The 144,179-nt window shown below is 40.0% G+C and overlaps 10 protein-coding genes and 1 long non-coding RNA gene across 12 annotated transcripts; 10 read left to right on the top strand and 1 right to left on the bottom strand.

Moving 5' to 3' along the window:
• Positions 1-33,097: 33,097 nt before the first annotated feature.
• On the top strand, positions 33,098-36,183 carry hoxc13a (homeobox C13a; the record flags this gene model as incomplete). Its single annotated transcript, XM_080860509.1, has 2 exons — positions 33,098-33,761; positions 35,924-36,183. The coding sequence occupies 2 exons, from the start codon at positions 33,098-33,100 to the stop codon at positions 36,181-36,183; spliced, it is 924 nt and encodes a 307-aa protein (XP_080716635.1).
• A 9,775-nt stretch (positions 36,184-45,958) lies between these two features.
• hoxc12a (homeobox C12a) lies at positions 45,959-49,393 on the top strand (the record flags this gene model as incomplete). The annotated part of the gene is given in 3 exon segments (XM_080831838.1): positions 45,959-45,984; positions 45,986-46,587; positions 47,445-49,393. Coding segments are annotated over 3 exon segments (867 nt in total). The 3' UTR covers positions 47,684-49,393.
• An 8,524-nt stretch (positions 49,394-57,917) lies between these two features.
• On the top strand, positions 57,918-61,092 carry hoxc11a (homeobox C11a; the record flags this gene model as incomplete). Its single annotated transcript, XM_080831817.1, is given in 3 exon segments — positions 57,918-58,020; positions 58,023-58,736; positions 60,030-61,092. Coding segments are annotated over 3 exon segments (1,050 nt in total). The 3' UTR covers positions 60,263-61,092.
• Positions 61,093-64,689: 3,597 nt separating this feature from the next.
• Positions 64,690-66,849, bottom strand: LOC308383237. Its single transcript, XR_013969074.1, has 3 exons — positions 66,665-66,849; positions 66,369-66,414; positions 64,690-65,131 (listed from the first exon to the last, which is right to left on the bottom strand). It is a non-coding gene; the product is annotated as an uncharacterized lncRNA (long non-coding RNA).
• A 281-nt stretch (positions 66,850-67,130) lies between these two features.
• hoxc10a (homeobox C10a) lies at positions 67,131-70,779 on the top strand. The gene is made up of 2 exons (XM_080832693.1): positions 67,131-67,954; positions 69,777-70,779. The coding sequence occupies exons 1-2, from the start codon at positions 67,216-67,218 to the stop codon at positions 70,049-70,051; spliced, it is 1,014 nt and encodes a 337-aa protein (XP_080688819.1). The 5' UTR covers positions 67,131-67,215; the 3' UTR covers positions 70,052-70,779.
• Positions 70,780-77,567: 6,788 nt separating this feature from the next.
• hoxc9a (homeobox C9a) lies at positions 77,568-80,852 on the top strand. Its single transcript, XM_080860802.1, has 2 exons — positions 77,568-78,752; positions 79,681-80,852. Exons 1-2 carry the CDS (start codon positions 78,185-78,187, stop codon positions 79,941-79,943), a joined length of 831 nt encoding a protein of 276 aa, XP_080716928.1. The 5' UTR covers positions 77,568-78,184; the 3' UTR covers positions 79,944-80,852.
• Positions 80,853-83,910: 3,058 nt separating this feature from the next.
• On the top strand, positions 83,911-87,467 carry hoxc8a (homeobox C8a). The gene is made up of 2 exons (XM_080860660.1): positions 83,911-84,545; positions 85,972-87,467. Exons 1-2 carry the CDS (start codon positions 84,104-84,106, stop codon positions 86,289-86,291), a joined length of 762 nt encoding a protein of 253 aa, XP_080716786.1. The 5' UTR covers positions 83,911-84,103; the 3' UTR covers positions 86,292-87,467.
• Positions 87,468-92,378: 4,911 nt separating this feature from the next.
• On the top strand, positions 92,379-135,235 carry hoxc3a (homeobox C3a). Of its 2 annotated transcripts, none has more exons than XM_080833030.1 (5): positions 92,379-93,176; positions 111,338-111,385; positions 130,627-130,765; positions 130,990-131,323; positions 133,520-135,235. In XM_080833030.1, the coding sequence occupies exons 4-5, from the start codon at positions 131,266-131,268 to the stop codon at positions 134,200-134,202; spliced, it is 741 nt and encodes a 246-aa protein (XP_080689156.1). In that variant the 5' UTR covers positions 92,379-93,176; positions 111,338-111,385; positions 130,627-130,765; positions 130,990-131,265; the 3' UTR covers positions 134,203-135,235. The 2 variants fall into 2 exon arrangements, with proteins under 2 accessions (XP_080689156.1, XP_080689155.1); XM_080833029.1 differs by having other exon boundaries at positions 111,333-111,385.
• Positions 98,903-100,114, top strand: hoxc6a (homeobox C6a; the record flags this gene model as incomplete). The annotated part of the gene is made up of 2 exons (XM_080858206.1): positions 98,903-99,299; positions 99,810-100,114. The coding sequence occupies 2 exons, from the start codon at positions 98,903-98,905 to the stop codon at positions 100,112-100,114; spliced, it is 702 nt and encodes a 233-aa protein (XP_080714332.1).
• Positions 102,121-104,092, top strand: hoxc5a (homeobox C5a; the record flags this gene model as incomplete). The annotated part of the gene is made up of 2 exons (XM_080833591.1): positions 102,121-102,607; positions 103,605-104,092. The coding sequence occupies 2 exons, from the start codon at positions 102,121-102,123 to the stop codon at positions 103,817-103,819; spliced, it is 702 nt and encodes a 233-aa protein (XP_080689717.1). The 3' UTR covers positions 103,820-104,092.
• Positions 115,051-118,157, top strand: hoxc4a (homeobox C4a). Its single transcript, XM_080833031.1, has 2 exons — positions 115,051-116,522; positions 117,026-118,157. The coding sequence occupies exons 1-2, from the start codon at positions 116,090-116,092 to the stop codon at positions 117,397-117,399; spliced, it is 807 nt and encodes a 268-aa protein (XP_080689157.1). The 5' UTR covers positions 115,051-116,089; the 3' UTR covers positions 117,400-118,157.
• Positions 135,236-144,179: the final 8,944 nt, after the last annotated feature.

The following is a 144,179-nucleotide window of genomic DNA, read 5'->3' as shown; positions in this document are numbered from 1 at the left end:
GGAACATAAGGAAGATTTCAAAAACTTGTAAGGGCGTAATAACTAGTTTGTGAAGACCCAGAGAAACACAAATATCTGACGAGGCAAAAATCCTTTACGATTTTGGAATAATATGAGTTTAGAAAACTCAAAAATTATGTAAATGATAACAAAATAAATCAGTTTAGCCGGTGTATAATTTTTCAGTTAAGTTTACTTAAAAAAAATATATATGTACTCAAATTTTCTTATGTAATCGGTTACATCAAAAGTTTTGAGTTCTCTGAACTTGTTCAGGTTTACAGTGAACATCTGGTAACTTTGGGAAGGCGGTCGACCAATGACAGTTCTCTCTACAGTAAGAGCTTGCGCAAGAAGTTGGAACGTAAGGGAGATACCCTTTCAAAAACTTGTAAGGGCGTAATAACTAGTTTGTGAAAGACCCAGAGAAGCACAAATATCCAATCAAAGCTTCATGGAAGAGAGCCACTGTTGAAAAAATGCTCCACTTTGGTCTCATCAAACCACAGAACCTTCTTCCACTTGACCATGGAGACTCCCGCATGCCTTTTGGCGAACTGTAGTCGATCCTTTTTTTCAACAGTGGCTCTCTTCCATAAAGCTTTGATTGGTGAAGAACCAAGGCAACAGTGGTGGTATGCAGAGTTTATCCAATCTCAACTGCTGAAGCTTGAAACTTCTTCAGAGTAGTCATAGGTCTATTGGTGGCCTCTCTTACTAGTGTCCTTCTTACACGGTCCCTCAGTTTGTGAGGACGGCCTGATCTAGGCAGATTTACACATGTGCCACAATCCATCCATTTCTTGATGATGGATTTGACAGAATTCCAGGGGATGTTTAGTGCCTTGGACATTTTTTTGTATCCTTCCCCTGACTTATACTTTTCAACAACCTTTTCTCTGAGTTGCTTAGAGTGATCTAGGGTCTTAATGGTTTAACAATAGCCAGTAATACTGATAACTGAATTCTGACCAGTGAATGGACCTTCCAGACACAGGTGTCGTTATACTACAATCACTTGAGACACATTCACTGCACACTGATCCCCATTTCACAAATTGTGAGACTTCTAGCACCAATTGGCTGGACCACTGTTGAATTAGGTCAGTCTATATAAAGGGAGTGATAAAGGGGGTGAATACTTATGCAATCACTTATTTTCATTACATATTTTAATTTAATTTACATAACTATGTAGAAATATGTTTTCACTTTGAAGTTAAAGAGGGCTTTTTTGTGAATTGTTTTGTCCAAAAAGCCAACTTATATTGACTATGACTGATTTATAAAAGCAATAAAAGGGTAAAACATCCAAGGGGGTGAATACTTATGCAAGGCACTGTAACAAGCTGGCTAACGTTAGCTTTCACCCTATAGACTAGGCTTAAAGCATTCAATTTAACCAATAAGATTAGCTTGCTAAACCTTTATATATTTTACCTGAGGGGGCACCACAATCCTTCATGTTATTATTTTAGTCAAATGTATAGTGTATAGCCTATATTCGTTTAATGGTAGCAATCTGAAAAGTAGATAGGTATAAGAAATCTCAGTATATCCTGTGTGAGAACAGAGATTCATGGTAAAGCAGCCGCTGTGACCACCAAAACTCCCAAGTGGTAATCTATCAAGGTGACACAGGAGAGGTCCCCACCCTGGTATTGCTCAAACACCTTGGGCCAGGAAGCAAACAGAGGACCCGTCCACACAGAACCTGGATTGCCTGAATTTTGGAAAGAAATGTTGTCGGATCTGCCTTCCGTCCAAACGAACCCGGCGGATTAGGTCCCTGAATCCGCAACCTTTTGAATCCCGTCTCCAGAGTGGAAAGATTCCAACCCGCTAGCGGATCCGTGTTCATGTGGACGCCTGATCCGCACAGTTTCTAAACCGATGACGTAATTGCTTCACGTGAACGCCCCGCCCCACAACCTCTCAGCCTGAACCCTTATTAACCCTGTTGCGTCACTTTATAACAGCAACAACATAAACTAAATCGATGTTGTTAAGAAGCTGGTTAGAAAAGGGATGACATCTTTCCATGCTACATGACGTCTTTACAGCGGATCCAACCACTCCGCTCCAGCGTTTCCGTGTGGACGAAGATTTTTCTTGACACTGCTCCGTGTGGACGCGATTAAAAAAGTAACACATTGAAATATTTTCCCGGATTCAGGCAATCCAGGTTCCGTATGGAAGTGGACTGAGGTGTGAGTGACTGCAAACAATTATAGTATGGGAATGGGGGTAGTTTATTGAGAACCATAACAGGTAACAGGTCAGAATAAAACTGTTTATCATGTAGAACAAAATACTGCCAGACCTGTTTGTATTAGAAGCCTAGCTCATTTACAGTAAGAGCCTAGGATGTGTCTTAAACAGTATACATGGCTAGAGTTCAGATCTGCACCACTGAATCCAGAGTATGTTCCCCATGCTTTGTTACTGCATTGCAAGATTGATTGCTGCATCAACCACAAGAGAAACATAATTTATTCCCACATAGCCTAGTAGATATTGTTATCCATTTACATTTATTTAGCATATTTAGGATATTTAGTGCACTTGGGGTCCTACCCAGAGTGTGTGCCCTGCATCGCCATCCTCTCTCTATGTAGCCTAGCACAGTCATGTGCAACATCAAAAGCAAAAGATGCACTACGGAAGTGTCCACTAAGTCCTGAACACTAACAGGAGTAATACCATACAGTAGATCATATACAATATGACACACCTAACAGTTTTAAAGTCGATTTATAACCAAGATTTACTACAAAATGGTTAATTTCAACATCCCTATGTGGTACTGTAGGCAAAAGAAAGGGAGGTGAATTCAATTCAAGTTGTTGCAGGGAGCTAATGAAGGGTGATCAGCCGAAGACCAGACGTCCAACTGCTTTCTGGATCGTCTTCAATGGTTTCATCACACAAGCAGGCAGGCAAGCAGGCAGGCAGGCAGGCAGGCTCACTGGAAGCACATTGTAGTAGTCTAGTTTAGAGATGACCAGGACTTGCACAAAGAGTTGTATTGCATATTGGTAATATCTTTTTTAATATTATAGAGAGCAATGCGACACAACCTCTACAGAGAAGCTAAGCATATCTTCAATTAGTGCGGTCACATGATGGCAGTACCCCTATTTCGGCCAAACCCCGACTTCTCTCTCCATGGGGGGTTAACTGCGTTATCTCACGGTACATGGCAGGGACAAATCCAGATCTTGGCCGCGCCAGTTCAAATCAAATGTGGAATGTTTACAAGCGGGCATCTGCTGCTAGTTGTAATCTAGTTTTGAGAGTTACATGCACGCGTTGTCCGATTTCCAGCGTAATCCGATCACTTATCTGGGGGTGTACATCGGATTTCAGTCCACACAGGAAATCTAGATTTGGGGAGTTACATGAATTGGATCTTCGATTGAAACCGGACTACACTCGGAAACTGGACACATGTGTCCGCACATCTGGCACCTGTCTGTTGGGGTCAGTGATGCAAGTTGGATGCTAGTATTATGATGGCTAGCCGGCTTTACTGGGAATACTAAGAGATCAGTCTCTGGTACAGAGCTTAAGGTGACGATCCTTCATCCAAACTGAGATGTCATTAGATGGGTTTCCATTAACCTGCTTAACGCGCAGTTTGAAATTGCAAACTAAAAATATTACACTTAAAACACTAATCTCAAATATTGAAAAAAAGGCTATACGCTTGTATGATGTGGTTTTTCAGACAAAGCGATATTTCACAAAACTTTTAAGGGACACTGACGACTGAATGGCACTACACATTGCAAACCATGGCAATGCTGATGAGAATTCTTACAGTTTATTCAACATAAACACAGTTTTGGATCCACAGGGCCTTCAATGCAGATAATGACCCAGAAATTCCTGAAACATGGCTGCTGCCAAGTACAAAGGGGTTTGCCTTTCTGTAAGCGTAAATCACAACTGCTAAAGAGGCGCCTATGGTTCAAAGGTCATTTTCAGTTTCAGAGCCTTACTGAAATAAAAGGAGATTAATTCAGAGCATAGAAGTCTTTTGCGGAAGAAGGTACAGAGAATGAGAATGTTGAAACAATGGAATGTTTAGGAGAGAAGAATGTTGTATATATCTATGGCTACAACAATGGAGAAGAACATTCTGAATCTGAAAACCCATGGGATAAACAGGACAACAGTGTTCTTTCCCTTTAGTGTGTTATTTAAGCAATAAGCCCCAAGAGGCTTTGGTTTGCGCTGATTTTAGAACAGGTAAGGGGAGTTGTTAGGCACAACACGAAGGGGAGGGGTATCCTGATTTTGACGCTTCAGTGTCCCAGATGATGTTGCACCACATGTGTATGAAATACACTATATGAATAAAATTGCCTTGCCTTGCCTTGCCATTCGCTGCGCAGTAATCTGGAATGTTATCATAGAATGTTATGAGGACAACTTGTAAGGTTATGCTGGATTTTACAACGGCTTTTAGCCAATCACAATCAAGGATTTGAACAATCAGTTTTAGAAATAGCTTTTTGTGCATGTAAACAGACAAAGCCCAAAGTCCACACCAGAGGGAGTCACTCTCTCCCACAGAAACAACTATTCTCAACTGCATGACATGTCTATTTGAATTCCAGCTCTCTTACTTTGTGACAAGATGATGCAATCCTAAACCTACCCATCCCCACCAGACTGTCATGCATTAATTCTACCCCGGTCATGATGCATCCTCTGCGCTAGCCTATTTGCCTACGATGTAAATAATCAGGACCATCAATATAGTTTTCATGGTATTGCTCCACTTATCCTTGTAATGATAACCTTACGAGCACACAAGATGCTCTACAATACTTGAATGCTCTCTCCCCATCTTATCCACTTTGAAATTGTGTGTATCATGTTTATACCATCTTATGTTCTCATATTTCCCACATGTATGCTAGCATGCTTATCCAGATATGTGTATGAATTTCAGTTTCAGTTTCAGTTTGTTTATTTGATGAAGTGGGACAGTGTACATTAATAAACATTAAAATGTAAATGCACCCAACTATTGGCAGTCTCCCTGCCAGAGTGAAAATGGCTAAACAACTTAAAAAAGGCATTAACATATACATCAAACATAACATTGACAAAAAATAGAAAAATAAAATAAAATAAAATAAAATAAAATAAAATAAAATAAAATAAAATAAAATAAAATAAAATAAAATAAAACATATAAGTTCTACTGCTAACTCACTAATGATCACATTTTTGGTTATTTATTAACCATCTTTTAAGATTTATTTTAAAGCTGTTGAATTAGGTTGATTCTCTAATGTTCTGTGGGAGATGGTTCCATTCCTGGGCTGACCTAACTAAGAAAACCGACTGTCCAAATACACTTATTTTTACAGGAATATCACCGTCTTCTCTTGCTGCCCCTCGAGTAGCACTGGTTGCTGCTGTTCTAAACTTGACTAGGCTGCAGTAAGAGTAGTGGAGTTTGCGGTAGACCAGCAATTCACCTGCCATGTTGCCTCCTCCCTTCCCTTCTGCCCCCCCCCCCCCCCCCCCCTTCTATCTCTTCCTCTCTACCCATCCAGGCAGATGCAAAGCGTGAGTTGAAAGCATAAGCAAGTTTAGTGGGTTTGAAATTTAACTACACACCACTAAAAGGGTAAATGATTGACAGGTCATGCACCATCATAAGGTGGCGAGCTAGCCTTAAGAATGGACCTGGACACAGAGGTCTCAGGTGTAAAGGCAAGTCACACCCTCATACACTGCACACGGGCGAAATGATAACAGTAAAGCACGCTAACATTTGGCACACAGGGGGGCAGAATGACCTTATTACAGAACGATGACAGCACAGAATGAAACAAGCACCATTCAAGCAAAGCATTGTATAGCAAACTATCTACAGTCTCACCAGCACAGAAGCGCTGCAACACCCTTGCACACTGCAATAATAATGATGACAATATTGCCATATTATTTAGAAGTAGTCTAGTATGGACGTCATGAGACCAATTAAAAAGCATTACCATGAGTCTCCCTGTGGCTGGCTGCCATAGAATGATTATGACAGCAAACAACAGCAAATTCCTTCAATTTACCAAATGGAATTCAATATTCAACAGTATGCTTCCTCCTTGCCATATTATGCTGCAATATTTTTTCTACCTTCTACCGGTTTTTACACACATGCACAACATTCAAGCACTGATACAGTATGGCAGACTGGCATGGGTGTGTACACAGGCACACGACAGAGGGCAAGGGTAGACAAGAAACCAACACTAGGCCACATATCATAAACACACTGACTCATCGCTAACAGAAAATACATGCTAGCACATTAACTAAGGAGGAAAACCACAAGACATTCGAAATTAGAACACAAAGCTTTGAATTAAACAATAAATAATTCACTCTTGCATTTACACTGTATTTGGACACACACATGGTGGAGGACTCATGAAATTCACACGGCTGCGTGCAGTCTGCAGGCTGCTTCTCGTGAGCTCATTGGCCTGCCGGCCGACCGGGAAATCTCCCGGTCGTCCCGATGGCCACTCCGCCCCTGACAGCTACCCTCCTGCACTTGGTCAACTGCTGTACTGCTGTCTAATACCGTGCCGGCAGTTGGACAGGATTGCCAACTGCATGGCCAGAGTGTGGCTCAATTGTTCAACCAGTCTGTCACTCTGTGGATGAAATCGCGTAGTCCAAGTCTTTATAATGCCCAGCCTCTGACAGACTGCACCAAACACAGCAGCTTTGAAGTTCCAACCCTGGTCGTTATGGAGTTTCTCAAGCGCAGTGCAATGGCAGAAAATCAGTGGTGGTGGCGGTCTGGTCCGGAATCCTGTTGGCCCCTTCTTGGCTGTGCAGGCGTCACCCTTGTGGATGTTCAACTCTTGCCACTGAACGCCAATTTGGTTGGACATCAAATTTAAAGCCGGAGAGCACTTCCCTCTCTGTCTTTCATTGTTTAATGTATAAATAATAAATAATTATATATCGTTCTTTAATGTATAAAAGATAAATATTATGCAATTTTGAACAGCAATGTAGCTTTACATCGCTATCAGCACACACTTCGGCTAAGAGCAAGACCAGTAACTTTTATGTCGGCACCACATTTTTAAAAGGGAGGCTATCAAGAAAACGAGTGCCTATTACATTTTAGAATCCACCAGCCAAAGAAGTAATTTCCATTACTACAGCAGCCTGTTCTGGATGGCGAAGCCAGGCCACTGTGAGTGGAGAGCCTTCGTCTCTGTGTTCAAGGCTGAGGGGTTTGCCCAAGGTGGCCACTGGCCTGAGCCTGACCATACCCATGTCTGGGCCTGGGTGAGGACAGGATCTTATGCCTGGGTGTCTTGTGTGATCAGTGCACAGCAGGAACAGTCTCCAATAGAGTTTGAAAATGGCGGATGCCCAAGACCACCGCCAGCAGCTCTCAGGGCGGCTGAGCGAATGGATAAAGTACACGGCCGTTTGCTCACCCTGCTCCCCCTACTGCGAGAGCACCACCCTGAGTCCAGTGTCATTGGCATCGGCGTCGAGGATGAATGGCAGCTGGGGTTCAGGGAATACCGGCGGTAAGTTCTCTGTAAGTTCAGCTATTTCTAAAAAGGGGACGTAATCTATCGTAAACAGTGGCCAAAACCTTTTCTGGGTTCAATATAAAATGATGTTAAATGCTAACCACTTCAAACAGGGTATAGGTTCACTTAATTGGTTAAATTCTGTTTGCCCAAACCACGTTTTACTTTTACTTTACTTTTTTCTACAATCAGCTTGCCTTGTAGCATAATTTCTTCGATAATAATCATGTTTAGTTGTAGGCTATAACTTGCAGCATATGTTATGCAATAAATGTGATTTTAAAACGATTTAAAGCTAGCAACAGCAGCTTCACTTGTCTTTGCTTTTCCATGCGGAAGCGGATGAACTCTCAAAGTGTCATATAGACGCAAATCTTTTTGAAAATGCAAAGGAAAAGACATTGTTTTCAAAACATCCCATTGTCGTGTGGATGACATCTGAGGCTTTCTGGCGGCCCTGAAGAGCCCTGGGCCCTGGGTTATTGCTTGATGCTGTCTGAGGACCTCAGAATGCCAGGGGCCCCTGAAATTCGATTACTTTCTAAGGCCCCAGAGATGGGCCTGAGGCTTTCCCAGACAAGGCCTGGGTGTTGCTTTGTGGCCTTTAAATGCCATGTTGTGGTCTGAGGCTTTCTGAGAACCTCAGAATGCCATGGGACCTTAAGGCAGTCTTAGGCTTTCTGAGGCCCTGGCCAGGTGGGGACTGAGGCTTTCTTAGGTATAAATAATGGGACATCGACAGAGCATGGGCTTACTCTCATATCAATGTTGATAGGGAAATATGAAACTTTGACTTTATTCAAGTATGAATGTAATAATCAAGTGCCTTGCATTAATAATTACCGTGTATGAATCATGTGCTTATGTAAGCAGGAATATGGCTTTTCTGTGTTTCTCTGTGTGTGTAACTGACGCCACTTAGTCTGCATATGTATAAGAGCATGTCTGGACCAGAAGTGATAAGAAGGGTCGAACTGCGCTTCTTTCGATCTTGTAAAACCGACATCCTTGCATGACAGAAAGCATAGTAAGATGACCTCAGACGTCACAAACCCACCACGTGATTATCCCTGCTGACAAACAGTTTTCTGCAGTCTGGGAGTGAGCCCGGGCTCCCTCTCTCTCTGAGAGAGGGCCTGTGCCTCTCTCTGACCTGCCAGGACGTGGATGAGCCCGACAGGCTTGTTGTTGATGTTAAATACATTAACTTATATGCAACTCCAGAGTCCTGAGGTAACTTGAGTGAATTTTCACCTAACAAATGAAATGTTAGCGATGAGGGGGAACAAGTCTCACCAACCTTAGTTACTCAAATAAAACACAAATCAGCATGGATATCTCTAGTTGTCTCTGCACAGCCAGGTTGCCTCTGGCTGGCTATCCCACAGAACTCAGAAGCTGCCTACTCAAATAAACAAAGAACACACAAAACAAAACCAAAATCAGTGTAGATATAAAAATCTGTGTGGATATCTCTAAATCTGGCTTTTAGCTAGGGTAATGAAGTTACAGTACAAATATCTCATACACTCTGGTCAAAAAAATATAGTTGGGGCTATACTAAAAAAAAAGAAACACTTACATCAGTGAACCATCATTTTAGCCACACGTCTTGGATCAGCCACCAGCTACAGTTAACTTATACAAATTATAAGCTTAATGTCCTGGTTAACCACTTAAAGGCATTAAAACAATATTATTATGACCGCCGCGCGAGAGGTGTAGTTGGAATTTATTTTATTTATTTGTATTTATTATTTTTTTTTTTTCTGTTTGCCGATTTTCTGTCAGCGATTCCCGGGACACTGAAACACCGAGGTGCACGATATTTGGTGGGAATGTAGCCCCACTAGATGAGCGTGGAACCATTGAGTTTTTATCCGTTGCACCCCCGTCGGACTGGACCCGTTTTAGAGAGGGTGGGGCGATTCAGTTTTCTGTGAATAAGTCGTAAACCATAGGGCTTAGGAGGACCACATTTTTTTTCTATGTTGGTCTTAAGAGTCACGTCAACCATTCCACTACCACTTATTTCATGTATAGCGCCACCTATTTACAAATGAAAAAGCAAAAATGGAGTGTTGTTAAACATTTTAATTGTAAGTTGACAAGGTCAGAACTGCACGAAATCGGAGGTGTGGGATCATTATGACACCTTCTGACTGCACGTTAAGTTTGGTGGAATTCCGTTCAAGGCGGGCATGCAATAAATTGATTTATATGATTATACACCAACTGGCCTGTAGGTGGCGCGACACAGTTTTCTTCGAATATCCCGAAAACCGTAGGGCCTTGGAGGGCCAAATTGTTCTTGTATGTTTGTGTCACGGGGCCATGTCAACCCATACCATAACCAGTCATTACATGTATAGCGCCACCTAGATAAAAATTAAAAAGCAAAAATGAGGTGTTTTAATCGAATATATGCCAAAGTGCTCGGAAAATTACCAAATTTGCCAGGGACATCAAGCATGTAACCGTCCATCTTCGGTAGAGTTTTTGTCCATGGATGAAGCAAAATGGCTCTGTAGCGCCCCCTAGAACATTGCAAAAAACCCTGCGCATTGGGGTTATTTTGGCGTAGCTTGACGGAATTCGGTACACGTCTTCATCATGCTTGGACGCTTCTACCTGTAGAGAGTGTGGTCTACGTGTGTGCTCAGGTTGTAGGTCGTCTGCCAATAATAATAATAGCAATAATAACAATAATAATAGTAATAAAAAATATAGATTTCATCTGTGTGTGTGCAGGTTGCAAGTTGCAGGCAGTGTATGTTGCACTGTGAAAGAGTGCTATAACAGATCTCGGGTGTGACATGCAGCTGTTCCTCACTCACCAGAACTAAAATAAAAAATAAATAAACGACCGACTGATATCTCCATAAGTACACTACCAAACTAAATAACAAATGCCTGTCTTGATCTACCTGTAGAGAGTGTGGTCTGCGTGTGTGCTCAGGTTGTAGGCTGTCTACTCTCTCCCCCATGATGTAGATTGCAGGCAGTGTGTGTTGCACTGTGAAGGAGTGCTATAACAGATCCCGGGTGTGGCATGCAGCTGTCCTGATCTACCTGTAGAGAGTGTGGTCTGTGTATAGGTCGTCTGTGTCTGTGCTTTCTTTTCCAGGTTGTTGGTTGCAAACATTGCAATGATAATGTAAATGCATGTATCCCCACAGAGTAGTGTGCATAGGGTAAGTACAACATGTCTCTATCGTAAAGGAGCATGTAGGGTAAGTATAGCATGTCATATCAATATTGTGATGCATGATGTTACTTGTTTTCTCTCCTGTTGCCCTGCATGATCTATGTACGTATGTCCCTGTGTTTGTCTTTGTCACAGATTTGTTTGTTGTGGAAGCGTGTTTGTTTTTTTGTTTTTTTTCATTAACCTTGTCCTTGTCTTGTCTCACTAACACCCCACTCATAACCTGTACCTTGACGTGGTGAGCGGGCTTTCAACTAAACAGGTTTGAATTATGTTAGTCAGCCGGTTTTAAAAACAAATGTATGCTTTGCAGTTTGCTTTGTACATTTCCGCAGCTCTACAGAATCTAACAGATCATTGAATTTTGACTGACATCAGCATAAAGACATTCCAACCGAAGACTGGCACCTATCTTCCTTACACCTTTCCCAAACTACCTTCCAATACCTATATAATATTCACTCAGCTTCTATCCAAGAGCCATCATAGCACTTAACAATACACAAAACTAACCTGTATTTGTTTCTTTGGTGTGTAATATGTCTTGTGTTTTTTTTTTCAAACTTGTTTTACTTAAGCTGAGTATTCATAGTGTAAATTTGTATAGTTATATTGCATACATTTGTATTGTTTTTTATTTTTCAATAGCACTGAAGTCTGAGAGCTGCCACCTCAATTTAAATATACTCTATTCTATTCAATGATGATACTGATCTTACTTCTATTTAAAACTAAACTATCCCTTCCTTTTCTGCATGCAGATTTTTTAAATCAACCCATGGTGAGGAAGAGTGCAGTGGAGCAAGGGATCCTCAGCATACAGAGACCCTCCACCTGAAGACCTATCTTCCTGCGATCACCTGACACTTCATGTCTCACATTGAAATAAAAGATCCTGTACACTGCCATGTTTATGTGCATTTAAAAAATATATATATGTAAGCCAAACGATGAAAATGACCTTAGTTGTCTAGAATGTTTGTACAGTACCGTAAAACAGAGAGTTTTATTATTAAAGACAATGAATTTAAATAAGATGATATTGGAGAAAGTATTGATGGCATACCTGCTGTAAATATCAACGTGTTTTGACATTCTGAGGTAATAGTTGGCCAGGCGTTACATTCACTCACGTAAAAACACGTTAGTAACATTTTCTTAAACTACCAACCGATGTATTAAGTGAGCTATTAACTACCCCTACCGCTGAATTCAAAATCAGGTTTGGTTAAAGGTAAGTCTAAATGTTACATTTGTATTTCGACGGATGATTAGTTTAGATCTTTGTGTTGTTGATTACAAGAAAAAAAACGAGTGTTTCGTGTCGGGAATGAATCACGACTTAAGAGCTTGATCACGTAGCTATTAGCATGCTAAGTGGCTACTGTACGATAGTGGTAATTAATTGTTTGCGGGGTCCTACTGGCAAAATAATCGGACAGCAAAGACGATTCTGACCAATGAAGTAGCGGAATGTAAATGCTCCGTTGACAAATGAGCACTCGATACGTCAACACGCGTCAGGCTCTATGACGCAGCCTAGCAGATACCATAGCCAAGCTGAGAATATCCCCACAACATCAAGCCTGTAACCATCCATCTTCGGTAGAGTTTTTGTCCATGGATGGAGCAAAATGGCTCTGTAGCGCCCCCTAGAACATTGCAAAAAACCCTGCGCATTGGGGTTATTTTGGCATAGCTTGACGGAATTCGGTAAACGTCTTCATCATGCTTGGACGCACCAAAAAGTCTCTCTGCGCCATGGTGGCACGTCCACAGGAAGTCGACCATTTTGAGTGGAAGATGCGTTTTGACGGCGTTTGCACACCTCGCATCTGATCGAACTCCTCTGACAGCTTTAATGGTAACGCCTTGAAATGCGTTTTGACGGCGTTTGCACACCTCGCATCTGATCGAACTCCTCTGACAGCTTTAATGGTAACGCCTTGAAATGTCGTCCGGCTACTCTTCAGCCATGGGCGACTAAAAGTTATATTGGATTTTCTCATTAGTCGGAAGGTGTGGGCGTGGCAGACCCTCAAACTTTGCCAACTTGTTAGTGCTTGCCACAAAACACAAAGTCTCTTATAACTCAATCGCATATATGTCAAAGTGCTCGAAAAATTACCAAATTTGCCAGGGACATCAAGCCTGTTACCGTCCATCTTCGGTAGAGTTTTTGTCCATGGATGGAGCAAAATGGCTCTGTAGCGCCCCATAGAACATTGCAAAAAACCCTGTGCGTTGGGGTTATTTTGGCGTAGCTTGACGGAATTCGGTACACGTCTTCATCATGCTTGGACGCACCAAAAAGTCTCCGACGCCATGGTGGCAGGTCCACAGGAAGTCGGCCATTTTGAGTGGAAGATGCGTTTTGACGGCGTTTGCACACCTCGCATCTGATCGAACTCCTCTGACAGCTTTAATGGTAACGCCTTGAAATGTCGTCCGGCTACTCTTCAGCCATGGGCGACTAAAAGTTATCTTGGATTTTCTCATTAGTCGGAAGGTGTGGGCGTGGCAGACCCTCAAACTTTGCCAACTTGTTAGTGCTTGCCACAAAACACAAAGTCTCTTATAACTTAATCGCTTATATGTCAAAGTGCTCGAAAAATTACCAAATTTGCCAGGGACATCAAGCCTGTAACCGTCCATCTTCGGTAGAGTTTTTGTCCATGGATGGAGCAAAATGGCTCTGTAGCGCCCCATAGAACATTGCAAAAAACCCTGTGCGTTGGGGTTATTTTGGCGTAGCTTGACGGAATTCGGTACACGTCTTCATCATGCTTGGACGCACCAAAAAGTCTCCGACGCCATGGTGGCAGGTCCACAGGAAGTCGGCCATTTTGAGTGGAAGATGCGTTTTGACGGCGTTTGCACACCTCGCATCTGATCGAACTCCTCTGACAGCTTTAATGGTAACGCCTTGAAATGTCGTCCGGCTACTCTTCAGCCATGGGCGACTAAAAGTTATCTTGGATTTTCTCATTAGTCGGAAGGTGTGGGCGTGGCAGACCCTCAAACTTTGCCAACTTGTTAGTGCTTGCCACAAAACACAAAGTTTCTTATAACTTAATCGCTTATATGTCAAAGTGCTCGAAAAATTACCAAATTTGCCAGGGACATCAAGCCTGTAACCGTCCATCTTCGGTAGAGTTTTTGTTTTCGGTAAACGTCTTCATCATACTTGGACGCACCAAAAAGTCTCTCGGCGCCATGGTGGCACGTCCACAGGAAGTCGACCATTTTGAGTGGAAGATGCGTTTTGACGGTGTTTGCACACCTCGCATCTGATCGAACTCCTCTGACAGCTTTAATGGTAACGCCTTGAAATGTCGTCCGGCTACTCTTCAGCCATGGGCGACTAAAAGTTATATTGGATTTTCTCATTAGTCGGAAGGTGTGGGCGTGGCAGACCCTCAAACTTTGCCAACTTGTTAGTGCTTGCCACAAAACACAAAGTCTCTTATAACTCTTGCGAACATTGTTTGATCCAGAGAAAATGTCTTAGGGTGGACGCTGGCCCGAACCCACACCTCTTTATGTGACCTGTTTTAACAAACTACATTGCAAAAGAAAAATATACCAAAACAATCCACAAAAAAGTAGTACATAAAACATTACATTACCAAATCATCAAAATCTATCACAAATAATTCCTTTAATACATAAAAATGAAACACAAACCAATGTACACACACAAAACACATAAAAACACACAAACACACTGACAACCATGACTCATTCTGTGTTAAAACCTACTGAACAGTTCGGCAGTCATATTTTGTAACGCTATGCGTTACGTCTAGTTACATTAATGTTACACACTTATAAAGTATATTTGAGAAGAATAATTGGATTTTGTTTGGACCATGAAACTCTTCTCATTTCATTTCTCCAGCTCAAACTCTCGAGCCGGTGCCGTGATGTCATACTGTGCGCACTTTTCTTTAAAGGGCCTTACCTATTATCGTCAGGGCCGGGCTTGGGAAACAAACCCTGGCCGCTGGTTCTCTGGTCCAGAGAGAAGCTGACTGAGCTAATGAAGGAAGTAGGACCCAAGTGCGAGATGCTTGCAGGAATTGTTGACTTTTTAATCACTTCTCAATAACAGGGAAAATCACAAAACACAAAAAGTACTAATCCAAACCCTCAGAAGACAAGTCAAAAACAGAGAAGTTGATTCTAACAAGACTAGGAAAAACAAGAGCTTTACAAAGACTTTGACTAAGACTATAGAACTGGGACTAGCAAACTTGAGACTTGAGAGCCAAGAGAGACTAGAGGCAAGAAACATGAAAGCTAGAAACCAGGGTACTGTTCGGCGACGCTCGCTAAGCGGTTTAGCGAGCTAAATTCCAGGCTAAAAAAAAAAAGACCACACCGCTTTAGCGAGTTCCGCGTACCAACTTCTGCTCAATAACCATGGTAATTAATCGCTTAGCACTAACCTGCTCCAGGGCAGGCTAAGCAAAGTTTAGCTGGCTAAACTTGCCACACCCACGCCAAAAGGAGGGATCCCATTGACAAGGAGTCATATTAATAGTTTGATTAGCGTATAAGAGTTCTTTACGATCGCCAAGAAGTTAACTTAAAAGACCTTCTCGAGTCATTTATTGAAAACACCACCGTCGAACATTGAATGTCTTCACTTTTTGTAATGTCGGCGATGCGGAGAACAAAGATATTGGCTAAAGTTGTTTTACCTACTTTAACTTACATCATTGCAAACGTTTAGTTTTGCAAACGTGTCTAATTTTTGTGCAGTAGTGAATGGTGGCTGGTGGATGTGGATGGTAAGGTGGATGCATGATAAGAAGAGAGAAATAAACACTATTTATTTGCATTGCTTCAATTTATTGAATTTCTTATTAATATATTCACATTTAGTCATTTAGCAGACGGCTTTATTCAAAGCAATTTACAAGGAGATGTAAAACCACAATTATTACGGAGGCGAAGGGGGTTGAACCAGCGACTTCTTGCATGCAATCCATGAGCACTAACCGCTACACCAAAGTCACATATTCCACATTGGAAAAAATATCACGGATTAGTCAGCCTATACACAGTTTCTTATATTGGTGTCACTGCCGCGGCAGTGTTGAATTTTGACATGATTATGGTCTTGAATTCTTCATAACGCGTTCATGGTCATATCCTGCCTTAGCGGAGACAAAAATGATTCTTTTTCTTTGAGTTTAGACTATTAAAAATCATGGTTTTGGTGATCGACCTTTCATGCCTTTTGAAGCAGGAAGTGCACACACGATTTAGCTGACGAGATAACTTAACTAGACAATTTTTTATTTTAGCGCACGTCGCCAGACCGGCTTGGCCTGTTCTCATTTAGCGAGCTAGTTAATCTCCAGTCGCGAGCTAAATTAATTATTTTAGCTTCAGTTGTACGCCGAACAGGGCCCAGTACTGACCAGAACACAAACAAGTAAGTAACCGAAAGGAACACAAAAACAACCAGGTATAAATACAACACTTAATTGGTCAGGTGACCAATTAACTAACAAACAGACAGGTGGAAACAATGAAAGGAAAACAGACAAAGGAAGTCAACAAAAGCACATGTACAAGCATAACAAACACAGGAAGCACATGTTCAAACATAACCACACCACAAGCCTCTTTTATTGGCGGCCTCTAGAGGCCCGGAGGTCCCAACTTGTGACAATTATCCTCACAGACTGTATGTCATTTAACTCAACACATCGCTCATCACCTGGCTACATGCTCAAGAAGTGGTTTTCACTGTGAGTGGGAATGGGGTTTTTCTCTGTGTACGGGGAGGAGGTGAAGGTGTAGAATTTTTGCTTGAAATGCCCATCCCTATTTCATACAACTTATATATGGCTAGTAATACTCACAGCACAACTATGGCATGATGCAACGTTCAATTAAACGTGGTTAATACACTGGTTTGTTTTGTAGAATTGTATAGACTACTGTAATGTGGTTTATATATGGTGCATTTTATACTCAGGAAAATATGGGGAATAGATTGTAATTTCTCAATCAGCTCACCAATAAAATCCTGAGGAACAGTAGGTAAACCTGGCTAGCCAGTTGGGCTAGCTATAATTGACAACCCATTAATCTGCAAGGACAAAAACACAGTTATCATACCTACTTCAGTCAACATAAAATTTTTGTTATGTGTTTCACAGTGTTGCTGCACTAAAGCCTTATTACAGTTTCTGGATATGTCATTGTAGTCTCCTGTACCAAGTCATAGATTTCAAGGGTGTATAGGCATAGTTTCGTGCCTAGCGTTGCATGCACAGACTGCACATGACCAGCAGCAAGTGCATGCATTTATGGGAGGGTCATTGGAAAAGTTGGAGTTTTATACCAAACAAGAATGGGAGCATTCAGAGAATGCAAACCTCCGCCTTGTGACCTTGACCTTTGACCTTGACATCTGAAAATCGAATCAATTATTGCCATTATATTACCCAATCTCCCCACAAAGTTTGATGGAAATCGGTCCATGCGTTTCTGCGTAATCCTGCTGACAAACAGACAAACAAACATACAGGGGCGAAAACATAACCTCCTTGGCGGAGGTAATTATAGGAGGAGATGTACAAGCAGTGACTAATTACGCATTCCTTTATTGTGAGGGATTGTGAGATTTATTCGCCTTTGCAAAGCAGGTGTTATCCAGATTGCATATTTAATGTTAGTGTTTATGGGGAAAACATCCAGAAACAATGAAAGCAGCATTTTGAGCACCAGCTTTAACGTGGTGTTCATATTGGAACTAGGGTTCCATCAACTACTCCCATCTCTTGAGGATTATGAGGAAACACAGTTGAAGCATAAGCTGTGCTGGCATACTTTATGAACAGCTATGTTCCACACGGTCTATAATATCAGGTAGGGACGAGTAAGATGGCAGATATGTTACTGTCGGATGAGGTAAGTATAAATAATAATGGTCTGTAATATCAGGTAGGGACTAGTAAGATGGCAGATTTCTCACTGCCGCTTGAGGAAGGTCTAAATAGTAACAACAACCCTGCTGGTATTCAGGTGAAGAGACAATATACCCTCTCCCTGTTTCGTGCTGAAATGTATAATCTAATTAATATCCTACACATTGCACTGCAATAGAATAAAAAGTAAATTACTATATACCTTACTTTTGTTGCACAACCCTAAACTCCATGTAACTACAATGTTCAGCATGTGATGACCCCCATTTTAATAATCATTGCCAATGTGGGACAAATTGAATGTCCTACAAGTAAATATTATTCAACACAATATGGGCTATGGAGTGAGAGTAATGTTATTTGTATTCATATTTTATATCTGTAATTCCGTCAATCGGGACATTTGTCAATGATCTATGGCATTAAACAAGTTGTTGTCCTTTTGTAACACCTACAGGAACATGAATTAGGTTGAGTTTAGTTTGGACTTGGTGTTCTGTAAAACTGGCTCAACAGGAAATAAAAAGTCAAGAAAACATGCACCCGTCCAAACAGCCACCCCTGCAAGCGATTTGTCCTCCCCTGCCTTGCTAAGAGAGGTGACCAAGAACCCGATGGTCACTCTGACTGAGCTCTGGAGATCCTGTGTGGAGATGGGAGAAGAATCCGAAGGACAACCATCACTGCCATGAAGCCCAGACCGGTTGAGTGTTACAGAGTGTCCTGAAATAACCATCTCCTCTGTGAAATACACAGTGTCACTGGGCGACTGGTAAGAGTTGAGGGAAAGCTGAACGGAGCAAAGTAAAGAGACAACGCAGTAGTGGCTTAGGGACAACTCTGTGTATGTCCTTGAGTGAAAAAGAATGTCAACAATTTGAGCAAAAGGCTGCAACATAACAAAATGTGAAAAAGGTGAAGGGGTCTGAAACCTTTTTCAATGCACTGCCTGTTTGAGATGTCCACTCACATATTACATAGAAAAACCTATTAAGTTCACCATGTAAGGAATCAGACGTTAAAAGCGTGGGCAGATTTCGGACACTACATTCCAAAACAATCCATTTTGATAGCTTAGCAACATAATAATGCTAACATGGCAATGGAACTGCTTATTTTTGGTAAAAACAAATAATAAAATGCTGTTAACTGGCCACCAATGTGATATTTAGCTAAAATGCAGGGGCAGATTGCAGCCGGACTTAAGCAGGCACCACACCAGCAACTTTCAATGCCTGATTGTGTATTCCATCTCACTTCTGGCCACACAGTGAGACTTATTGCAGGTTGTGACCCCCACTAGGTACCTGCTGTCTCTTAGGAGTCTCCGTTTACCCCAGGTTGCTGTTGCATCATGATTAATGGAGGAGTTGGCCAAAAGTAATCAGTAGCAGGTGCTACCAGACCATGTCACCACAATCTCAGGCCCTGGTGGTCACAAACCACTTGGCAGTTTATGGTAAGGCAAGGTAAATGTGGCCATTTTAATGTGGTGATAGTATTGGATAACCAGGGTCCCATCAACTATGGCAGTCACTTGGTGAATGCTGTACCTGTGTAAAAAAAAACAATTTCACTCTTTACCAACGATTAAACAATTTCAGAATTTCGAATGTTCATGAATCATTCATGAATCATCTGTTTAAAAGTTAGACTTGTGAAAAGACCAGTCCTGCTCACTGATCTTCACTGTCAATGTATTGAAAATCCTGAAAAATGATTTGGATTGTGCATTCACAATTCACATGGCTACTAGTGCGTGTGTGTGTGTGTGTGTGTGTGTGTGTGTGTGTGTGTGTGTGTGTGTGTGTCTTTGTGTGTGTCTTTGTGTGTGATAGAAAAAGGAAGGCCAAAAGAAATTGACGGTGGAGCATCATAATTGCAATGAGCAAGGCCAAACTGTCACAAAAGTTTGTTGTTTGTTGTTAGGAACCCTCAACTGTAAATGCAATGATGGACCAACAGTGCTTTTGAGAACTTCCTTTTTTTCAAGCTGCAGTGTACATAATACATAATCATACATGCTTAAACCCTGGAAGACATTAAATTGAATCAACTGGACTCTCATTATTGGTGGAAATGGCTTGACCTGTGTGTGTTTTGTGAGACTGTAAATCAAATGCCATCTACAAGTCGTATACATTTCCCTCATGCATTTAATATCTTACTCATGCAAATAATTTCACAACTTCACAACCTGTTCATTTTTCAATTAAATACATAATTAATTAAGGATTCAAAGCATCGAGATGCTGTATTTTTACCCCAGCCAGCTTTGTTTCGAATAACGTGTGTTAAACTATCCATAAAATCCTACGCAGGATGAAAAGTTTCAGAATGTGGGTTTTCATCGCCCTATAACCTATTTGAATATGTTCATAAAAGAGCTACAATTTCAGATTACATTTGGTTTGTATTTACTTCGTTTTATGGAAACACTGATGGAGCAAAACAACTTTTATCCAACCAAGAATGGGCTTTTAAAACACACCAATTAAAACAATAAAAATGCACCGGACCCTAGGCACACATATACTAGTTAAAATGTTTACTTGGAATTCGGGTGTTATGGCTTCATGTAACGGCTGCTTCGCCCCACCACTGCTGCTTTCCGGTGCAGTGAAAAGATGAGTTCATTCTACCGTGGAGTTATAGAAACTAATTTCGGTTCTCGTTAGTCTTGGATATTTCTGAGGAAAATTAGAGAAGATAAGTGGCTCAATGAAATTGCTATTCCTCAAAATTCCGATGTAGCCTGATATTAATCACAAGAGGTTGTCTTCTCTATTACTACACTAAAAAGTTAACGTATTTATAACTTTTTGCCACAAACATAGAGACACACATCTTACATTGGCTAGAAGATAGATGCATTATCCTTCTATGCTTATATTAAACTAAAAAAAACATGCGCAAAATATCAGTAATTTATTTGTTATCTTATTCACTAATTAAATCAGATAGGTCGCTCATTTTGTGGAGGACGGGGCATTCAATAACGGTTATGTTATGGCAATATTGTTCAAAACCAACAGACAATGAAATAAGTGTATAGTAATTTGCTGTAACAGGTGCGTTAGAAACCGTTTTGGCATTCTTACTCATTGCCATAACTCCAATCTTCCATTTTGTGGTATTTCCCTTAAAATCGTAATTAATCTTACTTTGAGCCTCCGCCTATTGTATTATGTTCTATAAGTTCCATTTGGATACACTTGGCTTATATGAAAAGTGACTTTTTTTCAATGAAGTGTAAGCGTTTTTCGGGCAAATTCGCATGAACCAATTTGCGTCAAAAGAAGAACATCCTGAAACTGCATTTGCATAACACCGTCAACTACCATTGCGTATGCAGGTGCAACATTGTTCTCTTCCTGATGTATATTTTACGTGTCTATTTCCTAGAGACGCTGAGCATTAAAACAAAAACGGACAAAACATTTAAAAATAGAATTCGGTAGTTGCATTCAGTAGCCTTAACAAGTCGAATTTGGACAAGCGACAACACTTGGTTTCTCAGTTCTCATTGGCCAGACAACATGACCATGCAAATATACTCGTAAACAGACTTATTCTTCCCCCTCTTTCATTCATACACACACACACATATATGCAAATACACGTAGATAAATGTAGCCAAGCACAACTTACAGTTGTTTTTTGGATCAAGAGGGAAATGGGACGAATCTGTTGAGCTTCTGATTTGAATTTTGGATGGTGTGGTGTGTAGGTATGAATACAGAAGTTAAAATTGCTCTTCGTTACGTTCAAATACTTCAATGTACAAGTGTTTTAGGAACCTGTTGACTGACGTTTCAGTTGAAATATATTGTATAGCCAAGAGTGTAAACTCTAATCCGTCTATTAACCGAGTATTTAAGGGGTTTGCATACTGTGATCCATAATGACCAGTTGTCTGAATAGATGTTTGTATTGAACTTTGGCTAGACGTTGTGGTGTATTAGATTAGGCTACAATTGATCGTCAAATGTTTATTATATATTGACAGTATCTTACAATCGCAAATCAGCATATTTTAACATTTTATGGCGAATAGCGTTCGTCTTTTGACCAGGTAGATGGTCATGGCTTTAAGTTGTTAAGGGAAAAAATATTCATTGGTTTGAATGTACATTCAGTGGTAATGATTTAAAAAAACTTTTAGATTGTAAAAATTAGAACATTTTATTGTATTGTCAAGGAGAGGGCATCCTCTCATGGATGTATCACTGCCTATAGCTCGTAGACATTGAACTTGAACTTGCATCATGTCTGGTCATCAAGACCCAAACTACTTTACATTTTACCAATTTGATAGGAACTACGTATTAACTTGTGTATTTTGAGCAGCGATTGATGGTATGCCTCTCGTGTAAGGTTAATTGTGCATCTGTATGGGGCTGCTGTTTGACTCTTGCGCACCATTGCTATTGGTGTTTTTTTTCCCGATTGGTTGACCGGCTCTTATCTACCAGCGTGGCTAACAAATGGATTTGAAAAGTGCTGGGGACATAGATGGGACTTTACATAGGCCATACCTGTCAATGGACTTTTGCGTTCTGCCTCTGCTATTACAATGGGCGTAGCCCAAATACTAATGCAAAAAAACCTGATTGTGAGAACATTTGATTTAGCGTTAAAACTAAAATGTTAAAATATAGGCCTACTAAAAACAAGTCGGGTGCATCTCTGTCAATTAGTGGCCAGCGGGTCCCTAACTCTGCAGTGAACAATAACTAATTCCCAAAAAATATAAGTCATGCTAGTGTCAGTTCAGTTGATTTAGGCGTAATTATTAGCACGCCCACCTCCGGTGTACGACGGTGCGTGTTCGACTCCAGTGCGGAACTTATACTTACAATAATGTTATTGTACATATTAGGCTATTCATTATAAAATCGCATAGCGAATAACGCATTACGCCTATACATACTTGCCAAGTTTATATCCATGGATGACCGCCAAACATTAAGTCCTGACCTGCACACTTTACAGTGGAGTGTCTAATTTCACTATGTGATTAGCCACAGACTTCTATGCACCAATACAATAATGCAACTGGTGCATATTTCAGCAAACATGTTACTAGCCCTGCTGTGCTTCGCCAGGGACCAACAAAACACCGCAAAGATTAATTATAAGAAACCATTTTACCTCTAGTCCACTGAAAGCCATCCTTCATTACATACATTTTACTGTAGACTAGACACTATGAATTAGTACATAGCTAGTTAATGAGTAGCCTGGGCAGAGTTGCTGCTGCTACACAAAATCCGATTTAAAACATTTCAATTAAACCCGAAACAAAACTGCGATGGTAGCAATACTAAGAAACGCAGTTAGCACAATTTAAAAATGCAGGACATCTATAGAACAGCAATGCATTGCAGTCGTAGGCTTCACCGACTGGTTGTCATCAAAGGATAAGCTACATACACGTGCATCAAAATGTTCACGTATAAACTGGTGATTAAGCACTTTGAGGGGATATTTAATGTAATTAGATTTTCAGTTGTCAAAATAGTTTGGGCCGAAATTGCTTATCTCAAAAAGTGCTATGAGCATGATGATGAGCAAAAAGCTGTAGCCTAGTCTTTATCCTTAATATTAAACAGCGTGATCGAGGCCTTGCTTAGCAAGTTCAAGTCTTATCCTGAAACTAGTTTTTCCGAGTCTCATTGGTCTTATCCCTAAACAAAACACATGTATTGGCAATTATTTATGTTACTTCTTCTCAAGTGGCGTTGTTGCCGGTAGATCTGATATAGTTTTATGTTATAGAAAGAATAAATTCAACTCCGACGGCTTCCCGTTTGATTGTGCTATTAAGAAAAAGACATCAGAAGATCGTATAGGTATAGGAAGATAGGTTGGCCAAATGTAGGATACTCGCTATGAGGCTGTTATTGATGTGAGAATTATACCTGAACTGTCTGTTTATTCAGCGTGTTTGAAGCAGTGATAACACTGGTAGAATTATGGGCTGCTACCTGAGAGTCTGAAGTCAGTTTCATAGAGGCCGACCTTGACCTTGACCAGGCATCCTTTTGAGGCGGAAGCCAAATCGAGGGGAAGGAATGTGAAAGCATTGGTACAAAAAGTAGACCACTACTGATTTCTCAGTATATGTACATTTTGCAATAAATAGGCTATACATTTAGGTGATAGGCTTTGAATTCCAAGAATAAATCATCATGTTTGGCCAAACGCATTGACAGAAAGAGAACAGCCTGTAATCAAATGTTTGGCATATGAAAGGGGTTTTAGAATTACTTATTGAATTTGATTGAGATGACACATCTCAGGTATTTTTGCCAACTCAAATCTCGGTTTGACATCACAACACCCTTTGCTTAACTATATTATAAGCCCACTAAAGCACTGTGCAGAATCATATTATATTGTAATAATATATGGACTCTTTCTCCACCTCAGACTTTAGTGGAAGAACATTGAAGAATGGGGTAAGAGTCTTGTTTTCCTACGCCTCCAACAATCTATAACTGAGCAGTACACTTTATGTGTCGGCACCTGCAGGGCGCTATAGTCACAGAGAATGAGCAACAATGCGACTCGCAACACGTGGGAATAAGTTATAACTTTTGATCAATCGAGAGGTGGAGTAGGCCTCAAATGTCAAATAAACAGGTAGAAGTCTCTGATGTGTTGCCGGTCGAGTTCATGTAATGTTTTACACAACTTCCTCTGAAATATAGGGTGTCGGTTACTAAATGTTTTTGCGCATACATTTAGGTCTTCGCTGAAGTGAAGCTTTGAGAAAGAATGGAAGAACGACGTGCGTAATGGTGAGGAGGTCCTCGCCAAGTCAGTGCACGTCTACGGAGTTCGTAACCTGTCTGATTATGCCACGCTGTCATGAAGGACTCATCTGTTAATAGAGGTGCTTGGCATGTTTGCCGTTGTGAACGTATCTACTAACAGAGGATACAATGCCATTGTCTGGATTACACTCGTACACTCCATGGATTGCTTTCCGTGAACAAAAGTTTTTGCTAAGCCTTGGAGTTAAATAATAACAACATCGATCTTTGGATTGTTCCAGGGTGATACTGATAATTGCGGTACTGAAGTTTGCTTTGCGTTTGAAACAAAAAGCTAAATCGTTAATGTATTAGCTATTAGTTGTTGAGAGCAAGAACCCCGACAGAAACTGACTGATGATTGTTATAGGCAAGCAAGAAACCTTGAAAGAAAGAAAGATTTCCTTATTAACATTTCGTTTCAGAGTTACTTAATATTTAAGTTTACGTAATACATTAAATTATATGCAAACTAAACATCAGTTTCTGTTTATTATTCTAATAGATAGTATTCTTCATTCTTATTCATCTTTATATAATTGTGATGCAGTGCCAGTACCAGTAGAAGTGGCAAAACAATGACGATAGCAATGTAAAAATATGTTTACATCTAAGTAAAGGGTGCAGAGAATGTAAATTCAAGGCCGTCTTTTCTGGACAGTTCCTTCAGGATTTTGGAAGGGTTAGTTGTGATTGTTGCAGCCAAAAGTGGTTGCATTTGCTGCGGGATTTTTTCAATTTCCTGCGGGAATCCCTACAAATGTGATCCCACCAGGATCTTGCTTGAGTGTGTGTGATTGTTGCGGGCAAAACTATGCTCACCGAATTCAACCGTGAATAAAAAAAAATAGTGATTATACATAATGCAGAACTGCAATGACCTTGCAATTTCTTTAGCAAATATTGCGGTAATAAGAGAAAATTGTAGTCCACAATTGACGTTGTGGGAAATCCTTGAATTTGAATGAATCATATGAAAACTTAAGACCGCAAAACCCTGGAGGGACTGTGAGATGCAGAAATCTGATTGTAACCTTGAAGTGTTTGGATATATATCAATGTGAATGGAACTCCCTCTCTCTCACACACACACAGAGAGAGAGAGAGAGAGAGAGAGAGAGAGAGAGAGAGAGAGAGAGAGAGAGAGAATAATGTTTTTTTTTTAAGTGCTACTTTCACAAAACACTTGTTCAAGAGTGGAACGATTCAAACAGGACCGCTGTTGGATTACTAATCCTGCGTTTGTTGGGACGTTGTTGTCATTTTTAGAATGCTTAATATCCCGTTTGGGTGTAGGCTACATATGACCTTAACCTAAATGACCAGTACCGATGTGAATGGTCAGTGAACGATTATGATTGTAGTGTGAGTCACTGCAACAGTGGTGACTGAAGTGAATAGGTTTAAGCAGAAGTGGGCCTTTTACGCATACAGTATACATGTGATGGTTCTGAAATCTATGCGATACTCATTCCAAGAAATAAACACAAAAACGGACTCAAAGTCAGCTTGTCTCAGCCTTCATGAGTTTGGTGTACAATCATGTTGTGAGAAATCTTTTGCCAACATAATTCATATTTCCAGGAATCATATGACCTGGCACAATTCGAAAGTTTTTGGCTCAAAAATCTCTTTACAGTGCAAAACAACATATTAAATACTATGTAGTTGGTCAGTACGACTATAATTCTACCTTAATACTAGGACAAACGGTGTTCCTTTCAACATTTTCTACGTCTAGGACACTCAACCGAAAGTCTTACTCTAATTTTCATTTAATACATTCAGAACTCTAAGGTGGATGTTACAGTGTTGATAGTGATATTGGTTGAGATAAATGGCTAAAGCTGAATAAGTGAATTAAATAATACTTGGATACCACACAAGAAACAAAAAGGAAGCAAAGAAACGTTGCCAGTCAATATCAGTACTTTGCTCATTAGCATGTCTGGACAGAGAGTGGTCTCCTCTTTTAACTTGAACTTGGACTTCCGACTAGAGGCGTCTGGAAGTGGGGGAGAGATTTTTGTCTGGTTTTAAACGTCTCCGCAAAAGGACACACATGTGGTGCTTGTTACGCGGGCCGTAGACAGAAGTGCAATTGAATTTCAGTACCAAAGCTGAAAATACCTTCCATCGAGTGATGCTTTGCATTTCGAAATCATATATATACAGGACAAAAACTCTATCGTTCTCTAAGATATACTCTTGAAGACTGTTTGTAACTGCTTCGGCGACTATATGTTTTATTTTTACTATAGCCTTTCTATTCTTCATGTGGTTAGGCATACGTTTGACAAGAGAGCACATCCTTGTGCATATCACACAGTATTGTGTTAATTACGCTTATGGGGATTGCACATTTTCTGATGTGAAGATGAGTCGTCATCATAATATTTACTCTTAAACCCTGTTACTCTAACACTGTGGGTACCTTAACGTGGCTTCATTCTTTCCGTAACATAATTTGAAGGCGTTAAGTTTGTGGAAAATATGCTCACCAAACACAATTAATTCATGCAGCTACTTGCACGTGTCATATTGACTTTCAATACAACAGCAGGATGTTGACGCACGCGTGAAATGTTGACATTACCCTCTCAGGAGTATGATGCCACAACTAGTAATTTTGTAATACAGGTTGAGAAATAGGGTCGGGCTTGGTTGCAGTGCCAATTAATCAACATACAGTTGACCCCTCCCTCTATCCTCCCCTCCCCCATGCATGGCTTGTGCGTGCTGAGACATAGGTGTGCCCGTCCTCTGGCGAATCGAATGTTTTGCTCAGCCCTGACCGCATAGAATAGTGTCGCAGCAGACTTTGAACATGCTTATACTTTGATACAAGAAACCGGGCGTCTTATTAAAAGACTGCTAATGGTGGCAACGGCACAGTATGCGGTTTTAACTATTTAAACGCCCTCAGAGTTTCACCAAAACAGTTTAAGTTGTTGGACCCTGATTTAAAGATTAGGCCTAAATATTATGAGAATTAACCTACCAGACAGAACGTGAAATATCTCCATGCTTCGACCAGCTTGCCTATATCCGTGAGAACAAAATGCAAGTTGAGCAGAAACAAGGAGATGAGATATTCTGTAGTCCATATGTATCTGTCCCAATCTGACTGTCCATCTGTGCATCTATGCAATTCTGATCACTTAAAAGCCACGTAGAAACGTCGGTCTTCCCTGCAGCTAACACTTCTGTCTCGCGGAAGTTAATTTATCCGTGAGCTATGAAGAACGTTTTTTTTACGAATAGCCTACATAAAAAAGTGTCTGACATCCTCTCTGAAAATATAGCTCCGCTATCAAATCCCAGTGAGACTAACATCCGATCTAACACGTGTAGCCTGTGTATTTATATGTAAGAACGATTGCAAATTAAATATGGCTCTCTTCAAATTGGCTAACCTGTGATTTCACCTATTCAAGATCAGGTAAATTCTTTCATGATCTAGAAATATGTTTGCATTCGCCGTCAAATAGAACCACAAACCAAAACAAAAAAAATAGGTCTACCCAAACTGTTGAAGACTTGAGAAGTTAGATTTGTTTTCACATTGTCGAACAAGACGCATGGCTTTCGATATAGGCAACAAATGATCAGCACTTTCTGCTGGTTGTGTCGGTCTCTGTGCTACTAATGGTTTTTGCGGGCCTAAAACTGAATTCATTGTTTTCTATTTAAAGCCTTAAACAGACAAAATGTATGACCCCCACTCCATCACACCGGATGCACAGCACTCCAGAGGACTTACTCCAGCACCCCACGGTTGGGACAGGTCAGTTAATGTTTGTTGATGCCATTTTGGTCATAGATTACAGCGGTAGAGTGGTCTGTTGCTCACTGAGCAAAGAATCGGCATCAATTATATGGTTATGGGTGGTTGAAACGAGAGCGATAGTCTACTTCTTGTTATTGTTCTTTGCACACATAATATTGTGATCACGTCTGTGAATTATGTATTGGTTATTTTGTTATGTAACAGTATAAATGAACATGTTGACAGGAATGAACAATAAACTTGTAACCACAGTGAACTAAGTGAATACTTTAGGCTAGCTCAAATTACTGCTGTAGTGGTTTATAAGAATTACAAACGGTTGAGTGATCACAAAATGGTAACGGCTCCTCCGATGCAGATTATTTGGGTTTTGGGTTGGTCTGTGCATCTTCTGTTCAATTCCATAAGCAAAAATATTCATCAAACTCGGCTGTTTAATTCTTGTTTGGTGTCCCTTTCAACCTGCATGGCAAGGATAATAATATGACATTCTAAGCATGTTGTAGCCTACCAAATGGCATAGATACAAATGTCTGTTGGTAGTTACACTTGAATTTTGCACAATACTTGCAACTTGTCACATCCTACCGATGTAGGCATGTTTGAGCAGTTGAACTGAATTGCCTTTTTTTTCTAAATATTACTTTTCCCAGTAGCCTAATTTAATCCTAAAGGGCACTGTATAGTCAACTATCACAATAGTAGCTTTTCTTAAAATTCGATTGTTATTGCAGTAAAAGCAACTAATCAAAATTAACACTCAATCTGTTTCTGAAATAAAATGTTTTGTCATGAAGTGACTGAGACAAATTTTGAAAATGTTCCTGCAATATTTCTTACTCGGGTAAATAAAGAAGGCCTACTGCTAGCGTGGGTAATTCTGCAAGTGAGCATGCTATTAGTCATCACATTGCCTACCTCTTCCGAACAAGCAGGCTCCAAGAAACCATTCGTATTTTCAAGCCATCTCTTTGTGAAATAGGAAACACAGAGCAAACTTTTCAAAATATACTTGGACCAATGTTTCAGAGAAATATGGTCCACATTTTAACTAGCCGATGTTTAATCCTCAACCAAGGTGAATTATAATTAAGCCTGGCATCAAATATTGCTCCATTTCGACAAATACTACTCTATGTAGCACAAATTAGTTGATTATCGCCGTGTTAGGACGTTTCCAGAAATAGGTCATGGCATGGGTGTGTATGGATCACTAAAGCGAGTAAGATAGTAGCCGATAGGCTCTTGAATGACAGGAGGCTATTCTAGGCTAAAGCCTAACCAAAACCTCAGCACAGTTTAGGCTAGTACTCACCTCACCAGAACCTGGTGTTTAAAGCAAACAGGAAGGTGTAAAGTAAGCCGAACGTGAGCAGTAAGTACACGTATGTACAATGCGTAAATAAACGCGGTGATCGAACAGACTGTTGCAATAATTTTGTATACCCTCTATGACTGATTTGCGTACCATTACAATTTCCCTTAGAGTGAGTTAGCTTCCCTCCCTTACAGTCTTCTTACTGCAACACAGAATTTAAGTCCATGTTTGTGAGTTTTTGGGGTGTGCTAGAATGCAAGTACATAAAGACCACCACTAGCATTTAAATAAGCAAGTCTTATTCACATGATATGATTTCTTAGAATGGTATCGAATTCGTTGGCTAGCAGAACCTCATCTCTGCGCATGATACAAAACGGATAGGATGTTCTATGTTGTTAGTGTTGAGCGGTTTAGATTAAACGGCCTTCACTGCTGGCTATAGTTACTCTCAAAGGGTCATCCCAAAGGAGGATGGAACGTCCCAACACCCGATTTTGCCGCGTAAACAACACACATGTGGTACTTAAGGGTATAGTTTAAGTTTTCGTTTTACTTAATCTAACAACGAGTAGCATACCTCATAATCAGTTGCCTAAGAAATAAATAGAATATTTTTGATGAGAGGGTGGGTAGATTTATCACAAGAGAATTACAGCTGTAGCCTACTATCCATATTTTTCTTTCTCCTCAGATAGACCGCTTTATGTCCGTTTTCGTTTTTACAAAGTGAATTTGAACCACTGGTTTGTTGTTTGCCGCCACTTTTCCGTTGTTCCTTTCTAGTCCATGTCTTCTGGCCTTTCATTTATGTAGTTGCATTCAGGCGAGTGTGAAGTTCATTCTTGTCTGTCTAGACTGTGATTACGACCCTGTTTGGCTGCGTATTTTACCTTGACCTTGGACTTCCGTGCAGCTGCTATTTGTAAGAGACGTCCATATTTGTCACCATTGCGTCAACCAAGCAGTATTTGTCTCTACGACTAGTTACAATGCTTCAGATCTTTCATGAAACAGAGGGGTTTCAACTGCAAAAAGACAAATAGAGATTGTAGCCTACTTTCTGCAGCCACGGAAATAGACATATTTACTTTTGTCACGAGGTTGTAAACATACATTTACTGTTCAAGCACTTTAAACTAAACATTACGTAAATAAACCCAATATTATTGATGTTATATGAATTAATTAATTCATCTACTATTGTATATATCTCCACATTTGTTGATTCAAACCATGTCCGAGCGGCAGCCAGGAGGTTGTTGACTAATTACTAATGTTGACTTTGGTTTTAACAGGAGACAAACTATAGATCTGCATTAATTCATATATAATTCAACAAGGTTACCACGACAGTTTTTGCTCAAAGCGAATACAATTCAGGATATTAAGGGCCCCATGCAACAAAAACTGTCTGCTAAACGAATACAATGTAAGCATATCAACTCTCAAACATTTTCAAATTTTAAACAAATCTGATTAAACACACTCAAGATTCATTATATCGGCGAGGACAGAAGCTGGGGCTATGTGAAGATCCAATTCAGTAGTCCCGGTTTACATATGACGACTCCTTTTAGTTTATCCACATATGCTTATATTATAATGTTAATATAACTACATAGGCAATTTCTATATTTCACCCATCATTCCACGCATGTTAATGTTTTTAAACCTTTAATACTGGAGATTTATTTTGCTAGGCACGTGCACAGATAGACCCCAGGTGGTGCTCAAACACCTGCCCTTATACCCTCTGACATGAAAGATTTTTTTCTATATATGATTTTATATAAAAAAAAAATTAAACTATTATCAATTGGCTCATGGTAGCGACTTTTGAATTAAAAGCGTGCTTTAAGTGCTCGACAACTGCATTTGAGTTGTAATTCTGCTGGACCGCTTCAGCCCATTCTACTTCCCTTGCCACAGTAACCGCAGTTAACGCACGCAAATCAAGCGCCCTGCGGAGCAACATCCACGTCTCCATGATTTGCCTTTTTGGTGACAGCCAGGTAACAACACTGTGCCCTAAGCATCCTCATTGTTTGTTACTGTAGTGAAATCAAACCACAATTAAAACATTTCGATGGAGCCTGCAATGGGCCACGTAGATTCATCTAGACAATAGCTGAGAAGTCCACCATTAAGCTTAACAACAAACAAGCTAGTCTGGCGAAAAATAACCTCATCAATTAAAAACAGTGGACTCTGATAGTTCCTTTGTGAGGCAACTCATAAACTTATACAATTACAGATGGATTACATAGTTAATAGACTATGCAATTATATTTGGATATCAGAAACGTTAGCCTGTCTGTCACACCTTTCTTGTGATGCACTGATAGAGTTGTAGCCATGGGCTGATGACATGTCAAGAAAATGTGCGGTTTGATCCACACTTACATTGATAGGCTATGGGTTATTATTGAAACCGTGTTAGTCTGTAGCTCATAGTCCTACTGTCAACATTAACACACAAAAAAATGAATGATGTGCTGCAAAAAAAACTTTAGTGTTTTTAAAATAACTGTTATAACTGTGCCCTTTTTTCTTAAGCACCTGCGAACTGCCCTGTATTTTTTCTTCAAAATGTCCAGTTATGTTGCATTGTGTTTCCATGACATGGGCTATTTTTTTCTGTTATAACAGCATGTCAGAGTAAAACATCTGTGAAACTAAATTAATATCTAGCTTAGGCATAATGTTATCAGGCACAATCATGAACACAGTAACGATCAACATATAGCCTGTTTTCAATTAGGTGAATATATCTGGAACAAATAGCTCCCATATTCATGGAGCACAGCGATGTTAAGAATGGCCTATATTCGATCATTAATTACTGAGGAAATAATGTATTTGAAATTCTTATGCAAGTCAAGACTTCCTCACAGCAGGCCTACGAACATTAAATTACAGAAGATTTCATTCCCCATTCCCTTCAAAGTCAAAATTGTCCCGCATTCACAAAAGTAATTACCACACAGAAATAAATGTGGCTGATTGTAACTGTATGTGGGCAATGTTCAGTAAAAACATATAGGATGCACTGAAACATTTACTTTAGGATATAGATCTAATTGGTCAAACGATATGGTCTACGGAAATTGTTTTGTTTTCCCTCATATATGGTGTCTTCTCCTTTAAGAACATTTGTTTTTGGTGAATTCAGCCAATAGCCGTTCTTTGTAGCTAAGGGAAGGCTGCCGTGAAACGTGAGCCAGTGACTCTTTTAAAAGGATTATCCTACCCACCTATAGTCCCGATCTCTTTGGGCTCGTTAGCATATCACGTGCTTGCTTCTTAATGAACTGAACGCACAGGTCCTGCGCGCGCATGCGCCTGCGTAAAATGTAGTTGGAAATGAGGTATCCGTCTTGGAGTAGTCGACTTTTTAAAAGCATCGGCAGTCCGTGATATGACGACTTCACTGGTCCTGCATCCACGCTGGGCAGACACCTTGATGTACGTTTATGAAAAAAGCCCGAATGAAAACAATCAGAATAAAAACCAAACCATGGAGGGACTAAGCGGGAACTGTCCTTCAACTCACTGCAGGGACCTCATCTCACACCCTGCGCTGGGACGGCATTCTGGTACCATAGCGACTCACCAGGGATCCGTTTACTCGGATATATCTTCCCCTGATAGCGGCCGACAGTGCCCCGGTCCACAGACTTCATCTAACGCCTCCCTGGGCTACAGCTACCCTTTTGGAAACCCTTACTACGGTTGCAGGTTATCTCATTCGCACAATGTGAATTTACAGCAGAAGCCTTGCTCTTATCATCCAGCAGAAAAGTATGTCGAGCCCAACTCTGCGTTGCCCTCGGAAGAGCTCTCAAGCAGGGCAAAAGAGTTTGCTTTCTATCCTAGCTTCGCCAGTTCCTACCAAGCTGTACCGGGATACCTAGACGTGTCAGTGGTCCCCAGTATTAGCACACACCCAGAGCCACGGCATGACGCATTGATTCCCGTGGAAGGTTATCAGCACTGGGCGCTATCAAATGGCTGGGACGGTCAGGTATATTGTTCTAAGGAACAAACACAATCCACCCATCTTTGGAAGTCTCCTTTTCCAGGTATGACAATTTTATCTTGATTTATCATTTTGTTGCGTGGATATCTTCCATTTTCAGAGGGATTTTCAGCACCATCATAATATATTTCTACGCTGCCTATGGATTGGAATGGGTCACCAGTTACTAAGGATTCATTATAGGCTATAGAAAGATACAATATCCTTATATGCAATTTAGTGTTCTTCTTGTCAATCACGCATGTACACGCATGTCCACGCCCGCAACCAAAATTGCGATTAAAACATCCCATCCACTCTGTCTTATAGGTTATAGAAAGCTACACTATCCTTTTATGCAATTCAGTGTTCCTCTTGTCAATCACGCATGTACACGCAGGCCCACGCCCGCAACCAACATTGCGGTTAAAAAATGTCTCTGACTTATCACTCTGACTTATAGGCTACTGTGACTGAACGGGGTGTTTTTCCCCGAGTAAGCTAAGGAAATTGAATGTCGAAGCATCACAGACACAGGTGTTTAGCCTTAGCCTAATATTGTACACATTAGTCACGTGGAGTCCCTCCACGTAAAACATTTCTGTTAGTATATAAAGCTGGAAATATAAGAGGTGTTTTGGTGTTTCTTATTTTATAAACCCTGTCATACCAAATGTCAAGAAAATGTGCAGTACAAACCATGCAGTCACGGTGATTGGTGTGGGACACGACAACATACCTTTGCTCCTCCTGTATGATACAATTGTAGGAACTATTTGTGCCGAGGCAATAAATCTGTGAATCTTTGTCAGGAAAGAGTAGGTGATCTGCACGTGTTATAAGAGCTGTGCAGATGCCAGTATCCATTATTCAGTCAACATCTGACGTGCACCTGCGCATTTTGCATTCGTCCTTGTAGATCTTACTAGGCCTACAGCACATGAAACCACTAGTTTACAAAAATCAGTATATGACCGTGTGGAACAGCCACATATGATTACTGAATAACTATACTGAAAGTATCACGATAAGCCTCCCTTCCTCTTTGTATCTCCCCCCCCCCCCTCTCTCTCTCTCTCTCACACACACACACACACACACACACACACACACACACACACACACACACACACACACACACACACACACACGCCCGCGAGAGAAAGAGCGAGACATTTCATCAAAGTTATACTAATCCAAAGGATGTCCAACCTCATTTAGGTCTCTTACGTCTCCATTAAAAAGTGACCCACCACCTTAACAATTTCAATAATGGGTTGCTTTAATGGGGATTTGGGATTATGCAGAATGCTTTTGTCAACACTCAGTGGTCTGAGTACTAGATTTCTTCACGTTTGCTCTAGGGTGTGAAGTTTCCCGTTGAAATGGTCCACGGTCAAATACAAAACATTTTCAGCCATGCAAAGTAGCGTATGTGCTTTTACTCCCACGTATTTGAGCGCTGAGGTGCAATAATGATCATACATATATTGACAGGAATGTTATTTACACAATTATATCTTTGCTTGCCAATTCAGAAACTTGCAAGCAATACCAAGCATAATAAAACAATATTCACATCTAAGTGGCTAAATCACAAATGAAAATGAGGCTGTTGTATTTTCCACTCAAGTTCACAGTGCCTAAATAGAAATGTTGCATTCTGACCGAAAGATATGCTTAAACAGCTTGGGTACATTCATGACCATCATATGTGCAAATGCTGCCGTTACCTGCGAGTGTGTTAGTCCTATTCCTCGGACTCATGTTAATTCACATTAGGTGTAAAGTTGAATGAATGACTGGCCCCTTTTATTTTTGGATATCTGCACGAACTTTAATAAAACTGAATAAACTAAATCGAGCGTGTCCAGTGTCCAACAGAGGATAATTCATTCGTGAAGCTTCTGGCCTATCAACTATATATGTGACACTTTGATTTTGTCCTTCGAAAACGTGGAAAAGACTGCCGCAATATCATATTTTCAATTGCCATGTTTATTTTGAGATGAGAGCTACCCTTTATAAATAGCCTATCATACGCTGTATCAAACATCGTATATGCACGTCATGACTAGTGCAGTGATATAAACAATTAAAAAGCACGTGCATTGCAGTGACTATGGAGGAAGGTGCTCATATCAGTTTTGGAAAACCCTAAAATATTTGCAAATGTTGGCGCATTTTCAGCACCTGTGTGTTACATCCTCTTCATTTCTCCTTCAGATGTTGTCCCTTTGCAGCCCGAGGTCAGCGGTTATCGTCGTGGCCGCAAGAAGCGCGTCCCCTACACCAAGCTACAGCTTAAGGAACTGGAAAAAGAATACGGAGCCAGCAAATTCATCACCAAAGACAAGAGGCGACGTATCTCCGCCGGAACTAACCTCTCTGAGCGCCAGGTTACCATCTGGTTCCAGAACCGCCGGGTGAAGGAGAAGAAATTCGTCTGTAAATCCAAAACAAATAATCACATGCACACCACCTGATGAATGGCCCCATCACTTTTTCAGCATCAGCTGATAGCCCGTTCGTTTTTTGAAAAGTCTGACATGTACCTCCTTTCTTCTAATCATGTATGAAGAACACTTGAGACAATTTCCACTTACCCAGCCTTTCATGAATACTTTATTTAATTTCAAATCAGTGCACACCACATTCTTCATAAGTGTGGCCTAAACTGTGAAAATAATTGTCATGTCAACTTTTATATGAATGTACATATATAAATATATACTATTTAAGTGGTGTCATTTTCTCAAAGACATTTGAATCGTGTGTTTTCATGTGAACATGATACTTCATGTGATGACACTCCACAGATAGCCTATAGGCCTATATATTCTCGCGTGCGCACACCCAGAACACAGCAAAATTAATAAATAAAATAACGAATGAAAAGGAAAAATAAAAATCACAACTGGAGACGAAAGGAAGTAGTTATGGACTGATTGCATTTGCTTGCACCCCTATGGGAAACAGAACTTGAAAAACCCCGTATGGGACTTTAAAAATTAAAATGTAAAATGTAACAATATTGCGATCCATACCTACAATACGAACACTTGCTTAAGAAGGACTGCATGCAATTCAGTTTTTCAGTGCATACGAAATATTTCCACCTAGAAGTTTTTTTCATGCCTACGGTACAAGCAAGGCTGCTATTGTTGACATGTACAGTGCAATGCCTCTATAATTTAATCCATAGTGTCTCGTATGTAAGGTCTGTATGTGTCAAAATCGTTTTTGTGTGCCCCTACAAGTGAAGGGTGTGTGTCTGCCATGCAACTGGAAGGATTGTAAAGGAAAGTATTACATAATAATGCACAATCTTTTTCTCGAATATATATATAGAGTAATGCATTGGTTGTGTTGGATTTGTTCACATGACTTGTAAGCAGTGTATTCTACCTGTCGTGCAGTATGTGAACTGTAAGCCAATTGTGGTGTTTGGTCGTTAACGTGCTGAATAGAAACATGTTTGTTAAATAAATAATGAATTCAAACATAATTTCTCCATTGCGCTCAGTCAGATAATTCATTTAGGCTGTGCTTTTGATCGACGCCTGTTGCGTAAATTGCACCAATAGCCTACCTGTGTGTGCAAGTGAAGACTATCATGTCGTGTATAGTTTACCAGTTAAAATATTCAGTCTCTCTATCAGCATACGTAATACGTTAATATTTGTATTGAATTGGTGTTATTGTTGACTTTAGTTGTTTCAAATACAAATTAAAGGAAATACGAATTGCATAATATTTACAGGAAAAGCTAAACAAAATTGGCCTACGTTTAGGCTGAACTTTGAACAGGTAATGCGCCTCGAAGTGCTATGGTATGACGTAGTTAATGTTTAGTTTAAGGCAGAACTTCAATCCAGCCTGAAATTGACTGTCTGCTTTCCAACACTTGAGAAAGCGGACTTTGAAAAGTGTCTTCTACTATGAGTGCTTCCCCTCAAAAGCTTAATTCTTATAATTTCAGTGTGTAACGATTACTACATTTTACGTAAAACAGGTTTACATATCTACATTATTGCCTTTGTATCTCGAATGTAACTTAACCGCCTAATTTTGTTTGTTTGTATAGTGGTAACTATGAGGAGTAACAGTCTTTTGAAGATTTTCAGATAATTTGTGATAGAATGGGTGGCTGGTTGTTACTGGGTCTGCTTTCAACTATTCTGAACATGGTTTACATTGGTTTACATTACATTACACGTTAAATAGTTATGCCATGATAGGGCTGAAGACAACTCAGTGTTTCTCGATGCTGAAACTTGCAGTATCAGGGTTTGACTGTATTATTAATTCATTTGAGGTTATTGAACTAGCAGTTCTGTCACTTGCATGTTACGTGTAATTACTATGATGTTTCTGGTGGTTGTGTGATTCTTGAGATCAGGAGAGTAAGCATTAGTGCTTTAATCAGTTATTACGAACCCTGTTCCAAATCTCTTTTTTCCTTAGTCTGACCATTGGGCCTACGTTTACCACGCTATACGAATTCATGAATAAATTGATAAGCAAGACAAGACATGGATCTAACGTTACACATTACCCCGGAGTTAATTGAAAAGCGGTGTGAGTTAGGCTTTGCCCCTGTTGCCATTTGGGTTGCTAATTAGGCCTTTTACCAGCAAATACGATTTTAAACGCCACAATTTTGAACAACCTTAGCTATAAGCTTGGATGTTCCATAGCCTACATTTTTCGTTATTTTCAATACAGTCCAGTCTTTGAAATATCAACGTTTAGCCGGAGAGTTTGAATGAGCATTCAAGTGAATGTAAGCGAATCCCATGTTACACCTGAGAAAAAGTTTTTGTGGAGTCTGTCCATGTGTTGTGCCCCATATAGTCGGTAAGCTATATAATATCGTTCTAGTTGTATGTATTATCAAAGCAAATATATTGGCATACGTCGGGATGCTTCAGTCATGAATTTTTAGGCTGAACTTTGAACAGGTAATGCGCCTCGAAGTGCTATGGTATGACGTAGTTAATGTTTAGTTTAAGGCAGAACTTCAATCCAGCCTGAAATTGACTGTCTGCTTTCCAACACTTGAGAAAGCGGATTTTGAAAAGTGTCTTCTACTATGAGTGCTTCCCCTCAAAAGCTTGATTCTTATAATGTCAGTGCGTATAACGATTAATACATTTTACGTAAAACAGGTTTACATATCTACATTATTGCCATTGTATCTCGAATGTAACTTTACCGCCTAATTTTGTTTTGTTTGTATAGTGGTAACTATGAGGAGTAACAGTCTTTTGAAGATTTTCAGATAATTTGAGATAGAATGGGTGGCTGGTTGTTACTGGGTCTGCTTTCAACTTTTCTGAACATGGTTTACATTGGTTTACATTACATTACATGTTAAATAGTTATGCCATGAAGTAGGGCTGAAGACAACTCAGTGTTTCTCGATGCTGAAACTTGCAGTATCAGGGTTTGACTGTATTATTAATTAATTTGAGGTTATTGAACTAGCAGTTCTGTCACTTGCATGTTACGTGTATTTAGCCTATGATGTTTCTGGTGGTTGTGTGATTCTTGAGCTCAGGAGTATAAGCATTAGTGCTTTAATCAGTTATTACGAACACTGTTACAAATCTCTTTTTTCCTTAGTCTGACCATTGGGCCTACGTTTACCACGCTATACGAATCCATGAATAAATTGATAAGCAAGACAAGACATGGATCTAACGTTACACATTACCCCGGAGTTAATTGAAAAGCGGTGTGAGTTAGGCTTTGACTGTTGCCATTTGGGTTGCTAATTAGGCCTTTAACCAGCAAATACGATTTTAAACGCCACAATTTTGAACAACCTTAGCTATAAGCTTGGATGTTCCATAGCCTACATTTTTCGTTATTTTCAATCCAGTCCAGTCTTTGAAATATCAACGTTTAGCCGGAGAGTTTGAGTGAGCATCCAAGTGAATGTAAGCGAATCCCATGTTACACCTGAGAAAAAGTTTTTGTGGAGTCTGTCCACGTGTTGTGCCCCATATAGTCGGTAAGCTATATAATATCGTTCTAGTTGTATATGTATTATCAAAGCAAATATATTGGCATACGTCGGGATGCTTCAGTCATGAATTTTACCCAAATACAATAAAATGCCAAAATCACATTCTTCGTTTTGTGTAAAAGTTACCACTAGTCGAAATGCAGTTACCATTTGATGATGTTAGTGCCATTCATGTTATTTGTAGTTTGTGATGCTGCAACAAAAAAAAAGGAAATACATAAACAGATAGACATTATGACACTCCAACAAGCGGGTGCGGACACACACACACACACGCGCGCGCGCGCGCACACACACACACACACACACACACACACACACACACCATTTATGCTGTAAAGCAAAAACTAAATAGGCCTACAGAAGTTATCCAGGTGGGCTAGTTTTTAAGGAGAAGGAAACTTGAATATATTGCATGTTTAAGACTTGTGGCGACATAGGCCACCAAAGTGTTGTAGCTGCGCTGCCTATTCACGTTAGAAGTTGGTACATTGAGGAATTGTAACATTAAAAAAAGGAAGTCTTCAATTTCGGATGCTGATAGCCTTCTGAAGTCTTTTGACGTCATGTGAGCTTTACCCTTGACCGTGACTATGCAGTCACTTTGACCTTGACTCAACGGAAGCTTGTGAATAATAAACAGTGGGCCGGGCATTGGAGCCCATGGTTTGTTTGGAGGCAAACAAGGTGTTATTCTCCCTGTCTAGACGACTCGACGTAATGACGTGCCATAAATATTTAAACCCTGAAACTGCGCCGATGTCCCGTGACCTTAACTTCCTTGACCAGTTTTGACCAAGACCATCGTAAACATTTGCTGGGATCTTCTCTAGTTTTATTCTTAAGAGTAGTTTCACAACCCGCTATGCTACAGGTTCGCTACCACCGTATAATTCTTTGACTACCAATGGTTTTATACCTCCAACATGAGGTGTGCGTTGTACTGACCACAAAGACAGGTAGAGAGTTTACGTCTTTCGACAGCAGACACCGTCAACTTGTGGTGTGACGCTGGAATGAGTGGATAGGTGATGTGAAATCCGCACATCTTAACAAGTCTTCTTCATGGTCACGTTCAAAGGTATGGCAACTTTTTGCTTAAGGATTAACAGATGATAATAAGGAGGTTCTATTGCACATTGGTTGAAATTGTTTCAGATTTTAGATTTTCTTTCTTTTTTGCATTTTGCTCAGTTCTAGGTTGTGGATAGACAGCAAATACGTAGGCTGACGCTATTCTTGCTGATCAAGGCCTAGGTATTGTGTATGTGTAGATAAAATATGTGGATATCATCACGGATATGGAAAACGCAGACAAATATATATTTTAGCTTTACTTTTGCAGGCCTATACGAAATCAGCAGAACATTTATTAGCCACATCTTAGTCACTGATGGCGAAGATTTACGAATACATTTTGTTTAATTTTGTTCCGATTTGCTGTTATGCGATTTTAGATGATGAGAGTTCAAGATATCCCAACTCTGACCTAGACTTTAACATTGAAATTGATATCACGGCTTTCTCGAAAATATCTTTGAAATCACGGCTGTCAGAAAAATATTTTTACTGATTATCAAATTGCTGATTATCTTGTCTTTGGTAGTTTCAAATCGCACAATTTAAAAATTTCAATAGGCATATATATATTTTTTTACCTAACCTTGCCTACAAAACATTAACAATTTTTGGGGGAAACAAGAAGGCTAAGGTAATATTATCTATAACACTCACACACACATCACACACACACACACACACACACACACACACACACACACACACACACACACAGACACGCATATAATTATATATATATAAACATATATATGTTCATAAACATGTCTTGTAGTAGGTGCCGAAGGAGTGGCTCAACTCTCAAGGTTGTTTGATAAGAAAGCAAATAGTATAGTGAACAAACATTTGGATCTTTTGACTGATTAATAAACACATTGCTGATTATCTTGCCTTCAGTTTATTTAATATCTCAGCTTTTAAATAATATATATTTTTTGTTGAATATACAAGAGAACCTAAAATTATCTTTTTTTCTCTCAATAACCTCGTTTACCAAAGGTTGACATTTTTTTGTAAATGCGAAGGCCAACGTAATGAATGTATAGCATAGTCTTAGCTCTCGAGTTTTTTAATAGGAAAGCAAATAGTAGAGTGAACATTTAGTTCCCTAATTCAAGACAAACTCACTATCAGGAAATCTCATCGGCTTTATGTAAATTAAATAATCTACTGTCCCTTTTTTCCTAAATTGTCGAATTAAATTTGGTGCGATGGTTTACTCACTTCACCTGTTTCCCTATTGCTAGCTGATCTGTTATTAGGTGATAGATGTCTATACAAAGAAAACATATGTGTGACACAACCTCTGAAAATATGTTTTAAAACCAGAAGCTTCCACCTAGGCTTCCACTGGCCAGCATGTCCTTAGCAAGGGGGCTGATAACCTCTGCTGGTAGCATGGTGAAAATATCAGGAAGTGAAACTCCCAACGTCCATACACTATACAGGGGCCGTCTCGCGAGGGCAGGCGTGCAGGGAATCTATTTTTTTCTCCGTCTTTTCTGCTGTGATATTAACAATGCGTTAGTTATAACATTATGAAAGAAATTGATGTAAGATCACGTAATTTAATGTAGTAGGCTACCAGTGATATTTTAGTTTTATTCAACACATATTTCATTTATGTATATGATACATGTATTTGCATTTGTTATATTTACAATATATTTATATATATATCTGCAAATAATAACACAGTAGGCTTATATAGTTATTTACGCCTTAATATTCCTTGTCGGATCAGAGGTAATACTGTCTCAAATCATTCTGAAAAAGAGAGGCTCTGCTGGAAGGTGGATTATGAATAGACGGACAGAGATACCCGCAAATTGCTTGATAATGGCCAGCGACGTAACGACCAGGTACACAGTTGTAACATGGGGACAGTTGTAACTTGCCTAATTTCTCATCTCGTGTCCAACTTAATGCGATGTTATTCACAGACAACATGTGTGGTGATCGTCTCAATCTCTGTCAAAATGTTCTGACAGATGGCGGTTTGTTGGGCAAACATGGAACTTGTAAATTTGTAAATTTGTTTTGTGGAAGATTTCCAATGCGCAATTGGTGTGTTTTAACAGGAACACTAGTAACAGGTGGTTGTGATCAATGATTCCCCAACTAGATGCTAGTAGTAACTGCAAGTAGTAACTGCATACAACGTGTTATATTCCAATAATCTTTTCAAATAGCAGGAGAGGTCGACTGGGGACAATTGCAACTCATATAACAATCGGTTTCAACCAACAATCTTAGCTATCAAGTGAAATAGGCTTGTTACTTTTGCGTAAATGTGATGCCCATTGTAGGCCTAAGCGACTTTAGACTGGTATTTTGAAAACAAACGCTGTTATGAAAACACTACAAAACGACCCTTATCCACCACTATTTTGTTTTGAATGGTGCATGACTGTTAATTTGACTTTAGCCCTTCTTGTGCTCGGCAACTGTTACAACTGTCCTCGCGCGTTACAACTGTCGCCAAGGCACGAACTGCATTTAGATGAAAATGAGATAAGAAAGTCACACGTCCTGAAGTTAATATAGAGATTTAATATTCAGGACACAAAAAGTACAAAAAAGTACTGTACCTGGTCTCCACAAATTGAATGAAAACATTTGCACTGCATTTAAACAGCGTGCAATGATAGTCTTGATAGTCTCGAAAGACATTGGTCTTTTGCTAAAGTAAAATAAAAAACAGTGGGGTCTCACGTTCATATTAATTTCAGAATTAGAAATGGTTTGCTCAAAATTATCGGAACTTCCCATTCATTTAATATATTCTTTCTAACGCAAGGTCAGTGTTCCATTTTTGAGTTGCATTTCAAAATTCGTATCAGTGATTAAAGGAATGAGCACCCAAATCCAAGGTTTTGAGTCGCGTTTATCGACGTTGTGCATTTTCGTGCCACCTCGGCAAGAGAAAGACAGTGAAAGGCTGTGACAAAGCCAAGACAGTAAATAACCCTTTTATGCGCTATTGCCCTACCCCGATTGGGCGAGGGCTTCTAGGGTAGCCACCTCAAAAATGAGCAGACAGTGCACTCGACACTGACCTTGAACTGAAAACTATTTTTTAGCTCCATACTAAAAGAAAATCAAGGGATCAAACGGTTTGAAATTGGGTGAAACTATAATATTGCTGAGGTAGTGAAGTTATGAGAATATAAGAGAATAGATTAAGGTTGTGTTTTTAATGTTTGGTAGATGATATCAGGTTGTTGGGGATGCCGTGGAGCGAAGAGGGACGGGGCTATTTCAATGCTGTCTATCCTATAACTTCCAACTTTGGTCAAATCCAGCCATTGAATTCTGATTTGCACAATGCCTGGTTTAAAAAAAATATATTTAAATGTGTACGCCACGTGTCTAAAGCCTGAGCCTTGATAAGTTAGCCGCATACTTTTAACACTCCATCATATCTAACATCAGAGGTTGTTAACTTATTCCGGCATGTCCACAAGGAGAGCCTCTCATCTCATAACTTGTATCTTGGAATGATCGACAGTCAACTAATAGCAGATAGGACTTTTTAAATAAATTGCAGTAGACCACTCGGCCGTGTTTTTCACCATTGTATGATACCACAAGGCCTGTATGCAAGCCATAGACGATAAAATATGCATTTCTACAGATTACATTAGAAGATCTCAGCGAACGACATGTGCAAAGAAGCAGTAGTCTTTCCCGGTCCTCCAGCCAAATGATTGCGTCGTGCGCGCAATATCACAGAATGCCGTATGATTTGATCTCTGTTGCATGAGTGTCAATACAGTAGCCTATATAACATATTCCATGAAATAAAAAACATAAGCAGTTTTCGGTTGGGGTTTCACCAAAACGTTAAGCTTAATTCAATAACTTTTCGTTTGTTTATTGAGGCCTATATTAAAGTAAGGTAATTTATGTTTCAGGGAGATGAACTACGTGTTCAGTGTTAGACCATACATGAAATAAAGTAAGTCTTTATGTAAAGAAAGTGGATTAGGATTCAGTTTAAGGGAACAGACATAAAACAAGAGACAGGGAAACTTGATCATGGTAAATACCAAGGGTTTAAAAGGAGTGAAATACATAACGTGAGAGCATTCACTATGCAGGGAAACAGCGACTTGGCGTTTTTTGAAACCCATACCAAGTATTTTATGAAATTTCAAGTATAGCTAAATGGTGCATCAGATTTTTTTAACACTATATCTTTGACGGTCTTTTAAAAATGTGATTTTTTTTTACCACCATCACCGGCATAATAACACCCCCTTTGCCACAGCGTCGTTATCGCAATAGACAATCTCTTTTTGGAAGAGTGGTAATGGACGTCCACAGCTAGTGACAATTCCCACTTTCATTTTTATAAATAATATTATCTTCAAATAATCTTCATAGTTGTAATCACATCGCTTCACCCTGACTCGTGGAGTGCTTGGACCGACTAAATCATTTAACGGGCCTCCCCTAGCTTGTAAAGTTCATATAAAAGAATTGTGAGATGTACAACAATCTTACCAGAGTTTGGCTGCCAGTGTTTATAGGTGCTATCTGTTTAAATTGTTCAGGTGTGAGAGAATAGCTGAAATATAGGCAAAGCTCTTAAAGTAACCTTATAGAATAGCATCTTATTTTACAGAGCCAATGTTTCCAACCTACTGACCCCGTTACTGTAAATATGAGTGCAGTGCAGCAATGAGCATCAGTCCCTGCCTAAAACAAGCCTGTAAAGAGGGGGCATCACAACTTTATATGACACTGAATTCAATCGTAATTTGTTTGAAAACAAGATGTCATGTGTACTCTCCCATTCAAAGAAAATAAATATTCATAAGAGAAAGTATTTTAAAACGTTTTTGCCAGCTAGTAAAGGTACCAAACGAGGCATGGGACACCCTTATGTTTTAAGAGATTCTGTAATATAAAAAGAGGGAAAGCTTGGCACCTGCATGCTTTGAGAAAAGAAAAACAAGATTTTACATTTCTAATAAGATATTTTATAGTATTTTTAAAAAGCGCGTAAAATCGTAATACAGAAGTTGATGTTTTGTTTTGTCAGAAATGGACCAAGTGGGTGGTACCTTCTGTGGTGAGGGTTAGTGAAGACACGTGACCATAGAATGACCAATCAGGTGCACCTCCAGGTTCAACTATGTTAAATGTCAGATTGCAATAAACTAGAAGCTGTTGGTCGGGCCCGCGGAAATGGGCGAGCATAATCTCCTTAATCCCGGGTTTGTGGGACCTTTGGTAAACATCCACACTGGAGATACATTTTACTTTCCTAATTTTAGAGCCTCTGGAGGACAACTGGCGGGGCTACCATCTCTCTCGTACCAAAGAAGGGACAATGTTTGCTCCTTGCCGTGGAACCCTTCGGAGCCGTGCAATGGATATCCTCAATCCTACTTCAACAGCCCTGTCTCCATTAACCCTTCCTTTAACCGTTCGTGTGAAATAATCCGACCCGAGGAAGGCAAGTGTTATTATAGCAACAGCAATGCAAACAGAGAGAGCTGCTCTGATGGCAACAGTCTTAAACGGGAGGAGAGAGCAAGAGACAATTCTATAGCGTCTGATCATGGGCTGCACAATGGGATGACCAACGGGGGTACCTATTCAAAGTATGATTATGGGACTGAGCAGATCAGTCAGGATCCGCCGTCTTGTCAATCTATGGAGTCCGATTCCAGCTCGTCGCTGCTCAACGAGGGAGGCAAGACCTCCACCAGCGACCCCCAGACCATGGTATCGCCGGGAAATCACACAAACATTGCCTCTGGCGGAGGTGGGTGCCACATAATCGGTCAGGCTGGAGTAGCAGCCTCTTTACCTTGATATGTTGTGCTAATTAGCATAATTCTCAATTTAAAAAACTTGAACTTGACCAAGAGACTGTTTGCGTATTAGTTGTCACAGGAGTCATGGGTCCAGTATTTGCCTGCAGGGGGCTTGCGTGATGGTCCAACACCGCTAGGGGTTGCCCTAAAAATGCTACAGATTTCCCAGGCTTAGCGCTCAGTCATTTATACAACCAGTAAACACTACACCATAAAACACGACGGCTCTGATGGCAGTGCTTTAGTGTGGACACGTCTAACCTTAAACTACTCACTATTGCGATAATGCTGTTTTTCTGTTTCATTGGGTTTACTTTTACATTACGCACATAATTTAGCATTGTTATTCAAAGAGAGCTCTCCTGTGACTGACTGCATCCAAAAGAGAGGCTTTTGTTTTAATGACTCGTAAAAGGAATTAATATATGCTGTTGTGCACTAAGAAGTCATTTTAATATGCCTAAGTGGCAAATAGCCTAAGTAGGGGTATTTGCAAGTAAGTCATTATCGCGTTAATGTTGCTTTAACTACAATAGTAAAACTTCAGTGACACAGACTACTGTAAATTGGTCTCTTCCTTCAAACTAGGAAATTGTTTTATGTAAACCTGGTGTTTTTGTAAGATGTCATTGGTATTCATGTGCATGTGAATGGTTGCTTGAAATTCTGATATCGCATGACACGTTAACCTGAATGGCGACTGGAAAGGGTTGTGCTCATAGCTGTGCTGGCCTTTGAGGCAATTATGGGTTTTGTGTTCATAACTGACCGACATTCTGCTATGCCATCCCTCCCCTCTATCCAGGTGCCCCATGGTACCCGATGCATACTCGCACCCGCAAGAAAAGAAAACCATACTCCAAGCTACAGCTGGCAGAACTGGAGGGCGAGTTCATGCTCAATGAGTTCATAACCAGGCAGCGACGGAGAGAGCTGTCCGACCGGCTTAATCTCAGCGACCAACAGGTTAAAATCTGGTTCCAGAATAGGAGAATGAAGAAGAAAAGACTCATGATGCGGGAACAGGCTATGTCTTTCTTTTAGAGGAATTACATGAAGTAGTATTCCCACATAATTCTGCAGTAGCCCCATTCCCTTGATAAGGTGTACTGCTGCAGCTGGTTTTCGCAAGAAAATGCACATTTGCTTCCCACAGTCAACGATCAGTAAGTGTAAATACCAGATATCATATAGCAAGAAATGCAGACAACGAGCAGGGTTAAACAAGTGAGAGTGATAACCCAATTGACAGTGTGGTGTATGTGTATTTAAGTGGTGTCAGTATTTAGTGTTTGGCTGTTGAAGAGGAGGACATTTTCCAGTGTATTTCTGGGCATATGACTAAGCCACGGTTGCATCTATAAGATTAAGTTACGTTGAGAATATAAGTGTAATACAGAAGCATTGCTTTAAAGTATTAATATAACGACTGGTAATAGCTATATGAGATGATAACTATTTATAATTGGGAGGCTTCTTGAATTGTCATCAGAAATACCATTTAGTGTTTAGGCCACTTCATGCCTCTAAGCAAATTCAACTATTTAAGATGTCAGGGGAAGTGTAACAGGGGAAATTAAGGTAATATGAAAATTAGAGAGAACACACCAGCTGAAGGGTTCCAGACCAACGCATCTCTACTGCAGTGCCTCATTCGCCTTCATGCTCTCATCTGCGCCGAACTTTTCACTTATTCTAAGCATGTGCTAGTTTTGAGAAGGATCAAGCCCAACAGTTCAGTAGCATATCCCCAGTGACAGAACCAAACCTATCTAAATTCGTATCTCTCTTTTTGTAGTTTCCACCACGTGTGCCGGCACGTTCACTGTCACGGACACAAAGTCGGTCCAAAGTTGCATATCTGGGAAAGCTAAACTCAGTGCCCATTTTCACACCAGCATTTTATGGACAGACACATCAATTATTTATTACAATTGCCCGACAAATATTTTTGTTCTGTTTCATGACATTCTTTCTTCCACATGACTTGTGAGTGCTGATGATCAAGGGCGATGCAGTAATGGATAATGCAGTGTGTACCCGACTCTCTGCTGGTATTCCAAAGGCCCCGTTGATATGGGGCTTTGGTAATTGACAGTAGTCGAACTTGAAATCCCAACAACTCTCCTGTGCCTTTGCAGGCGCAAAGCGTAGGCCTACGTCATTACTGCACGTTTTCCTCCTTTATGGTTGAAGCCTGGAATCACATAAGGCAACCCGCAATGTAAAAAGCGTTTTAACAAAGCGTTTTAACATTATTCATGATATTTAATTTTAAATGAAAAACGTACAAATAATTGTACAACAGTTCCGTACTTTCCTGCCAAAAGGGGGAGCTAATTGTTATATATAAATGTATTATACCATTAAGAAAGAACTTCCGGCGAAAGATATGTTGTGCATGCTCAGTATGAACTAGCATAGATGAGTTTAATAAATAGGCTATTGTCTCCCTTTTTGAGAACTCTGGACTGGAGTTTTTTGAAGACACTTTACCTCACTTGGTGTTTCGATTTTATCATGTAAAGTGCAAGGAAAACGAGTTGGAAGTCTACAGTTGAATAGTCACATAATATTTATTATTTGTATTATTGGTATATATAGTCTCATTGTAATGGGTTGATGCTGCTTTCTGTTTCCATTCTTTCGCTCGTGAATGGCATGTCTCGAAAGTTCAGTATAGAACCTTCTCTTCGTGTATGTGTTTGGGTAAAGTGTGATTCTCATACTGCTCATACAGACTGTGTTCTTACTCAGAATAACTTGGACGTGTTTGTTATATCGTACATTCACTTGGGCCTATTTGTTTATCTCCCCTTTGTGTGTTGCATCAGTATTGCATTCCAATCTATCTCCTTGTCTTGTATAAAATGTCAAGAGTACACGAATGTATCCCTGTGTATTGTTTATTAAAAGTAAAGTCTATGAACATACTATCTAGTGGTTTGTGGTGATTAACATGGAAGGCTTTACCTAACCTACCATCTTGAAACGCGCAATGTCTACGAGTCTTATGGACTATATAATAATATAATTGGGAATTGACTATTTTATTCGTTTCCCCTACCTGAAACTCGTGTATTTTTGATTGTTTAAGTTTCTTAAAGCTCGATAATACATATGGGACGATATTTGTTAAAATGATGTTGACCTCCGAATCACAGCCGTGGGCGATATCCTTTCCCAACTCCATTCTAACTCGTGTCATATTGTTTAATTGGTGAATTTTCTTTGCGAAGACATTTAGTTACACGTCTGTATAATTTAACGTTCACAGTTGTTGCACTGGACAGTATTGCTTTGTACATTATAAATGATACATAGCCTTGTGTTTTCAGTGAAACAGTGAATATATACGATTTTCCATTCGTAGTTGTTCAGAATCAGGTTTTAGATTCATGTAATTTACATCGCATTTCCAAATGCGCACGGTTCGCCAATTTGAGAGAAATCTATAGTTTTGTTGTCCTACGACAAATACCAATAGGACCTGTAAGCCCCTCTGCCATATTTAATGCAAAATGTATTTGCAGATATGCAGACATGGATATTCCTTTACAGAACGGGCAGAAAAGCCCGAATAAAAATATGCTTACCGGCGTCAGTAGGGATTGATTCAACTGGAAAAAATATATTATTAGGTGCCTGTGGATTGCTAGGCGTATGAGGTATAAGCTTATATTCTGACCTGAACAATGTAAAATGGCCTAAATTGATGTTTTGGGGAAATGTTAGTTCAGTGAAAAAAATTAACCTATGTTGAGTGTCACTAGTCTTGCCCTAGACTTTCCGAATGAAAGTGTTCCAGCAAATATTAAAACGTCCTTTAGACGCTCTGGCGTTCAACAGTGCGGTTTCCGACCCTAAATATCTTTGACATGACTTTGTTTTAAGTTGGTTCATACGAAGTCTCCAGAATATTCTACCCCTTTTCACTGAATATATACATTTTGATCTTTAAGTTATTAAGCATTTCGAATACATAGTCTAAGATCGACACAGGTATGGCAATCCCTTTGAAAGCACTGCATCGCTTTTGACTTTGAGACTAGCCACGTCTGTTTATGGTGTCTTGCGCAGAGCAGAGGTCATTGAGCTACACCATGGCCTTCACACAGAACTTGTGTGTCATGTGGTCTAACAGGCCCCACACCACCCCTTGGTTACTGATTTGGTCAAAGAAGTTTAACAAAGAAGGAAAGAACGTGTTTGCTCATGCTCAGTCAAAAAGTTGCATATGAAAACGTAATCTTTACGCGCATTTCTGAAGCGCACGACAGTATGAGTTCGCTTCTGTTTGTAATTCTGGGCGAGTTACTTTTCGGCGGTTTTCAAAAAAGAAAATGCGCCAGCGTCTGAGACAATGTTAATATTAGAATATACAAGCCTATTGTAGCCTATACACTGTAATAAATTAAAACATGAGACAAGTCTCGGAGAAACACTTAATTGCACTCCTTGAGCTAAAAATGAATGGGTAAAGTCTGTCAGGAAAAAATCGTGTGTGTTTAAAGTCACCTCTTTAATACTTAAATTAAACATCTTCTCATACCATGTCTGTTTATTAGCTGAGGTAAATCCATTGGTAGTACATATCCACACAAATAGGAAGCAATAGAGACACCAGAAGCATCAGCAATGTCAAACAGAAATATCTTTACGCATTGGAGAGCAAAGTAAATAAAGGGTTCTGTGCTGCTTCAGGTACTGAAAGAGTGAGACAATTTTTACTGGACACTATTTAAGGTAAAATTATAGTTAATGAAAATACTCATGGTATTGTTTTGGATCAAGCAACTATGGTGTTTGACTACAATCCGAATGGTGGCATTCGTCAATTGAAGGAACTGTGGATAGCTCATCGCGGCTTTTCATAAAAATATGCACATGGCCTGCGTGTACTGTTGATCTGAAAATGCAATGACAATAGCCCCTGTGTGAATAGTGTACTGAACTGAACTCATGAATTCACTTATTGGCTAAGAGCATTTGTGTGTGTGTGTGTGTGTGTGTGTGTGTGTGTGTGTGTGTGTGTGTGTGTGTGTGTGTGTGTGTGTGTGTGTGTGTGTGTGTCTGTGTGTGTGTGTGTGTGTGTGTGTGTGTCTGTGTGTGTGTGTGTCTGTGTGTGTTATTGTTGGCGGGGGTTGATGCCGTGAAAATAGAAGGTTATATGTAAAAGTATGAACAACAAAATGAAAAACATGAACAACTGCTGAAATGTAAGGGTTTAAATAGCAGTCTAAAGATGTTACCAGTGCTTCCTTACAACACTTGGCCCCACCCAGTGCCCAGAGCTCTGTCTGTGTAGGCGGGAACAGCATACAAATTGAAGGTCAAGTTAGTGTGCACCTTATATGGATTCCCAGCGTCCTGTGCGCAAATGTGAACATAAGGTAAACTTTAGGCATGCAAGAAAAATAGGAAAACAAAGCATCTCGACAACATCTCGAAAAGGCTGAAGTATTTCATTAAATTTAACAGATACGTAATTCATCAGACTGGTATGTCAGTGCTCTTTGATGTGATCATTAAAATAAGCAAAGTTTATATTCCACGCAGTATTCAGTTGATGGAGCGCATACGAGTTTCTGGACATATTGAACCCATCTATCCACAGCCCTGTTCAACGACATAATTAAGTTGAAGTTAGCGCAAAATGTCGACTGTTTATTTATTTATTTGATATATTTGGCGTTCATTTGAGTGGAGCCAAGAATGAAGTCACATTTAGGTTATGCACGAACCCACGCAGGTCTTCTAAGAGCAGCGGAAATCTTCCTGGGAAGTTTTGTTAACTTTCGTTTTTTAGCAAGCAGCTGTCAATTGAATCTCACACCTTTAAAAACAAAATGAAGATTAAACGAAAGATTGAAATTAATTTAAAAATGTTTCCAATATGGGTGCTTTAACCCATACAATTACATTCATTCCATACCCATCGTGTATTTTGGTAGGTATGCTGTTATGCTATAGACTATCGAGACGAATTATTTTGTCACTCAACAAGGTGTGGCGCAGTGTTTGCGCGCAAGAGCCATGCAGGCCTTGTTGAAACAAACTGATATACTGCGTATTTCTGTCGAATGAAAGGCCGACCCCAAGTACTGCTCTGTTTCACATGTGGATAGTCTACATCCACGCTCTAAGCATCTGATTTTTCCATGCAATGAGCGGACAGTGAATGGATAGACACTTGAAAACCACATAGCTCCTTAGGGGTAGGAGCTCTCCTCTGCTAGGAACACAAATATTATCGAAAGCAGCAAGAGAAACGAAGATTGTACAGGAGAGACACTGTACTGGTTCAGTTGGCCGTATCTCCCCTTGATAAATTTAGCTTGACAGCCACGAAAAAAAAAAAAATCACTGTGTATTTCTCCATGTGAATGTCGTATTCTGAAGTATAATAAAGGCCAAAGGCTGCATCAGATACTGAACTTCAGTGCTGAGAAAGTGGGTGCTTACGGCGATTTAAACAGCTCCCAAGTTGTCCATGACGATATCGAGGCAATTGTACCCCAATATATGAAGGCACTGTGGATGATTGTTTCATTTTTGAGGGGAGCTTATAGAAATATAGCCTACTGTTTATTTGGTTATAGAAAGTGAAAAATAATATCAAGGATAGCCTAATGTAAAAACCACCAAATGTGTGCACTTTCATTTTTTTAAACATTCACTTGTCATATTCATTCGTGATTTTTACAGTCTTCTCAATCTGAAGCATTTAACAGCCAACGCATATATAGCCTCTTTAGACGGCTAAGATTATTCTAAATAAACGACCAACGAGCGTTCGTCTTTTATGTAATGGTCTGACCATCAGTTTTCTACAATGTAAAGTCACACCGTGTTTCTTCTGAGACTATACTCCAATTATTATGTATAGATACATAACATTAGTGACACTATAGGGACTGCAACAATTAACAACATATTATTGTGCACTCGCATTTCTTTATAAGATTGTTTTCAACTGATGGTCAGTGTAAAATATTTGCCGATATATTCGACAAACAGAAATTAAGAGGAACTAAATGGAATTAGGAAAACCAAAAGAGTTGTACAGTGTTTATTTTGGATAAAATCGATGTTATGCATACAACTTTACAGCTAGAAAGGCCAAAAAGAATTGAATAGGCTACTTTTGAGCAAGCATTCTAGAGAATGGGGCCCACATAGGCCGAAAAACAGCCGAATAGACGATGTTATGTTAAAATCACAACTTGTAGTTTTTCCCTCGACATTTACACCACAATCATGTTGATTAGAATTAGACAGTGATTGGTTAGCCACTCATTGAGTTCCATGCGCTAATTATTTACATCATGATAATGTAGAATAACTAACATATTATGATAAAATAGTTAATTGACCAATCGGAGCGCCAGAAAACTAGAAAGACCAAGCGACCAAGCGTAGGAGTACCAGTGGTGGTTGCGGTGCACCATAGTAATGTCTTTATGTGCGTCCTGGACACTTGTATTAGTCTCCATCCACGTGCATTTCTTATTTTCCAAAAGCATTCTTCATGGCAAGAAACTCAACAGTAAGTGCATATGGGGTTGCCAGTGCTTCTATTTCCTCTTGGCAGCTATATGGACAAGTGCTTAACGATTCCTTGTGACCATCCTTTTAAAACTGAATAATGTCCTTGATCAGAATGTATTGTGACTAGATAATGTGCACATGAGACTTGTGTAGCCCCACAAAATTAATGGGATTTCATATGGTGCCGGTCCCCTTGCCAACACTCCACGGATAGGTGCACTCTCTGAGACCTCAGTAAAAACTAGGGCCATTTTTGTTGTTCCTCGAGACTGTTCACAGCTCATACAAGCGAGTTTAACAGCCCTACTTACATCCAATTAAATTTATCTAGGCCATGAGGGGACAGTAATGTTATTACGCACGCTCCCCATATTTAGCCGTGGTTTCTGACCGATTTGAAACGGGACGCCACTAAATAGATCGACAGTGGCGCATGGTTTTACTTCTTCTGGATAAGTTTTGGAAAGGATTGTAAGATTCCCGTACAATTACGAAAGCGGCATGTTCATCTCGGGATTGTCAACGTTTTACAGATAGCTTGTGTGCATGACCTATCAAAAAGAACGCCAATCGATTGGTCACCATGAGGTCTGATCGAGCGACCTTTTACTTGACGCGTTTACTTCGCGTATTGAAAGGCGGTGGTATTAAAGCAAACTGTATTCTTCTAAACAACAGTGAACAACAGATTTAAGGTTGTAATTATGGACCTAGGCTGCAATACATTGCTTAGATTCCGCAGACAGTGTCGTAAAGGTCCTTCTCCCCCAACAGTAGTGCTTGTAAGCAGAGAATGGCAAATATTTACAACACCTCTTCCTTCTGTGGCTCTCAGGACTCCAAAAACCTCAGTGATTTTTGGCCCTATCATGTTTGGAGCCCCTAAATTTAGCTCCTCACAGTACAAAATACTCGAAGTAACCAAATTATGTTCGTAATGCATTAGATCAGCCGTTTGCAAGAGAAATCGCTAATTTAGAGAAAAGACGCGCCACGGTTCAGCCTCAGGGTCCTACTGCGAGTAGATCGCTGTCACTTTGACATTAACCCCTTCCCAAAATGTACAAAACCCTGTTAGAAAATAAGCCATTAGGGGTTGCATGGAGTCTGTATTCCATTTCTGCTCTTTCCATGGTCCGATGAGCAACAGTCTATTTGAAGCAACAGTCTACCTTTGTACATTTATTTATTCAAAGGTAATCAAAGAGAAAATGCAAAACTGTATTTAAATCAGAAGAAATACCTACACTTACTGAGAATTTTTAAGAAAATACAGATGAAAGAAAGTGTCAGTTCAATTTCTCTGACTGTTGTCTTTCATGGATATCACCAAAATCATTTAATGTCATGTTACATTTCGGTTTATCGTGCTACCAGTAGAAATACATACTGTAAGAACTTCATATGCGCAAATAGACACAAATAAACGAGTCGATATCCACATACCTTAGCACTTGTGCTAGGGTAGTCCACGTTCAGGATTGCAAATGCGAGTAGCCTGGGCATTTGCTTAATATCCTGTTATTTATTTGCGTATTAATGAACATGGAGTTTACAGATTGTTCAATTTATACCTATCATTTCTCAATGAAATATACAATTTGCTTAGTGTGTTTCTGTTTTTGTCATTGTATACGTGTATATGTATCTCTATTCTCTATGTAACTCTATCTTTATTTCTGTCCATATCGAGTCTATTTGCAGGTGTGCTTATTTCTTTATTGAATTACTTTTCTCTCAGTTCCCTCTCTTTTTTGTCTTTGTTGTTTGTACAACAAAGGGTTTAGTTTTTCTCCGGCCATTCGCGCTTTTATGGTGGACGCAGGGAGGATTTTAGTGGTCAAATTCAAGTGCTGTGTCTGGACAGCTGTCTGTTTTCTTTGTACTTGGTTGTAGGCATTTTGCACGTCGACCTTTTATCTAAAAAGAGCTCTAAACAAAGTAATGTCATTGCCACAAACCCCCTTTAAAACACAGAAGTCTAGTCAATAATTTCAACCTGACAGTTGAGTTGAAATCATACAGGTTTTTCTGCTGTAGCCTTAATCCGTGCGCATGCTCACAAAAAAAACTTCACAAACACTCCAAGAAATACATCGACAAACCCGTGTTTTCTGATAACTAAATCCAATTCGTACAAGATAAGAAAATGGTGGCTTGATTTGTTGATTCGCCCTCACACATTCCCTAATGACAGAACCACATTACATATAACCAGTTTCATTAGAAATGGCTGGTATTAGTTGGGGCTTTTTAAATATTAGTTGAAAATGTGCCACAATAACAGACCAATATAGTGGAATTAAAGATGTCGAAACATTATAGTATGCCTAAAGCGTAGCCTAATATCGTGCAAGTGTCCATTCCACGGCCTGTATCGGACAGAGTAAGCGTGGAAGGTGTGCTCATTTAAAAAAAAATAATGCCATAATCACAGTCAGACAAAAGAGCATTTTGTTTTCAAAGCGTGCTTCTATCAACGGGCAGTGGCAAGTTTCAGTGCAGTTATTCTCCGGTTAGAATTGCGAGCCTATCAGTTAAAGGCCAGTGTGAATATGAGGAAAAGATTATCTATATGGCCCATGATATTCCATATGCAATATCCGTTCAGACTTTGAGCTTTAAAAGAGCCTTAAACTGCTGTTTTGTAACAACAAAGATAACAAGCGAAAGGAATGAAGACATTCTTGATTACAAAATAAGGCACAAGTCAATCATGTCGCGCGATAACTTTATTTTGAGAATCTGTTTCAGCAATTTGTATAAAACAGAGGTTAAACTCAGGGGGAAAGTTAAAAACAAAAGTTTTGAGGCAAAACGAGGATTTTATGAGGATGATAGTGGTCAAATTCAAGTTCTACATCTCCCTGTGCTTTTTCTAGGCCCTACTAATCTCTGTGAAAGATACACAGGAGTCATGTAAAAAGTTATGTCAACAGTACGTCAACAGTACTATGACACCCCTTAGCATAGCAAAATCACTTCCTTTATAATAATACATTTACCACCAACTATTTCATTGCTCATCCAGTCAATCTGTGGAACTTCCTATAATGCTTTAGGCCAATATTGTAGGCCCTTACCCATTGTGGCGTAATTGGTGCAACTTGTGAATATATACATGTATTTATCTGTGTAAGCTTCTTCAGTATCATTCACTTTGTCTCAACTTGATCAATATGGGGTGGAGCTCTATTTTTGACAGTTGTCCAAGTGCAATCCTTTAAAAACGTTACATAAATGTAGTATTTTTTTTTTTACTGTAGCCTTAAAGGAACTTTCTTGACATTAACCTCAAAAAACTCTGATCTACATGTCACTACTCCAAGGATACGTCAGCTATTTCAAGTCCATTGCCATAGTATAGGGAATAGGAAATAGCAGTAGCTACTGTGTTTCCTGCATTAATGTCAATAACATCACCATATTCCTGTTTAAATCTCCAACTCTTCTAACACGCATTATACTATTGCTTCGTCTTTTCACAGGAGTGAAAATAAAAAGTCTTACCTGTTAATTCATATAATCACTGCAACTTAGCCTACACACACTAACACATTCCTGTACTTAAAAACAGCTTCCCCATAAAAAGGATTGAAACAACAATTCGAAATCTGTTACTCATTTTCGTAGTGCTCCCGCAGTGTTTTGAAAATTAATCGTTTGAACCTCCTAGATCTTACCTAAGAGAACCACTCCTACGCATCCAAGTGTTCCAAATTGATATATGACAATATCTACTTTCGATCACGTGTCTCGGGGCGACTTAGACGGATTGCGCGTCATCTCGCCTTCCCAAATTTTCTCCTTCTGCAGCTCGAATCCAAAACATCTATCTATAGTACCGAGTACGAGGGAAAGATGTTTAACTCGGTGAATCTGGGCAACTTCTGCTCCCAGACGCGCAAAGACCGGACATCCGACTTTGGGGACAGAACGGGCTGCGCCTCCAACATCTACCTCCCAAGCTGCACATACTATGTCCCCGAATTTTCTGCCGTCTCTTCGTTCCTTCCACAGGCCCCTTCGCGGCAAATCACCTACCCTTATTCCACGAATCTGTCTCAAGTACAACCGGTACGTGAGGTTTCTTATGGTCTGGACCCTTCCAGCAAATGGCACCACAGAAGCAACTATGCATCGTGCTATTCAGGAGAGGATTTGGTGCACAGAGACTGTCTTCCGTCATCCACCATGACAGAAATGCTCATGAAAAACGAGAGTGTGTATAGCCACCACCAACACCACCCTAACGCCAACCACCCTGCCTCCGGGTTCTACTCTGGAGTGGGGAAAAACAGCGTTCTTCCGCAAGGCTTTGACCGTTTTTTCGAGACGGCATATAGTGGAGCGGACAATCAGTCTGACAGTTGTTTACAAAAGGCTGAACCGAGTAAACTGGACTCGGCGCCCCAGCAGCCCAGCGCTGTTTCAGGTTCACATGAGCAGAAAAAGGACCCTAACGATGGAGAGGAACATACAAATTCGAGCTCATGTACCTCTTCAGCTACTAAGGACGGCAACGCCAGCAAGAACAGCCACTCGAGTAGGTACCGAAGCTGTAAATGGGAAAAGGTTAAGGGACTAGCCCGGTGTTTTGTCGGTCAGATTTTATGTGAAGTTTTATAAGCATTCAAAGGATTTTATTATAACCTACAAAGCTCTTTCTTCCAATGAGAAGAATTTTTACGATGGGAAAGCACTTTGAAAAAAGGGGATGTTATGCACAGACGCTGCTATCCTAGAGTCTGTGAAATTTTAAGAGCGCGCTATTGTGACAAATGCTAACTTTGATCATGAACTTGCATTGGGCGTTTTAAGGGATTTTCTCGTTGGGCTGTCATGAGTAAAAACCAATTGGGCAGAACAGTGCTTTTGGCGTCCTGTGAATGTTCTTTTAGCAGCTTGCATGTAAACTAGCAAATTCCTTATAGTCAAAAGACTTGCGATGTCTGTGAGGTGCCGTGCTATAGCTAGCAAAAAAACCTATATAGCCTCCCGAATAGCCTATACACCTCTCAGTGTTGCACTGAATCCTATACTACGTTAGAGCCCCTGGTTTCTATCTGTGAACTGGTTCCCTATCCAAAGACATAGCCGCCAATTAAGCCGAGGCATTTCCACGTAGAGGCTAATGTTTATGCTGTTCTTGCGTCTAAAATCAACACGAGATGTTGCAAGTAATGACTATTCTTTGTGTTCAGTCAGTCAGAGTTTTAACCATTCACATGAGTAGCCTATGCATCTGCTAAATTGCAACCAAAATATTCTAGAATGTAGCCGATGTAAAAGGTTTAGGTTTGGTAAGAATGCAAAAAAAAAAGATATCCAAGGTCCATATGGAGAAGATCTTCTGAAAATATTTTTGAATGAATGTAGGCTACTGATTCTCTAACTCCTTTACATTTCCATTTTCAATTTCCACTGGTTTAGTCACATCAAATTTTAAAGGTGACGATTGATCGATCTGACACAAACTGGAGTTGACTGAAGCCATTCAAAATCAGTTTAGTAATGGAATTGTTAGCCTGCATACCTGCATTAGACCACTACACTTTTAGAATTGTTATCATTGCCTGTAATCACTGCATATTACCATTCATACTCTTAGCCATTCAGACATCTTTGCCTTCTTCCAACAATGATTTTTAGCTTTTCGTCAGCAGACACCTGGGTGTAGTCCAACAAGGTATTGGTATTAGAAAAGTAGATGGACGGCAATGTTATGAGTGCAAACTTCACGTATTCTGAAATGTGTTATTTGTGCTGGTCTAGTATTTGTCTTGATGTGTATGAAGACTAAATATGTTAATTTACATCCTTGTTCCTTTGTTTCAAGGTACCCCACGCACAAGGAAGAAAAGATGCCCATACTCAAAGTTTCAAATACGAGAACTGGAGCGAGAGTTTTTCTTTAACGTTTATATCAACAAGGAGAAACGGCTTCAGCTATCCAGGATGTTAAATCTCACAGATAGACAAGTCAAAATCTGGTTCCAGAATCGGAGAATGAAAGAAAAGAAACTAAGCAGAGATCGTTTGCAGTACTTCTCTGGAAATCCCTTGTTATAAAAGAACATTTCGCTGTTTGTCAATGTTCGTTACATGTATTGTTACTGAGGGACATGATTAGGCCTTTTCACATCATGAACAGCCCGAGAATCAGTTTAAGTCACCATTTACAATGGTGTTGTTCGTAGCAACAGCAATCGAGTGCATTTATTTGTCAGTAGCAAAACAGAATAGTTGTTCGTGATTGCATTGTAGGTGCATTTTAAATGATTTGCCGTTTGCTGTAAAATAGAACTTTATGTTTCGTTATTGTCTAGCCTACTCATGTGTAAATCCCCACTCCTCTAAAATCTTTGTTTTATTGTGCATTACACACATAATATGTTAGATATCTATATGCTACGAAACTGTCTTTAAGGTTGTAGAATATTGGACAACCGTTAATTTTTATTTGTACGTGGTCATTGTATATATGTAACATAATCGCAGATACTCGATTCGGATTTCGGACTTGAATCTTTCCACAAAAATGCAAATTTTTTACATTTTAGCCATCGAGAACTGTGACATGTACAATCTGTAATAATGTTTTCTTTGTACAGAGACTATGCAAAGTACATTCGTGACTGTAAATATAAATTTATTTCGAATTTCCTTTTTCTTTCTCGCTGCTGCTATTTTCTTTATATTGCCGAGGCAAACACAAGAGCTTTAAATTTCGTTTCTAAATTATTTGCTTTGAGCTTGATGTTTTCTTGTTATGCGGTCCGAGAGAAAGATTACATTAGGCTTGTGTACTATATCTGTCAGAAATATTGAGGAATAAACCGAAATATTGTAATGTATGGTGAGGTTTTTTTTTTACCCCATGCTGAATAGGTGCATGTGTAACACGCACACACACACGCACACACACACATACACACACACACACACACACACACACACACACACACACACACACACACACAGACGGGCCTCATGGAAGTGTTTTAAATCAATGCTCAAAATAACATTAAAATCACTTGTAGTTTTTCATGGTTTATTCTTTGTATTCGTGCTGTAGCCTATGGAAAATACATGATTGTGCTCATGAAGCTTTGAGGAGGGAGGCGGGAAACTGAAGGCTTGTTCATATCAGAAATAATGTGAGCTTGCGTAAGCTCGATGGTGGGTAGGCCTTGCACCTTTTGAAGGCCTGCACACAGAGAGATGAGACACAGGGCGACGACATTGAAATTGCAGTCAAAAATCACGGCGGGGGAAAGACAGAGGGAAATGACAACGTCCTTTAGTGCTCACTAAATGGAATCGCCACTCTTGCAGTCTAGACACCGCCATAAAGGCAGAGGCACTAAATGGCTATTTTTTTCCCTTAATTGCACCGTCTGTTCGAAGGGAATGGCGTTGACTTCCGCAGTAAATAGCAAACAAGTAAGACTGGCTGTTCGGGGAGAAGCAAAACGTTTAAAAATCCTTCTAAACACAAAATAAGTGAGATTCCCTGGTTCTCTCTCCACTATGCCCCTGGAACCGTACACTTACATGCAAGCTTCATTTGAATTATGTCCAGTTTAATGATTTTACTTTGTGACGTCGGTCAGCTATATTTGATGTGGATACCGTGTGTGTACATGTGTGAACCTCGCGGGCGCGCATGTGTGTACTTGTGTTTGCTAGCCTGTCTGCTCCGACACTGAAGTGCAAGTGTGTGTTTGTGTCTGTAGGTGTACACATTTTTACGCCTGCAATATGCCCATGAGTAATTATGCCACAGCCCCCAGAGCTTTAGTGTGCATTCACCCAGGCATGTGTGTATGCTATAGGGTTTGCACGTGTGTGAGTTCCACACGTGTGTATTAAGTTAAAAAATATAATTAAAAAAAGTTGTCTTTGAACTTCAATAATGTCAAGGCCTTCACCTTTAACCCATTGCAATAAAGTGGAATGAATGAGCCCCCTTTGCCAGGAAATGTGTGGAGGAGGACAAAACTGAAAAAGGAATGTGTAGAGAGAACCAACTTTGACCCTTACAATTAAGCTACAGCAGGTAACTCTGCCAGCTTATGCGGGCCCAGTAAATACGCTTTATTGTCCTTGTAAAATGTAATATTTTCACGCATGAGCAGTTTTAGGTTCACATTTAGGTTCAACGCTTTGGGTGTTTCTTCAAAGTTCGTACATTCAGATTTTGGTGAAATTAAGCTGGCCTGTGTGTGTGTGTTTGTTTGTGTTTGTGTTTGTGTGTGTGTGTGCGTGTGTGTGTGTGTGTGTGCGCGCGCGTGTGTGTGTGTGTGTGTGTGTGTGTGTGTGTGTGTGTGTGTGTGTGTGTGTGTGTGTGTGTGTGTGCGTGCGTGCGTGCGTGTGTGTGTGTGATTGGTTCTTATTTTGCATATTATCTTGTTTAATTTCGAGTGTGAGTTTGACATATCCACCAGGAGCGATACAGAGGTAGGAAACCTGGAAATGAACACAACCCAGTATACTAATAACTTTCGTGTGTTGGAATTGCTTCTACTTCCTTAGTCTTTCTGTCTTTTGTTGTTTTGTGTGTGTGTGTGTGAGAGAGAGAGAGATAGAGAGAGAGAGAGAGAGAGAGAGAGAGAGAGGAGAGGGGAGAGGGAGGGTGAGAGATAATCACTCTTTGGTTTGTTCAAAATAACAGACGGAGATATAGGTTTGCGGTTGTAGAGGGGGAAGGACAATCTTAGCCAGGGATCAAGGCTAGGGAAGACTCCATGCGGTTGCCACACCCACCAACCTTGGCCCTGGCTCTGTGACGTGTTAATCTATCCAATTCCACTGTCACTGTATCGTCGCCATTGCACACTGCCTATCTGAAATTATGCATTTCAAACAAATTACGTTTTGGGGTTGTGTCTCGCTGAAATTCTGTGCAGGAAAACAAGCGAGATGTGGCTCGTTTTCACGGACGGAAAATAGCGTGGTCGTACTCTTGTGAAAAATCTTTACAAATACAAAATGTAAATTTGATCGGTAAACATGATCGAGGCAACATGTAACGTTCAAATGGCTGTGGAAGATGTTGACTTCTTCATTCGCTTTGGCAATGTTTCCGAGACTCTTGGTGGAGTGATCTAAACGGAACACTGGAGCCAAGCAAGAATCATCCGGTTGCGCTCTTGGCACACGGGAAAGAAAATGGCGGGGCCCTTTAGAAACATTAACATCAGACTGGCCTGGAAGACAACTTAGATGATTAAGCTATATGATATTCCGATTTGTCTCCGATTGTAGCACTGGAAAAGCAATTATGAATAAAAACACATGTGTTTTTAAAATATAAACGATGCTGATGATTGAGGATGCTTCATATTTTTGTAACTGTATTTGTGACAGTGATGCAAGTGGAAATCTGAAATGGAATAATTACTAAACATAAGACATCTTTTTACTTCTCTCTATTTATGAGAAAACTTTTAAAATGGATAACAGAAACTACAATATTTTGACACCTCGTTTTTGATTAGTCTTCTCCCTAAAATTGTAGTATTAGTTAAATAATGCTCTGCAGGAGTGCCAATAGCCCTGTAGATCACTTCGTTGCATTTATATTTCTTTGTGAGATTTCAGTTGCAAGTGTGCATTACTGTAGGGGTCCTGTAGTGACTTCCTCTCTCATGTAAGTGATGAAAAGTTGTAAATAACCTCCTGGGTGGTGTTCTATACGCTAGTCATTTCGGTGGTCTTTCGTGATATTAAAATTTAATATAATGCTGATGTGCTTCTCGATTACCACTCTCTGATTTATAATTGTCTTTAAGACGTTACATGCAGCAGCTATAAATTTCGTATAGCGCCGTGGGTGGACGGCTGTTTAGTGAAGGGAAAAGAGCTGAACCTCGTTACTTTAAATTGGAGAGATATTTCATGGTGGTTGCAATGCATTTGCAGGTCCAGCCCGCCCTAGTTCTGAGCAAAACAAATGTAGTATACGTACCTGAGTAATGTGGTAATTTGGCGTTGTGTTGGAATCAGCCGGGTCTTCTATAAGATCAAGGCCCTCGGTCAGTTCGCAGAAAAAAACGAAACCTCATGTCTGCTTTTGTGCACAAATTATTGTGCATTACGTGTCCTTATCTAGTCTCATAATGTTTTAGGATTCTGCTGTTGTTGCTGTTTTTCTTTTTTTCTTTGAGGTGTTAAAAAGTAACCACTTCATATACAGATCAAATTAATTTTAACATACCGGGTGATCACCTGCTGCATTAAATACAGATTACAGCTCCAGAATGAAAGATGAATAATATTTACCTAGTGTCAAATAATTTTTAAAACATACATATGGTGTTAGATTTTTACACACCAAGATTGTTCATATTAATCAAAACTTTGACCGTTACACATCAATAGTAGCTTAAACGTTTAAATACGCATACCACAACATAGTTTAATAGAAAGCTTTATTTCTTTGATTGAATTGATGAAAAAACATTTGTTGTTTCACATGAACACGTTATGGTTGCAATAATTTAAATTTAATGGAAAACTGTCTGCTCAAATTGACCATAACAAAACTGCTGCGGACACACACACACACACACACACACACACACACACTGATGCAGATGATAACCGGTCCTCGAAACTTCCTCGAAAAGATTCCTCAGGTAATATGCCAAAAAAATGCCACAAGTATTGCGATACTGGAGTGTTCAGACAAGCCCGATTTTGAATTGATTGTTGTTTTTGGTCATCTTAACATTATAATCACAAATACACAATTTATTATAAACATTTCCACGAACATGACAGAAAAATGACAGATGCACAGGACAGTATTTTGACAAAACACAAGTTACTTTCACAACTCATTAAAACAATAAATGATGGAAGAGCCGCGATATTTTACCGATGTAAACATGGATAATCTGCCCCATCGTCAGTGCTCCTTTGGAAGACTTGTCACTGTGAAAAAGACAAATTAGAATATAAAATACATTGTAAGTTAGTCCAATGATTTTAAAAAGTGGCCACTGGTTAAAAGAAATGTTACGGACAAGCCTTAATCTCTAAATAGACATAGCCTACTGTTTCCCCCCCACATTGGCACAGGGGGAAAAGAAGCCTACAAGCATTTGACAGACAGAGGAAGGGACCAATCACATCGATGCAATAAAAACCTCGGAGGGTCATTGGCAGTGACCTTTCAGTCTGCGCTCTTGAAAGATAAAGCCACGGACAAGGCCTTCAAAACAAATCCTCCATTACTGCTATACCCAGAAGAAATATACAAATACTTCATTTAAATTTTGGTAAAGTCTTCGTTTTCAAGCAGTGAAAAAGCGTACATGGATAAGACGTAGACATATGGACTTTAAGGAGTTGAAAGGCGGGTGGACACATATGTAGGCTACATAGCTATTTTTCTAATGTGCAATAATATTCACACGACCGGAACCTCATTTCATTCAACAACGTAGAAACCTGGTATAATTGGATACCACATAATTGTGCTAACATGATTTCTATTCGTAAAATGGATTAGAAAGCCCCGGTAAAAAAAAAAACCCTATAAACAACTTCTACAAATTTCAGACATTTGACTTCCATCATTGGACTGCCCTTGACGTTCAAACACATCACCACTGAGTATCATAGATTTGACAGAAAAGCAAATAGCCTATAGCACGGTTGAGATATTATCGGTCGACGCCATTTCCTCTTTCTATGAGAATAATAATACAGTAGCTGTAGTTTAGCCCGTGTGAAATGTATGCGAAATGTGAAGACCTCAGCGCACGAAAGTCAAAATAAAACGAACTGATCCGATAACTGTCAGGTCTCTTTTTATCAAATTATGTAGCATAAAAAAAAATTACTGAGTTAGCCTATCGGGCTATCATTTGATTAATTCTGACTGTGGTTTTCTTCGAGTTAAATAATGTTTGCATAATTTGACTGATATTAAAGGCTGGAAGGCCGCGACACAGCACACACAATAATTAAAACTCTAATAATCAGGTTACAGATTGCTGATGGACGTCTGTACTAAATTAATGATTAGCTTGTGAATTGGTGAGTAGATGTGGGCTAAAAGTAAAGCAGAACACAAAAGCAATGTAGCCTACGCGCTTACAGGTTTACTTCATGTTAAGAACACAATTCAATTAAAAGTCTATCAAAACAATTGGTATTCTCTCACCTTGGGAACTTTTAAAAAACCTCTGATCTCGTCAACTGTGTTGTGGCTGGAAACAATTTATAGAATAAACAACGAGAGTAGCACATGGACATATTGTAGGCTAAGTTTAGACTACCGTTGCAGTATTCACAACAACGCATTCAACAAGAAACTCGCATGGGCCTCTTTATTCGATTAACATCGAATGTATTAAATCATTTAACATAAAAGTCCTTTACAACAACAAATTAACAAAAAAAAACTATAAAACTTAACTTAGTGTGTAGGCATGTTAATATTATATAATTCGAACATACCTCACACTTATTCTATGCCCATGCATCTAATGAGCCTTCGTCAGGTCAGCTGGATTCCTGGATACGATCTAACAGAGTTCTCCAAGTTGTAAACATTTATATCGGCCATCACTTTACAGTCTTCTTTAACAACGTAGGCTCACGCTTTTTGGGGGTGGGGGGCTAGTAGCCTTCTTTACGTTTCTCTTCAGGAAGGGTCTACCACAGCCGCTTCAGTCCCGCATTAGAACGCCTGGTTCAATGCCCTTTGTTCCCTTGACTTAGTGTGTCGTTACACAAAGATGTTGGCTAGATGGCGCCATTGCTCCATCTTAAGCCTCGTGCGCTTAACAACTTGACCCCGCTGACGTAAGCCCAGTCTGGAGCATCAAGGCCACTTCCAGAAGCTCATTGGTCTGAAAATCACATGACAAGGTTCTCTGACATCTTTAATTATGTTGCTGATATTTTTGCCCCCCCAAAAGATGTCAGCGTCCTACTGTCCTTTTCCTTCTCGGAAAAAGCGAAACTGCTGGAAAACAAAAGGGTAAGCTAGTCCTGTTCATTCCAAAATGACATGTCCGAACAACGTGGCAGCTGGATCGTTTCTAATGGATTCGTTGGTCGGGGGTTCATCTCCATACAGAGGCGATGGATACTCCGCCAACTCTGGGATGTATTTGCAAACGACTGCAGACTATGGCTGTTCGATGATGCGAAATTTTGGTATTCTGAGCGCACCTCTATCGAAACGGGATGAGCTTCCGCCAACCAGTCTCTCATTGAGCGCGTACAACCACTCGCATTACCTGTCGCAGCGGGACGCCTGGGGAACGGGTGCAAAAACTTATAGGAATGGGCAACCTGTTGCCCAGCCTTTGCATCCTTGTTCCTTCACTACAAATACTGTAAAAGAAGAAGAAATCCCTTCTCTTTTTCAGGCTGGTACGGATACATCTAAAGTCTCAAACGTATCGTCGACGTATATACGACTGGGAGACAATGTCAGGCAGACGGATCAAAGCACGGTCGTAGCGCACGACTATTTCCGCGGAGGCCAAGTATATTCTACCCAGGGAGGGCAACAAGGCGGTGGGTTTGGAACAGATTTTTCCTCTGTGCCCAGAATAACATCGCCTGTTGAGACACCATGTTTAGAGGAGCCTGTCAAAAGAAACAAGTCCAAGCAGGGCACTGCTGATGGTGAAATGAAAGCTGAGGAGCATGATACCAACCCAGGGCAACCTAGCAAAGAGGAGAATGGCCCGAAGACCGACAGCGGTACAGATGAGTCAGACAATGAACTGAAAGGTGAATCTCTAAAACCCTTAATTACACAAAGTCGTTATCCCTATGGATTGACCAACACGCATCGTCTATGTATCTCTCTCCCTATATATATATATAAAATTTATATATAAAAACACACATGCAAACAAACACACACACACATGCCTTCCCAACCCCATGGCACAAACAAGCTAAATAAACACCGCAAACATAGACAGACACACAGATGTACCGACGTGCGCACATTATTTCAAACACAAAATCTGTTAACATTGGAATGTAAAGCAAGTAGAAGAAGTATAATCATATATATCAGCAGTGTAATCTCAAAGTAAATGGATCACTATGATTACCTCAGCTATGACAAGTCGGCTGAAATATTTTGTATCACGTTTTTACAGTGACAGCTAGACCTATATAGTGTCAATTACTTGGAGAATGGGTATGTGTTTACGGCACCCACTATATTAACACCTTTCCATAAAGACGGGGAGACACTTACTATTGAAATAAACACTCTCCCACCTGCCCAATATAACCCAAGCGCGCATTCTGGCACACAGGAATGCACACGTACTCGCTGGACCATTTGAATAGACACAAAACATAGTCTCGTGCCACTAGACCCATGGCAGTCATAAGATTTCATGCACAATATTACGCGCAAACAAAGACCATTCACATAACACACGTTTAGCTGTTGCACTGGCGTATACGTATATAATAGTGTTGTATTAGACCTATTTTTATTTCATCGAATTCTGAAGCTCAAATATGTTTGTACTTACAAATCATTTCCTTAATATAATCTTATGTATTAGATAGGTTGGCCTAATGTTGCTCCAAATAAATTGCCTGATAGTTCATATTTGTTTTATTATTTTATTATTTCTTTGACCACTTATTCGACAACATATGTCTATCCTATTACTCATACACGTTTTCAATTTATATTTGATTTATGTGTTTTAATAGTGAATGTGTGTGTTTATAAATATGTTTATGAACGAGTAAAAGACGCTAACCGTATTTTTTTTATACAGTATTAACACAATTTTAGCAAATATGAATGTGCGTGTATATGGGCTGAACGTGAAAACATTTCTTTTTTTTTCGTTTAACTGAAAGTCTATAGAAAGGCTAAAAGCTGGAGAGCTATGTTACAGCAGTACCATTTCAAAGCCCCATCATGCAAGATGAGTATGCAAGGCTATTTTCGTGTCGTATTGTTTCTTTCAGTTTTGGCTATTCGGGCGCTCATCTGTGCTAATAAAACCCTGCGCTTTTAAAAACGGATAAATACCTGCATATAATGATATTTATCATTCATTTTCCACCAATTTCACCAGTGATCATATACTGAATTTGACCTCATACTATACAATTCCAGAATAAGGTTGTGTTCACGCAAGTAAGTCGAGTAGGCCTGCATTGATTGATAACGACTTTTGCAGTGCTGCTAATACTTTGCAATAAATGCATGAAAAATATGTTCTGTTCTGTTACAGATGTATTTGTGTTATGGCATTTATACGTAGACTAAAGTAATTTCATTGCTTAACTGCAATGCTTATATTGAAAAGGAAATAGCTTGTATGATGAATACGGTTACGGAAATACTCCCTCTGCGCTTTTCACAACAGACAGTACGCGGCCTTCTGAATATTTCAAGTTTGGTCCAAGTGTTAAGCAACTGAATCTAAAGGAGCAGAAACAGCTCTTCTGTAGAATTAAACCCAATGAATAACAGACACTGAATTTAAAAAAATCTTATTTAAAAAAAAAAAAAAAAAACTGTGGATGGGCCTTACATAATTTGGTGTGTATATCTGTTTTCCTACAGATGAGGAGCGATTGGAGAAGACAACTGTGAATTGGCTCAAGGCAAAAAGTGGACGGAAGAAGAGATGCCCATATACAAAGTACCAGACACTCGAGCTTGAGAAGGAGTTCTTGTTCAACATGTACTTGACTCGAGAGCGCCGCCTGGAGATCAGCAAGAGTATCAACCTTACTGATAGACAGGTCAAGATATGGTTCCAAAATCGGAGGATGAAGCTGAAGAAGCTAAATAGGGAAAGCCGAGTTCGTGAGCTAACATGCTATAATTTCCATTAAATAGATGTACCTGCGCCCCACACACACACACACACACACACACACACACACACACACACACACCCTCTTTCTCTCTCTCTCACACACACACACACACACACACACACACACACACACACACACACACACACACACACACACACACACACACACACCCTCTTTCTCTCTCTCACACACACACACACACACACGCACACACACACACACACACACACACACACACACACACACACACACACACACACACACACTCTCTCTCTCTCTCTCTCGCCCTCAAACACACACACACACTTGTGAGCGCGTTCGAGCATGTGGATTATGACCAGATATTGAGAGACTAATATGCAGATGATGCATAACAATTCTGTTTTCTAAAGAGACCTTTACAGTGAATATCAGTTTTACATGGTCCTGTACAAAGCTTGATTAAGATAATGACCTCGTAATGTAAATAGCAACCGCGGTATGAAAACTGATTGGGCCGTGAAAGTAGACTTAACGCTTTTATAGTATAAAATGCCCTCAACATCTTGATCTAATGTCTTTTGAAAGCTCATTTGTTGTCAGTGTCGCATACAGTTTGCACGATGTATTCTGCATGTACATTGTTTTATTCTTATTGCATTTATCATTTGGTGACGAAAAGATAATATGATTCCTTTTAAAGGAACATTATAATAAACTAGGGGCTGGCCAATATAATGCAAAAACTGCCTTGATCTCCTTCCCCTGGTTGTCCTTTCTGACATCACTTTAGACAGAGAAAGAGGTGCAAGGAGAGAGTGAAGAAGAAAGAAGGGGGAGTGTGTCAGTTCTCTAATATAAGTGGGACACCATAACGTTGATTTAAATATTATCCAGGTGACCACTGTAAGTCAAGGTCATAAAATTGTAATGTCAGGACGGTCCTGCAAAGCGCTGGGGGTGGATTTTATGATCTGCAAATATAATGTGCTGCTGCAGTAAAGATGCATTAAAAGGTGAGTGGAGGAGGGCTTAATCCACATAGCCGAGACTGCGATGTGCTGGATTCACCGAAGCGGTCTGCGAACTCATCGCCTTAAGGAGCTAGCAGCCAGATAGTGGGAATAATGGAACACGTTTACATCAATGACCTAAGAAGGATGGCTAATGCAAGAAAAGACTCCAAGAAAATAAGTATGTTGACAAGATGGACAACGCCATACTGTCTTCGGCGATTCGTAAGGTAGGACACAGTATATCATTATTTACTCTGACGCTGTCGCGAAGACATGAGATGCCGTGGCAGCTGTTTCCAAACAGGTTTAACTGAGTCCTGATTTCATTGGTGCAGTGTTTTGGTTTGTAACCTTGCCAAATTCCCTTTGCATATGTCGCCGATGGGGTGGTTACTGCGCACCTCCAGTGTTGATATCTGACAATTTTGCAATACTTCTTCGTGCATTTAGCACACGTGCAGTAATTCTTGTTTTGATTAGTTTCACGTCAACGTGCAATCTACAAACTGTCTGGTTTTGTCATTTTAGCAGACATCCATTTAAAAGAATCCTCATTCCATAGGATTTTGACAGGTTGGACACTCCACCATGATAACTAGATTATTTTGTTGGTCTGTTTACTGGTTACCTAGTGTTTGGAAGTAGACAACAAAATATCACGTCACGTCTGAATTATGACAGATAGGAATTAAGCCAAGTGTTTAATAAAAACTATAATTCACCTAATATCAGCCAGCTATATTATCAAACCGTAAGGTTTATTCTGATTCTTACTTGTTTCTGGTGCGTTTGTTGTTTGTCCTCCCCACTGGATTACAAGTTACGCGCAGCTGATGCGTGGTTTAGGTAGTTTCATGTTGTTGGGATTGGCATCCTGGCTCGGCAACAAGAAACTGCCTTGATTACGTCAGTTCGTCTTCATCAAGGGCGACAATTGCCGTTAAATTACACCACTGAAATCCTCGCAAATGGCTTTGTAAATGAACTGCACAGTTACATCCGCGACAGGCTCCCTTCCCAGCTTTGGTCTCATTTATGTGGCTGGTTGTAAAATCAAGTAAGGTTCTCAGGGGAAGAATGGGTTGTAAACATTCAGGGATAAACTTCGACCGCACGAAACACTTGGGCCTCTCTTTTGGTTGCAAGTTGGACCATGGAAGTCGATGTTCTGACATGTCATGCATAGTTAGATAGATAGATAGATTTCAACAGGAACAGCAAATAAAATGTAATTGTACTCCAAATTGATGATACTGAAAGAACGTACTTGGATATACCTGAAGCCGAGTGAATCAACTCAACAGTCGTGTGAAGACCGGTCACGGTTAGTGAGATACGGACTTGAGACATAACCTTACATGTACCTCTTACGCTATGGTTGTGTATTGATTTTGATGGTTTATTTTAAGTGGATTTCTTAGCTGGTTGATGTTGGTGACTGTTGATACTGGTATGTGTGTGTATGTAAGCGCGCGCATCATTTGAGTTTGTAACGCTGATAAAAATGATGGCAAATGTTTTTTAATAAGAATATATATAACAACATATTACAAAGCATGTCATGTGGCTCTCTGTATTAACTCTTGTCGAGAAGGTCTATTTTAATAAGTACATAATACCAGTTTGAACTATCACAAATGAAAGTTGTACGGTGTTTCTGAATTGTAGATTAAACTTAGGCAAAACCTAAACTTGTCAAAATGTGTAGCATTTCATGATACACGACACGTCCTCTAAAATGTGCATGCAGTACTTCATTTATTAACAATATTTAATTTGAAGACATTAGAAGTCATTTTCATTTGATGCTTGGGTCAGTCAAGTGTCTTCAGTGGCATTGTGCTGGAAATACTTTCTTGTTGTCCAAACACATCCTCCCCCCTTCCCTTGCCCTCCGCTCAGCTGTTTGAGACGTTAGGAGACAGTCTGGAATCCAAAGTCATTTTCATTCAGCTGAGTGAATGACTTCTCCTTTGGAATGCGTCAGCAACAAAGAGTTTACAGCACGTGAGATAGCCCCCACAGGACACGGATACCTCCACTGCGGATACAGCGGCAATTTGCGAAGAATAGACTGCAATTTAGTGCAGGTCGGGATGTGCAGGCCTACTTTGAGCAGACACTATACAGACACTGTTGTCCATGGTCTCTGCGCAGAATTATAATGGTGTAATATTGGTCGGACAGACTGATCAGCCATACGATAAGTAGGCTATATAGCAGGTTATCCTAATGTAGAGTTCAGCCGAGAGCGTGCGAAAAAGTAAGAAAGAAATATTAAAAGCCAGCATGATTTTCAGATTGTAACAGGGTGATAATATCTTTTTTATATATTATATGCATAGTACACACACACAAACACACGAGTCAGAGGACTGTTGGTGTGAAGGCCGACTTGTAACTTGTGAGAAAAAGTCCCAAATGGATACTGATGCGCAGAAGTCATTCTCTAAGGAGTTCAGAAATGGATGCAAATGGTTCGATATATAAAGACTGTCCTATCTTACTGTTCACGCTGTAGTGTTGCCAAAGTCTTGCTGTTCTCGCGGTCCTGGGTTCTCATTGTTTTGAAGAACTCAGGCCTGTTTCGGGGACAATGTTGCAATAGAATATAAACATACTTAACACTGGAATAGTATAGTGGAGTGACATGTTCGTTCGTGGGCAGGCTACATAATACACCAGATAATAAAATACAGATCTCCTCACAAAATACAGATCTCATCACAAACTCTTGTAGTGGTGCTTATCTGGGATGTGGTCATGCATTTGGATTGGAAGTCAAAAATAAATTCCCAACTAATACATATTACCTGCATATGGGCGCAACTTTGAGCGTGTAACAAACCTTGGCGTGTAACAAACGACTGTTTTAGTGAAGTTTAGGGTGTATAGACTATAGGCAAATAAGATCGTTTGTGTATACATGTATAATTACAAAATGAAAAGACACGCACATATAGAACACACACCTATTCATTGTATTACATATCACAGCACTCTTCATCAACATTGCCGGAAATGCTACATCAGCCGCATAGTAGTTCACAACACTTGATTAAATTAAATGACAAAAGTAGTTGCTGGTGCAGCTTTATTTGTACAAATATATTCAGTGGGTTACAATACAGGCCTATATCATGTTGTTTTTTCTGTTTATTTTAGTTGTCAATCTTTTATTGATTAGACCAATTGAAGAGTAGGCTATGCGCAAATCAAACGTTATATTGGCCTGGGCTGCGTTTCCTGAAGCTTGTTGTTTATGTTCTTTCTAATAAGGATCACCTGCACCCCAATCTGAGTCACGCTCTTCATACTCATCTCACGCATGCTCAAACCCTTAATAATCGATTCCAGAAACATGGATTCACCCTCTTGAGGTATCCGTAGGAAGATCTTAGGGAACTCTTAAGACATGAACAACTCGGTATACCTGCCCCTAAAGGTATACCTATTGTAAAACGCTGAGAGACACTGTTACTGGGAAACCCACCCCATGCAAAACTATTTGTCTTGGCATAGCAAAAAGAGAAAATAAATAATGACCGCGTATGTAAGCACTACAATTTTTTTTCCTCAATCACATTTTGGTAGGTGCAGTATAGCCTACATGTACATATTTGAATCCTGCAAAATTACACACACATCTCATAGTAAATATGTCCCATTGAAACCATATCTAAAACGTGTTTCCATATAAAACTATGAAGAGATGAATACAGTTATCTCAGTACGCCAAGAAACATTGCGATCAGGTTGTATGTGCTGCTGTATTGCCCGAGGAGCTACACTGATGAGGGAATCGTAGCCTCTCCACTTCGTGCCCAGGGTGCAAAACATCACCAGCCAAAGAGATAACCCTTGATTGAAAACATGCCGTCCAGACCACAGAATCAAATTGCACGACTTGCTACACAAGCAAAGAGACCATATTAAAAATGTGACATGCTAGAGCAAATACTGATGCACTATTTCAGTAGGTCTACTGATGATCTTATTTTAGTAGTTTCCGGGAGGAGAGGCCCATCGCATTTTTAAGGGGAGAGAAATTAATCAAAACCCATGACAACCATTAGACACCATAGGCTGCTATTTTGGTCATCCCTGTATTACTACAATTAGAGAAAACTGTCCCTATACTGTAGGCTATGAATGCCCCTACAGATTGTGTGATTCGGACCGCATCACGCCCATGGATCAGTATGCCACTCAGAGACTGCTCTTTCCTTTCGTATAGCCCGTAAAGTTAAAGCCACTCTGATATTAGCAGACTATTTCAAATTTAAATGTTAAGATCGTGTAGTGGATTTAAATGCTGATGATGCGATATTATGTTTTATTTTGTGTGCACAAACTTGATGAATAGTCTATATGTTTTGTGTGACTTATGCTAGTCAGATTTTTATTTGGTTGAAAAACAAAGACAACTGAGCTTTAATTTGTATTATTTATTATATTTTTGGGACAAAACATCAAAATATGATCAGACATCAAAATGAAAATCAGTGGATGAAAAAAAAAATGCGGCAAAGAATTTTTTGTGTGTCACGCAATTTAAATAGATGACCGGGTCTTAAGAATGAAGAATTTAATTAGACTGCATCAACGTAACATTAGGACAAAATTCCCATATATTTTATGCAAATTGAGCTATAATAGGCCTTACCACATTGAATACGTGGGTGTGGTTATAATGGTGTTTACTTGTAAACAACAGGACAGACAAAACAGGTTAAATAATGATTGAGTTATTTATACTAACCTTTTAAACAACTGGTAATTTTAATGTTTCAGAGATTTCACAAATAGGCTAAATTAAAGTATGAATAAATATAAAATGATAAAGAAAGAAAGAAAGAAAATCGAGGTGCAAAAGAAAGACTTCCAAATCCAGGTTTCTGGCAGCTGCCACTGTTAGGTCTAGACAAATGGAAATAGGCACTGGTGCTAATTATGGTTTATCGTCATATCAGTTGCACAAGTATTTGAGATCAAGGTAATGTGACATAGGGCCTACGTTGTTCTGAAACAAACAAACAAACAAACAAATACATTTTGATATTTGTGGGCAAATAAACTACAACGTACATACGTGCGTTTTGCATGTAGCCTACGCTGTACGTGCATTACATATATACAATTTAGAAATACGTGCATTCTATGGTTCCAGTTTCACAAGTACCATGGCATTGCAAATGTAGTCTTTTTAGAATTCCCGCCATATATATATATATATATATAAATTAAACAAGAAGAAATCAGAGAATCGCTAAACACAATTCCTAATCCATATCAACATCATCTATCAGAAGGATCAGTATTAGTATGGGTAAAAAAAATATTTTATGCGTCTATAGCCAAGGGTACTATTGCTACTGCCCGTATGCCTACTACAACTACAAATAATAATAATTATAATAATAACAACAATAATAATATTAATATAGGTGCAGCAAAACATAAAAAGAGGAATGAGACAAGTACATTATTTTAAGTTCGAATATGTTCAAATAGGGATTGCTTTTGATGAGAGGTTTTGGGGGAAAGCCTGACCTCATGTGGACGTCTCGATATTGGGCCTAACGCTGACAATGACAGCAGACAGATATTCACTGGTTTATACAATGCCAAGCGTCAATATCACATCCTCGAATTGCAGACCACGAACTCAACACCCGTTGTCAGTATGCTGAGGAGGGCAGATACTTTCTGTAAGTGTAGGTCAGTCTACCAATTTAAAAAGTATTGAGCTTCACGTTTATCTACCCTACCATTAGTAACCCCATAGCCTACTTCACAGTAACCAATTCAAAGGTGGACTCATTTAGATGTGTCAGCATTTGTTTCTCTGATTAGAATAGGTTATGATTTTCGTTGTATTATTATAGGTAAAACAGTTCTTTTTAATCAAGCACACCATCGCTGAGGCTATACGAGACAGCCGATGATGTAAATTTGCTGTTGGCCTACCACATGCGAATAATAAATCCGATTGCAATTTACCACGTCAGTCACACGGTTAAGAAAGCAGCAAATACAAAAATATTAAATTATCAATTATAGGATATTTTATAACTTAAGATTTAACGGGTGTGCAGTGTTATCGGGAGATGAAATTCTGCGCCGTGTTTAATTAGGCTACGCAGGAACTACTTTTAGAAATGTCTCATAGCAGAAGCTACAATTTGTGCATGGCGACGTGAATAATAAGGATTATGGACATCTCAACCTCGTTGAAACTGCCCTTTCTTCTGTCACTATTTCTCCCCTGTCCACAAGTTGGTTTCTTCTACATCACTGTTTGATGGGACTTGTTTCACAAGCCTCGTGTTGGTTTTATGCTATACTGGGAACTCAACTGCAGTTTTATTAACGACACGTTTATGAACAATCAAATGGTCCTCGTAAAAATTTATTGAAGGACATAAAAACATGCACGGCCACTTGCCGAATATAGCTGCTGCAGTGGATACGTCTGTAAGGATGTTAGTATTCCCACCTCAGCCTCCTTGTGGTTACAAGGGATGTCCTGCTTGTGTTTATTTGTGACATGGAAACTATAATTTCAGTGTGTTAAAGACTCACTGCAACTAAACAGACCAGGCGTTTGGGGTCTGTGAAAGCGCAGGGATTGCCCTCATATAAAGGAGAATCAGACACACTATAAACGTCAGTCAGGGACAAAAAGAACACATTCGGAGTCAAATAGTGGGTTTTGAAATATAACATAGAGTGTTATTGAAGTCCTGACGCACGCAGCGCTTCCCACAGATGTAGGGAAAGATTCGACAAAGATTGATTACACCAACAAATAGTGCCTTTACAAGATCGTAAACGTACCTCGTACAGCGACACAGCTTCACAAATATATTGTGCACATGAGAGAAGTTAAACCAAAAAGGCTTACAGTTATTTTCATCATGAAGTCCCTTAAAGAAACATCTCAAAATCGCCATACTGCCATCCCGTAGTGCATTGCTATCCCAGGACAAGTCGCGCATTGATCCACTGTGCATTTTTTTGTGGGGGTAAATATAATCACGTGTTGCAGAGTCAACCAATAGACGATGGAGAAGCTTTGAGAAATAATTACCTGCCTTGATTGTTCTATGGGTAGATAAAAAAGTACACATACAGCCCATATAATAATCGGATGCATGTAAAACGGAGGGGAAGGATCATGTCGACATCGGGTCCCATAACTAATTATTATGTGGATTCTTTGATAAACCATGAAAACGAGGATGTATTGTCGACTCGCTTTTCCTCTGCTGGTCCGCTTTCCTCCGGACCCCGTTCGACAACCCTGGTGCCGGAGTGTGGAGACTACCCTTCCTGCAGCTTTGCCCCGAAACCACCCGTCTTTACTACCACTTGGGCCCCTGTTCACTCTCAGTCGTCAGTGGTTTACCACCCATACAGTCACCAACCTCATTTAGGAACGGACTCGAGATACGTGCGCTCATGGCTGGAACCGATTCCCGGTGCCGTATCTTTTCCTGGCTATGCAGCTAACAGTCGGCATTATGGGTTGAAGCCCGATGCCTTTCAAGAGCATAGAACCGGAGACGTTTTGACCACCAGCGGACGCACCTTCTCGGATTATCTGTACTGCTCCCCAGCAGACATCCGAGAGAAAACGCAGCAAACCCACCCATCGCCCGAGACAGAGATTGTTTCTTCTGCAAAAGAAAAAGACGAGAAACCAGAATTAGACCCGAGTAAGTTGAACCTATTTTCATTCATAATGGGGAGTTATAAGAGTGCTAGTGTGTGTCTCTCCTGGAGATTTGCCTCTGACTCCCAATTTCACAATATATTTCATTAGTCCCTCTGTTGTAAACTGAATCACCATATAATCACATATAGAGTTGTAAATCGTCTAGTAGCCCTGGAAGAGTTCATGACGTGGTGGCGAGTGAGACTTTCAAAGAAACAAAACGCTCATCACCCTGTTCCAACGCTAGCATTGCTAAAATATTGTATGCTAATGTCAATTGCCGTGGCAATAAGCGCAGCCTATATTTTACATATACTTTATTAAGGGCTCACATCCTCATTTTTATGTATTTGTCTGCTTAATTTCGGGGTATTGACCACATTTGTGGTGCATGCATTTCCACTTCTTTCACAATCCGTTTTAAGGGTATGACTAATGCTATAGCCTAATAAACATAAAATCAATAATTATGGCATATGTATTTGAGTCCTTTCTAACTGATCAGGCTTTTATGACAGCTATGAATGGTTTGTAAGAAGTATAATAAACAAGGACTTCACTTCAAGTAACAACTTGTGGAGTGTTCCTGAGCTGACTGAGCACCGCGACTGAAGAACTATAAAGACTGGAAACCACAAGGCGTTTTAGTTCTTTATGGGCCTATAAAGCGAATAGGTGCATTCACTTGGCCTGCTTTATGGCGCCTTTTCACTGTACTAAGCATTTTTAGCACGGAAATCAGATCTGATAGTTTGCTTTAATTATTGGAGGGCTCTGCCCTCAGCCGAGGGCCTTTGTTAAAGGGCAAGTGCGCAGACAGTTCAGCAGGTTTACTCAGCTGTAAAGTCAAAATAATTTTCTTTGACAACCAAGAGCTTAAACATGGCCTATTAATCTCTCTCTCTCTTTTTTTCTCATTTATTTCACAGATAACCCAGTGGCCAATTGGATCCACGCGCGATCCACGAGGAAAAAAAGATGCCCATACTCCAAATATCAAACCTTGGAACTTGAAAAAGAATTTCTGTTCAATATGTATCTTACCAGAGACCGACGCTACGAAGTTGCCAGAGTCCTTAACCTAACAGAAAGACAGGTTAAAATCTGGTTTCAGAATCGACGGATGAAAATGAAAAAAATGAACAAGGAGAGAACAGACAGGAACGCTGCCCAAACGCCAACTGAGAAATAAAACGCTACCAGAGTGTGCAGTCTCAACAAACACCACACACCAAGAGGAACTGTAGCAGAAAATGTCTTATGCAGTAAACCGTTGTATTCATTCCTGTTAAAAGTGAAACAGACTCTTTTAGTATATTTGATTGTTTATGTCTTTGGAGCAAGAATTTGGCGCATATTAAATACAGAGGTGAAACACTGCTTGCTTAAGCTAGAGGAAACCCTTTTAGTCATGGAGGCATGGAAGCCTAAAAACAGGCCTAACGAAACATGCCGGTGGAAAAGCTGCCTCGAAGGAAAAGCAAGAAAATACTTGAACTGCCGTGTCTTTTTCATTTAGTAATTTATACATTTCACAAGATAATATCTCTTCTTGTTATGTTTGTTTGGCAGGTGGATGAGTGAGATATTTTGTACAGAAAAATATAATGTCTTTCGTCCGAATACCCCATGTGCTAATGTCTTAGTGGTGCTGTAGATTTTCGATGTACCCAGTCGTGGATTTTGAATAGTTTTGTTGTAAAGTTTAGTTTCCCTCTCTAATGATCTGTTCAAATATATATTGTCAACTCTCAAATATCTGACTGTTTGTGATTCATATTTTGGTAGGATTGTTAAGTCTGGCTAAAGGCCGGATTTCAGACGGTGACCCATGCTTTATCTCTGGGTAGATACCACTGGGAAAGATTAGGCCTATTAAAATTAATATAGAAAAAGCCACCGAAGACAAACGCATGAAGGCAAATAGACCTATACGGCCTATTTAAGAGTTGAATACAATTATGCATCGTAGGGTATCATATGATAGCCTACGGTAGCCTACTCCTACATCCTACTCCTACACTCCTACAACTTAATTAAATCATAATTAAATCATTGGCCTACCATTTCACCTGATTTTTTCCAATATCCAATTCCCAAACAATCCTATGGTTCTGCAAAATACATACAGAAAGTTAACAGGTTAACATTTTGAGTAGCCGAACTTTATGTAGACCTACATGTTTAGGCCACAGGCTGACCAAGCATAATATAGCCTACCTCCAGAAACGACGGCGCTGTAGAATCTAGTAAATGAAAATGACAGAAAGGTATAGCTTTTTTAATCTCAAATTTTACAACCGTCTTTTTCGAATTCTAATCTGATTTGGTGATTAATTGGCCCTTTTAAACAAAACAAAGTAGGCCTACGCGATCATGTTTGAAGCAACAAGACTGTATCACAACTTTCAGCAGTAGGCATCATGACACACAGATATCGCAGACATTTAAAAAAATGTGTCCTGGATATCAGACCGTTTCTCTCTGTATGGTCACAGAGCAAAAATGAAGTATAGGCTATCAATCACATTAAAAAAGTAAATAAAACCTTGAAAATGATTACTACAGTGTATGAACATCCTTATCCATGCTCTGGATAATTATAGCCTATCTAATTAGGCTATTCCACGTAGGTCAGCAGATGGGACCATGGTTTCTGTTTTTCTTTTAATATAAATGCTTTCTAGTATTATTTTACGTTTTGTCTAGATACCATAATTCTCTGCGTCTGACGTTTGTTTCGTGACATCGGGTGAAATTGCCGTTTTGTAGTGGCTAACAATACGAACAGGATGCTGAAATTTCAAAGACTAATCCAGAGCATTTCCGCAAAGAACAAAAAAATCCTCGTTTTACAGTCTTGCGTTGTTTGTCTCAAATGCAGACGAACAAAGCAAACCCGGCGAACTGGCTAGACGTCTGGGCTAAATTACTTTATGGTTATAAGGGACACTGATGGTGGATCCGTTCAAAGGAGGCTTTGGGTGCCATTAGAAAATTAAGCCTGCTGGCAATAACATGCGTTTCCCCACACCTCTGGGCGAGAAAGACTATCATTGTAAAACAAAAAAGAAAAGGAACAGCAATCTGTTTTTTAGCCAAATCAGCACTTCGTCCTGTTTAATGTATAAGATACAATGTCCTCTGTAGGATTATCATGCACTGTATCTTCTACATAAAAGAAATTAGTATTTTTCACAGTCATTGTAGAGCTACTGTTATGCGTTTTCAAAGCTGTTACTGCGCCGACAACAAAAAATAAGCAAATATCTCTAGACTATCTTGCCATTTTTGTGTGGATTAATGTAATGTAGGTAACCCAACTGAACGCTAGATGACGCTGTTGACTGAAAATTGGTGCTGTAGGCCTAAGCAAGAACGCGACTCCTGCGACACGTCCTTCTTTCCTGAGTAACACATTGCCCAACAAAGGGAAAACTAAACCAACTGAGCGCTGGATAGTAAGGGTATTTTGTGATATTTATTATTCAGAGCGTGATAAACAGTCAGATCTATCCTGGTTTTCCTTATTTAACTTTCAATATATTACGAAAACGAGATAAAAGGTCCTCTAATCAGGCTAAATTATGATAAACAAAAGTTACATATATGCAAACCGCGCTAGGTTTCGAGCACTATATTATTTGAAAAATCCCAAGGGACATTTTGTTTCTAGTGGACAGTGAGAAGTGGTGACAAACAAATACGTCGTTTAGAAAACGTTCATAATGAATCTATCTGAAATTTTAGTTTCACACAGTGTGTTGTTTTGTGACTCAAGCGCTCTCTGAAATGGACTGTATTGAGGTATAAAGGCCCATAAAAAAAACGTTTTATCCATACGATTATCTTATGGAGAGCTACATAGTTTTTCAAGATTTGTTGGAACTACTGTTCACTGTGTAAATTCACTGACACGTCAGACCTAAAAGATTAATATTTAAACTACCATGGGCTGCGTGAAAACTATAGAAATCATATTTGGTACCTACGACTCATAAGAACAACATAAGTACGACGATGGGAGCAACAACAATAACATGCTGCTGCTACTACTAGGCCTACTACTACTTCTACTAATAATAGGCTATTAATACCTAATGAGATTATGGTTATTCCAGCTATTTAGATTAATTCAACTCTGAAACAAGGTTCTAACCACAGGGCAACAATGACCAGTGATCTGCATCTTTATAGACTGTAAAAAGTCTATAAACTCTCTCTGTGTGCTTTCATATTTTACGATGATGTGTTAAAATCGTCAGTACCGCCACAAAACCACAAGAGTATACTTGAGGGAGGCCTGCTCGACCATCGCAGCCGAAATAAACAACGTGATATGATGGTGTCTTGGAAAATAACGAGGCATTCAAAGCTCAATTTTATTAACTCTGCGGGGCAGATTTACAACTGTTCACGAAAGGTTTAGCAGGGTCAGTGGCATGAAGGCAAGTCGCTGGTCATTTTTTTGTATTTAGGTGATGCCATATAATTTGTGTTTACCTTAGGTTTATGGATATTAGGCCTAACCATTTCACAAAATGTATGATTGATTTGACTAGAAGGACCATCAGGTTAGCTGCCTATCACCATAACAGAATTTTTTGGACAAAGGATAAAGACCATGTTTGTATAATTGCTTTCACTGTTGTCATACTTGGCTATTTAATGGTAAATGAGAAAATAATGATGGGCCTTATGTGTTCAATTTTATATACATTGTAAACATTAAAGCTTCAAAGATGAGCATGACAACATCAACATTACAATATTAATTTATAACAATTTTGGTTATGTAGCCTACCGATTACAGAAAATGTACTTTGTGCTGGCGTTAAACTGTGCCGATTTCTTAAATATACTACAAAAATACAAATTGGGCCTTCTCATCAACCTATTTCAGATAGTTTTTCCAAGGTGGACGGCTATGAACGCGTGTGGAAAGATGAGGAGACGGGCGGGGATGTGGTGGTGTGGTGAGGTTTGTGTAGAGGGGGTGGGGGGCATTGTAGTGGGGGTGGCTGGGTGGGAAGCTAAAAAAAAGCGCTTGTGACTGTGCCGGTGGAGCTAGCCAGCTTTAACCTTAACACACATCCACCATACACGCCGTGCCGGATTTGAGACTGCAAAAGGGAAAAGCGACAGAGAGTAAGAGCAAGGCAGAGCGAGAGTGTCGAGGACAAGGGAGTCGAGGAGAGAACTGCCTGATATTGTCCAAAGGGGCAGCATTTCTCCATCTAGTTCCGGTTTCTCTCACTCCTTGTCTCTGCTTTCAGCGATCTGGGACTTTAACAAAAGGCAGCCACCGATAGGCATAAAGGACATATTTTCCAAAAGGACTCGTTTTAATGCATGCTAATCATGAGCTCATATTTTGTCAACCCTTTATTCTCCAAGTACAAAGGTGGCGAGTCACTGGAGCCAACTTACTACGACTGCAGGTTCCCTCAAAGCGTCGCCCGTAGCCACACGCTCGTCTACGGACCAGGAGCAACTGCGCCGGGTTTTCAACACCCGACTCATCATGTCCAGGATTTTTTCCATCACGGGGCAACGGGCATCTCGAACCCGGGATACCAACAGAACCCGTGTGCTCTGGCGTGCCATGGAGACGCAACGAAATTTTATGGATATGAGGCCATTCCGAGGCAGCCGCTTTATGGTACCCAGCAAGAAACGAGTTTAACGCAATTCCCTGACTGTAAATCCAGCAGCTCTAACCCTGGAGAAGGACAGGGCCACTTAAATCAAAACTCGTCTCCCAGTCTCGTGTTCCCTTGGATGAGACCCCACGGTTAGCAACATTATTTTGAGTTCTTATCTTGTGTGCGTGCACGAACTTGGGTGTATGTGTGTGTGAGTTTGAGACAGAGAGAGAGAGAGAGAGGGTGGGGGGGGTAAAAACAGGGTAAGAGAGATAAATAACGACCATGTCATGTGGTGATTATAACCATAATCATAGTAAAGTTTTATTAGTGTTCTAGTTTTCGGATAATAGGACTGACTATACAAAATGCATTTCACACAGTTGTATTGCAGTCTTGTGGATATTATACGGCCATGGTAAACGATGGCAGATCTTGGATTTTGATTGCAGATTTCTTTTGTTAGTCGGTGTGAAGTCCTGTAACAACAACAACAATAATAATAACAATAATAATAATAATAATAAAGCATATCTGTTTAATAAGTCAACTTCACAGCCTAGCTCAACTATGCCAGAGCATGAGACACAGCAACATGAAATAGTTTATTTACCTCCCCTGTCATCATCATTGGGCCATCAGGAGAGATTTATAATATGGTTGTGAAGAGTAAGTGTTCTCGTTTACCTGTGCTGGGCATGCAATAGATACATACATTTTAATGGCACTGAAAGGTATTTCTTTCTTTCTACCAAACACGTAGAAGAGGCGTGATTACACATCTTAGAATCTAAGGGTCAGTCTAGTGACTGACACTACTAGGTTCACATCAGCAGTAGTCTAACAAAAAGGAATTAATTAAATCTCTGCATGTAAGTAAGTGTTTGTGAGTGTGTGTGTGTGTGTGTGTGTGTGTGTGTGTGTGTGTGTGTGTGTGTGTGTGTGTGTGTGCGTGTGTGAGAGAGAGAGAGAGTGTGTGTGTGTGTGTGTGTGTGTGTGAGTGTGTGTGTGTATGCTGTACAGATAAGAACAACCAAAAATGTTCCAATGGTGCATATGGATGTCAATGACGAGAGGTTACTGTTACTGTGCATCTCAGTTATAGGCAATAAGCATTTTCATTGTATTGTAGGCCTTTTAGCTTACATCTGAATTACTTAATCCTAGTGAGATAAATGCCTTAAACTTTCCTCTTCAAATTATGCAAAACTGTTCTGTTTTTCGGTGAAGGACAACTCACTGCTGGAACATAAACAAACACAACTATGGGTAATATACAGAAAATATCGATGCTATTATGGCTTACTTGTAATATTGGGTTACACCCCAAGCAAGCTAGTCCGGGTAATTTGGATGGGGAAGCAGTTTCAAATACGATATGGCGATCAACAAATTCAAATTCGCTCTGCTCCCAGTGGTTTATTTATGATATAGCCTGTCTACCGTCAACGCCACTTCCAAATAGAGAATGTGTGACAGTGTTAAACTGTGTGACAGTGTTAGACTAATGTCAAAAATGGTCTGTACACTGAATGCTACATACACTTAGTGATCAAATACTTGTTTGATTTTAAGCCCCTGGGAGACGGAATGGAAGACAGACGTACAGCCGCTACCAGACTCTGGAACTGGAGAAAGAGTTTCTTTTCAATCCTTACCTCACACGCAAGCGGAGAATCGAAGTGTCCCATGCCCTAAGTCTCACCGAGCGGCAAGTCAAAATATGGTTCCAGAACCGGAGGATGAAATGGAAAAAAGAGAACAACAAAGACAAGTTTCCGGGTCAGAGGGGAGAGGCCGAGGCTGAGGAGGAGGGCAACGAGGACGGTGAAGTGGACGAAGGGGACGACAAGGAAACGGAAGAGAAAGAGGAGACGAAGGAGACGAAGGAGTGATTTTATGGTCTTTTATGGTTATACGGCCTTGGGTCTCACGAAAAGGTGATGAGAGGGAAAGGGAGCGAGAGAAAAGCGCTATAGTTTTATGACTATGATTTCAGTCAGAACACAGAGAATCACAATCTATCCCATACAACCAAGGAAACGAACTTTTAGATGGAAGTAGACTGTGCAGTGAAGCAAACATGACTTACCCAAGCCTTAGGTTACTTAATCATAACCTTGTTTTGGAGGTCTACACGTTTAGAAACTAACTCGCATGATAAACAGGGGCACTAGTTCCAATTTTTTTTCTCCATATTTCAAACTTGATGAAGTGTAACCAACAACAGAGTTGTGTGTTTTGACCGAAATAATTAGGCTACTGATTGCCCTTCAGTTGAGGGTTTTGTAAATTAGTCACAATTCAGGTTCAGTTCAGACATGATAAAAAAAATAATGAAAAAGGAATGGATACATCACTTTGGCAATTATATGGCAACCCAGCAGATAGTTTTATAAAAGATACACACATTATAATATTATTATTACATATTTGTATTATTATGATTATCATTTGTAATAGTATTGCTGTTGTTGTTGATGATGACAATAGCGCATTGATCAATTATTTGATTTTACCTACATCGTTGTAATCCTTTCAAATTCCTGAAGATGCTACCTAAGCCTGGGGAACTTGCAATATAGATTTCTCGACAGACACTTCCTTGAGATATGTTTTTAACACTTATTTTATTTTGTAGGCCAATAATTTACCCAATAATGGCTCCTTTGTATGTCTTCAGAAGACATTAGCTCAAAGCCAAGCTGAGATATTACAGAGAATATACCAAGCACTACCTAAAGGCCTTTGCCTGATGAGAATTTGTATTCCAATTATTGGCTCTTCTTTGTTTCAGTATCACACTAACAAATTTCCCCAACAACTTAAACTGCCTATAGAAAACGCACATTTATATGATCACCATTCATGCAACAATTATTCTATATTATTAAGGAGTGGTATTTTAATGTGCTGGTGATAATAGCTTAGATTTTCGATTGCACTGAATATAATCTTTATGTATGTCTTGTAATATCTTACTGTTAACGATATGCTCGTTTTGCTGGTGTTTCTCATGTGAAAATACAGAAATGTGTGTCCACGCCATTGTTATTGGCATAAAAGAAAAATAAACAAAATGGCTAATCTGATTTTCTCTTTGTTTGCCCAATTTCGAAACTGCACGGTTACAACATGTTTTAAACAGTATATATCGTCACTTTCATTACGTTCATTGCACACATTGCTGACATCTGCGATAAAGCACTATTAGGAATGCCGCGGTATAAAGTAAGGAATACCAGTTTTCAGCGTTCCAAATAACGCTTTCAGGTTTACATAAAATCGGGAATGATATATGTCACTCTGCTCAGGATATTAAATGAGTGAGTTGCCAGTTTGGCAAAGTTTAGTTTGTAAGATTGTATCTGAAAATTAAGATAATAGGCTACTTGTGAATGGCCTGGGCCTACCACTGGAAACAGGACGGGGAAAGAGAAACAGAAAAATCTTCAACGCTGCCCTATAGCCTGTAGCCAATAGTTCAATTATATAGCACACCTGCACTTTAGGCCCATTGCAGCTTTCCTGCCTCCGTGGCAGACTTGGTCGCTAAAACTCAGGCTTACAGTTAACAAAACATATAGGCTAAATATGCAACAGTTGTATGTCTCATGTATGTTTGTTGACCTTAATCAAGCAATCTGATGACAATGGCTTTAGCATCATAGAGCAAACATCGCACAATATAGTCCGAATTCATTTTGAATCGCAAAAGGAACATGCAATGGCATTGGCGAGCCGCAGCACATGAGTGGTAGGCTAACACCTGTCCCCGAGGGTCTGAAGGAGGACGCGTTCTCTCTGAGGGTTCGGTGACAAACTTGTGGATACAAAACCATCCAACAGCTTCTAATCAATGGTGTGTAAGGCAAGGCTGAACACTCAGGCGACAGACAACTCCTGGAGCAGCCGACCTTCGCAGGTCTGACGCTTTCATGAAGAAAGACGTTATTCAACGAGAAACACATTGTAAGTTTCCTCATACACTTTCAGATTCTGTAAAGCTGAGTAGTTGTGATTCAAGACGGGTTCTGTTTTTTAAACGTTACCCTCTCATTAATTATGAAATAGAATATAAAACAGGATTTACCTCGAGTGGTATTGTCTGTGGACTGCCGAGAGGTGGAAAACGCAGTGCTCCAACAAGGTTATTACTCTGACTAAGCCCTATTATGCATTTCAAAATGATGGGAAATAATGAATATAGTCTAATATGAGCAGAGCAGTGAGCGAGCCATTCTCCAAAACATCGGAACAAAGATAGCCTACCCTGGCAGCGGCTGGCTCGGGATCTGGCCCTGAACCCGATTGGATGTATCAAGAAACATTTCGTCTTATAGATATACCTCAGTTGATGATTATTCAGTTGAACAACGTATTTAATATGTGTGCACCTACCCTGGCAGGTCCACAGAGGACCATGTAAGCCAAAATGCTTCTCGGCCGTTTATTGGATAAGTAGGCCCTCATACTTTTGGCAATTAGAGTAATTATTTCCAACAGATGCAAAGTTGAATGAAACATTACCTTGTTTATAGATTTATAATTATCTGTAGTAACTATTATCATAGGCTCCCTTGAGGTGCAATTTATGCTATGGTTTATACAAGGAGTATAGAAAAATTACATATAAATATAAATAGTGATGGATGAGGCAATTTTATTTTTTTTGAAGAGCAAAAACTAGAGAGAGGGAAGATTGTTTAACCAATCTGCTGGGCCTAGTTTCCCGAACGCTAAAAAGGACTTGAAATCGGTCGTAAGAGGGATCCTACGAGCGGTTTCCCGACGCCGCACTAGTTTAAGTTTATCTTTCGTTGAGAAGAATTCTACGTGTGGTCAGGACCAGTAGTAACTTCAAGCGATGCAATCCACCAGGGGCGTCGTTCGGCCTATTATAGAAGAAATCCAAACGATGTTTCTGTGTATAGCACATCATGAGAATGTTATTGTTTCACCTGCCTATTCCCATCAAAATAGAAATAAAGAATATTGAGTATTTGAAAATAAAGATTATACAAAATAATATGTTATTGAACTAAGGAGATGGCTTTTCTGACTGTGTAGTTAGGCTGCAATATGACCATAAAGCCGACTAGCCATTTTAAAATCATAGAACACTAGAACATGTCCCATTAAACGGCTTGGTGTGTTTACCTATAGGCTGTTTCGGACACATTACTTGTAATAACGCGAATTGCCAACAATTTAAATACAAACATATTTGGAGATTATAACAGTTGTCTGAATTTATACGAATGGCATGTTTTAAATTGTATTTGAAGCTCAATCTACAGGCCTAGACTCCCTGGCAAATCAGAGGATACAAATGGGAGAGTAATTACGTTAATGAATAATATCTAGGCCTAATGTTTTTAGTCATTACGAATTGAGGTCGCCATTTTGATTGTTGCCAGTTAAGCACATTTCTCTACCGTCTGCCTTTTTGTGTTGTTCTTTGGCTTTATTCTTTAACAACTGTTGAAATAACTGGAGGTTTCCGGTAGGGTAATTGTCCTCAAGTATTGTCCATTCGTCTGGCCATTGTATTTAGCACCAAAGTAAGGCTTTAAGATACCTGCAGTAAAGTTTATTGGTGTTATAAACTCGACAGTGTTGTTTCCGGGCAGTCTGCGTTTCCTCCACATTGTATGCGATTTCGACCCACACTGGTAAACGTAGTCAAAACACACGGTGAACGCGGTCGTTTGTGATCGATATCAGGTGCCGTGATATTTAATCAGTCTCTGATTCTTCGTACTTTATTCCAGTCTGCCATCCTATTTAATTCCCCCATAACCTTAGGTTTGATGTAGACCATCGAGGGGTGGTTGCAAGGGCTTCATACATAAAAACGCACATCATATGCTCGACCTGCTGGTCTTCACTATTTGAATTGCCTCAACCACTCCACTGTCAAGATAATGAAACAGGTAGTGTTCTTCTGGAGTTTACCAGTTAATCGAAGACCAAATCTGATTAATTGTTCATGCGATTAAACGAATAGGGTATTGGATACATTCTTATAAAGTTGTTGTGAGACTCATAATTTACGATAGCTAACGCTTGCTGTTGTAGATAAACAATATGGCCTAAATGAAGCTACATGTATCATACCCAATGTAACTTTATTTTAAGATTTAAAAATGTGTCAATAATGACTGCAAGATCCAAGAACAAATTCAATTTTGAAAAGTCACGGCTAAAGCTGCTTGAATAGGTAGGCCTATAGGCTACACCAACCGACTTCTATCATACCCAATGTAACTTTATTTTACGATTTTAAAATGTTTCAATAATGACTGCAAGATCCAAGAACAAAATCAATTTTGATCACGACTTGAAGTCACGACTAAAGCTGCTTGAATAGTTAGGCCTATACACCAACCGACTTCTTCAGAGGTCAGTATAACACGTTTTCTCACAGGGACGCTCCTTTAAATGTAGGGAAATTACATAGTGAATGAACATAATTTTAAATGTAAGTTTCAGTCAAGTTACATGCATGACAATCCCAACACAACGTAGCAAAACAGCACAATATAGACCTGAACACCTGCTGTATCTCAAACACAATAGAATGCGGAAATTGTAATCACGACGCATTCAAACTCTTAGTCGGATTTTTTTCCAGGACAATAAGGGCTCCCAAGATCTGCCATCATCTGATATGATAACTTGTTCAAGTTCTATATCAGCATTCATATTAAGGTAAACATGTAAGATATTTTTTACATCAATCTGAAAATCTGTTTATTCCAGAGAGGATATCGTTTCAGGTATCCAATAGACAAGACTTTCTAATCTGGGAATATCACAACCATGATGGTGTGACCCTGTACGGCTTAGCATTTTTTTTAATAAGTCTGTGTATATGTAAAAGAGTATATGCAACAACACTGACGTTTGCTGTAGTTTCATAACTGGATTACTCCACCGTATTTTGTACAGATTAACATCTAGCATAATTTGAAAGTGTGTGTCCTGCGGTTCATTTTAATATGTGTTTCCCTTCGAGACAATTTGTTATTTATACAGCTACGTAAACAGAAAATGGGTGAAGAAATGATTGATGATGATTGCAACTTTGTCGAATTTGGTGTAAGAATACTCCTATTTGCACTGTTCCACAAACAAGGTTCTGGCGTCATTGCAAGGCATTAGGTTCGCCGTTTCATTTGAGACCTGTTTTATGTCTACAAAATGACAATTTTGGGAGTAATTCATGTGTGATGAGTGTATGGAGATAATAATAGATAATATTAATAATAGTAATGAGTGTGTGGAGATGCAGAGATGGAAGAAGTTCCTAACGACTGTAATTGCATGTTATTTTTAAACTGAAATACTTGCCAATGTACTTCACAATAGTTGCACAAACTAACAAGTTATTGGACAGAAATAAGCCTACTGGATATGGTACCAAGACTAATGGGTGTGAATTTCCAATTAATTCCAACTCTAACGGCCTAATAAAAGTGGTTACAACATACAATGGCATTGAACATGATTGAACATGATTGAACATGTGAAATATATATTCTGAAGCAATGCAGTCGTGAAATAGTTACACATTTATACGTAGAACGAATGTGGGGTGCCATTATGCTCCATGATGGTTGCATGTTTTAAGTAAAATAAAAATCGTGTAAGGCAAGGCTTCTTCTGTTCTTTCCGTTGGTGGCACCCGCCTCTGCGATGGATGGAGAGCAATGACATCTCTTAGCACAGGGTCTACCCCGTCATCTTTGTTTTAAAATATCATCTCTCTCCCTTGTAATATATGTATGCATAGGTTATATATCTTTTTTGCTCGTCATATCTAGTCTGGCTATATATTCAAAAGTTTAGCATAGAAAAATATGTTTTGGCCTATGACGGAGTTCTATCCTTCCGCTTGACATCTTGTGAGAAGTGATGATTGACAGTCGAAGGTACGCAAAAAGAATCAGAAAGTTTGGGCAGTAGTGTTTGTCAGTAGCCCTAATACATAAAATTACCACCATAATCGCCATCAGCAACACGAACATTAATTCGTCTGCTGTTTTTGCCATCACCACCACAGCAGGATACTAACCTACTTCAGGCCCTAGTCCAGCACCGTGTTTGCCACAGTCAAAACCATCTAACGTTACCTTCTATGACAGAACCATCGGACGTCCACGCTTTCATTACGTTATTAGTTTCATATGAGAAGGCACCAGTCTGCACAACATGGCAGTAAGAACTAAGACGAGGGGGGAGAGGGTGAAAACGCAAGACATTCCTAGTTGTTTGGAGGGGAATTTACAGCTGAGTAATAAAAGTTTACGACTGAATCGCTTCTCCCATTGGTTTCTGCAGGTCACGTGTCATCGCTCCATGAACATGAACTTTATGTCGTTGTCTTCCTCACAAATACGTCCTTCTACCGGTCGCGGTTACAACGAATGCGTCACAACACCCCCTGTGCTTTCTATCTTTTAACCAAGAAGTGAATTAGTTTTATTTGGTGTTGTTGATTAGGCATCCGATACCATTTGACTCGTTGCAAGTAATGGCCCCGCTACAGTCACCGCCTCCTGTTAAACATCTCATCCTATCCTGGAAGTGGAGTTCAGAGTGCTTAGGAGATAAGCGGGCATTGAAGACTACTGTCTCCATTTTTGGGTCATATTGCAGTTTTGCGTTTGACCATTTGAAAAGATAGCCAGCGAAACAGCCACTGAGTTGTCTTTCCCAGCGAGCTTGCCACTGATTGGCAGCCATTCGTCACACAAACAACTGCGAAAACGTGGGTAAGTAAGCTATTCTGACTCCTTATTGGCTTGGAAGTTTACCCAATGGTCAGTACATCAAAATGTGCGCTTTGATTGACCATTATAAGTTTACAGCATCAGTGAATAGCCAACTCGTCACGGTTCTTAGTCTAGATCTAGACGCTGATCGCGTTGTGGATTTAGCGTCAATGCGTTTGTGTGAAACCTGTGAGCCTGTGAGCCTGTCCTTTACATTTTAAATTTTTTCATAATCCACTGTTAGGTCGTATTCAACATTTTTGAGATTGTGTTTATTAATTAAATTAATATTAAACAGTTGTGGGTTTCGAAATGAGAGGGCTTGGGAAAGGTGTGATTGAAATGAGAGGTCTGGCCAGTAAGGCGCACAGTGGTGTAAAGATAGCGGTCAGGGTTTTATCATTAGAAGGAGTCGACTCTTAATCTGATTGCTTGCCATTTTGTCTGACATACCTGCATAGGTATTTGTGGCTGTGGAGGATTTGGGTTTTGTTTTGTTATTGGGAAAAGCTTCCATCAAAAGCGTGCAGCTATGGATATGTTGTCTGTTTACCAGTTGTCCATAGTCACGTGACCGTTTTGCTAGTACACTGCTTTATATATCTTGTCACTGAGGTTTCAAGTTATTTAGTTATTTTTGTAAATCCTTCCTTGTGATGTCAGCTTCATCAGCTACTTGTGGGCGGAAGAGCATGCGTCACTGCATATATGTTTTTCTAAACGCCCTGTCCAAAACACATTCACACCCACGACCGCAGACACACTCATGTGCCTGCATCAGACGCGCGCGCTCGCTCACTTGGAGATACGCCCGAATATCCGCACGCCCACCCCCCACACAGACATTTTGAGAAAATGAAGTGTGATAAATGTACCAAACACAACACCACTGTCTAAGGGTTACATGACAATTTCCCTGTGATGTGATGGTTGCACGGACGTTCATGTTCATTCCAGCTCGTTTGCTGATGTAGAACCAAATTAGAGGGCTATTTGAGCCAAAATTGTTGGGTAGTCTAAGAATACACAATTATCTCTGTTGATAGTCATTTTTGCCATCAGCACCAAAGCTAAATTTAAAAACAGGGACATGAAAATTCGATTTTAGGTGATGGCAGTAACTCAGTGATGCCATCACAGGAGTGGTAAGACCCCTTTGTCTTCTGCAGTGCCTGTGAGAATTATCTGCTGAATCAGCAGTGCCTCTTCTGTCTTCCTGTCTCCATCTTTCTCCACTCTCTCTCACACACACACACACACACACACACACACACACACACACACACACACACACACACACACACACACACACACACACACACACACACACACACACACACACACACACACACACACACACACACACACACACACACATACATACACACACATATTTAATTTCGTGTTGGCAATACTGCCACCTTGTGCCCACTCAGAAAGCAGAAGCAGACGTTCGATTTAAATGATTTTTGTTTAATATGTAACAAAAGCAAAATCATTGAACATAAAACTCTGCACTGTAACAAAATTCTGCAGAAAACAGTCAAATTCTGAATACGAACGCGTGAAGCAACTATTTTTTTTAAAGATTAGAATCCCCAGTAATAAACTGTAAATTAAGCTTATAAAACGGTAATGTAGCCTACTGGCAACCTTCCTGCGAGTAGTCTACCTAAAAATCAAGAAAATACACCAGTGTACTGTAATCACTACATGGTGTTATCACAGTAACATATAGTGTATATAGGTGAACTGTCAAATTAACAGTAGCCTAAACTGCAACCCTTCTGCCAGTATTTTATTATCAATCTACATTGCAATATTTTACAGTCAGCCAAATTTGGTGAAAATATACTGCCATAAATGATAGTAACCTTGTGCAAATACCGAGTGACTTGAGTAGTTCTCCTGATTGGAAAACATTTTTATAGGCCTATTGTGTATATTTGTTGTTGATGTTCCAGCATATACAATGTTGTTCACATTAAACACCTGCCTTGCCTGTCGCGAAGGTTTTTCCTTTTGGAACTTTTGGGCCCTAGTACTACTTAACCTACATCAAAACTGGGAAACGCGGTCTTGATCAGCGGTATATCATTTCCATTTCATGTCTGCAAACAAGTTGTTTATTTGCATGGGATTTAAAGCAACTATAACGCTATACAATAATATAGAAAATTCGTTTAAAACAAAGATGCCGTACACATAACAATTAAAACGACATTTTATATCCAAGACATCTACAGAAGGCCATTTCGAAGCATGGCTTCCACACCTTGTCGTCTGAGACCTAGAGAGAAAAAGAGAGATTAATGTAATCACATATCGGTCCTACAGTTTATACATTTTGGCAACAATATTCAATTAATGTATTCAACGCTATAGCCGCTAACCTGTTTGTGTGTAATTACTTTACATGATATTGTCCTTGTATTGTCCATGTAATAAGATAAGAAGGTATTACACATTTAGTTAGGAATTTAGTACGAACACATTTAGTTCGCAAGTAATATGACTAAACATTTCCGCATCTTTCACATTATGTGCTGTGTGGCGCTGTGTGTTTGTGTGTGTGTGTGTGTGTGTGTGTGTGTGTGTGTGTGTGTGTGTGTGTGTGTGAGTGTGTGTGTGTGTGTGTGTGTGTGTGTGTGTGTGTGTGTGTGTGTGCGTGTGTTAGGGAGCGAGCGAGCGTGAGGGAGATTCTGACACTGACGATAATAACACAAGCAACTCCCAATGTACTTGCGATTTCTGATTGTGTTGCTATTGGTGGATCCTTTATTTTTCATCCCTCTAAAGACGATACACCTCTGCTCAAAGGCTTCATCAAATAGGTAAAGTCCTGAGGCCCCACCCATCCACTGCAGGACTAAAATGATCTAATTTTCGTTGAAAAACATCTTTGTGGAAATGTTACAAACTCGTGTTTCGGCGCTTGCTTTCCTTGAAAGTGAGCCATATGGCATAGGGGTTTGTAGGTTTTATAGGCTTAGCAGAAGTAATACTATTGGGCCTCTCAGTGTTGGTGACGAATGGCTCCTGATGCACAGTATATGTTGGTGGTAGAAGAAATTATTTGTCGTAAGGAAAATATTGAAAGCGTCATTTTAAGGAGAAAGAAAGTCTAGTTTTAAGGAGAAAATGCCACAGGTCGTTTACCGTTTCCTTTTTGTATCTGAGTCTTATTGTCTCTATTTCTTTGTCATAATCGCTCCGTATTATAATTAGCAATTTTATTGGGGTTGTGATAGTATTTTTAATCGAGTAAGAGAACAGCTTACATTTTAGGCTTAAAATAATGGTTTAATACAAATGTAGCCTTAGTTTTATTAACAAAGAGTACAAAACGGTGTTGTGACACACGAATACAGACTATGTCTGTTTCTTTTTTTAAATCTGAAAGGAATGAGTCAAACTGGTTCTTTTATTACAGCTGCATATGCACAGGCATGCCCACGTGATTTGTCTTAAGGGCGGCAATAAAACACTTACAAGCCTTTCTCCACAGTCACATACTTATGTCGAAAGCCCAGTTGGTTTGGTGTGCTCTACTATTCAATGGGTCAGTAGTACACTTGTAAAGGGCCTTCTCCGATTATGATCTCAGATCATAATCTTAGAGCATCATAGCACTATCGCTTTATTGAAAAACAAAGTGCCGCATTTGTGTGAACAGCGTATCTCTGTAGGCTGCAAGGTAATCACTTGGTTATAGACACCAGTCTTTAGTCACGTTATGTATTGTATCTGTCGGATGAATGATGCAGTTGTTTGATGTTTATGTCACATCAGTCCTGGATTATCATTTAACTATAAGACAATGCATAGTATAGCTTTTATGAAGACCGTGAGATTGGTCTGCTTTGTAATTTCGTGTTGCGTGGGTGCCAGACAATTGCATATATATTACAATAAATGAACCGTCTGAGGTATACTTAATGGAGACAGACCTATTGAGCTAAGGAGTTGGTTACATACACTGCCAGGTTAAAGTATTTACATTGTTTTTTGGATCGTTATTACTTTGACAATTTTGCCTAAACACTGATTACTACTCCACCGTTTATAATTGTAGGCCAAATAGGCATTTTGTCATACATTTGGGGAGATCGTCTCTCAGAACAACAATCACCAATACGCATTGAATCTCTCAGTACAGGCGCAGTGTAGGCTACCCAACACTGCCAGCTTCATGTTCGGATAGCCTGTTGTTGCATATGTTCATACCACTAATACGTGTGTATAAACAGTGCGTAGTACCCCAGATGTGACTTTCATTAAACGTATGTACACTGAAAATAACTCCAACATATTATACAGGCCTTATGGATCAATCTGTTATTTTTTAGATTGACCAGTATTACGCGAATCCAGCCCCAAGCCAGTGGTGATGTTTCTGTTAGCCCTGGTATTCCTGACATTTTACGTTTTACATTTTCTGTATACATTATATGTTATCTTACGACATGGAAGTATAGATGACATGTGATGTAACTGGCACACGGTTCGCTGTCGGGTAAAGTTTGGAATCGCTTGTTGGTTTTGACATTGATGTGGCAAAAAGACAGCTTAACACATTAGATAACAACACTTTACAAACGAGGCAGGGAAAATACGTGATATCTGTAAAATACGTAATATTTTTCCCCACTGAGGAGCATCAGCAGTCAAACAGAGCAGACATCAGCGGGATACGAGTAGATGGAATTGTGAACAAAACCGTCAGGAATTTGGCTATAATAAATAGGCTACATTTAGAAAAACTATTGCTAGCGATTGAAGTGATTAAATATTGGCCCTCCCAGCGCTACAATTTACGTTATTTATTTGTGCAGGTTGTTGTTTAAACCTACTGTTTCTAGTATTGACAATCAATGTGATTTAACTGATTCCACCAATTGTAAGGGGGAAGTATTGAAATCCATTGACGTGTAATAGGCCCTGTAGTTCATAAGTAATTCATAACCAGCGATGAATTTACAGATAAAACAATAAACTTTAAATAGGCATGCAAATTCTTAGATAGAGGGCTTTCTTTTGGGATACCTTATTTTGACTATTATGCCATAATAACTTGAAATTCATTAAACTGTCCCTGTAAAATTTTAAGAAAAATACCGACCATGGTGTACCTACAGCACTGTAATACCAACCGTGCTGTAATTTACTGTACTGTGAATTATACTTAGATTTCCACTTATCTTATTCTTTTTTTTAATTCTACTATAAATCCTTTACGATGCATCCTTTTCATACAGACCGCGCGCGTGTGTGGCTGTGTGCGCGCGGTGGCGTGCGTGTGCGAGAGAGAGAGAGGAAGAGAGCGACTCTGTGAGCTGCCGTGCGCGTGCATGCGTGCGCTTGCGTGTTTTCTTAAAGCTTTATGTGCTTTTACCAGAGGGCTATGAGGATACAAGCTACATGTTCTGCAGCACTCCCCGCTTACAATTGGTGGGAAATGGTCATGTGACACTGTCATATTGTCCCTCTTTGAGCCAACCTTAGCTATAACACTTGGTTTGACCGTCTTAACTGGAGTCTGGAAATTAATAATATTGAAATCTGTATATCACCTGAAAGAGCCGGAGACGCCGGGAGGTTGCTACCTCATGCGATAGAAAAACACACACTGGCCCTGAAAGTAGTATCCTTACTGTGAGAGTGAGGGAAAGACAAGGAGAAAACAAGAAAGGAGGAAGCGCACACGTGAGGCCGATAGGGAAGGTATGAATTCGTATTTTGCGAACTCGTCGCTCCCCTGCCATGTATCTGGTGGTCAAGAAGTTCTACCTAATGTGTCCCTAAACTCGAGCGGCTATGACCCAGTCAGGCATTTCTCGTCCTACAGCTCTCCCATGAGTCAAAACCGGATTTACGCTTCGCCCTTTTATTCACCCCAAGATAACGTATTTGGGACGGGTCGAGGACCATACGACTATGGATCTAATATATTTCTCCAAGAAAAAGATGTGCTCCCTAGCTGCAGACAAACAAGCTTGGGACTTAATGGCCAGAGCCACATAACTCAGGACTACAACTTGGATCCAGCCAGGAATGGAGCGCAGGAGCAGAAAGGCAACGTTCACATATATCCATGGATGCAGCGCATGAACTCGCACACTGGTAAGTTTTTACTAGGACTTGGGGAGAGAATGGGCTGGTTTTACTATATGTCCCAGCAACAGTGTGAGATACTTTTTATGGCCCCATAAACCACTGCTGAATGGTTTGACAATAAAGGCCCTTTTTCAAAGAGGAGTTTCCCATTTGGCCCTCTCTTTTAGCACCAGGAAACTAAAACGTGTAAATATTTAGTTCTTAAAATGCGCATAGTGCGAATTATCGCCTAGTCTATTACACTAAGTTTGCGATCCATAGCGATATGGATTATTTTTTTATGGAAAGCAATGATCACGTCTCACAAGTTTCCACTTCAAAATATTACAAGCTGGGGTTATTTTCTGTGTAAGCAGTAAATGTCACTTATTGTATATGGGATGTGTTGGATTTGGTCAGCGTTTGAATGTAGCTATATGTATTTTAAACAAATGATTTGTCTCTATTATTATTGTGTTGTATTTCCCACCCTCTAATTTTTATATTTACTCTGATTTTATGATCCACATTGAGCAGGAGTTGGCTTTGGTGCAGACAGACGCAGAGGTCGCCAGATATACTCCCGGTACCAGACACTGGAACTGGAGAAAGAATTCCACTTCAATCGGTATTTGACGAGACGAAGACGCATTGAGATTGCCAACGCGCTCTGCTTAACGGAACGCCAGATCAAAATCTGGTTCCAGAACCGCCGTATGAAATGGAAAAAGGAGAGCAACTTGACCTCCACAATAACGGCGAGTGAATCCACAGTTGTATCTCCAGAGGCAGACAAAGAGAGTGTTGAAAAAGAGCCAGAGGAGAAAAAGGAGAAAGATTGATCCTCATTCTCCGAATTTCTGCATTCTGAACACTTAGTAGAACAGCAACATAACTACCTAATGTTCACGAAATTGTACACATTAATGCATGATCAACATTGTTATTAAGTTCCTCTGTTTCACCACCTCATGCGCGCATGTACCCACTTGCAGGCGCACAAACTCACTCTCGCATAAGTACATAACGCAAGCACGTGCACGCATACACACCAGCACGCACGCATGTTGAGAAACTGCAACAGCTGCAGTTTTTACATTTAGTGCAATTTTGCAGTTTGAATCGACAGCGGGAGGATATGCAACGTTGTGTGCTTGATAGTGCCATTTGTATCTTGTCGCCAAAACTGAAACTGAAATCATTGATAAACATTTGACCAGTGCTACCAGTACATTTGCCTTATAGAAGATTCTGCAAACAATGCACCTCAGCAATCATTCCAAATGTTAACTGAATTACATGCATATTTTTTATTTTATTTTTTATGTTCTTGCTGTTATTGAAATAATGTTCTATGAAGATAATTTTCCATGATTACGATGATTGTCCTGATGGACGATCTACACTATCTATATTCGACTGTTCATATATTTGTAGATATTATATATCCATCCACTGCTCAAGTATGGAGTACGGCGTTTCGTTTGCCGTTTCCTTATTAAGTGTGAAGCACACTTTATACGGGCTTGTACAGGACAAATTGCCCAGACAAAGGCTTTGAAGTGTGTCATTAAAACTATACAGGACAAATAATCTCATTTTTATGTGAAGTGGTGTTTTAAATTGTGCTTTATTTAATAAAAATGTTTCACATTGTTTGACATTTTTGCATTCATTTTCCAAATTCGCACAGTATGTGCCAGAGAGGCCGATAGCTTCTTTAAGCCGCTACAGTGAAGTGGCTTCCCCACAGTATTCCCTATGACTTTGAAGGTGGTGTTGGACATTTTTTCCCCAATAGTACACGGAGATACGGAAAGGCTTAAGGGAAGTTAAGCAGTGTGTCTGTGTGTGTGTATGTTTGTGTGTGTGTGTGTGTGTGTGTGTGTGTGTGTGTGTGTGTGTGTGTGTGTGTGTGTGTGTATAATCAACATTCGTTTCAAAACACATTAGTATTAGCATGTTTTTAGCACTAGATGCCCTCAGAGTCAGGGCACAACAGGAAGACAGGGACATCCTACTCATGTAACAGAACGACACGAATATAACAGAGTGGAATTTCTTCTATTTAATATGTTTATCGGGTTACAATGATGCATAAATGCTAGAAGAACACGCCAGAATCCGTCATGAGATGTTGAAACAATAGCAGAATCATATAGGACAGAAGAATCAAAGCTCAGTTGTAATAAAAAATGAAAGTAGCAAGTCTGTTATTAGCAGCATCATGATGAGCCTAGTTTTGTCCTTCGTGGTAGTGGTAAGGCCTACTATGTAAAATAGCATTAATGGTGGAAAATAATGGAAAGAAAAATGAACACTGCAAATTAAAACAGTGCTCTCTATGGAAAATCTTGTCCTTGCGCTGCGCCACAATCTTATGACAATAGAAGCCGAAGTGACACGGGTGGCCAGTGGATGGGACCGCTTTGCCCAGAAGCAAACACCAGATGACGCTCTTGGCTTACCATCTCTCCCCTTTCACCCAAGCCCCAAGATCCCCTCACCACGAAGTTGTCGGACACGTTTTCTTCATCCATCTCCAACCGCCTGGGGATCAAGCCAAATTATGACTGGCCAACATTTGCACGTGATTCTATTTAAGCATCCCTTATTTGGGCAGTGCACGTCGAATCAAGAAAAAAGGGAAATGATTCCCCCACCTATAAATCCACGTATTTTAAGGACAAAATCCTTCCAACTTCCAAAGAGACACAAATCAAAAGCAATAAACAGTGAAATCAAGAATAGCAGGTGTGGAGCTTACTTTATCCGCTATTTTACTGCCCATGCTGCAGTGTGGATTGCAGGGGTCAATTCTCTGATCCTGTTTTATTTTTCAGATATAATGAGTTCTTATGTTGCGAACTCCTTTTATAAGCAAGCGCATGACGCTTCTTCTTACAGCATGCACACTTTTGGGAACTATGGTTCTCTCTCCGAGCTCCAGCAGAATAATTACTGCCACGAAGGGCTGGATCTAAGCGGAAACATCGCTGAACAGGCTTCCTGTAACTCCCCGAAACGGGAGGAGATGAGTGCAAGCCTCTGCGTCCGGACCAACGCGCCACCCGAGCACCCTCGGTCCCATTCGTGCTCAGTTGTGGGCGCCCCCAACATCAAGATCTCAAACTCGCACAACTCTAACAATTTTGAATTGCTGAACCAACATGTTCAAGGAGCTATGGAGGTGACAGCGAAGCCCAGCTGCAAGAACCGAGGAAACGAGATCAGAGTGGAAACTGTAAAAAATCAACAAAACAATTCGATCCAGGATTCGAATTCGAATCCGCCACAGATATATCCCTGGATGACCAAGCTACACATGAGTCACGGTAAAGTCTATATAATGTATTTCAGAAACTACAAAAATGGCTATCATTCTCAATCTTCGCCACATCTCCCTGCCTGTTTCTCTTTCATTCATAGTTTTTGCTCCTCAGTTGCCTTGTGCAGGCCAAACGCAGGAAATAATAAAACTCTTGGTCGTAAATTTTTATGACAAAGCCTTTTATAGCTCGTAAACCTGTCCTGTTAAGAGGTGATCTGTGATCAAATTTATGTTTGTAGCGTAATTGGATAGGACAGCCAAAATTGTTAAAACCACAAACAAACATTTTGAATACATATACTCTCTTATAACAAGACCTGTCATATCTCATTGTTGTTTTAGAGGCATTTTTTAAGTTGTACTGTAGTGATCACACTGTCGTGACCTCATTGTGAACTATTCACCCTCGGAGGTTGAAACGCATCTCTGGAAAAAAAAACTTTGGCTCTTATTGATATTAGTTGATGCAGAAGGGGTTGAAGCACAATGGCAGACTTTCATAAGCTGCATACGGTGAGAGTAAGGCTTTTGGCTAAGGGGATGTAGTTAGTTACAAAGCTAGTTACAAACAGTTCTGCCATTACATTTACCTCATCCATACGCATACATTTGTGTTGATCACTGACATTGACCTGTATTCTCCTTTTAATTTCCTTGGATTCATTTGCATGAACAAGGCTCCAATCCATTACATTCTTGCAACAAGTTGAAGATATTCGCTTATAACAACAATATACAACAACCCTAATATTTTAAAAGGACCGTTTTGTGCAGGCAGTCTGTTCAGCAGAGCATGTGGGCAACTTAACATATAAAATTATATCTTACACTGAAAAAGTAGCAACACCCTCATGTCACATCAACAGGTGCCATTATTTGTCATTCATGTCATGAAAAAAAACAGTATGCCATTAAACTACAAACAGGATCCGTCATGGTTTCTTCGTTTCAACTGGCTTTATTCTAAGATTGTAACCCATATTTTTCTGATACCACTTCAGAATCCGAGGGTAAACGGTCACGAACCAGTTACACCCGCTACCAGACATTGGAGTTGGAGAAAGAATTCCATTTCAACCGGTACCTCACACGGCGCAGGCGTATCGAGATTGCCACTAACCTGTGTCTGAACGAGAGGCAAATTAAAATTTGGTTCCAAAACAGACGCATGAAGTGGAAGAAGGATACAAAACCGAAAGTGAAAGAATCGCTATGAAATCTGGTGTAGTACTCCTATTGTTGAAATCAAGGAAAGACAATAACACAAATAAGCATATGTTTGAAATGTGTCAAATGTATATTTAAAGAGTAAATTATTTGTTTTTCGTGTAGGGATTCCAGTTGCAGCACTATAGTATACTGTGTGTTTTTAACTTTGGTCTTATTATATAAATGTAATTAGTTACTTTCGAAAAGGATGGCTATTTCTGAGTCACAAATGGAGGGTGTTAGCACGAATGGGCACTTTCTAGTCCAAAGATGCACCCACCTTTATTTGTCAAGGCCATTGTTAAATTTAGCATGTGAAGGCTTACACCAATTTGCTGTTAAGTTTACATCATGGTATAATGTAGTCTCATGAAATTCTTTCTTTTATACATTTTATTATAGTGGTTGTTATCGTCATCACAGTGTGGTTGTTCATATGCAAATGCGCATATTTTAGTTTGTATAGACTACTCATCAAGAACCCCGAGACCTCAAATGTGGAATATTTCAGATAGTCGTGTGGACTTGGTGTTAGGTACATTTCATAATTTCAACATACAAACGACTGTTGAAAAAATAAAGTGCGTTCTCGGTAAGCTATGGAATTCACGTGACATGAGTTTACAGGACCAGTGGCTTTCCTGCATCTACTTGTATAGACATGATGGTGGGCTATGAATGTCTCCATAAAGGGGCCTAAATGTCTTCATATAATGCAACTTTTGTAACTGCAAATGGACTTGTTTGGCGCTTGGAATTGTTTTGAGTTGTTTGGTTGAAAAGTTCCTTCAATAAACCTGTCTGGATTCCCATTGGATCGTTTTTTATTTGTGGTGTGTTTTCTATCCATACTCAACCATGCTCAACTTTAAGCTACATAGCTGGGACTGGCATTGTTGCAGACAAATCCTTAAAAATGTATCGAAATATAAGGTGTCTCTTACCGACCTAAAAGCATTCGTCATGACAAGTCAAATAGGCCTGCCCTATTCCGGTTTATTAGAGAGGCCTACTTTTTAAGCAGCATGTGGATATATCTCCGGGGGTTATTCCAAGTGCTCGGTTAAGTGATAAACATGGGTACGTTAACTCAGATTAAGTGGTAAACCTAAAGGAAGAGTCCGATATGAGAATGAAGCAATAGGACTCTTATGAGAAGTTACCACGTAGGCCTACTCAGAGTTAACTTACCAAGGTGTGTCACTCACCCCCGTACGTACTCGGAATATCCCTAATGACACAAGGGATATGTTGACTGATGGAGACATGTAGGTCAGTCTATTTTTAGAACGAGGATATCCCACTGTAAAACGTATTTTAAAACGGAAGCACCTATGAGTTATACAGCGAAACACCGCCTGCCTCAATTAACTCGCGCATTATTTACAGTTGCTCATGCTCCCAGACAGATGCTAATAAAACTTTACGACACCAATAAAACTTCACTGCGTTTCCTTGCACCCTTCAAACAATCACGACTGCTTCCTGTTAAAGCAGACCTACAAGGAAGTGTGAATGCGTATTTCTACAGTGGCCTTTTAATGGTCAAATCATTTCATCCGATATACGTGGTTGGCATAAAAATGTCAAATTCTGAGCATCTTTCTGTAATTTTCAGGTTTGTAATGTTATTGTATTTAGCAGCATCATTAGCCTACATAGTTTTGACCAGATAATTAAACGCTCCAGTAATTCAGCATTACGATTGGATAACTGTATTTTGTGTTCCAAAAGGTCTGGATGCAAAACAACTTTTTTTCACATGTTAGACTAATGAGACGGCCAAGGAACAAACATCAGAGAAAAAATAGTGAATAGTGAAATACCATGTGAGTTTAGTCTTTAAGCCTTAAACGGAAATTCAGGGTATTCTGCAGCACAGATTCAAACAGCGCAATTCAGCTTCAAAAATGCTTCATAACATAACAAATCGTTTTCCACAGCTCAAGGGTGGAAATACAGATATCGTAGGTTAAGTAATAGACTATCTGAACAGTCATTTTCGAATGCTAAGTCCTAACAAGAAGGCCCACATCATGCCCAAGCAGATCAGCCTAAATTAAGTTTACCTCTGTTTTTCTCTTACGCTACCAGCTAAACCCGCTTCCCCGGTTTAAGAGATGAATATTACTCACCGTGGAACTTTGGTTTCACTGTACAATTTCCATTACCTACAAATGAGACCAAATGCTCTCAGACAGGGCTGACTGCGCGATTACACTTTCTGAGCAAGGGTCGATGTCCCCTGAAACACATCCCTTTCTGTAGCTTTCTTTTCACGTATTTTAAACTTTTGAAGGTTATTTATGTTAGTTGCCTGGAGCAGGGCTGGTGAGTGGTTCACTTTGAGCACGTGGTGTCATTAAAGTGGGTTTTATGGCCTGCAAGACCTGACAATGCCTCAATATATTTACATCATATATAGTCTTAACTGTCCGGAATCGCAGCTGCCGACCTTATCTGTGAGAGTAAGGCTCTGAGGCTGTTTAGTGTGGATTACCTTGTGGCGGGTTCTGTACACCTATCGCCCAGCTCGCTAAAATGGATCCTAGACAACATTTAAAAACGTTCGCGGTAAGTGTACACGCTTGTTTCTGTACCTTTCGATGAAATGTAACACCCATTTAAGAAATAATAAATTGCGAAAATTTAGAAAATGTAATAACGAAATAGGTAATGAAATGCTCACGTAGACTATGGGCGAGTAAAGTTAACTGGATCTTGTGTGTATAAATGCTAGTCTACTGCATAACTTTTTAGTTGAACAAACTTGTCTTATTTGTATTGCCTTAAACCACGTTATTTAAGGGGAGTTCTTTCTGGCCATTTGCTACACTATACAAACCGTGACCTTCCTCAAGTTAACTTGGGCTTTATCTGACCTAACTTATTATTACATTATTATAATGACTGACTGTTCTTTTCAGCAGTCCAGTTTTATTAGAATCTTTTGCGTATACCTTAACAGAAATATTTGTAGCCAAAACCAGTCAGTCATTGTTAACACAACTACTTTCAGTTTTTTTAAAAAATATGTATTTCTTAGCCATATTTCGGTAGCGTCAGTCGAAAGTCCAAATCCGTGGTAAACCACTGCGATTTTATCTGTTTTCTCCAGTTTACGAAAACTACAAACAAAATGGTTGGGTTTAGTGTTGTCTGTTGTGGTTTGAGGGGCGGGGAGACAGGAAAAGAGCTGCCAGAAGGGTCTGCCATTTCCATGGGGTCATGTACAGGGCAACATGCACATAAAACAAGTCATTGGCATGGAAAGGTCACCCGTGAGGATAATCACAACCACAGACGCCACAGACCCCTCGATGATTTCTCTGTCCATTCTGACCTGCTTTTGTGTATAGGTTCATGTGAATCAGGAGTTTTAAAATCCCAACAACCTGTCTCTAAATATTTGAAGTTAAAATTCTAAGACCAGACAAATCTGTCTGACTGCAAAGTTTGCTTAAGACAGGGACAGAAATAGAATGTGTGTCTTACACAAACAAAAACATAAACTATAACACAGCCTGCACAGATATACCTGCATATAAACAAATCACACCATTTCTGTTCTTGTGCATTTGCCAGAGAAAGGGTAGGTCCCAAGGAGGAGGAAGCCCAGAACCTTGATCTCAGTCAACTGCATGTCATTTGAAAACATACTGCAGTACTACGGTTTCGCTCTAGGAGTCCTAGTGCTGCTGATGTGTAAGGAGACTTTATTGCTTTGGCAAAGACTGAAAACAAAACGTTTAGGAACCTTTATATTCTGTTTGGGTTAAAAAAGTCTATAGTTTTAAAAATGGCATGTTGTATGTGTTGCGTAGAAGGTTCCTCCATAATGTAACACTAAACACACACAGACATTTTGGAACAGACATCAGTGTTGTATGCCTTTGTCCGAAGGCTTTGTGTGTTGGGCGAATATCAGGTGTTTTACACAAGTAATGATAATGCATTGAAGTTATGACTGCATTTTGTTGAGCTCCTGACAGAGCACAGACATGATGTCCATCACATGTGGAGCAGCAGGCCTCTGTTGTTCTCCTTCTGTAGCTCACTCAGCAGAGCTTTTATTGATCACCTCCAGAGTGACTGCCTATTCTCACAGAGCAATAATCCTAATGAAATACATTCCCTAAAGTGCAGCTCAATTGACAGGAAAGTATGTTTGAAATGCTATGGGTGGCTTGGACATTTCATTGAGCTGACTGCTTCAATCAGGGCCAGAATCACTTGTGCCAGGATGGAAGTGATGAGCATCTCTTGATGCGTTTTGAGGTAATTGGTTTTTTACAAAGGTGTTCATATAACATTTTGGCATAAAGATTGAAAACAAAACATGACTTGAGCTATTGAGGGTAACTTGGGGGTTAAAAGTGTAAACACTGATTAGGTATTCAAATTAATTCAGAAATGTATCTCGATGCTATCGTTGATGCTGGTGCTGCAGTTAAACTTCCAACACTGTAAAACAGACAAAAATATTTAAAAAAAATGGTATGTGAGTTGAATTTTGTAGGTTAGGTTGCATTCAAAATGGCATTTTATTCTATCTTTAATCTTTGTGTGTTAGTCTTTTTGACAATGCCAATCTGTGGGAAGTGGGCGTGTTGTTTGGGGAAAGTTTCTCAAGTGATGGCTGGGTTCATCCTCTTATCATTGAGACTGACCAACTCCTTGACTTCAGACTTTTTATTTAAGATGGTGGCAGGGTTTCATCATTAAAACACAGTATTAATGGTGATTAAGTAATAATAATTATTTTAGCTGTTAGATTGCAATGTCAAACCCTTCACAGAAGTTCTGAAGAAAACACAATGGGATATGATTAAACAGAAATCAAGACTCACTGTTGTAATTGTGCAGGTAGTTAGGTTGGTAAACATAACAAAAAAAAAATCTGTAAGGCATATGGATTGAAAGACTGTTGTAAAGGAACAATGACAGTGTGAGATGATTCCACAGATATGGATGCATGATAGGCCAGGAGCAATATGACAGAGTTGCTAGTAGAACAGATTTGAGAATTGAGGGCCACTCTCATAGCCTCCAGATCATGTTTTCAATTGACAGACACGTTTTTTAATACATTATAGTCCTCTGGTCTGTAGAATAATCTATTGGTCAGATGGATTTTCAGTGACAACCTTAATGTTTCTAAGAGGAAATAGTCCATTGTTTGGTTTCCTGAGTAGTATCTAGGTTAAAGATGTTGTTCTTGGAAATAACCTGAAAGTAGAATACATTTCACATGGCATACTTCCAAGCTTATGAAGATTTTCACTCGGCCATGTCAGCTGTTATTGTAGGTGAGCACTGGAGTGACAGAATTAACAATTTACAAGCTTTACCACATAGATGATTTTATCACTCATTTATAGGTGTCCACTGCTACAGACTCCTGGGATACAATTCAATAATTAGAGGTCTGTGGAGTATATTCAAGCAGGGATAAACATTTTCACTACTTAAGAAATAGCAACATTGGCAAAGCAAAGCAATATGTGTGATTGTGTCTCCAATGATCCCCATAGTGTTTTTGTAAAAAAAAATACAACAAAGTCAGTTGTTCTATTTGACTACATTGACATTCTATAAAGTCCTTTGAAGTTCTACTGCTAGTTTGGATTTGGTTTTGTGAAATTGAACATCAGAAGAACTCCTTTCGAACATAGATGATTCTATAATATTCAATGATGTGGCAAGGCTTTGGTCAAAACGTCCTGCCAATCATCTGTTATGGTTATTGCAATCTGCTTTTTTATACAAAATATGGTACACTTCCAACCACAATGGAAGGAGCCTGTCTTGCCATGTAGAATAGTCACTGTCTGATGTATTGATTCATGTATTACAGAAAGGAGTATTGTGTGAAAATTACACCAAATTATTTCCACTGTATGAGACACTTAATCCACACCACTCTCCCCTCTCTCTCTCTAGCTGTCTGTCTTTTGCTGAATATAATGTGGCTCCAACAGGATTTTTGTGTCGTTGCGTCTTTGTTCTTTGTATTACTCATCAAGTAGTTTCAATCGAGCCCTTCAAATAAACGCCAATAAATTAATGAAAACACCAACACAAATTAATGCGCCAATAGGGGGTGCTGTTACGTGGCCACCTTAACAGAACAACTGGACACTTTCTGTTCAACAAGGTCATGCTTTAGTGGGATGCATTTTGTAGGACATATAGGTACGAATAAACGCATCAGTTACACAATCTTTAGTTTGAGAGGTTTTCAGTTCGTCAAAATATGATACATGTTCGTACTCACTGTGAAGATCTGCGCAGTGTGATAAAAACACACGTTGATGTGGCAGTATATTTATGTAGCACACAGACATACAATATAGGGAACTCCGTTCTCAGACGGTACACCTATTAGGACAAAAGAATACTTCTGATATGCCATTTTAATTTAATCAAGTCCAACCTCTGGGAAGCAGGTGATGTCTGTGTGCGATCATCTTCCTGGAAACTAACCAATCTTCATAATAAAATCAATTTCAAGTATGTTACACTTCAGTGCACGTTCTGCCAATTATCAAGAAAATAAAGAAATATTTTACACTACCACACTACTATCTAGCTTGTGGCATACTTTGTATGGAGTTTAAAACAATGTCATGGCATGTCTGATACAACCGGCATTCCTTGCTTCAGCTTTTCATCAAAAGAGCTGATAATGCAAATTCCTTTTCAACGCCTAAGAATATATAGTAGGTTTATATTAAAATCTATTTAAGAGGCTTAATTTAGTAGGCTTATTTCAACGCCTGACAATAAGGGCACCATCTTTATTTTCACTTTGTTGTCCTCCAAGGAGCCTCCTCGATGTCTACGTTTCATCACAAACTAAAAATACGCCAATACATTGGCGAAATGACACTGAAAATAACCTGAGCTAAATACACCGGTTTGTCCTAGTTTGTCAGATCTCGACCTTGGACTGGACGCTTAAATTATCCTGCAACATGCCGAGACAGAGACAGGGGAATGAGAGACAACGGAGGAGACATGACAAAAAAGCAAATTGGTGTTTTTTACCGTATTTGATAGATTAAATAACCGATTGTTTTAATGGCGAATTGAAATTATGATGTCAGTTATTTTACAAAAATCATCAGCAGCCCATTTTGATACTAAGTTGAGGGTACTCTGTAGGTCAATGGACTCGAATAACGTGTAACCTTCATTCTGCCACAACTGAAATGTGTAAAATGAAGTGAAACATTATTGAAATGTCTGTTTTGTATACAATTATAAATGTTTACATTTCGCGTCAGGCATCACCTCAAGGAAATGTAAGATTTCCCAAAAAAAGCCATAATTGTAAGAGGAAAGAAGTCACAACAGTAGTGGAAACAAGTGGCAAGTGAAAATCTGCAGGATAAATTCAGATTCATCCGAGTGATCAATTGCATTAAACTTTTTATTGCAACAAAGTGTAAACTGTGAGCTGTTTGTCATATAAGCAACCCCACTTGCCTTTAAAACAAAATTACCTTTCTTTTCAGCACAGAAGAAAAAACGAAGACAGCTGTGACGTGAGGCAGGACTAAGCAAACTCGTAAGTTTTTTTTTTCTCGGTGTGTTTACACCACATTGTACGCAACTTGTTTCCCCTTGTTCGGCTTGGTAGCCGACAGAGAGGGCAGTGTTCACTGATGATGCAGACGGCTCCTTGGAAAGACATTGGCTGACGAGATGCTAGCTAAAAGTAGCCTACGTCAGAACATGGTGGGCAGAGAAATGTCCTTAAAGTCTCCTCTCAGCCCCCAATATCCTACAGTATCCGACAGAAACACGACAGGAACTATTTTGCAGCATTAAGTGCAATAATACAACGCATTGCAGGAGCATTGCTGTAGATAATGTGAATCAATGTAGCCTGAGAAATATACCTACAAATAAATACACAACAAAGCTGAACCACGAGCAAGTTAACCTACATCATTGTGAGTAGTGGTAGAGAGAGTCTAAGAGAAGACCTGACATTTCAGATCTGCGCCACATAAGGGCCATACTCGCTCCAGAGGCAGCCACTGTCAAAGACATTTGTCTGCCTAGAAACGGGCAAATGCATTGGAATAAGTCCTTGAAAACTAGTTTAATACTACAGTCTTTAAGTCTTTTTAGTAAAACAAATTGTATCCTTGGATATAACATGTTTTCCCTAATAGTAGACAACATAAACATACGTTTTGAACTCAAACTCAAAAAGAACCTATCATAACCCCCCCCGTATTTTCTTTCCTTTTGATAAATTTGACAGCAAAACCAGGAACAGTCTAATCTGGCCTACTGTGGATAATTTCACAATTAACTGTACTCAGTAAAACGAGCGTTAACGATATGCATTTGGTAGGTTAAGTAGACTATGCTCGACAGCCCTTTTAGAATTTCATGTTATTTCTCTTTTGATTAATTTATTAATGTATGACTATGATTAATACAAAATGAAATATGTTGTGGAAGCCACACGGACGACTGTGACCTATTACATTTAAACTAACATTTAACATTTAAAAATGTATATAAGGAACACAAGCAAAATGTCAAAGAATGTGACATCATTGTTGCTAACCATGAGCCTGCGATTCCTTTTATCCATTCAATTATTTAATTCGTATGTGAACATAAGCCTATCTTGTCATCATTCAGTGATGATTTTTGTGATATGTGGAGTATGGTCTTACTTTTGACTACTGGTGAATCATTTAATTATTATCGTCCACAATGTTCCTTTTCAACTTATGTAAAGTCAGTCAGTTTTTTGATCGAGTTGTAGTTCAATTTTGATCATCCTTGTTAAAATAAGTTTGCAGAGAATCGATGACCAAGTCTATCCCTGAACTCTACTCCAAATAATCGATACGTGTGTCCCCCGAGGATTAAGGCTGTGGAAGTAAGGTTCCTTCAGACAAATCATTGATTTTCAAAGGTTGAGATTGGATGTTTTCACATCCCATTGACTTCTCTTGATTAAATATTGTTTTCTAATGCTTCCACGAATCTATCTTACAAAAAATATGATCCAAAAATAGTAATGAAACATTATACAGCCTACAGAATTGAGTCTCGCATACCGTTTGAGACATAGTTGAGACCCAAGGAAAACATAACCTTTATGTCTTCTTGTTTCTTGTTAACATTTTCGGCCTACATAAAATGTAATTTCTAATATAATGTACATTTTCCTACTGCATTTAACTGGCTCGAAAAGATAGAAATCTATTAAATCTGACAGTACCCAGGTACATATTGTTGATGATGCAGTTTTTGTGTCATTTAGCTTCCGAGAAGTCTATCTATCTATCCATCTATTTATGTATCTATCTTTTTTCAGTGTTTGTAGTGCATATTTTAAGAAACTTGGTGTAGGCTACTTTGCAGAGTTTGTGAGTGTGTGCGTGTGAACGTGTTTCTTTGACGACGCGTTTCTGAGTTGAAAAGCATTTCCCAACATACAAATGAAACATCAAATTAGTTCGCCCGCAGGCTTCGTTTCCCCCCCTCTAGTCCAACATCATAACTAGTTATTGAACTAGGTGCAAGATCTAAAGCCATTTGTGTGCAGAAGGAATTCATCGCCGCGCCTCCATCAATAACTCCGTGGCAGTGAACTATTGGAACGAGTCAAGCGCGGGAGGTGAAATGCAGGTCAGGCTGTCTAACTAATATTAAAATGCGTCCGCAGCACTGCAGAGGGGGCGAGTGGGTGCAGGGGAGGCGTTTTCAGACTGTTAGGGTGAACAAAAATCCCCAATGATATTCTGAGACTGAAACGGACAATGTATAAGAAAAAAACACCATGTGTGTCCTTATTCCTCCAACACGGCTTGATTTAAAGACGACTCAACTTATGTAACAATTAAGGTAGGCAATTAAAGAAGTTATTGACATGTTATTGTGTTTAAATGCTATGTAGTCCACCCTTGGATGAAACAAAGTTTCCAAAGACGCGGCAATTTTGCATCCAGCTTCAAAAGAAAAACAAGGTGTGCATTTTATTGGTAACCTTGTAGTCCTTGTAATCATGTTTTACTGAAAATAATATATCAAATGTATGCAGCTCTTCAGGTTACGGCGCGGTCATATGGTAATGATGAGCGCAAAAAAAGAATGGGGCACAATGGAAACTTATTTTTCATCTGTGCTGTCACGCGTACGCTTTGTATCCAGCGTGTTTGCAACTGAATATTCATAGTGTGAGGGGCACCTCAAAGGTTAGGACCTGATAGCATCTGATGGCAAAAAGACCCCCTCTCAATCTCAGCCTCCCCCACTCCCATACCACACCCCCATGTCTCTCTGAGTGGTTTTAGAAAACGTTAGTTGGATTAGAGTGGGTTTGCTAAAACAAGTTGACATGTTTCTGATCATAGTTATTGTCATAACTGTGTTTTGTCAAATTATAGCACTGAATAAAGAGTAACAGGCCAGATATGCTCATGGTATCTAAGGGGACGCCCCTATGCTGTTTTCCGGCCAGTTTAATTATTTCCTTAAACGTGTTTGTTAACCCTATTCACAAATTAAGCATTGGCCTACACATCGTCAAAAGTAGCCAGGTATTTCGCAGGACTATTGACTAATTGCGATGCTTTTACAGAGAGAAGTGTTTTCATTCTTTTCAGCATGCTATTTAAAACACAAGATTAATGGGACTGTTGTATAATAAATGGAACATAGAAGAATACTACTTTGAGAATAATTCAAGGACAGATTGAACTGGGAAAATGTTGACGTTGGCCTGAAATCTCATTACAAACGTGTAGGAAATAAATGTGCACTTAAGTATTTATACAGTTTCATCTGAAGTTTTGCAAGCCATGGAGAGAGTATTTGAAATTGTTTATTTTACTCATCAAATAACTGTATACAATTATGTCTTGCCCTAGTGGATGTAAATGTTGTTACTGTAACTAAGCACCGTGCATGCACTCTGTGTGAAGTTCCCAAAGAAAAAAATGTCAACAAACCTTACAGAAGCTGCAATACTTTCGTTTTGCAATGCACTGCTATACTGTCATCCTGCCTTCAAAGCTTCTGACTTCCTCTTCAAACAGTTGTCTATATGTACCCTGTAGAACCGAATTTGTGTGACAACCAAATAATCGCAAATGCGTCTCTACAGGAATACATGGGCAACTTAAAAGCTGCACAAGTGAAGTATTTGAAGTCCCATGTGATAATCTTATCATGTCCAATGAATTTAGTTTTACATGAAATGCTATATTGTAAATGCTGGAATATATGGAATACCGAATGTGTTTGTCAGAAGTATACTTCCTTTTGATCCGGTTAACATTATTTTGTTCGACTAAGAATAAATACTTGCATGAAAAGGGAGAATGAGTTGCACTTTTTAGGCCAGGAATTTGAGTTACACTGGAGGGGCTTTTCAGCCCCTTTCTGTTCGAGATGTTGATTTGTGGACTTCTATAGCCCCATAAAATTCCACTAAGGTGCTGCCAAAGCTACCAATCCAATCGCAAGTGCTTGACCCATCAACCTTAGACGTCTCTTCTGTCATTTTTACAACACAATGAACATAAACGACAAACAATTTCTGATACCAACAGTTGGCCTAATTACCTCATTAAATGATAAATAATACATAAAACAGATCGAGTAGAGGCTTTTAACGTGTCAAAGTAAAGTTATTTATTTTTCTATCTACGTCCTCTCTGATGGCACAGGGGGATTTCGTCTGCAGGGTTAAGTCATACAAATGTATCTAATTAAGATCATTGAGTTGACCGAGATCTTATTGTGCCAGGTTCATGTTATGAAAACAGACATCCTTCTGGTGGTCACAACGCAATGTTTTACAATCAAAATGATTCTCTATTGTACTTTGTCCATCCCTGAATACTCCTGCTGACCCAAGCGCCAAAAACGTGGTGCCCCATAAATAGCCTATACATCACTTGAAGGTAAGGCCTACCTACTGATCTTAATGAGCGGATCCTGTTGGCGATGATAGAGAGAGACAGAGAAAGAGGTGTGAGAGAGAGAGAGAGAGAGTGTGTGTGTGTGTGTGTGTGTGTGTGTGTGTGAGTGTGTATGTGTGTGTGTACAATGTCGACAAATGAATGTGTATTTGGAATCATCTTTGGTTCCTTATCCGGGGACTACCTCTCACACTGCGATTGGGCCACTGCATCACGTGGTAAAAGTAACTTTACAGGGTAGCTCGCTAGTAGGAGGGCTTTATGGAGCAGAAAAACGACAAAGCTAGAAAAATTATTTTTCACTCCAGAAATTAATGATCATGAGCTCGTATTTGATGGACTCTAACTACATCGATCCGAAATTTCCTCCATGTGAGGAATATTCGCAAAACAGCTATATCCCAGACCATAGTCCCGAATATTACGGCCGCGCGAGGGACACTGGCTACCAGCATCACCACCAGGAGTTATATCCCCCACGGTCAGGCTACCAGGAGCGCCAGTATAACTGCCCAAGCATCCCCGAGCCCGAGACCCAAAGAGGACATGGACTACCACACTCTGGGCACCTGCTCGCAGGGAAAGGGCAACCTGCATCTTGTGAGCCACAGTTACCCATGTCCCCATCCACCCCACCGGCTGCCTCTGCCGCCTGCAACCAAGCCACGCCGGAGCATCCAAACAGCACAGCCTCTGACAAGCTACCCGTAGTATACCCGTGGATGAAGAAAATACACGTCAGCACCGGTAGGAAAGTTGTGTCTTTCTGTGCTCCATCCAGTTCTCTCATCCTCCTACATCTCTCCCTTCCCGCCTGTCTCACTCCCTATAACCCATATCTTCTCAGCAGCCCCTGCTACTATAGGATAGAAGCCTTTGAAATGGCACAACTGAGGTGGATTTACGACTCGGCTTCGGTAATTACACCCACCATAAATTTTATAGCCGAGCTATACTCTGGGCAGCCGTATCACCATGTGGCTTCTCTTGTTATGTATGTGTGCGAGAGGGAGGGAGAGTTGGGACAGGAAAAAAAGCTTTGCAATGTTACATAAATAATTCAGTGTTGATTTCTACATGAATGTCTCTTTACTGCGGAGACATACAAGTAGTTATATTTAAATCCCCATTCCTATCATTTTCCACTGACACCATTAAAGACCAAGACATTCTTGTTTACCCACTTCTTCCTTCGCTACTGCTTTTCTCCCTTTCCCTCTCTTCTCTTTGCTCACATTCTCCCCTTTCAGCGAATCCCAATTACAATGGAGTGGATGCCAAGCGGTCTAGAACGGCTTACACCCGCCAGCAGGTTTTAGAATTGGAGAAGGAATTCCACTATAATCGTTACTTAACACGACGAAGGCGCATCGAGATTGCTCACACCCTGGTTCTCTCCGAACGGCAAATCAAAATTTGGTTTCAGAACCGCAGAATGAAGTGGAAGAAGGACCATAGGCTGCCCAACACCAAAGTCAGATCGTCCTCTTCCACAGGCATATCCAGCGGGTCCAGCACAACCTCTGCAGTCAGCATCGTAGGAGCCACCTCGGCACCAAGCACCATGTCAACTACCGATGAACTCTCCGGATCTGACCGTGGCGAGGATATTACAAGGTTATAAAAACAATTTCATGAAACAGAAAGAAATGACTGATAATTTATAGAATATAATATATTTTGTTTTCGTAGTTATCTTGTGCGTAAAAAGGGATTCCCATGTAGTCCACAATTACATGAAATGCATGTTGTCTAGCATGGATCTATGCGAACACCACTGGATTTTTTTACGCGATACAGGGTTTAATTTATTTAAAACGGAGGCAAAATGTTTTGTATGAAAATGCTGTTCTGGATGAAACAGTAAACGGACAATATATCTAAGTGTTATTGTGGGTCACTGTCTACCCACAGCTGCCAAGGTGAAGTGCACAATTGTTCTATTTATTTCACATCCAGGATTGGAGGACATTCCTTTTTGTATTTCCATGCTACCGCCGAGAACATAAAACGCGGATGTTGAAAGTAGCCGAGTTTATTTGTTTATCTGAAACATATCTGAAATACTGTGTTATTCGGCGTATAAAAAGATTTTAAATTATTATTGGGTTATGTGGTGATGTTGTGTTTAGGCTATTAAAGCAGATCATTGTGAGATGCAATAAAATCCAGTTTAGTGTTGTGATAATCATATTGGTCAATAAAAAGTGAGTGTCTATTAGTTTAAAAAAAATGCTTGAGTGAATATCATCCATGTTTAATTTAGGCCAAATGGCCATTCTGTGAATAAACCCTGACTGATCGAGTGCTGACACATGCAGATGTGTTTGAAAGGTGTACAGATGAAATAAGGCCACAGTAAGTGAAAATGTAAAGCTGTTTGAGGTAAATATACTCAGCATTGCCTAAAATAGGCTACAATTGCAAATGTTTATGTTCTCTACTGATAGGGATTGGCCTAGACCATCCCACGTAGGCGTGGGGTTCACACAGGCTTTTTATTTTTAGGGCATTAGTATAATACTAAAAGTAAAATTCTCGAATTGATCACTTAGTAATGAGAAGTTAGCGATGTGTCTTTCTGCCTTAAATATTTCGCCATAACAAAAGCTAGTGTAGGTGTGCTATGCTATAGTCATCACTTTCGCATTCGATTAGAAGAAATAGTCTGGGCCCTTCCTTTGAGATCTTATCAGGCCTGACTGCAAGAGACAGTTCCTAGCTCATTATTGGATTGGATTCACCTCAGAATGCCTTTGAAAATCAATGCCACTGGTAAAATAGAGACATAACCATTTGTTTAATGATATATTGTTCCCTATTTTCTACCTCAGCAAGATTGCTTTGCTGTTGACTTAACATCAGCGAAACCCACCATGATTTCTTGCAAGGCTATTAAGCATTGCGTAATGCAAAAAAATAGGCACAACCTTGCATTACATAAAAAGGATAATTTTTTGGGTATGCTACAGATCGTTGTTTTTTTCTAACACACTTTTAAATGATTCACTTAACCTACGAAATGTGTTTATTCTAAGTAATTATTAATTTGAGACTCTAAAAGCAAAATGGATTTTAAATACCAATTCTGTGATGGATAGAATCTAATTTGAAAAACAACTCATCAGGCAACTATAGTGCATCTAGGATGATATTATGAATAGTGGTGGAAGCTTTAATAGTTGAAGCATACAGTATTAGGAGTATTGGCAGCATCTCTGCAAAGCACTGGAAAGAATGAAACACCATTTCCTGTTTTGAAATTACAGAAATAAAAGTACGCCCAATACTAAAAACCTTTCAGTGATAGAACATGAGTCAGTAGGTTAATGTTGATATGAAATCTGCTAGTCTATATGAACATGTAAATTCGTGTGAAAAATCCACGTATAGTTTTAACCATGCCCCCTGTTGAGTAATTCGGCGTTGTTTTGTCACGTTCCCTTGGTGCTCTTCTTCCCAGAACTTTTTTTAAAAGTGGCGCTGGTCAGTGCTCCACACGACGTCATTACCTCCTCATCCGGAGTGTTTACATTCCCCAAAGAGGAATCCATGACCAAAAGCATTCCCAAACGCTAGTATGGTAGGCTACACGCTGAAAAAGGATATGAATTATTCCCATATGCAATATCCTAACGAAGCAAATTCACTTGTACCTTAAAAAACTCGTATCTAAGATTTTTACAATAATGTATCATTGGCTGATGCAGTCACTCACAATACCTCGGCCAATCATGTTTTGTTCAGTAAAACATATAGAGATGTTTTCTTTACTCACGTAGCACTAAACTATAGCTTGAAGGTGTACAGCAAATGTATTTGATTGATTGAAAACCGGTGTGACTTGAATTAAGAGTATACAACGGCCTACTAGGTGGGGGGCTGAGAAGCACAAAGAGAAGAGGTATTCTAGATCATCAATCACCTACGGCAGGGTTAGAGTCAATCGCGCTGGAATATATTGTGTTTACAGGTATTCCCAAATCCCCGTTAAGCAGCTACATAATATAGAAACTAGTCTATAGCCTGTACATAGCCTTAATGCTGTTGTTCCGGCAAGTGCAAAAACGCATGCGTGTACACCAGCCTGACTTGGCCATGACTTTGAGGAGGCGCATGAAAGAAGGCCCCAGAACGGCATTCAGAGGCCATTATACCACTGGACAGCAGGGAGAAATGAATGTGCATGCCTAAGTCGCAGCATACCGGTCATCCCTTTGTCGCCGTCATGTCGCGAGGCCGAGAAGGTACTTTATTGAAGTTTCGTGTGAGAGGCGAGAAGGCCGAGTTCATCTCGAGGGCACAGTTTCTGTTCCATTAAGTTAATTTGAGCCGGGATGGCCGACCTCTCCCACCCCGTGACCTGCCTGCATCTCTCAACGTGTACCTTCTGTGCTTGCCCTCTTAGATTTCCTCGGGCCCCGCCAGTGCGCTTTCTTTCTTTGCAGACTGTGCAGTTATATGAATGTGGCTGTGCAGTGAGGACATCTGACTGTGTTGCTCTATTGTTGCTCGCTGAAGTGACCTAAGTGAGCGGTGAGCTATCGGGCAAATCTCGACAATTGTAAGCCCAGCGGTAACTTTGGCCCTTTCCAAGCCTTATCAGCCATGTGGGAATGTCGAAGGCCTTAATCAACAGACATGATCGGAGAAACGAGTGAGTAGAAACACCAATTTTATAATTAAATTGGAGAACTTAAGACATTAAAGAAAATAATGTCCTATTTTTGTTTAAGTTGTTTTACTTTTAAAATAGAAAGCCTAATATAGCCTAATAACCTAACCATTTTGATTATTCATTGGTTATAATTGATTGACGTTTGAGTGTTAAAGTGTAACATTGTAGCTCTAACATACCTAAATCTAATATCGTTTCTTCGCTTCCTTCCTAATTTATTTATAAGCTTTCCTTGAAGGACTATACTGACAGTGTTGGGTGAATTTCCAGCCTGCAGTTGATAGTTTCTTTCCTTATTTCGAATTAAACCAGGAAACATATATTATTATAGATGGCTGTTTTAATCGTTGGTTTTAATTTAAATTGATTAACCACACTGGACAAATAAAAAAACTATGTTGATAAAGGTTTTTGTGAAATCCTCTGGTCTATATTGCACATACACATAGCACTAAGCTCCTGTTTTAAAACTTGCCTCGGAGAAGACGAACGTCAGATAACTTTATGAGCAACCCCCCAAATTCTTGTCTGTGCCCCACATAGGCTACACGCACGCACGCATGACACACGCGCGCGCACACACACACACACACACGCACACACCTGTAACACAGTCCTGGACACAAGCTAAAGTTTATGTGTGTTTGTGGACACATTAATGTAACTTTTGGTTTATTTATTGAATTAATCATTCCCATTAAAAGACGCAACATTTCACAATGCAAGATGTCTCCCTTTTGCCATATATGTAGGCTTAGAGGCACATAGCATGAGGAGACTTTTTAAAATATTGGACCACATAAGATCTTACAACTCATGACACCAATAATTTCGATCTTATCGTGTGGTGTGTAACAATGTTTGGATAGGCCTGCTTTTAAACGAGGAGTTGCTAGCCTATCTTTGTTCCTAAAAACATGACCTCAGCGCCATTTGTAAAACACGTAGGCTAAAGAAGGCCCTGAAATAATGTTGGCCTTCGAGGGATTTAATTCTGCAATACCATGTACACATTTGTTAGTCAGTGTTGCTAAATTAGAGACTATTGTAATGCACTCTTTTACTGTAATAGTGTAGACTGGCGCATCAAATGACAAAATAGCCATAAGGCGCATTGTGCTTATTGAAATTGCTGACCTTCTTAACTTTGAACCAGAAATGTGCAGGGCTCTGTCACGATCAGGCGAAGGCCTGAAGTTCTATAGTTCCAGACTTGTAAGTAAAACATCCTATTAACTTTTTCGTTAATTGGTTCATTACTTTGACGTTGCCTGCTGTGGGACAACTCTGAAACATCAGGCCTGTTATCAGAGAGCTCGTTTCCCGATAACGACGTATCTTAACGGCCTACGTGGATTTTGGCGACATCGTACACTCATAGCCGTAAGTGCGGCGTCGGGAAACCGCTCTGCAAGGATCCCTCTTACGACCGATTTCAAGTCCTTTTTAGCGTTCGGGAAACTAGGCCCAAAGCAGGAAGTCAACATCGATGAAATATGTTCAAACTCGATTTAATAGAACCTCAATAGCTCAGGGCCTCGTTTCCCGAACGCTAAAAAGGACTTGAAATCGGTCGTAAGAGGGATCCTACGTTGCAGAGCGGTTTCCCGACGCCGCACTTAGCTTAAGTTTATCTTTCGTTGAGAAGAATTCTACGTGTGGTCAGAACCAGTAGTAACTTCACACTTAGCGATGCAATCCACCAGGGGCGTCGTTCGGCCTTAGAAGAAATCCAAACGATGTTTCTGTGTATAGCACATCATGAGAATGTCATTGTTTCACCTGCCTATTCCCATCAAAATAGAAATAAAGAATATTGAGTGTTTGAAAATAAAGACTATTCAAAATAATATGTTGGCTTTTAGGAGATGGCTTTTCTGACTGTGTAGTTAGGCTGCAATATTAGGAAATTGACATGTCATTGAGCCAGGCTGGAAATCAATCAAGAGGGTGGCACCCGCTAGCCTATATATATTTATTGAGGTATTGTTCTTATGTCGACACTTGTTATATTGGAACTTCATTCATGAGCCTATACATGGGTTTCTTGTATACAAACATTGAAGGCTGCGCGCGCAAATCCGCGGCAGAAAGCCATCTACCCTAATACAAATGAATACAGAAAGCCCAGTTTAAATGTATTGTTTATTACTTATTTACCGTTCCCTATTCTGTTGCCATGAATGCTTGCACACACCCTCAACATATTCCCAAACGTAACCTTGTACATTGTTGAGCCTTTTTCTATATTTGATTTGATTTGATATTTTATTTTTCCTGGCAAACGGATGCTTCCTCCTAGGTATACTGAACATCTTACCAACTCTGTTAGAGCAGTTCACCACACAACAACTCCCTGTCATGTTGCCTTCCTCCACAGCTTTCTCATCCACTTCAACGTTATCTTGCTTCTTTCTGCCGCGAGATTGCGCACGCAACCAGTGATGACGTAGCCGAGAAACCCATGTATACACAAGTGAGAAAATCGACTCGTCTGACATCGACTGCTTTACTTTCAGAACCACTGTGATGGACAGCTCCAACCTAAGTGATACTTAAGAACTCGTGCACGTTGCGCTCGTGCACCTGACTTTAAGATGATGTTCGGGAAACGCTCGTAAATAGAAAGTGTTACTGAGTCTACTATGTCGCCAAAATCCACGTAGGCCGTTAAAATACGTCGTTATCGGGAAACGAGGCCCACTACTTTACCTGGCTCGCTGAAACGTCTAACGGTCTAACTCTCAGGTAATTTTATAATTTTCTTACTTTACTTAATTTCTTCACTTCCTTAACCGATTTTGTTTTCCTTAAGTTACAATATTGAATCGGATGATAAAACATGGAGTTCGGCTTCAACTAGCTAATCGGTGTATATATACCAAGAAGTTGTTCTTCAAATTACATCGACAGGCAGCTGGGCCTAGTTTCCCGAACGCTAAAAAGGACTTGAAATCGGTCGTAAGAGGGATATTGCAGAGCGGTTTCCCGACACCGCACTTACGGCTATGATGAGTCTACGATGTCGCCAAAATCCACGTAGGCCGTAGATACGTCGTTATCGGGAAACGAGGCCCTGATGCCTATCAGAATTGAGGAAACGTTTTAATGAACTAGTTCGTATGGGGCAATGCTCTTCCAAGCAACAGGGAAGCCCTGATGTAGGCTAGTATTAGGGATCTTATTACAAACAAACAAATTTGTATGTAGTAATAAGTTATCAGCTTTGGGAACTGCCCAAAGAAAGGTTTGGTGACCCTGTGTGTGTACTGTATGTGTGTGTGGTTGGGGTTAGCCTTAACTGGCTAGGCTCATGGTTCTGTTACTTCAACCTCTAAGACCTATCAAAATTGATATTAGTTTTACTAAACTTGTAATAGTCTGTGCTATATTTTATATAAAACGCAAGTATATTTTGATGGAGTCAAGCCTTGACTTAACCCTTAGAGCTTATTTAAATACTTAGCTAGAAATCCTTTGGTTCCTCTTGGTATCATTCAATATGCAAAACTTTGTGAAAATAGCCAATGAAAGACTTCACAGACCTTCCTCAACCTTACAAGGGAATTTTCAAGTGTGCGTAGAAATTAGAATTTCAGATGTCACAATTCGGCATCCCAGTGGAAAACATTAAGCTATATTTTAAAATGTGCTATTTTGAAATCTCTCAGAACAGTGTTTTAACAATTTGGAGGGTGCTGAAAGGTGTCCGTGGAGAGCATTGTTGTGAAGTGATCTGTTTAAACTGCAGCTGTGACAGCTGTATAAAAGCCCAGAGTTGAAACTAGGGTCACTCCTCTATGTCCAGGGACCAAGGAGATATTCTCCCACATTGACCACTGTTGGGCATGTGTGTGTGTGAGTGTGTGTGTGTGTGTGCATCTAGGCCTACTCTATTTTCCACATTGCTGTGAAGGAGCTACTTCTTACCTCGTAGAGGTATGTGTGTGTTTGTGAAGTGGGCGCCTGTGTGTATAGGCTAACATCATTGAAAAGTGCACGAGTGTGGAGAAAAAGAAACAGAGCAGTGAGTCCACAATGGCTCAGGCCATCTCCATAGCCATTGTTTTGGGATGTCACCCTCTCACCCTTACACTCAGGCTGACCCCACTTTCCACGCCAAATGGTCTCCCTGACTACCACTGAACTGCTGGATCTTCCGTAGAAGACAAGTGATTTAAACACCAAAAATCTTAGCGTATACTTAGCAACAGTAAGCTAATGTCTTCCTAAAATTTTCAAAATAGCCATTGTAATTTAGTTTGTTATCCATAACAACAGATGATGCTACCTATGTATGGAGTGTTCATCTGCCTTGCATCACCTCACCTGAAGAGACACTGGCACAGGGCATCTCACAAGGGCCAGCCCTTTTCATGATTTTAAAAAGGTTCACTCATCCCGTTATTTTTGGTTGAAAAGATGAGCTTTCAGGTCTTGGTCATTTTAATTAAGCATTGTAGTCAGAGTTTAGCTCAGATATTGGCTACTTTAGATAAGCTTTTCATTGACTTAGGCCTATATGTCCACATTTTGAGCTTTTTATTGAAATCGCAGTTGAGAGGTACATTCACAAACAAAACTTGAGGGTTGTCTTTGCAATCCATAATGTTTTGGAATGCTTTCACTGTGAAGGTTTTGCTTATTCATTGTACATCTCTAATCATTTTTCTGGATGTTTACAATCTGGCACAGCATATCGTACACATTAGGAGAGGCTACATAGTAAATCTCCAACACAGTGAATGGATCATTTGTCAATAAATTCACCAACTTTCTATGATTACCATGCTCACTCTCTCCCTCTTCACTGTTTCATTTGAAACTGTATTATTTTAGACCATAAGCCATCCACATTTCTTTTGGAATCAAAGCTAAGACAAATCTAAAGCTTAGTCCATCTCACTTCTGAGGTCAAATATATGTCTTCATCAGTTTCCATCCGCTCTCCTCTCTCTGCCTTTCTCTCTCAGATGAGGCTGTTTCTGTGCAATTGATACACATAGTTTTGTGTCCAGGTTTAATGGTTATAGTATGTGCCTTTACTGATATGGGTCAGCTCCTGTCTTAGCAGTCCTGGAAAAGTCTCTGAAAAAGCCAACACTGGTTTTGAGGGGTTGTTGGTATCAGTCTTAGTGTGAAAGGTGTTTGCTGGCTTACATCTTGGTGGGACAGGTCAATTTGACCAGGCTGAAATCTAAGAATTAAAGACATGATTTGGACATGGTAGCTTTCTTGAAATCCTAGGATGCATTACCAACCAACCGCCTGGCTTGAAAAAGTATTTGTGATGGAGGCTGTTGTGACCTTTAATGAATCCATGGAATAATTGTTAACCGGTAGAAAATCGACTGAATAGATTTTTAAAGTTACACGTAAGTTTCTGTCTCTCTCTCTGTCTCCTTCTCTCTTTCTCTCCCTCTGATATACTACATCAATTTGGAAGGGGTGGGCACAGTACATGAGACATTATTTTTCAGGGGAGACCCTCATCTATAGTCCCTCATCATTAAATGTCCCTAGAGATGTTTGAAACAAGATGGAAGAATCCTTCAGGTCGATCAATCGAAAGTTCCTGTTGCACTCTCTGAATATCACATGGCCAACACTGTGTATTCCTCAGGCATAGCAACACTTCAACAGGAATGTTCTGCATTCCAAGGTCTCAAACTGATGTTACTTGTTACTGGCAAAAAATAATCTGGATTGTATTTAAAACATCTGAACTGCAAAATAATGATTTAGCAGATAATTAATCAAAAAAATCACATTGTAATAACCATTGTGACTTGGTTAAAGCTCAGAAAACGTTTTACTTTCTTGAGAGAATGGCCTTCAGTGCCTGTTGGCCTCTGTGGTGTCACGGAGTGTGAGGGGCTATTGTCCTGTCCTCCATGGTGTCTGCTCTCCCGTCGGAGCAAATATCAGGTCATGTAGAGGTCGTAAGGCGTGATGCAGAGCCTAAATGATTTATTTAATCTTTTGAATCTTGAGGGAAACGGAGTGTGCAGCCATTTTAGAATATAGTTTACCGAGTATATGTATGCCTATTTTATTAAATAATGTAGCCTATACCCTTACATGTCCATATAAATATGCAAGTCTCTGATTTAAGGAAGAAGGAGAGTCTGGTGATTGTAAACTACATGTGTTTCCCCTACGGAGGTCGGAAACAGGTAGGCTATTTTTTATGATAGGCATACTAGTCTTGAAATAAAAGATGAAAACAACAACACGGTCTGACAAACTTTTTCGACAAATGTACAACTGCTGTGCGGAGTACAACATCTCACAAGCATGCATCTTAATTATAAACAGATACGTCGTTTTCGTTATCAGTAGTCTGAGAATCCGAGTGAAATGAGCATAAAGCTAAAATGCAACGTAAAGCTAAAATCATTTCAGCTTGTTTCCATAGCACATCAATACTTTTCTTCACAGCAACACTTTCTTATGGCACAGCCACAGCACAGCGTAAGGGACAAACCTGAAACTTGTGGTCTGATATTACCGATCGAGCCTTTAGGTACAGTGTGTGGTGCACTCCATAGATTTGAGTGCTTTAATTTAACCCTGCATTGTTTACAGCGATACAGGACACATCTGCAATAAATCTTCTGCCTGGTGTACCGAGACAGGGCCATTTGTATGCATCGTTATAACCGAAAACATCCACTACCCATTAACATTCTTTCCTAGAGTCTCTCTCTCTCTCTGTCACTCTCTCTCTCTCTCTCTTTCTCTCTCCTACTCTCTTCACCTTCTTATCTCTTTTAAGGCTCAACTCTGGAGCGCAGAAAACAGATCGTTAATGCCTTTGTTCAAGAGCAGTCTGCACCACTGTGGCGTAGCTGCACACACAGGCTTTTTGCATGCAGTTTTTACATGGGTTTATTTGTTTATGTGAATATGCAACAGCAGTTCACATGATGTCAACTTGGTCTTCTTAAAAATAAGCCACATTTCAACGTAAATCCAATTACAACTTTCTATTATTTTAATTGCATCCTTGAACAGTTGTTAACGTTAAAGCAGTAACTCATTAACGTCATGGTTTCATTCAGCACATTGTCGGTGCCGTTATAGAGCCAAAAAAACACAACACAAGAAATATAAACATAAAGAGATAAAATAGGCAGTCGTTGCCTTTGCAAACTCCTGTTCCAGTGTAGATTTATTTGATTTGGAAACGTTTGCGCTCATAATTTTTAGGTTTGTTCTTTACTTGAAGTTAACATGTTGTCGGTCAGACATGCAAGGGTTCTGTCGATGCTTTGTGCAGCTGTTTGTGTCGGCAGCCACAAGAGCGCAGAAGGTAAGGAGGAATTATAAAAGGCTTGACACCCAGAGAGACCGGCGCGCTTTTGTGAGAGAAAGAAAAATGATTTATTGCCAGCAACGTGGTTCAAACAGAGTTCACGGAGAATTGCAGTATACTCACGGAGGCGCTGAGTTATGGTCTTGCTGAGCTAGTACATCAAAGATTCCTGCTCAAATGCAGCGAATGTGCTCAACCATGCGAGACACAGGAGACAAACTGAACTTATTTTGAGATTTTCTTGTGTCAAAGCGATGCAATAAACCCACCATTTAATTCTTTCGAAACACTATATAACAATGTCTGTAATAAGAATTCACATTCATTTGAGTCACCTTCCATTTTTATAATAGTAGCCTATGCATTGCTGCGCCTGACAGGATGCAGATAACTGGCAATTCTCGCCCTGTGAGTAATGAACATTACACAGGACAAATACTTGCACACATACAATTTAATCACGATTTCACGCCGCTTTATAATGGTGTAAAGGTATGCTGTTTGTTCATTTGTCCAAGCGTGCTTTAGCTACAATATATGATGTTTACTCATTTTTACCCAAACTGAATTTACAAGAAATAATGAAAATATTCCATGAGCTAACGGTTGTGCAAGACCACCAATTAAAATACCAGGTTAATGTGGTATTGTTTCTTCGCGTGCTAATTTTTCTAATGTTATAGAATGAAGTTGCATACACTCCACTTCTGTGCAGTAATATTTCATGTTAATGGTGTTGCAGCTTGTCTGAGGCTGGACTTGTAATATGCATGCCGAATGCCTCTATGTGACAAGCCTTTTGACAGCAATTCACTGAGCTCTGGATAACAAATCGTTTCTAAAACAAGATTGATTGTAGTGGTGCAATTGAAGAAGATAAGGGCAAGACCGCCTTCTTGATATTCCTCCTTAACGGATGTATAATAAAATGTGTGCAACTCTGTGACTGAATCAACTTAGTATGTTTTTTGGGGGGAAATGGGTTGCAAATAGCCTATTTAAAGATGTTCGGTCTGATTCACTTATTGGCAACTCGAAATGTGAGTTTGATCTGTTTGATCTGCATTATGATGTCATTAATCGTATTTTCACTAGAAAATGAAATGTTACATTATAACTGACCATGAACCAGCAATCTATGAACTTTATATAGAATAGGTGATGGGTTAACGTGTGCTTGTGGACTGATGCAGTAAGCCTAGTTCTATGGTCTTGGCCGTATTACTGGATCCCTTCAAACCGTACTTCAGAAGATATGTTGTTGTCTGAAAAGCACCAGCATCAGAAGGGAACTCCGAAGAGGGGCTTTCGTGGTACATTTGGACTACCCGCGTTGACTTTGCATCAAGAAAGTCGGCCTATCGCCTATTTAGAGAAGGCCTATTTGATGTATATTTGCATTATATGTTAACTAACTAACATTACCTTAAAGAATCAAGATCAGACTGGGCCTGCATGTGTTCATTCTCTGCAGCAACAATTAACAATTACCATTAACACGGACGGATGTTAGTATAGGACATTGTATCTTGCGAAGCTGGACGAAATAGCCTACACGCGAAATATCATACAGTTTACGTATTTTTATCAACAGAAATGTTAAAGTTATCACGGAAACCCTTTAATCATACATTATTCATGCATTGCAAGCTATATCTGCGCTTTAAACCAACATATCAAATTGAGAGCAACTGCAAAGCTAATGACTCATGCTCTCACTCTGTGAAAGCTACATGAGGCGAGATGAGCACACCTTTTATGAATACAGGTACAAATGTCAGTTTTAAATATGAGGTCAACAAGTTTATTTGGGTCAACTAATAGACAGGCGTCCGCCCTAGGCTATACATCTCGAATTCAAGGAATCATTCGTTGTTCTTAATACGCTACTGTACAGTTCCTGCTTCCTTTGTTCTTTGGGACATCGACATATTATGACGGTCATATTTCAGTGGATTAAGCTTCATGTCTCGAAAACAATACGAAGTGGTGGAATTCAAAGTTTATACGGATATTATTGTGCGTATAGTTCAGTTGCTAGATGCTCCACCACTAGTCGAATATTTTAGTTTGTGCAAGGGTGAATTCTATTGTGAGGTTCTCCGTCTTTGTTTCGCACTGAGTGTCAAAACGCCTTTGTTTTGACCACTCCCATTCAACAAATTTAAGTCGATTGCCTTCAGGTAAGGGGTGCGCTTTTCCGCAATACGTGACACGTAGGCTATACCTTGGTGTTCAGTCGTGTTTATTTAATAGATACTCAATATAGTAATAACATTACAATTAAAAACAGTTTATTGAAGAAAAGGTCACTGGAATCGTACACAAATAACGCTGTAAGAAACTACAACCCAGGTCACAGTTAAAACATTTTAATAAGAGGTGCACATAACAGCCAACAGACAATAACAAACTACTTTTGCTATGGACACATTAGACTATCGAAATACATTAGACTATCGAAAGGACTGTATTGATCACTCGAACGAGTCCACATTTCGAGTTTTTTTTTCCGAGTCCAAAGGACTCAGACTTAATAGTTTAATAGAACCTACCACATTATAATGCTGGTCGGTGTTACTTTTCAGGTCGGATGATCTCCTTGTAGTTTCATTTAAAATAGATGTTTAACATGTTAAACCTAATGAAACTGCGAAATGAAAACACAATATCTTCCGATGACGCGTAACTCTCAGATATCGTTTAACGTAGCCTAATCATTACAGTAGTGTACTTTGCTCATCTCCTCTCCAACTGCCCGCCTTACAATGCTTCACCCTCCTCTGCCTTCCTTTCAAATGTGAATAGTTACTTGTCTCGATATGACTACAATACATTTTATTTTTTTTCTGCAGAGTTACGTGAGAAATACAAAACTGACTGGTACGACGAGAAAGCCTCTTTGTCCGACTCCAAGTTGCTATCGGACAGTTGACAACTCAAGCATCATTTGCTTCGTGCTGCCATTGGAGGAAACATCCACGTGACATAAAGGTTTACTCATGTTCCCATAGTATGAATAAGCTTTAACAGTTCTTTCCCCCCAAAGCGATAAAGATACAATTATATTATCAGAAATTAAAATAATTAGACATTAGACCCAGAACATTGTAACATTAGCAAAAATGTTCACAGCTGAATTGAATGCTCCTCAAACTGATTTCCATCAACTCGGCTCTGGTTCAGCAAATCACAAATCTTATGCTTGTCATCTGCAGGATGGAAGTTCTGAGCAAGTGTCTGGCGATGATCTGAGACACAGCGCGGGACTCAACGGCGGCCATATCCCGGAACTACCAGCGCGCACTTACTTTTCCCAAACACGCGCTAATGCTGGTGATGTCAGCCGTGTCTCAAGTGAGATTTACGCTCCCTGGAGCTCCCTGGAGCCCTCGGACAGAGGTCCAAGCGTTGCTGGAGATGCTGGCTCGAGTCAGTGTGAACCAAGTGAGTTTTCCCCTCACTGGCTTTCAACGGAGCACATATACCCCTGGATGAGAGAGGCGCGAGCAACCCAGAAACAGAAGGTGATCAACTTTACCACAAAGACAGGTCTGAATAGTTTTGATGTTTCAATCACTTTTGACGTTTCAATCAGGAGTGTTTATAACTATTGATCAGGGGCTAAGTCAAGTTTGCCTGGGGCTTGTCTTTTTGTAAGGGCGATTGGCATGGGTAGGTTGGGGACGTTCATCTTCCTAGATATTAAGATAACGTGTGATAAAAGAGAAAATAATTTAGTTTGATTTTTTAGCCCTTTATAGTCATGCATGTTTTGTTCCCCAAGTTTGCATTGGCAATACTGTTTCTTAAGGTCATGTCAACAAACAAGTCTACTGAACTGAGTGAGAGAGAGCAAGAGAGAGAGAGAGAGAGAGAGAGAGAGCGAGAGAGCGAGATAGAGAGAGATACCTTCACTTGACAGACTTGTCCGTCAGTTCACCTTAGGCTAATTATTGGTGTAAGGGCCATCTAGCTTGGGCTGCTGTATAGTCACGTCAGTAAACGTGTTTTTTGGCATCAGCATAATTCGACTCATTTGTACATACCCAATGTACATGATTCATCTTGAGTTTTCTTCTTGAAACAGCCAAGAAGGCTAGATTTTTTCTGCTTATAAACATCACCGCCGTTATCAGGGCATAAATACGATATTACTGCTACTAGAGAGTTAATATGAACCCAGCAATAAATGTGTTTAGTTATGTGGAGAGATGGGTTTGTTCCTTGACGGGATCCTAACGTTTAACATGCGAGACTGCTCAATTTTTATCATTTTTATCGATTTGATCATGATGCAAGTCTACCAGATCCTCTCATGAAAACTAGCCTACCCAGGTAACATAACAGTTATTTAAGCACAGCTCATTCATATGACTGAGTCGACCAGGGTTTTCGAGTTTAGTGGTATGCTTTGTATAGATTAACATACTATATTTACTATACTACTGTACTATACTATAAATGTTTTGCCATCTCTTGCTCAAGATGTCAGTGGCATAGGTCAATATATTTGTACAGTAGTAATTTCAGTAGTAGCAAAACAGTTCGTATAAGCGAAGTGTTTTGCAGCTCAGCAGTATGAGATGAAATACAGCAGACCACATCTTTCTTTTCTGAGCTGAAGTGGGAAATCCTTTACTTATCAGACTCTTAGTGCTATGGCAGGAGGCTGTGAAGTAAAACAGTACACATCAGATGAATAACTTCTCAACTCAGTGCATAAATAACTTGATAGGATAGTGCTAGGTTTTTCAAAATGATGTGTGATGTGACACACGGTACAATATCGTTTCACTTTTCTTGCATTTTTACTTTGCACCTCTGGACTGGAAGTCTTTGTCATTGACCTCAGATTACTAGAGGTGACAATTAAAAAGTAATGGAATCCCAGTAGGACTGCCCTTCCTGACCACTTTTAAATGAGCACAATATAATGTCTATTTATCATGTCTAATCTTTTTATATTCTGTTTTGAAATCTAGACTGTGTAGGGTTTTGATTTCCTTTGAAAATGCAGTTCCATTGTTTTTGTCAAGGAAGCACGCTTAATACTGCATGCATGTAAAATATATTAGAAATTGCTTCATCTAATGACTGAATATCAAGTCTCCTTGACATGAAAATGAACCCATTTCGGTGCATTGCGGATTCAGGTCGACTATAGACTATTATGAATTAATGGTGAACATTTAAAAAAATATATTGCATGATTTAAGAGAGGAATTAAAGTAAAGTAACTGCACAGGAGGAGTTAGGTGAACTGAAGTCAGACTTTAGTTTTACCTCAATTTCGAAGTGAAATGATAAAATGATAAACTGCTTGCATTAGCTGTGTGGGCAGCTAAGACGAATGGTACAGAGCTATATAGTGGTCTTGTAGTTTAAACCATTTAAAATTAGGTGCACTCAGACATCAAGTCGATTCTTCATAACCCATTTAGAACGCGGGCACGAAGGCAAATGGGTTGCAGGCCAGTTACTCTAAGCAATTATGTCGAGAATAGGGGTCTGTACGAGGACAGGGCTCTAAAGAGTATATATTTTAATTCACAAAGAGACGTGACTGACTTCTTAGTGAGAAAGCTACCAGGGCATACTGTTTTTAACAGCAGATGTGAAACATGAATTGTGTCTGTCTCCTCAGTATTGACAGAGGAGCCTGTTGTTGTGAGACAAACTAGATATCTCCAGGCCACGCAAACTGATTTGACAAAGACACTGATGTACTGTCATGACGTTCCACAGGTGAAGCAGATGGCGGTTCTGATGGAACGCATCTCCTGGTGACGGGCAGGATTGGCGGCTTCAAGGGGAGTGCCAAGCGAGCGCGCACAGCTTTCACCACCTCGCAGCTGCTGGAGTTGGAGAAGGAGTTCCACTTCAGCGCGTACCTGTGCCGCCCGCGGCGACTGGAGATGGCCTCTCTGCTGAAACTCAGCGATCGGCAGATTAAGATCTGGTTTCAGAACCGCCGCATGAAGTGCAAAAAGGACCACAAGGACAAAGTGATGGCGATGGGGAGAATGAATGCCTCCACAGCAGATATGTATCATAGCAGTCCAGCTCATCTCCCATCTCAGCCCCCACACAAGACTATTTACACCTGTGAGAAAGGTGACATATCTTTTTCATCCCATAAAGACGTCTTCTGTGAGGTACCTCATCATGCACCAAAGTTAAGCACTGGCTATTATTTGCCTGTGGCAACCCATTTGGATAAACTCAGAAGCATTAGACACATCAGCAGAGGGACACCCATAGACTTGGATATCTCCCAGCCTATTTTCAGTGTTCAGGACCATGGACTGGATCCTTCCGTCGCATTTCGGCTCGATGGGTCACACTTGGCCTCAGAGGGGGACATCAACACACACCATCAACAGGGTCAAGGGTTCTCTCTGGGTTCCCATACACTCACACACCTGTAAAAAAAAACGCCCCTGCAGCCTTGTATGTGCTGTGCACCAAGACTCTCCACAGGCGCGTATGTCTGTCAGATCCCAGCCAATAGCACTAACTCTCCCTGACATGGTGTCCAGTCTGCAGCTTCACACTCCTACGAGGACTGGGCCTCTCAAACTGTCAGGTCTGTTGTGAGGGGCCAGTATTTGTAGTTCAGAGGATGGTGATTTACAGGGAATTGTTAACTTTAATGAACTCCATACCTGGAGTTTTTCAGGGAGGGTGCAGAAAGGAGCCTTTAACTCGTTATCAGTGTATGAATGGGAGGTTCTGGCTGCGGACACAGTTGGCTCTCCTTGATATATTGCTCTTGGCTTGTTGTGTATGGATCCAGGCCAACTCCCATGTTTTTATTTGTGCAACCCAGAAAAAAATGTATTACGAAAGGGAGGCCTTGTCATCATCTTAAGGCTTACATGTATCTTTAACTTTTTTTTGCAAAGAAAAGTACAATTCCAGGATGCGCATATTTCAGTGTTCTGACGTAATCCATCACAAACCTTATTGGTAAGCTAGTATGGATTTTGTGTGATAAACAGCAAGTTCCAAGTGGAACTGAAAAAGAGCAAATCGACTGAACTGAACTTTCATGTCTTGTGCCTCATTCGAACATCGGGGAAGAGATCGGTCTTATCAAGCTCTATGGGTATTTGTATCATCAAGGCAGCTTCTGAGACCTACAGCCGTTATTATTGTCACATAGACATTGACGTAAATGCATGTTTAATGTATTTGCTATGTGCTGTAGTTTATGCATTTCCCAGGGATTTTAGGAAGCTTAATACACCATGTTTTATGGAAGGGAAATTGAAATTTCTCTAGCAACATTATTACCAGAATATGGGGATGATTTTGCTTGTGTATATGTTCTATGGCTTTGTCATTTCGAGAGGATAATTACTCTCTTGTTTTGGGGACTATTGGTGAAATGTACATGAAGCAGGGTTTGATAATGGCTTATGACAATGGCTAATGATTTCCATTTTGTGTAATAAAAGGATGGTGCGCCTTGAAACAATAATAATGTGTTTGGTTTTTATTCTGTTTGGTAATATATTTTCAGTGTTTAACACCATTCACTGAATTTCACTGGATAGAGCTTCCACCAACAGAATAGAGCATATACACAGAGATGGTGGGTTAAGCCACTCTTACTATTAACCAGTAAACCATACATTAAATAATTACCTGTAAATCCAAAGAACGGGAAAGTAAACTGATTTTTACTAAGCTTAGCACCATTGTACTTTGTATTCTTACAACATAATCTGTGCATACATGCCTCCCCACGTCCCCGCCTCCAACTCGTCCTCCATTAATCATCAAGACACGGCAGCCTCTCCAGCTCTCCAACCATAGTCTTCCAGCCCGCTGGGTGAGATGACAAGAGTGCTGCCAAGACACTCCTCTGGCCCTTCACAGCTCTGCCTTCACAGGGACCCAAATGCAGCAAATACAAGTCGGGACGTGTAGGTTTGGGTTGCTCATCTTTCTCTGCACAGGCCTATTGTCTTCCCCACATAGCTTTCTGTTATCATGGCGTACTCAGTGATGGCAATGTGGCCATGCAGGCTGTTATCGAAGCTTATTAATTCAATTTAATTAGCATGTCATCGCCTGTCATTTTATATACTATCTAGCGGATAGACATTTTACCCCGTTAAAAAAGTCGCAAATTTATTTTCATTTTCAAATTATCTGATTAATTAATGTCATTTCAAAGAGCTCAATAATGATGCCTGGAATCATTGGACAAAGGAATGATTGATGCTGTTAAAGCAAGTAAAAAACAAATTGCTATGGATTATTTACTATAAATGATCACGGGTTGAATAACACCAGGAGCATCAATTAAGCAAAGTCTGTGGCTTGGCCTTTTCAATAAAACCAATTAATTGGTAAAAAGATAGAATAGTCCTTTAACCAACCAGGGTTGGTAGAGACAATCAACTACACCACTTCAAGCCAATGATTAGGAAATCTACTGAAATCAAAATGTTTTTTAGAAAAGACCAGATTCTTCTGTTTCTTTTTCAGGCTGGGTGTAATTTTTGAATGTCAGGTTCATGAAGGAAGAATTTGACATATTCCAGTCAAATGGTCATGACTGAAAACACATCACAAAAAAGCAATATGATAGTCAAGATGATGACACGTTTAAAAGACATCTTTTCGTGTCATTGCACAAACAGTAGGCCCTGAGCTTGGCCAAACCTTTCAATCCTGACCTCAAACGTTGAGATGTGTAGTGTTGCGTCCGTGTGTGTGTGTAATTAAACCCCTTGTCACCTCGTTTCTGCTGCGTGGCTGCTGTATTCTCCGCCAGTGAAAAGCATGCCCGGCTGCTGCTCTGTAGTACAAGCGAATCATCATCCATCACAGCATGGCTGTGTTCTTTATGCAAAGCAGGAGATGGCCTCCCGGTGGCCTCTCTGCGCCACCATTAGAAATGCATCTACCCTTGAATTCCTCTCGCTGGATATTAAAGAGGGTATTTCATTAAGCGGGAGCCTTTTCATATTCCTTTGTTCACCAAACCAAAAATAAGAATGTCTTTCTTAATGCAACTTGTTCAGTGGGTTGCAAAGCCGTGAGAATCATTTTCTGGAGTATGCATACAAAAATGTACATCATGCAATACAGTACATCAAACCGGCTTTTTAATCTCAAGCAGGTGAAGGTAGAATTCAGACAAGTGTATCCATTGAGTTGCATATGCCCTCTTAAAATGTAATGACCTGTACAGTAATTTTCTGCAAATATAATGTGAAAAAAGGGGAGCTCATTAAAGCACGTCTATGGTGGACACCTCTATAAAATGTGAGGCACGGATGCAACTTCAGAATTGTGTCTTAACCATAACGTTCAAGACATCATTTCAAAGAAAGTGATTTAAAAGAAGACAGACAGTACGGAGGTTCATTTTAAAACCGTTAGATGGAATAGAGATTTCTCAGACAGCACAGTATTGGGTGCTTAAAACTATAGGTAGACTTGAAAAGACAGCAGAGAAAATAGATGCAGTTGGAATTGGAATCTTTACATTCTTGTGTGCATTGGCTGACCCCCGCTTGATTTATGACCACATTACGGAGCATTACACGAACTCTGGCGAAAGCTCAAGGAAAGGGGAAGAAAGGCTGTGCTGGCCGCTCACACAATAAGGCTCCCTATTTTAAGACACTGAAAACCACAGAGAGCAAACAACATGATCTTTGCTCCACATACTGCATCCTCACCGTTACTGTAGATGCACCGTCTCAAAGTGAGGATGTTTTTAAATCAGATTTCACTTGCAGTGATCAAAGACTGGTATTTGGTTACTAGGGTCATCATATGTGTTCATGTTGTCTTTGAGAGACTGCTTAACAAGCCTTTCAACCACTCATGCCTCTCATAGGGGCAGTCAAAATTACTATCCGTGTTTCAAATGCGAATATTGTTATATTGATATATTTATGTTCATTATGTAAACATGTGTTGTGGTAATTGTGTGGTTCTAACATTATGGTGTTGACAGATGCTTACACAGTGTTTATTTACCTGTGAAATGAGCTGTGCACGTGAGAGTGTTAAACCTCTGTGACCGAGGGCCTTCTAACTGCATCACAGTGGCGTGCAATTCCCTGGTATTTGTCCTAGTTAACGGACAAAGACCTATTCTTTCATGCATACAAGGTCAAGGGTGCAATTAGGCAATCTGTGAGCATCTAAGGATGTGTTCCACTTCCACTGGCCCCACAAGGTACGCTTGTGCTGCTCCGCCAGGGCACATGTATAGGTGATCTAAATGGATCCTAACTGGAGTGGCCTGTTTTTCTCTCTAGGCTGAAGATCAAATATCTTTGAGAGTGCTATTATACGGCTGTTAACAAAAGATCAAGTAGGTAATATCGTTGTTTATTTCTAGTGCGTTTGAGGAGAGTGGAATACAAAGAGGGTTTCTTGTTACACACATGCACATCATATGACCTGTAGGACACATCCCATATACTACATCGCAGATTAAGTTAGCTATCCCCAAATCTAGTTAAGGTTCTGGAAATTAGATTCAATCAATTTGAGTACAAATCAATTAGAAAAGCAGATGGTCCATATGGGTCGGAAATGTGTGCCTTTTTACAGAAATGTCTTATGACAGACTGCAATTTTGAAAAATTAGGGAATAACTCATAATAAAATCGGAGTCACTGTGGACATGTGTTTGAGGAGAGCCTCCACTTATTCAACCGTTTCATTACTTCTGCGATCTGGTCTGCTATTTTGTAAAAACAGCGTTCCTTTTCCTACTCTCAATGGTAATTTCAGCTATTTCATTAAGGTATTAAAACAAGCACAATGACTGGCCCCTGAAGGAAATGAAAAAATTATGACACTTTGTCTATGACCTTCTTACTATCTTAGACATCCCTTACATTAACATTTATCTCTCACACACACACACACACACACACGCACACACACACGCACACACACACACACACACACACACACACACACACACACACACAAACACACACACTGGTCAAATATAGCTCTGTTCTTCTCTCAGGAGCCGAGGCAATATGTTTCTCCCAAGGATTGTTAAGTATCCTTTTCCAGTGTCACCTTTATGGGTTTTATTTATTTGTCAGCGCAGTCGTGTAGAACCCAACGTGAGCATCACTCAGGTGGATGAATCATAACTCACCTGCGAGGACTCATCCATCTGGCGTATTTGACTTCCTGCATCATGTACTACTGTTACCGTCCCACTAAAGCACTGCATTATCAAGATCAATGGCATCTGAATGAAACAAAGCTAAAGGTGACTGGTGGCATTAAGTGGAATAAATAAGGAAAGACAAATATCAGATGTGCCATAGACAGAGAGTGCAGCCCGAGACTGTTGTTAAACTGGATTTGAATCTGGCCTCAAGTAACTGAATATCAATGACAAAAACAACTTACTAAGGAATGGGTTTCCTCATTATTTGATAATGGCTATATGTGTAATACTGGACTTTTACTCAACGTCAGCAACTTACTTGACACACATATTGATTCATTCACATAACTCAACTTTACAATTATACTAGTATCTGGTGAAGGCAATTTCCCAGCACTTTACAGTGACTACTAGAGGTGCACAAAGAACAAAAAAAGGCATATGGCGTTGTGATGACACAAGCATTCCTTCCTGCGGTATTCTTTAACCCTGCTAATTTCCCCACAGTAAGGAAGCCTCCGGAAACAGGGTGGTGTATGCAACCACTCGTGGCAATATGACTGATGGCTCATTGTCACTCTGTTTGGGCTAGAGCCTGCTGTGCCTCCCCTGACTCCCGCTAGATGCCGGAGTGCTGGCATTCATATTCCTGGATAAGTAACACTCTTCAATGCCAATGGACAGCCTGGTATGATCAGACACTGTACAGGCCTACTGTGAGCTTGGTGAGAAGGTATTAATTACACACCATTAGCCTCCGTTTTCTATGTCATGTCACATATAATGAGCCAGTTTTCATCAGTTCCTTGCATTCATTCTTACTGGTTATGAGAAGCCATCTACGTTTTTTTTTGATATTAAGGTTTTGTTTCCTGAAATGAAGTCCTTAGAGCAACTGTGACTATCTGTGCCAACTATTATCAGCTATTATTACAGTGCCTGTTATCATCCAGGCACTTAAGTCTGGGCAAGTTATCTTCTCTGTTTTCACTCCCCGACTTTCTCTGACACTCCGCAGGCCGGTAGCATCTCCTGGCTGACGTATGTGTGCTCTCCTTTTGATGAAGTGTCAGCCGGGTGCAAGTACATAGATTGCCTGGCCTTAAGCCATCATCAGCGACAGGCCCTGCACTGCATTAGCGGCGGTGACCTTTCAGGGTGCTGGTGACAGTCATCTGTCAAAGTGGCGTCACTCCCAGCCACTGGCATCGGGGCCCTGAAGACGAGGAATAATTAGTCCTGACAACCTTAGAGGGTTAAACAAGGGCCGCGTGTCATCGGCAGGGACATCATTTTACATCTCTGTCACTAAGGGCAGAGGTCAACACTAACCATCGATATGATACCACAACCCTCGCTCACAACAGCCTTCTCTTTTACATACTACCCCAAGTGCAAGGCGAGGAGGATGATAGCAATAATCGGGACGCTGAGAGCTTGCCTCCAAGTGCAGACAGGGAGCGGAGGGGCATGTTCCTGTGGAGAGGCAAAGAAGCACAATTAGACCGGTGGGCAGGGTGTTTATACGTTTCCCACTGCTGCCAATGTGTCAACAGCATCTGGCAGCCTTTAGATTGGATGATGATCAAAATGGAGTTAGTGAGGTATTGGTTGGATTTTGCCCCAGTGGAAAGACGGGGAGAGAGAGAGAGAGAGAGAGAGAGAGAGAGAGAGAGAGAGAGAGAGACGGAGAAAGACATAGAGAGAGAGAGAGAGAGAGAGAGAAAAGTGGGGGTGGAATGACCATCTGATCTGTTCATTCTGAACATGGGCCCAGACCATTTCCCTTCTCATCTGTCCTGGCAAATATGCATATTGCTGGGAGACAAGCTGTTAAGTAGGAGGAGTTGCCAGCTCCCCACAAGCACTTTACCAAGGGGTATGTGCGCGCTCTAAATGCCTGCTACTGCCGTGCTGCACTGACAAGCGGCGGCACGTTTGTGCTACACTGAAATTCAAAGTGTTTGACCGGGAAACAGGAAACTCAGGATACCTCAGGGAGACTAATAAATACCGCAGCACTCTCAGGTACACGGAACAAGAATGGGGGAGGGAAGGGCAAATATTCAAATTTAGTTTTAATTTACTTTAAATCTGGCCAGAGGCTATTTCTGATCATAATCACGGTGTATTAGCATAGGAGACACAGGTGAGGAAGAGATGCACCTGTTTTTTTTTATCATTCCCTCTCTTTCTCCACCTCTTCCACCTCTAATTCTCCCCTCCTTCCTGATCCCCACCGCCCTTCCCCATCCCCTTTTCCCCAGGATGAAAGCCATTACAGAAATACAATTTCTAATGCCTTCACACAGGTCTGCGATCGACTGCAAACAAATTTATATTCCGGTGGTAAACAGAAAGCTGCAGAGATTTATTTATTGAGCGGCGAGGAGAGAAACAAGCGAGCGTGTGAACCCTGGGTAACCCTGCCCGCTGACATGAAGATGGATCAGTGCGCCATGCAAATGCACCCAGGGAAGGGATATATTGCTCTCAGTCATTCAGCACATCGCTAGCCTGTAGAATCCCATTAACTTTCCACAGCTGGGGCCATATTTCTGGGCTTGTAAGAACACCCTGATATGTTGTTGATTATGTGCAATTGTTTTTTAATCACTTCAGAGCTACAGTAAAAACCCTTTATTAGTGTGTGACAAAAGGATTCCACCCAAACATTTACTCCTTTCTGTTAACACTCTTGTTTTGGAAGATGTTATATTATTGCAATAATAGTAATTAATGGTGTTACTGCTGTGCCTCAACAAATACCCATAACAATGAACAGAAATGTAGGGCTTTTAAGCTGTCTAAATTACAGAGAAAAGCACTTTATTTTGTATCATCACTGTAAAAACCACGGGTTAAAGGTTTAATAATAACACCATAACAGTTTTTATTGGTATGGTAAATTGCTATTGTGTGCCTGTCATTGTACAGTACACAGTATACACAGCATATGCACATAATGTTGAATAACAGTACATTCAGTCATTGTGTAATTGTCTTTAATATTAATTAATTTCCTGAAGTAATAAATCTGTTGAAATGTACACCGTTTCCTAAAAAACATTCTAAGATTTGTGCACTGCAATATTTGCAACAACTGATATAGGTATAAAGCTTTTCCAACATGGTTCAATAATGATTAGAAACAGTCATTGTGGCCAGTTGTCTAGGTATAGAATAAATCACTGAATTTTGTGTTATTGTAGGCTTAACTTTCCCAAATGACAATTTTAAAATTAGTCTTGTGACAAAGTCTGCGCACAACACAAGTGAATAATAACTTTAATTCTGTACGCTATTTATGTTCGGATAGTGTGTCGGGGACATTAAAATATTCCCAAAGCAAAACTGCCGCTGGTTCCTTTTGCCTACAATTGTCGGTTTGACATGACCTGCCGGTGAACCCCGAGTCAACAGCTGTTCTTCGACCTTTGGTCAAAAAGGAGTCGGCTTTACTTGAACGCAACAGAAATAAATGTGCGCAGGTTATTTGAAATCAAACCAGACGTTTTCTTTACTACCCCTGCATCAACTTGAGGCCTGTAGATTTTGTTTGTATAAGACAGGATGATCCACACACACACTTGCATAAAATGAGAAAGGGTCTCTGACATTGTAGTCTACTGCGTAGCCTATCACCGAGTCATTCCAACTTGGTAGAGCCTTAAACTATAATGCTGTCAAGGCGTAAGACTCAAAAAATGTGAACACAACCAGAAATGTTTCGGAATCATAAAGCAGATCATCCTTGTAGGCTAATACATCCCTCATTTTAAGTCTTCCCGAAACCCCGTTGTGGTCTGACAAAACCTTTTCAGCCGATACGAAAACATGAGGGTAAAATTTGGTGATACAGCCCACATCGCTCTTCAAGTCATATCGATTAACAACTCCATCAGACTGGTGCAGGCGACTTCTCCCCGCTAGCATGTATTAAATTGTTGGTGTAGCATAACAGAACCAGGCTGTTTGTGCTAAAGCTGCAGTCCACGACTGGTAGCCTGCTGCCTCCAATGGTAATACCTCGCATCGACCCGCGCTTTCAGGCCCCTGCCCATGAGGTGCTTTTGACTGCCGACGGAACATATTAGGCTACCCCACAACAATTCAAGACCCACAGTAAAATATGTCAGGGTGTATGCCAAGATGATCGAATACGAGCTTTGTTGAGCAAAAATAGTGTTGTAAAATTTCAAGACATGCAAGTGAGATCACTACATTCCAAATAGAACAAGAAAGAAATATTGGGCCAAAGTAGGCCTATATTGAATTGTAGTATTGTAAAAGGCTGCTGTTGGACCATATTGCTGGTCACATTAACTTACACTCAAAGGCTTCTGTCTCAGCTGGTGTTTTGTTTACTGTTGTATTTTCTAATGTAGGCTACTTAGTTAACTTAAATGGGAGCTAGGATAAAATTACCATGCAGACATCAAGACTAGACTATTGCTCAGACTTAAAACATTTCAGGTCTGCAGGTCAAAGCTTGTAGTGGTATCTATGTGTGTGTGCCTAGGTTACATATACACACATTTAAAGTATGTTCATTTTGAAAGACCAAGTAATGGACTGAAAAATGCCTATACAATGCGTATGCTGGCAGTTCATCGGTGCTATGTGCCCTGCTGTTTTGGATGAGGGGGGATGTCCACCTATTGGCCAAGACTGAGAGGGCACGTCATCCCCATCAATCTCAGATCGAATCTTTCTGCGAGGCATGTCCTTATCCAGGGTTAAGCCACGATCCATAATCGCTGGGTCTACGGTGCCCGTGAGGCCAGGCTCTGAGTGCAACTACAATAAAGGACAATGTAGAAGAAACCCGATTATGAATTCTTTAGAAGAATTAATTCACAGCGGAGCAAATGGCACGGGAAGTACAGGCCACCGTTTGACGGAGAGTAAACTTGAAGATTTAAACACAAGGACTAACCCACAAGTTAACGGAGGCGGCGAGGGACTTGTGGAAGTTGAGGGAGAATGCTCACAGTATTGTTACTCAACTTTCTCCGGCGATACCAGTGATGTGTTCAATCTCTCACATACATCCGGCTATGCGAACGCCAAGCACGCCTTTCAAAATGACGGCGTGTCTGTGACATCTATCCGTCCACAGCATCCGCGTCTCCCCTCGTCCCCCTTCGGTGCTCAGACACAGACGCAGGCGCTCGATGCCGGTTACTCGCACTCCTCAGACACTTCAAGGACTTTCACCGAGGCATTTACCGA

This window comes from Sprattus sprattus, assembly GCF_963457725.1.
Source record: "Sprattus sprattus genome assembly, chromosome: 2".
NCBI classification, from domain to species: Eukaryota; Metazoa; Chordata; class Actinopteri; order Clupeiformes; family Clupeidae; genus Sprattus; species Sprattus sprattus.
This window is presented reverse-complemented; position numbering and strand designations above follow the sequence as displayed.

Excerpts from the sequence above, each read along its gene's own strand:
- hoxc10a (XM_080832693.1), top strand. The coding sequence starts at position 67,216 with ATGACATGTCCGAACAACGTGGCAGCTGGATCGTTTCTAATGGATTCG. Across the intron at positions 67,955-69,776 it reads GTCAGACAATGAACTGAAAG|ATGAGGAGCGATTGGAGAAG; the intron begins GTGAATCTCTAA and ends GTTTTCCTACAG.
- hoxc9a (XM_080860802.1), top strand. The coding sequence starts at position 78,185 with ATGCATGTAAAACGGAGGGGAAGGATCATGTCGACATCGGGTCCCATA. Across the intron at positions 78,753-79,680 it reads GAAACCAGAATTAGACCCGA|ATAACCCAGTGGCCAATTGG; the intron begins GTAAGTTGAACC and ends TTTATTTCACAG.
- hoxc4a (XM_080833031.1), top strand. The coding sequence starts at position 116,090 with ATGATCATGAGCTCGTATTTGATGGACTCTAACTACATCGATCCGAAA. Across the intron at positions 116,523-117,025 it reads GAAAATACACGTCAGCACCG|CGAATCCCAATTACAATGGA; the intron begins GTAGGAAAGTTG and ends CTCCCCTTTCAG.
- hoxc3a (XM_080833030.1), top strand. The coding sequence starts at position 131,266 with ATGAGAGAGGCGCGAGCAACCCAGAAACAGAAGGTGATCAACTTTACC. Across the intron at positions 131,324-133,519 it reads CAACTTTACCACAAAGACAG|GTGAAGCAGATGGCGGTTCT; the intron begins GTCTGAATAGTT and ends GACGTTCCACAG.
- hoxc8a (XM_080860660.1), top strand. The coding sequence starts at position 84,104 with ATGCTAATCATGAGCTCATATTTTGTCAACCCTTTATTCTCCAAGTAC. Across the intron at positions 84,546-85,971 it reads CCCTTGGATGAGACCCCACG|CCCCTGGGAGACGGAATGGA; the intron begins GTTAGCAACATT and ends TTTGATTTTAAG.